At 46.5% G+C, this 143,777-nt stretch overlaps 1 protein-coding gene across 14 annotated transcripts; it reads left to right on the plus strand.

Annotated features, from left to right (window-relative positions):
- Nucleotides 1-18,292: 18,292 nt before the first annotated feature.
- On the plus strand, nt 18,293-104,174 carry Adck1 (aarF domain containing kinase 1). 14 transcript variants are annotated; one of them, XM_060387927.1, is made up of 12 exons: nt 18,597-18,876; nt 21,596-21,695; nt 26,817-26,962; nt 29,681-29,764; nt 44,992-45,195; nt 72,918-73,076; nt 82,982-83,140; nt 88,441-88,557; nt 97,684-97,833; nt 99,171-99,368; nt 101,456-101,649; nt 103,483-104,174. In XM_060387927.1, the coding sequence occupies exons 3-12, from the start codon at nt 26,828-26,830 to the stop codon at nt 103,652-103,654; spliced, it is 1,572 nt and encodes a 523-aa protein (XP_060243910.1). In that variant the 5' UTR covers nt 18,597-18,876; nt 21,596-21,695; nt 26,817-26,827; the 3' UTR covers nt 103,655-104,174. The 14 variants fall into 14 exon arrangements, with proteins under 14 accessions (XP_021508988.1, XP_021509002.1, XP_060243915.1 ...); XM_060387929.1 differs by having other exon boundaries at nt 18,597-18,765; XM_021653319.2 differs by lacking the exon at nt 18,597-18,876 and adding an exon at nt 20,141-20,157.
- The last annotated feature ends 39,603 nt before the right edge of the window (nt 104,175-143,777 follow it).

Here is a 143,777-nt window from a genome sequence, read left to right on the forward strand (position 1 = left end):
AGACCTCATTATTGCAGAGAAAAGCCCAGCCCATGGCCTGGCTTCAGATCCAGATGCACTTATCTATGTAGCCCTGGCTGTCCTGGAACTTGCTCTGTAGATGATGCTGGTCTGGAATTCACAAAGCTCTGCCTGCCTCTGCTTCCCAAGTGCTGGGATCAACGATGTGCACCTTTTTGGTTCTCCAGAGATTCTTCAAAATGCCATGCACACAGGCTGCTAATATCAGGAACCTTTTCATTCATAACTTAATTATACACCAACAGTGTTGCTCCCGATGAAGGGCTGAAAATATTTTAGGGCTTTTGCATATGCATATGTGTATGTGCGTATGCATGTAAGTCTTTGGAGGTGAATGTGTATGCAGAGATCTGAGGTTAACACTGAGTGCCTTCCTAGGTCACTCTTCCACTCACAGAATGAAGCCCCTTGCTGAACCAGTTTGCTGTTTGACCAGTCTGGCTAGCCAGCTTGCAGCGGGGACTGCACTGCTTCCATCTCCAGCACACTGAAACTGCAGACAGGCTTCCACAGCCACCCAGATTTTCATGTGGCTTCCTGTGATCCAAACTGGTCCTCATGCTCACACAGCGAGCACTTTACCCACAGAACCATCTCCACACTCCTATTTTAGTTTTTAAATAATAGAAGCAAGTTTCTCTGTGGTAGGTGAAACCCTTATTCTATGTCTCTCAAACTACTTCCAAATGCCTTTTCCTGACAAAGGTAAATTTAAGAGTCTCCCTGTGCAATCCAGAGAACCATCTATACACGAGAGTGTTTCTTTGGGAGGGATCCAGAAAACTAAAGGGAGGAGGAATATGTCTTCTATCTAAATAAATAGATTTAGCCCATAGAAACACAACTGTTTTGTTTTGTTTTTTCATTGTCAGTTGACTTTGAGCCCCTCTCCCCCACCCCCTTAAAAAATATCTACGGAAACAGTAGGCTTAGACTCAATTGGGAGGAAGGCCAACTGAAAATGAAGGTCACGAGTGTGACCTTAGACCTGGGCAGCAGCCCATTCCTGCCAGGGGGAAAGAGACTGACAGAAGCCAGATGTTGGTAAATGAAAGGATTTTCCTTGTGAAGCCCAAGATTCAATTCTTCTCACAGTCATGAACTCTGCTTGAATGGCCAGCACCACTCACTAGATTGGCTAGAACCAAACAGACAATAAGAAGCATAAGTGAGGGGCCTGGAGAGATGGCTCAGAGGTTAGGAACACTGGCTGCTCTTCCTGAGGTCCTGAGTTCAACTTCCAGCAGCCATATATGGTGGCTCACAACCATCTATAATGAGATCTGGTGCCCTCTTCTGGCCTGCATGTACATGCAAGGCAGAGTATGGTATTCATAATAAATAAATCTTAAAACAAAAAAAAGCATAAGTGAAAATGTATACAAAGTTGTGTGACAAAGCTGGGACTTGAACTCAGGACCTTTAGAAGAATAGCCAGTGCTCTTAACCTCTGAGCTATCTCTCCAGCCCTATGGTACATATCTTTATTTCCAGTATTTAGGAGGCAGAGTCAGGCAGATTTCTGTGAGTTCAAGGTCAGCAAGAGTGACATAGTAAAATCTTGTCTCAACAAAAAAAGTATATAAAAATAAAGTCCTGTTTTAGAAGTGGTGGTTGTGATTCACTGAGGCCTACTTACCGCTGACCGAAAAACTGTATAATCTTGAGTAAGTTAACTCCTTGACTTCAGTTTCCTCCCTTGGAAACCGGAAATGCTAATACTAGCATGTTCTTGGTTGGTCAGTATCTTGTTCTGAACATCCTCTGGAACACAGCCAATTGTATGATACCGTTTGCAATGACAGTACATGAATTTATGATTGTAATGATTATTTTTTGACAACTTCATACTTATGTGATCACATTCACTCCATTGCGATCCCTCATTCCCCTCTCACTCCTGGTGAGTCCATCTTCTTCCTGGTTGGTCATCCTGTTTTCCTGTGTATATACGTGTGTGTGTGTGTGTGTGTGTGTGTGTGTGTATGCGCATGCGCGCGTGCATCATGTGCATGCTCTCCTGAGTACCCACACAGATCTTACGTAGCCATAGCTGCTGTGTGCCCCTGATTACAGTGGCTGTACCATGCATGTCCAGAGGACATCGTTTTATGCACCCCTCTCAGGCTAAGTACCCAACAGTCACTTATTGTCAGTGCTTTGGGCTGGCATGTTTCTCTGCGTTAACCATCACCCACTGTAAAACAACCACCACCACCACCACAAAAAAGCTCTCTCCTCTGACACAGGTTGAGAGAGCACTAGTATGAGGGTGTAAACAGTTTGATTACATCTTTATTTAGCCAAACATTGATTCTGCACCAGGGCCTGTGATCCCCTCCCACCCCCCACCCTCCCAGCCCCCCAGCCATAGGCTTTTGACCGTGTTTACTATACCAGGTATGTGTTTCCTCCCATGGATCAGGCCTCAGATCCAATCAGAAAGCTATTGGGCTCTCATCATCATGGTGGGCTTTTCTTGCCCGGCATGAGGTATTGTAGCACACAGTGTCCATAGCCAGGTAAGGCCATGCACGATTTCTCTCTCCTGGCAGCCTGCACAACGCCTTCCAGTACCATGAGCTCTGAACAACAGGGGAGATGCTTCCAGCTTGATTTCTCCGTATTTTCTATTCAGCAATAGGTTCTTAACACCTAGTTCCATGTGGAGACCTAAATTCAACTTTGGGTGTCATTCCTCAGGTACTGACTGTCCATCTTGGTTTTTGTTGTTGTTGTTTGTAATGTAACTGGTTTGTTTTTAAAATTTCATATAATGGGTTTTGAACCCATCCACCTCCCACTCTCCTCATAACTATTTCCAAATCTACTCCCCGCCCCCAACCCCCTTTTTGGAGACTGAGTCTCAATATGTGGTCCTGGCTGGCCTTAGACTCACAGAGATCTTCTGCCCTTCCATTGCTAGGATTAAAGGTGTACATCACTGTAACCAGCTCTTTTTTTTTTTTTTTTTTTTTTTAAAGTACCGAGTCCGATTTGTGCTGTCCATATAGTTATCGCTATGGGGCCTTCCACTGGAGAGTGTGGTTGGCCTACCAGGAGCCACATCCCTAAAGAATATAGAGTCACCCTCCCCTAGAAATCATTAACTATCAATAGCTCCTCAGCCTAGGGTTGGGTGCTCATGACCTCTTCATCCATCCATGCTAGAACATTGACTGGATTGATCTTACGCAGGTCTTGTGTAGGTAATCACAGCTGCTGCGAATTCATGAGTCAGTGGTCCTGTCACGTCCAAACGACCCTGTTTGTTTTGGTCCTTTTTAGCCTCTGGCTCTTACAATCTTTCCATCCCTACTTCTGAGATAGATTCCTGAGCCTTGATGGCTATGTAGGGATGGGTTGATATAGATGTTCTATTTGTCACTGAGCATTCCACTGTTTATTCTCTTCACTTTGGCCACTCGTGAGTTTCTGCATCAACCATGGTTCACTGCACAAAAAGTTTTTTCTTCTGAGGTAGGGTCTCTTACTGGGACTTGAGGCTTGCCAATCTGTAAAGTGAATTAATTGTTCTGTATGTATTAATAAATACAGGAAATTATCACAACATCAATTATTCATAAGCTAGCTGTTTTCTAACTAAAGGACACAAACTTGTTAGATTTATAATAAGCCTAAAGCACTAGAGCTGGGCAGATATCTACTCTTTAAGCTATCTTGTCTGCTTCCCATCCAAAATCCCAAATACTTCCACATGTTCTGTTTGGGCTGCTTCTGCACTATCAGGCCAGTTCTCAGAGCAAGCTGCTCTTGCCTTGATTACCCCATGGCGACCTTCTGTCTTCTCTCCATCTTCCTCAGTTTTTCCTTGTGATTCTCTTGAGACCCCAAACCTGGGAAGTTTCACTCTGCCTACCTTTCTTCTGTCCAGCCCAGGCTGTCAGCAACTTTATTAGCCAACCTGGGATAACTAGGGAACATTCCGTACATCTCATGGATACAGGAGATGGTTCAACATACATAAAGTGCCCATGGCAGGGTGGTAACCTGATCTCAGGGCTCTGAGATTACCATCTGAAGACACAGTGCATAAGACCCCCCTCCAACACCAATCAAGCTAGGCTGGCTGGCTAGTGAGCCCCAGGGATCCATTTGTCTCTGTCTCCCCAGCACTAGGCAAACCACCACATTCAACTTTTACCATAAGAGTGCTGGGGATTAGATGCAAGTCTTCTTGTTTATATGGCAAGCACTGTACCTGCTGAGCCATCTTGTCATTCCTACCTTTGGTTTCCTTTCTTCGTTTATCTCTGAGTTGCATGTCTCTGATGTTCTGCGAGACTTCTTCATGTGACTGAATACTACTTCTTTATCTGCTGCAAATATCTTCCATTACTCTGCTTGCCTTTTTGCTCTAACAATGGTATCTTTCAGTAAACAAGATAATTTAATTCTGCAGTTAGCATATTTATGAACATTTCCCATTATGGTTAGCGTTCCTTGTGTATTGTTTGAGAAATTCTTCCCTGTGCAAGGTCTTATCTTATAGAAGCTTTATAGTCATTCCAGGTGGAATTGAATATTGTGCCTGATGTGAGATAGGGCCCAGTCCAATTTCACCCTTTCTCCACAGAAGCTCAGTTTAATCAACAGTTTATTTAACAGCCTGTTCTTTCTTGGCCAGTCTGCAGGCCTTCTCTGCCATGTAGCAAGTGTTTAAAATATGTACAGATCTGTTTGGGGTGCTTAATTGTGATTTTAATGGAGAATGTCAAGGATGTCTATTGCAGCAAACATTTTAGTAGGAAAATTAGAGGACTGAAGGGTTGAACTCAGTGTCTAACTCTCTTCCAGAGGACCTGAGTTGACCTGAGTTTGGATCCCAGTGTAGCAGGCCCCCAGACCTTAGCACCACTGACTCCATGATGGAAGTACCATTCAGTCCATAAAACTTTGCATATAGACATTACCACCTGCCAAAATGAAAGACCTAATCCATCAAAATCCATAGTTTTGGGAAATATTCTAAAAGCACTAACCTTGCTTTTGGCTTCTGTAGTTCTGCTTCTGGCTAACTGTTCTTGCTAACTTAAATATGTTGGTCCAGGATGTGGTTTTGTTCTTAAAAGCTCACCCTAAGAAAGGCTTGAGGCTACAATGGTATCACAAACACCAGCTGGCTAATAGAGACTTTCTGTTGGCTTAAACCCATGTCTGAGTAGTGTTTTCTGGTGGATAACCCACCAATACCAGCACATCTGGTGGCTCACAACCAATGGAGCACCCCCCAGCCTAGCGGCATGCACTCACCCAGATACAATAATGAAAAATAAAGAGGATTGATTCAGTAAATTTGGGGAACTAAAAAAATGATTGTAAACATTAAGAATAAGAATAGTATTTTGGGACTTTTGGTAATAAGAGAAAGTGTATTTACTGGAATAAAGCAGATTACAAAATAATATTCACAGCATGATTACAAAATAATATTCACAGCATGATATATGAAGTAGACATTATTTAAAAGGTTAGAAGGGTATACTGTAAAAAGATAGTAATGATTATCTCTGAAGATCAGGGTTATGAATATCATAAAATGTAGTTTCTGAAATTAAAAGTGTGTTATTTTTTCTCTTTCTTTCTTTTTTTCTTTCTTTCTTTCTTTCTTTCTTTTTCTTTTTCTTTCTTTTTTTTTTTTGAGACAGTGTTTCTCTGTGTGGCCCTCGCTGTCCTGGTACTTGCTTTGTAAACCAGGCTGGCCTCACAGAGGTCCATCTGCCTCTGTTCCCCAAGTGCTGGGATTAAAGGTATGTACCACCTCTGCTGAAAAATTAAAAAAAATTAACACAAACCTGTAGAATACTTGATACGTAAAAAATTTCAAACATACTCAGAGGTAGGGAAACTAGAATGTATCATCAACACTAATAAGATTAAAAAAATATTTATGTAACATGATCAATTGTCACTCAGAAAGACAAACAGGATGGACGTTGGAAGAAGGAGAAAACAGGAAAGATGACAGAAGCCTACCACAGAGGGCCTCTGAAAGACTCTACCCAGCAAGGTATCAAAGCAGATGCTGAGACTCATAACCAAACTTTGGGCAGAGTGCAGAGAATCTTATGAAAGAAGAGAGAAATAGTAAGACCTGGAGAGGACAGGAGCTCCACAAGGAGAGCAACAGCACGAAAAAATCTGGGCCCAGGGGTCTTTTCTGAGACTGATACTCCAACCAAGGACCATTCACGGAGATAACCTAGAACCTCTGCTCAGATGTAGCCATGGCAGCTCAGTGTCCAAGTGGGTTTCCTAGTAAGGGGAACAGGGGCTGTCTCTGACATGAACTCAGTGACTGGCTCTTTTATCACCTCCCCCTGAGTGGGAAGCAGCCTTGCCAGGCCATAGAGGATGATGATGCAGCCAGTCCTGATGAGACCTGAAGAGCGAGGGTCAGATGGAAGGGGAGGAGGACCTTCCCTATCAGTGGACTTGGAGAGAGGCATAGGAGGAGATGAGGAAGGGGAGCTGGGATTGGGAGGGAATGAGGAGGGGGCTACAGCTGGCATACAAAGTGAATAAACTGTAATTAATATAAAAAATAAAAATGTAATTAAACAAAATAAAAATATTTTCATGTAAACGTTTGTTTTGCTGACATGCATGCCTGTGTACCACACATATACCTAGTACATGGGGAGGTCTGAAGAGGCCATCAGATCCTGGGACTGGAGTTACAGGTGGTTGTGAGCTGCCATGTCAGTACTGAGAATTGAACCTAGGTCCTCTGTAAGAGCAATAAATGCTCTAACCCTCTGAGCCATCTTTCCAGCATACTCTTTTATTTATTTTCATTTACTATTTTATCAAATAAACTGGATCATTTGACTTGTAGAGTTTCCACAGCCTTTATTTAGTTCCTTTTCATTTTTTAGTGCACTTATATACTTATTTATAGTGTGTGTGTGTGTGTATGTGTGTGTGTGTGTATGTGTATGTATTCACCCATGTGCATGCCATATGTGGAGGCCAGAGTAATTCCTTCTATTCTTCCACCATGTTGATCTCCAGTATTAAACTCCAGTTGTCAAGCTTGGTGGCAAGGAGTGTTATCCTCTGAGCCATCTTGCAGGCCAGTAATGTGACATCTTCCTGTCATTCAACATTTTATACCGAATTCTGTCTGTTTCATATACATCTTTCATTAAATATAGAGACCTGATAACATTCAGAGATTGGCTTTTTTTTTTTTTTGCATCAAGGTGTGACAAGGCTAAAACAATGTGGGGTGCATCTATTTGAAGGATCAGATGTTTTGCTAGCCATCACTTATGGTTGATGTTACATCTGTCAATCATTAGAATTGCAAGTTGGTGATGGTCTAATTCTGTCATCTATTTTCTTTTTTCAGTTGAAATACTTCTTTAAAGGGAATTTTTCAGCAAGATATAGTGGCACATATCTGAAAGTGCAACACTAGAAAGACAGAGGCAGGAGGATCAGAAGTTTAAGGCTAGCCTTGGCTATGTGAGACCCTGTCTCAAAACAAACAAAACAACTAGTCAACCAACCAACCAGCCAATCAGAAGAATCCCACGTAATTTTTCCTTTCATCAACTATTTTATTAACTCTCAAAATAGAGCACAAAGGAAAGCGTTTCTCTTTAATAGCCACAGTCTTAATATTTATATATGTAAAATACATGATCTATGAAATACATACATAGATATTTTTGTGTGAGAGGTACTGGTGATTGAACCCTGGGCCTTATACATGATAGACAAGTGCTCTACCAATGATGGGCATCTCCAACTCGCCTGCCCTCTGCTGTAGTGATGAGTATTAAACTCAACCCTTTGCATATCAAGTATTCACAGCCGTGGTAGTTAAGCTTCTATCACTGTGACCAATCACCAATCACACAAAACTTAAAGGAGGAAAGATTTAATTCCTAGTTTGAGATGGTTCAGTGCACAGTCACCTGGCTCCATCACTCCTGGTAAGGCAGAGCAGCATGGTGAAGAGCATGTAGTAGAGGAAAGTGGTTCGCCTCTCTGTGGACAGGAGACAGAGTAACAGAAAGGAGCCAGAACTTCATTCTACACAAAGGCATGCTTCCAATGAATCACTTCCTACAACAAGGCTTCACTTCCCACAGTTCTACTGCCTCTCGATAATATATTCAAATTCTGACTCTATCAATGTCCTAAACCACAGGTAGGTGAGAGCCCTCATGATCCAGTTGTCTCTGGCAACTCCCTCAAGTGTACATCCAGAGCTGTGCTTGGTAAATCTCTTAGGTGACTCCCATTGCAATCAAGCAGATACCCAACATTAACATCACAACCACTGAGACACACTGAGAACTGGCAACCAGTTTTTGAGTTCTGGTTCAGTTTTGTTTAGTCAGTTTGGTCGAATCAGTGAGTTGAGAGGCAGTGCAGCAGAGATCAGCAGAGGCAGTTGAAGCCAGAGAATGGCACACACAGAGAAAAAGAGGAGGCAGTTTTACCAGGAGAGTTTTACAGAGACAGGTTGGAGAGAGAACAAATTGTTGGGCTTCAGAACAAGCAGCTGAGGCGTGAGTTTTGGTTCCCATCTCTCTCTTTTCATCTCTTTTCCTGTCTCTTTACACAACAGCATTGCCCCCTATCGCCCCCGTTTTTCTGTTTTCCCCTACATGGCAACTTTGCTGACTCTGTTCTTTGGGACCAGTGAACCCTATGAGAGCTGCTCCTGATCAACCTGCATTTAAATACTTTAACTTGTCTTAGATTTAGCTCGTTTCACTGGTAGAAGAATGCTTATCACAAGCTAGACAGGTAAAGACAGAACAAGCCAGAGAATAAGAAGGAGCCAGAAGATTAGAACAGATTGCCAGAGTTAGTTTGAGGCCAAGTAGAACAATTCAGGAGAGGCAGAGAGAGAGAAGCCAGTTTGAATCAAGTCAGCTTGGAGAGGAGTTTGAGCCAGAACAACTGAGTTGAACCAGCCAGCCAGAGTCCAGAAAGAACAAGAAAGGAGACTCACCTTCAGGTTACTTAGATAGTTTTAGTTAGTGGGTTTTGGTTAGTTCATGTCAACTTGAAAACAAGTTAGGGTCATTTGGGAAGAGGGACTCTCATTTGAGAAAAAACGTCTCCATACGACTGGCCTGTAGGCAAGTCTGTAGTGCATATTCTTAATTGGCGATCAACGTGGGAGGGCTCAGCCCAGTTTGAGTACTTCCCTATTTGGGCTCACGGTCCTAGGAGCTGTAAGAAAGCCGCCTGAGCAAGTTATTAGTAAGCAGCACTCCTCCATGGCTTCTATATCAGGTTTTGTGTCCAGGTTTCTGCCTTGAGCGTCTGCCCTGACTTTTTTCAGTGATGAAGTATGAAGTGTGAGTATAAGTGAAATAAATCCTTTCTTCCCCAAGTTGCTTTTGGTCATAGTGTTTCATCACAGGAATAAATCCTAACTAAGACAGGTGCTAATTCTGTGCCTCTGTGCTGACTCCAATAATGTGCTTCCTGGAAGAAGGGGGCTCCATGCACGCAGTGTGCTTGGAGGCCAGAAGAGACGGTCTGATCCCCTCGGACTGAAGTTACAGATGGCTGCTGTGAGCTGCTGTGTGGTGAATATGTAGCTGATATCTATGAAAATGATTCTAACTGTTGATTAAAAAAACCCTCCAAAATGTATTAGCTGATAACCCATGCTTATTGCCAAATGTAAGATGTTTATTTCAGAGTTTGGCAAAAGGGGCATGAGAGACGGTGCCAGAGCCCATTTGCCTCCTACTCCTGCAGAGATGCCACCACCATGTAGAACCTTTTTTCTCAGGATCTCATCGGCCTCGGCTTGACTCACATTTCCAATTGCCTGTTTCTCCTAGTGAGAGCATCTTTGCCGCCTGCTCTGTCCTTTCCTGACAGCAGAAGGCTGGTATGAGATTTAATTTCCCAAGACAACTAAAAAAAGACACCAAAGTCCCGGGTCTGCATCTCTCATGGGCCTAGCTCTCTGGGTGCAGAAGGTCATCGCAGACAAAGCAGCTCCAATCATTCATGATGATTTTCCTCCCTCTAATTACAGAAAGCATTCATCTATTGTTCTCTAATTGCACACCACAGTTGCGTTTGGGCATTGTTTTATTTTCTTTCCCCTCTTTCTTTTCTTCCTTTGGACAAAAGCCTGGCTTCTTTCTTTCTTTCTTTCTTTCTTTCTTTCTTTCTTTCTTTCTTTCTTTCTTTCTTTCTCTCTCTCTCTCTCTCTCTCTCTCTCTCTCTTTCTTTCTTTCTTTCTTTCTTTCTTTCTTTCTTTCTTTCATTTTTCCCTGTTTTTTGAGATGGGATTTCTCCGCATAGCCCTGGCTGTTCTGAAATTCACTCTGTGGACCAGGCTGGCCTCAAACTTACACAGAGCCACCTGCCTCTACCTCACCAGTGCTGGGATTAAAGGTGTGCACCACCACTCCTGGGAAAAGCCTGGTTTCTGATGCTTCCCATGACCTACCTACCGTTTTTTTCCTCTCCCTCTCTCTTTTCTGCCTTGGTCCATTGCCACACCAGAGACTCATCGTTCTTTTGACGAACAGAAGAACATGGTGTGGCATTTTTTGGAGAAGATACTTTATCTCCTCTTAGTGATTCTCTGTTACTGTGATGGTTATTTTTGACTGTCAACTTGATAGGACTTAACTCACCATGGAAACAAACCTCCGGGGAGGGATTTTGTAGATTAGGTTAATTGAGGTGGGAAGCCCTACTCTAAATATGGGTGGCAGCATCTAATAGGCTGAACAGTAGTGGAAGTAGGAAAATGGGTGGCTTACTGTATTTCCTGCCCCCTCCCACCAGATGGTCATCTTTCTCTGCCATACGCTCTAATTGCCATGATGTTTTCCACGTAGGTCCCCTACACTGGGAACTGTCTATGGACAGAAGTCTCCAAAATCATGAACCAAAATAAACATTTCTTTCCCTTTTTATGCCTTTGAACACAGCTGTGTCCCAGTTCCACTCAGGTTTACACTGGACAAGCCCATTTAGAAAACAGAGGCTGCTGAGCCCTGGGCATGTAGCCTCTATAGAGGCCAGCTTTTCTGGAGCACAGGGAAGAGAAGGATGAAAAAGCCCCTGAGATAAACACAGAGAATATTCAGTACAGAGGCTTACTTGGCATGGTCTCCACACTAGTCTCAGTTTTTCAGTGTGAGGGCATCTACAGAAGATCAGAACTTGCTATACATTTGAAAAATCATGGACTATGAAGCTTGGAAGAGCCCTTAGAATTTTACCTATAAAATCTGTTTGCTTTACAAGAGAATCCCCAAGACCCAGTGGTCAATTAGTAGTGTGGGGAAGGTTGGAACTGAATTCTTAAATCTCAACTTGTCACTTAATTTGGGAGATGTGGTTAATGACTGGCTGGTTATAAAGAATTGCCATTCATTATCATTTGCTCAGTTCCTATTAAAATGAGCCCACAGTTATCCTAGGGTGTAACTTTCCTTGGCCTTGGATGTTTGCCTGAAATGTTTTTCTTTTTGAATCCATCACTGGTCCAAGTGGACCTCCCAGTTTCAGAGGGTAGCCTTGGAGTCAGGCTCATGGGGCGTGGGCTCAGTTTTGTGTCTATGGCAGCAGTTCTTAACCTGTGGGTTGCTTACATTATGACTCATAGTAGTAGCTAAATTACAGTTATGAAGTAGCAAAATAATTTTATGGTTGGGGTACTGTAGTAAAGGGTTATAGCACTAGGAAGGTTGGTCTATGGGGTGATCTTGGACAATTACTTAAGTCTTTGGACCACAGTTTGCTCAACTGTAAAATGAGGTATAATAATGATAGTGATTGCATATAACATGAAGATTAAATGCAAAAATACACTTAAAGACTCCATATTAAGCTGGGAGTGGTGGTGCACACCTGTGATCCCAGCCCTCAGGGAGGCAGAGACAGGCAGATGGCTATGAGTTCATGGCCAGCCTGGTCTACAAGGCAAGTCCAAGACAGCCAAGGCTACACAGAGAAACCCTGTCTCAGGAGAAAAACAAAAATCCAAATTAGCATAGTACATGAAATGTATTCAAATGTATACAGTCTTATCCCATTCCAAGAAACTTGTTTGGGATTCTGATTCACCTGGGATGCTGGGGCGATAGCTCAGTTTGGTAAAGTGCTTCTCTTGCAAACATGAGTACCTCAGTTTGATCCCCGGACCCCTCCCAGAAACAAACAAACAAACAAACAAACAAAAAAAAAACAACAAAAAAACCCAACCAGATGTGGCAATGCAGGCTTATAATTCTAACACCAGGGAGGCACCCAGGGAGAGATCTCTAGAATTTGCCAGCCAATTGGCTGGCCTGTTTGTCAAATTGCAGGCCAATGGGATCTTCTCTCAAAAAATAAAATAAAGACATATAAGGAAAGACAATTGAGATTGTTTTTGGCTGCCATATGGACACACACCCATTGTATCTCTCCAACATGTGCATGCGCACACACACACACACACACACACACAGGCACACATGCACATACATATATATACATCCACATTCGTACACATGCACACATACAGAAGAATTCATATGGCTTTTTCTGTAACTGACATGTGTGCACTATTTTCACAAGGGAGTTTTCTTCTTAGGACAGATGAGGGCAGTGACATTCCCAGTGCTATGCCTTTCCTGGGTTCCTCAGCTTGATTATAATGCTACTCCCCCCCCCAGGTCAGAAATTCTGGATTGCTCGCATTGATTTGCTTCCTTTTAGATTATCACACCCACATTCCTTTAGCCTTCTATCAGGCCCAGGACAGTGTGACCAGATTGTATTGCAGGCTAGGTAGGTTTCCATTGACATAGATTAGGTCTCAGCCTCCCTCTGAGGGTCCTGCTTCGGCTCTTCCAGCCCGAGCACACCCGTGAAGACTGGCAAGTGGACGTCACACCACCCTCTGAGAGAGCTGGATGATGACTAGCCTAGGTCTGAGCTTCCAGTAGTTCCTGTTGGGACCTTCTGTTCTGGGCAGACACAGACACAAGCCTCCTGGCTGCGGTCAGTGCTTCACGCTGCTGCTTTTCTCCCTGAACAGCACTGCTCACCTTTGGGTACTGTTGGTCATCACATTGGCTTTGCTTCTTCCCTTAGCTCAGGCTCTGTGTTCAGACTCTCCTCCTCACTTCCTCTATACTGATTTTTGTTTATGTCCTCAAAGAGGAACCCCGTGCTTTGATTCTTCTTGCAGATGGTTCATTTTCGGAATAGAGACACAAAATCTTGCATGAAATTCTAAATACTCAATCACCAGCCTCGGGTCTTGCTGCGGCAGAAACACAGCTGGGCCTTGGGGAGATTCTGAAATGTTTCCCTTCCGGCTCTGGCTGCTTTGCTGCATTTTTCTATTGAGCGTCTCTGGTCAGACCCCCTCCCAGTTTGAAACTCTCTAATGGATTTCTGTCATTTGTTGATGAAAATCCAAACCTAAGCTCTATGTGGTAAATCCACCTCCTTACCCACTGTGTCTTTGCCTCAGTCACACCAGGTTCCTCTCTGTTTCTCAAACACACCCAGCTTCCCTTTATTCATGAGTCTTTACACTTGTGGTTTTTGCTCTTTGGAACATTCTTAGCCCCTTCTCCATGGATGACCCCCTCACTTGTCAGGTTGGGGTTTCCTCACAGGAACCTTACCTGACCATGCTGTTCAAAAAGGGGATCAGTGGCCTCTGCATGGTTTCTCTTTGTCACATTCCTGCTTCTGTCCTTCCCAGGGTTTATTACAGCACATAACTATCCTGTTATTTCTTCGTGTATCACTTTTCTTTTTCCTTCTCAACCTTAGCCAAATGATTCTCTTTGTCTACAAGAGCAGGGACTTTGCCGCTTGTCAGCATTCTGCCCTCAGCATGGAATACCAATTGTATGTCAGGCATCCTGGATCCAAATCCTCGTTGCCCTAGAATTTCTATTCTAACAGCAGACAGACAAAACCATTTGAAAAAATGAATGATATCATTCATGAAGAAAGCATGCTATCATTTTAAGTAAAAAAAAAAAAGTGCTTTAAAAAAGTGCTATAAGGGGATAGAATAAGTCTCAGAGAGAGAGAGAGAGAGAGAGAGAGAGAATGTGTGTGTGTGTGTGTGTGTGTGTGTGTGTGTGTGTGTGGCTGGGCAGTTGTAAACAGGGTTTAGGTTCCTACTGCTGTGATAAAACACCATGATCAAAAGCAGCTTGGGTGAGGAAGGTATCCATTGTCCAAGTCACATGGGGCAGGAGCTCAAGGCAGAAACCTGGAGGCAGGGGCTGATGCCGAGGCCATGGAGGTATGCTGCTTACTGGTTTGCTCCTCATGGCTTTTTCAACCTGCTTTCTTATAAAAACCAAGGACCAGCCCAGAGGGGCCCCACCTACAGTGAGCTGTGCCCTCCCATATCAATCATCAATGAAAAAACATCCACCACAGGCTTGTCCATAGGCCAGTCTGATGGTGGCATTTTCTCAACTAAGGTCTCCTTTTCCAAAACTACTCCAGCTTGTGTCAAGTTGACATAAAGCTAGCCGGCACAGATGGCCTGTCTGTGGACATGACATTAGCCCAGAGAGCAGATATTCCGGGATGGAGCGGACCTCTGAAGACATGGGGAGTAACAAGCATAAGGGCCACAGCCAGCTTGGCAGGTTGAGGAACGGAAAAGAAGCTGCCATAGTTGGAGCGTGGTGAGCCAGGGGAGAGAAGCATTGCTGGATTTTTCTATCCAATGAAATGCGACAACTTTGAGCATCAATCTTCAGTTGGGCAAAGCACTCACTTGATTTTACAGGAACTTTTTAGGTAAGCAGGGGCCAAGACAATGGAATGCTTACCAGGAAGGAAATAAAGATGCCATCAAATTAGAAAATCTGCAATAAGGCACACAGGGCAAACAGAATTCATTGATTGTACACTAATGTTGTCAATCTTGGCTAGAGACTAAAACCTCTTGGGAAGTTCCACTAAGTACTGTGTTGGGATCCTGCCTGTTGAAACTGGAATTAACAGGTCCAGGGATGGCCTGGGAGGATGTTTGGGGATCTGTAGGTGATGCTATTGGGCCTGAGAACTGCTCTCAATGTACCTGCTTTTTCACCATTGCACACTGCCTCCTTGCTAGAACCTTTCTCCTGACCACCCTGGTGAAATCAACTATGGGCCTCTGGGAAATTACTGAGGTCCAGACTTGAAATTAGACTCTAAGATCAGACTCTTGTTGGGGTGGGGTCAGCCAGCCAGCACTTGTTTTAAATGTGCCTCAGTTGCCTGTCTGCTTTGGAGCATCTTATACTGGTCTTTTGATTTTCCTATCTATTTTGACTTTCTGTGTTGTACTTTTAATTCTTTTTTTTTAAAAATATTTTTTTCATGGGATTTCAGAAGGGAGAGGATTTAAGTAGGCGTGTTTAATCTATCATATTTAATCGAACATCTGAAAACTTAAAATATCAATTTAATTAAATTTTAATATGAAATTCACATTCACTATATAAATTGAAAGTGCCTTACACTTTGCACCCCACAGTAATAACTTCTGGCCTGCAGTATTAACAGTCTGATAGTTAAACTTACTGTTTAATTATAGCAACTGGATTATGTAATTTTTTTCACCCTCTTCCTCCCACTTGCTAGGCAAACACATTCATTTGCTCTCGCCTGTTGTTCGAGGTTTGTTCCTGTGCTCCTGGAGATTAAACTGAGGATCATGGCCATGCTAAGTATGTGCTGTATGGCTGGACTCCACCTACAACCCCCCCCAAACTATATATATATATGTAAATATAATATAATATAAATACTGTATATATTTATTATATGTAGTATTAAATATATAGTATTATATAATTAAATATATAAGTATATAGTATTAAATATATAAATATATAAATATATAGTATTTTTATATAAATATATAGTATATAATATATAAAATATATAGTTACATATAAATATATAGTATTATATATAACTTATATATATTTAATATATAAAATATAAAAATATATCTATTTACTATAAATATATATAGTCTTTTCCTATATTCTGCTCAACCTTTAAAATTTTTTAAATTACTTATTATTATTTTGTCTATGTTTGTGTGCCTGTGTGTACATGTACATGTGTTCATTCCACAATATACACGTGGAGATTAGAGGACGAGACACTCTATTCACCAGTATGTAGGTTCTGGGGATACAACACATCAAGTTTGTGTAGCAAGCACACGTTTATTCACTGAGCCATCTCACCAGCCTCATTCTGCTCCATCTTAGTGCTTTTGGGTGACTTTGTTTGGGCTGCTCCCAAACAAACATCATTCCTCTGGGGAGTCCCCTGTTCTACTTTTAATTTTTAACCTACAAGTCAACTTTTAGTTTCGTCTTGAGCAGAATTAATGCTTCCTTCTCTATACCGCTTTCTTCATATTATACCTTTACTGATTCTTGCCCCATCTGAACATTATTGTGTTGGGGGTTGTTCTGGTGCTATGCAGCCAGGTGTTAAATACTGGCCCCCAAGATCTTGTTACGGCCCAGACAAGCACATTCTCATGTACACCATATGATGTGTAAACCTTGCTTCCCAATTTAAAGTTGGTTGGTTAATAAAATAGCTGGAAGCCTGTAACTGGGCAAAAGCAAAAAAAGAGAGCTTAGGTTCTCTGGATTGGGGTCAAATGGGGACCACGAGGTGGGACAGAAAAGAGGAGATGAAGCTGAGGAGAAGGAAGTCCCCAATGGGCAGTTTGAACCATGAGCACATTGGCCATGAGGGCTAGCTTGATGGAACAGAAGCAGCCCAGGCATGAAAAATTAAGGCAAGTAACTTGGAGTGTGTAGCTAGGAAATAGCAAAATAGCTTAGAGGGTTGATGTCTGTCCAGTTATTGTGCCTTAAAGCTTTTATAAATCTAAAAGGTCTCTGTCTCAATTTATTTGGAAACTAGCTGGGGTAAAGAAGCCCTCTAGAGTCTAATATTTCTTCCACTACATTATTGATCTTCTTATTTCAGTGTGTATAAACTTCAGACTTGAATTGGTGAGGACTGTGTTGGTAAACTCCATGTCTCTCTGCTGTAGTCACCTTCTCTCTCTCTCTTTAGGGTTAGATTTACTTTATTTTATAAGCGTTTTGCCGATATGTTTGTATGTATATCACATGTATGCTTGTTGCCCACAAAGATCAGAAGAGGGCATTGGAGTCTCTGAAACTGAAATTTCAGGAGGCTGTGAGTTGCCTTGTGGGTTCTGGGAAGTGAACCTGGGTCCTCTGTAAGAGGAGGAACTCCTCTTGACTGAGAAGCTATCTCTTGAGACAGGGTTGCTTTATGTAATCCTGGTGGTCCTGGAACTTGCTTTGTAGACCAGGATAGCCTGGTGTCAGTGTGCCACCACATCCAACCTTGTGGCTTTCTATGCTGCCTTTCCATGAAGCTAAGTTCTTAAATTTAATACAGTTCACTTAAGCCCTGTCTTGAGCTCATGGGAATGTTTTCCTTTATTTTCTTTTAAAAGGTACCTTAATTTTCTCGTTAGAATCTTGACTTGAAATTAGTTTCTACATGTGGAGCTAGTTAAAGTGTCCAGCAAGGAGCTAGTGTTCAGCTCATGTCCTGAAACCCTCCACCTTCCCACAATGGTCTGGAATGTTTGTCTATCCAGTTGAGGCTTCTGGGCTCTCTAGAACATTCCACTCCTCTACTCCAGCCTATGTCAATATCACGGTCTTAATTTTCATAGCCTAATCGTACATGTGAAGTATGGAAGGCCAAGTCCTTGAAGCATGTTCTTCTTCCATAGTCTTGATTATGCTTTTTCCTGTGTTTCTTTTTAGATCAGCTTGTAAATGGCTAGGTAAAAGCATTGTTTGATTTTTCGATTAGAATTACATTGAACTGAAAGATGAATCTTCCATTCCACCTGTGTCTTCCCACGGCGGGAATCGCTTCTGTTGTTTCTAGAATGGGTGCCTTGTAAATGTTTCCAAAGTACATCTTTTAAGTCCACATTTGGTTATTAGAGATCAATACATCAGGATCACCGATAATTCTAATCATTAAAATAATAAGAATCTAATGCCTACTTACAATCTACAGGTCCACAATTTCATCCTCCACTAAACACGAATTTATAACTTGACTCCTGAAAAAACGTTCTGAGTAGGATTCTGTGTGGGTATTTTAGGCAGAGAAACAGCGAAAGACTCCTTTCAGGCTCAGGGACCTAGAGTGGTGTCAGCAGCTTAAGGAACCGAGAACTACAAGTCCCGGCAGGCCACACGGCACCGGCTTCTGTAGGCACCGGGTGGCGGAGGCACGGTTTCCTGGAGTTTGGGTTCCGGGCTGCGGCGGGGCTGTTTTCCTTCCCTCCGGGTGAGTAGCACTCGCGCACAGAGCCCGGGCAGACCCTGCTGCCAGATCGCGCGGCATGTGGAGCGCTGGGAATCTGGTGCAGATGAGCTTCACACCGCCTGAGCTCAGGCTTTGCAGCCATGGCGAAGCTGGGAGGAAACTCTGGCGTGTGACCTTGTCACCTTAACAGGCGTGACCACGTGGCCCAGGTGACTCGCAGTGCCCCGCCCCCTCCGCTGTGACTCTCCAGCTCCGTGCCTTAGCGGTTGTTAGCGTGGACTGGGCACTTGGGTGGCCTAACCTTGAGTGCACCGGAGTAGGCGGCGGTGGAGAGGGACTCCGAGTGGCTCCGCCAGAAGCCTTCATACCTTGGTGGCTTTGTGGGCTCCCCCGCAGACTCTGGTGCGGTGAGCGTGGAGTGGTGAAGAGGAGGGGCCTCCCCAGAAATCAGGTCACCTAGGCTTGCAACCGGCGCCAGTCTGCTTTTGATTCCATGTACCTTGCAGATTTCTGGTGCGTCCAGCTGATGTGAGGGGAGAAGCCTGTAGAAGACCCTTAATACAGCTGTCGTAGACTTCAGTGGCATTTACTTGCCACCAAGTGGGAAGCAGCTTAATGCTTTGTAGGCGCTCAAGAAATAGCTGCTGAGTTGTTAGGAATTAGATTTTGTCCTGTCATAGTTTTTCTTTAAGCGTCTTCTTGTTACCGCAGTTCTCAGGCTGTATAGTGGGAAGCAGAATTACGTGGAAGGGCCTGTTACCATACAGAATTCTGCCCGCTCCCCTTCAAACTTCTGATTTTAGTATGGTATTTGAACTCTGGAATCAGCACGACCATCAGGAATCCAGGAGATGCGATGGAGCTATCCTGGGGACGATAATTTGAATGCTGCTATTTTATAAGAAAAACCATCCATACATTCTTCATATTTGGTTATGGTTGTGGATTTTCCCCCCTTGTTGGCCAGCTTCACCATTGTAGCTGTGCATCCATGGGAATTGCTTTACACAATGGAACCCACAGTGGAACCCATTACTTTACATACATCTATCCATGTAGTTTCATCTCTTGCGTCATTTTGTTCCTGGGTTAAATCGTAACTTATTTTGCTGTGTTATTTGATTGGCTGATATTCAACAGGCCTTGTGATGTGAGATTTTACTTCTCTTGGAAGAATTTGCATTTTCTTTCTTTCCAAATACGCTCCCCCAGCCCCGGAAGGGATTGATGAATGGGAGGCGTGCTCCGTGTAGCTATCCATCCCCATCTTGTCCCGGAACACAACAGCAAGCACACTGAGTCACCTAGGTCTCATTGTCCATGACAGAGAACCATTGGCTTCCAGGACCCAGCAAATTACTTGTTCATATGCACCTGTTACTCTGTTGGTGGCACAGACACACCTGGATCCAAGCAGTTTGCTCTGTTGGCTCCTTTGGGCTGTTCTAGCTCCAGTGGTATGTGCCCAAGAATCTAGTTGTGCAAATTGCTTGAGCTATTCTTTTAAGAACTTTTTGAAATCTCACTCATTCATCTGCTGCATGCCCTTTCCTCTTGGCCTTAAGTTGTTAACCCTTTCCTGGGATGAGCTGAATGAAAAGAAGGTTTCTTTTCTGTTCCTAGGTGAGGTTTATTGTCCTTATCTGCTGAGGAACCTTGCCATTGGTCTGGGATTCCTACTATTAGTACTGATCCGAGCAACCTCTGGCCATTTACACACTAAGAAGTGTAGTTAAAACTCACTCTCTGCAGGATGGGGAAGACTGTGAGCCTTTTCAGACCTACTGTCCCTGGGTATGGACTCATCTTGTTTACTCTTTCCAAGAGTATATTTGGGTCTTTTCTGGTTTGGAGAACATTCCAGGAAAAGAAATGGTCCCAGTAATCTCTGTTGGAAATGAAAGGTAGCTAGGGTGACTTTTGGGGATAAATAGAATTTTCTCCCTTCTCCTTTCTCCCTTTCCTCAGCAGTGTTCTCTCTTGTTCACTGAGGGGGTTGGAGTGGGATGTAATTTTGGGCATTCTCGGGAAGGGGCAGCTGGTAGATGGTAGGTGGAAAGGCCATTTGCAATAATGCTTCATTTCATACTTAGTTCTATCCTTGAGATGGACTTTTTCTTTTTTCTTTCTTTATTTCTTTTTTTTCTTTTACATTTTTCTAGACAGGCTTTTTCTGTATAGCCCTGGCTGTCCTGGAACTCTCTTTGTTCCAGGCTGGCCTTTAACTCACAGAGATCTGATCCCCTCTGTCTCATGAATGCTGGGATTAAAGGTGTGTACCAGAACTCCCAGCTCAAGATAGACATTTAAAAAAATGATTTATTTATTTTTATTTCATATGTCTGTATGAGGGTGTCAGATCCCCTTAATCTGGAGTTTCAGACAATTGTGAACAGCCATGTGGGTTCTCTTAACTGCTGAGCCAGCTCTCCAGGCCCTGAGATGGACTTTTTTTTTTTTTTCTGACCATCAACTTCCACTTGTCCAGCTTCCTGATGCTCAGTTTCATCATGGACTGGGTGTCTCCTCTGGCCCAGAGACGAAGAGTTCATTCACATTGATTTGATGATTAAACAGCCGTACAGTTCTTCAGGCTCAAATGTGTTTATTTCTAGTGAGGAATATTGTGTAATTTTTGACACGCTATTGATTTCCAGATCACCAGGCACTGCCTTCCATAGGCTTGGCTCTTCTGGGGCTTGGTATCAGGTTAGAAATGATAGTTTTCATCTGCAGCAGCTCTATTTGCATCAAGCCAGTAGTAAGGACCTTAGTGTCTTGAGGTCCAAGTCACTTGAGGCCCCCTATCAGAGAGATGTCATTAAAAAAAGATGGTGGGTCTGGACAGATGGCTTTCATATGTGAGGTCAGACTTGTTGCTTATTCAGGGGTCTTGGATTTGGCTCTCAGAACCTAAATTGGGTGGCTCACAAAGGTGTAACTCCAGCTCTAGAAGATCTGATGTTCCCCTTCTGACCTTCATGGGCACCTGCATATCCATGTGCATATGCATATACACACGTACACAGACACACACATATATACACACATACACATAGACACACAAATACAGACACACACAGATATAAACACACATACACACAGACACATACACACAGACACAGATACATGCACACACAGGCCAAAATCAATCTTAAAAAAAAAAAAAAAAGACTGACTGAACACTGGCAGTGGGAAGGCCTGATTATATCATTCTTGGCCACTTTACTAGCTGAGCCACCTGGGGCTGACCACTCACCTTGGTGTCCTCATTTATACCCCAGAGGAGGATACTTGCCTCATCTTGCTGCTCCGTGTGGAATACTAACAAGGTGAGTGTATTCTGTGCTGGGACTAGAAGTATGTGCCCCCAGACCCCACATGTGTGTAGCAGACTCTGTAAAGGTTAGTGCTTGCTAGTGACATTTTCCAGTGATGAGGTTTTAGGTTCTTGGCAGCCTCAGACCTCCTGCAAGGAATGAGAGCTAACTCAGGTGAAAGTCAAGGCAAGCAGACAGAACAGGTGAGTGACTCATTATCAGAGGCTTTAGTACTGAAAGGTGTGTTTCACGGACAGACATTTCACGCATGACAGGCCTTTTAAAACACCCTGAGGGAAGCAGCTCATTTTCATGTTGAAGACTCTGATACCTTATGGAAAACTCCAACTCCAGTCTAGACACATTTCACTCTTATGGCATCTATTTTATGTATTTTAGTTCTTACCACTTTTATTGCTGAGGACATTTGTTTGAAAATGGGGCTGCCTCCCTGTTCCTTTGATACCCAGAGGTAGTCTCAGGGATGGGGGAGACTGCAGTTAATCAACAGCTGCTGTGGAGGATGCTACAGCAGGAGGGTGGGGTTCAGAGGAGCAAAGGTTACAAGGTGGTATGGGAGTGATGGGGAGAGAATGAATACTGAGTTGGAGGCCCGGGGTATATTCATCTAGAGACCTGTAGGCATACGTTAAAAAAAAAAACCTTTCATTTACATTTTTAAATATCTCCTCTCCCTACTCCACCCCAATCCCTTCCAACACCCCAACACCAGATAGGAGAGAGAAAGGGTTAGTGGGAGAGGGGGTGCAGTTCTCTTAGCTGCTTCCTGTTGGCTAGGGTTGTCGGGTTCCTTGGAGCCAGTCCAATCCTTGTTTTCAGGAGATCTTCAGCTTCCTGTTTCACAACAGCAACCAGGAGCAGCAAGGAGAGAAGCAGCAGTAGCCTTGTTCCTTCTCGGAGCTACCACTCCCTCTGGGCTCTGGCATTTATTCTCTCTCCAGAGTCCTCAGATTTAAACTACCTGCAACTGGTAAAGAGCTCCTCTCAGAGCCCACATGAGGTGAATAGTCTGCTGCTGTGGACCATCTGAATCAGTCCCACATCCCACACCTGGGACCCAAACAAAAACATATTTATATCTACAACAGAGACCTGTGTTGTTACTGGTTCTACCAGGCTCCATGGGGTATAATTGATCCATTCATTGATTAATTTGGTTAGTAAATGTTTTTAGAGCACTTATTATGGTGTGCTAGACTAAAGACTGGCATATTGCATCCTGGGGACTGTGTTTGGCCATGCCCATTGCTTTGTATGTCCTTTTTGGTGGCCTTGCGCTAGAGTACAGAATTGAGTAGTTGCCTCCGATGTAGAGTAGCCCCCAAAGCCTGAAGTAGTTATTGTATGGGCCTTTTAGGAGAGCTTGCTGGCCTCTGTTCTGGGCAGGAGAACGGCAAGACAAAAACTCCTGGAGTGTACTATGTGGCATGTTGGAAAACTAGCAAGTTGGAGTAGATTGAGTAGAAGGCAAAGTGGAAGTCTAGAAGGAAAATCTGTTAAGACCTTGGCTCTTCATGAATGAGTTGACTTTTTTATTAGGATAGCTGAGAGCACAGAGGTGCCTAGCTGGACTTAAGTTTCTACATTAAGAATCAACTCAGGATATTTATATATTTATAAATATATAAATAAAATTAAATTAAAAAAAGAAAGAAAATCAACTCAGGGAAGCTGAGGGTGGTGGTGAGTTTGAGGCCAGTCTTGTCTACCTAGTGAGTTCCAAGCCAGCCAGGGCTACATAGGCTCCATCTCAAATCAGTCAGGCAAGCAAGCAAGCAAGCAACCAACCAACCAACCAACCAACCAATCAAAAAGCCAATTGGGGGAAGAAAATTACTCTTAATAGCTGACTTACTGTGTTTACCTCTAAATTGGTCTTGAGTTCTTAGAGGAATGTGTATGTCTTAGGGTTTCTATTTATGTGAAGGGACACTGTGACCATGGCCACTCTTATAAAGGAAAACATTTATTTGGGGCAGGCTTACAGTTTGTTGTCATCATGGTGGGAAGCATGGCAGCATGCAGGTAGACATGGTGCTAGAGAGGTAGCCGATAGTTCCACATCCAGATTGGCAGGCAGTAGGAACTGGGCTTGGTCTGAGCATTTAAAACCCAAAGCCTGGGCTGGAGAGATGGCTCAGCGGTTAAGAGAACTTGGCTGCTCTTCCATAGGTCCTGAGTTCAATTTCCACTATTGTATGGTGGCCGATAACCATCTGTAATGATATCTGATGCCCTCTTCTGGCATGTAGGTGTACATGCAGCTAGAGCATTCATATACATAAAAACAAACAAACAAACCAAAAAACAAATCCAAAAAACCCAAAGCCCACCCCCAATGACATACTTCCTCCAACAAGGCCACACCTCCTAAATTTCTCTTACGAAGTGCTATTCCCTAATACCACACATTCAAATTTATGAGCCCTGTGGGGCCATCCTTATTTAAACCACCACAGGCTATATCATAATAGTTCTTTTCCTCAGTGTTTTGTTGTCTGATATAAACAAAAGGAGAAGGAATTTATTTTGCCTATAGTTTCACATCAGGGTCATTTGGCCTCCCATACTCTTGGACAGAGCATCATGGCATGGCAGTAGGAACACGTGGCAGAGGCTGCTCTCCTCCTGGTGGACAGGAAGCAGAGAGTGAGACAATGGCCTTACTTTTTCCAACTAGGTCCCATCTCCTTGCTTTTTTTTTTAGAACCTCCCAAAATATTGCCGGCAGCTGGGGTCCAGGTGTATGACACATGAGCCTGTAGGGGGATTATTTCTTATTAAAATCCTAACGGTGGCCATAAATTCTACCTTTGACCTGATAGGCATCCAAGAGAGTTGGTGATGGATGTTAACCATTAAGATCTGCTTTTATCTCTAACAGCCTAGCCTCCATCTGCCTCTTCCCGTATCGGCATTTATCAATAAACAAATTAATAACAAAGTGGAGTGGATGCCTGCACATCCTCTTGGAATGTAGGTAAAGAGGAGTGCTAACTCAAGCTTTCGAGTAACATCACCCACTATCTTATTCACAGACAGAATCTTACCTCAGAGTTGGTGATTTAGTGGCCATAGGGTGGGATCCAGCAACCTGCTTTTTGAAATGTTACGAAGGCTGACTTTTGTTCAGGTGTTCCGCTGACCATACTTTACAAACACTGCCCTTGGAGAGCAAGGCTGCTGTTGTGGCTTGAATGAGAACGTCCTGCCTCCCCCATGTAGGCTTATCACTTTGAATGTTTGGTTCCCAGTTGGCAGATTGTTCAGGAAGGATTAGGAGGTGTGACCTTGTTGAGGAAGTGTGTCAATGAGGGTAAGCTTTGAGGTTACCCTCAAAAGCCCGTGCTAGGCTTGGTCTCTCACTCCCTGACCCCTGTCTGTGGATCAGGATGAAAGCTCTCAGCTAGAGTTCCGGCACCATGCCTGCATACCTGCTGCCATGCTCCCAACTATGGTGATCATGGACTAACCCTCTGAAACTGTAAGCAAGGCCCCAATTAAATGCTTTGTCTGGAAGTTGCATTGGTCAGGGTGCCTCTTCACAGTAACTGAGGCAACAACAAAAGGAAAGATAATAGAACTCAATGGAAAGTATCACCGAGTCCATGAAAAGTCAAGACAGGAGAGAAAGTGGGCTGGAGAGGAGGCTTAGCGGTTAAGAGTGCTTGCTGCTCTTTCAGAGGACTGGACATGGTTCCCAGCACTCATGTCTAGCAGCTCATAACTGTCTGCACCTCTGGCTCCAGAGACTCTGGCATCATTTTTCGTCTTCTGTGGGCATCTGAACACATACAGACACATATATACATAAATAAAATAAAATATTGAAAAAAAAAGATAGGAGTGAAGCAGAACAGGCAGGAAAAATAGGGGTTGGAAGAAGGTGGTAAATTTCGATACAGATATGTAAGCTATATTTAATATAAATCTAGGAAGCCAACTGCATGCTCTTTAAAGAAATGGTGTTGAAGGTAAAGGAATGGAAAAAGATGTGCTTTGTGTATATTTAAAGAAAAACCAGGTTCTATATTATGAAGCATGAGTCAAAATAGACTGCAGAGAAAACGAAGACAAGGCTGTTTATAGCAGTAGTTTCCATGCAGAGAGGAAATGAAGTGACAGAACAGGGCCAGAGCCGAAACCTCTGAGGTGACGCCCTGCATCTTGCTGCTGCCTCTCTGAAGGCTTAGCACTGACAGGAGGCTTGGCGATGCTCCTTTCTGTCTGGGGCCTGCCCCTTGGCACTTGCAGCTGAGTCAAGGGTTTCAGTTGGAAACCAAGTACTCAGGGATTGTTGAGGAGGTAGCCCATTGGATTCATTGTCCCCAAGAATGTCTGTGTAGCCACCTGGTGTCTTGAGGAGGTTTGAGTAAGGAGGGCAGGGTCTTTCTGCCCAGAGGTATGAGTTTGGTACCCAGTAGGATCTCCCCCAGGACAGTATGTGGACAAAGTAGCATCAGTCACCCTCAAGGAGCACAGGCTAAACTGTCTGACTATAGTAAACATTTTGACTAGCAGCTAGATCCGGAGGAACTACTGGTTGCTTCTGCCCAGCTACCATTTGGCAGGGTCCTGCCTACTTCTGACTGTGTGTCAAGGCTCATGGTGCCTGTGGCTGTTGCTGGTGTAAAACTAGTGACAAGTGCCAACAGTGAGCATGCCTTTCACGCTTTTCCTCTCTGAAAGCACCCTTCATCTGGATCTTTTACCCTTTGATTCTCTGCTTCTGAACACTTACGATAGTGGTTATGTATCTTTTTGCTTCTCCGCCATCCCACCCTAGAGCGTAAGCGTCACATGGGCAAGAACTGTAGGTTGTTCACCTTCTCCACTCCAGCTAGAACAGCACCTGGTGCTGTTGAAGGAAGGACATTGGGAGTTGATTTGTACGAGGTGCTACGCTAAGCACTTTAACTAATTATTTCACTTCATCTTAATTTTGAGGTAGGCATTATCTTGTTTTAGAAATGAAGCTGAGGTCCCATGAGATCAAGAAAATGACAAATGGTCATACCATCTGTGAGCGGCAGAGCTGGGATTTTAATTCTGGATTGACCCACTAGGAAACTCCTAATAGCTAACCTTTCTTGACCTTCTTTTCTTGCACAGGGCCTGGAGACATGGCCAGAAAGGCTCTCAAGCTTGCTTCGTGGACCAGCATGGCCCTTGCTGCCTCCGGTGTCTACCTCTACAGTAACAACTACTTGGACCCCAATGACTTTGGCGCTGTCAGGATGGGCAGAGCTGTTGCTACGGTGGGTTTTTCTCCTTTGGGGGTGGCAGAGGCATCACAGCATTACCTGTAGGTGTTCCATAGGTGCGGCAGGTGGGTGTGCTGACGGATATGAAGACACAGGGGTGTCAGCTCTGCAGAGCTGCAGGCACGGACGCACATCCTCACAGACCTTCACCTCTGTTGCCGCTCTGCCCTTGAACACAGAGTGCAGGTCCCTGCTCTGAAGCCTTTACATGCTCCGTGTCTTACTGTAGCGATGACTCAGAGGGGCAGTGTTCCTCGGAAAATGCCAAGGACGGAAGACTTTGTGGAAAGAAGACTTGGGCAGTTCAGCTCTGTGCTGCCTTTCAGCTTCCTGTCTGCTCTGAGGTGAACTCCTTGGGAGGCCTCCCCTACCACAGATTCCCACCCTCATGATGTTCCAGCAAGGGTATGGGGCTAAGTGAACTCAGACTGAACACTCTGAAGTCACGAGTCAAAAGAAATCCTTCTTTCAAGAAAAACTGTCAGCACACTTGATCTCCAGCGAGCTAATCTGGAGAGATCTGAATATGGCATTTATATGTGGATTGTCTGGGGCTGGGAGAACTCTGTCCAACTCCAAGTGGAGGATCTGATTTGAATATTTGACTTTAGATATTTTCTCCAGTGGTTCAACAGCAATATCGTCCTGGTGTTATGTCTTTTTAGACAAAAAAAAATTATATTTTATGTCTATAAATGTTTTGCCTGCATGTATGTATGCATGCATGTGTATATGTATACCATGTGCATACTGGTGCCTTTGGAGGTCAGAAAAGGATATCAGCTTCACTGGAACTGGAGTTGCAGATGGCCATGGGCCATAAGGTACTGGAAACGGAACCAGGTTCCTCCGCATTGGCAGTAAGTGCACTTAACTACTGACCATCTTTCCAGCACCCATCATAGCTTCTTTTCTTCTCTCTCTCTTTTTTCTTTTTCTTTATTATTATTCTTGTTTTATTATTTATTATTTTTAAAATTATAATATTATTATTATTATTATTGGCTTTTTAAGACAGGGTTTTTCTGTGTAGCCCTGGCTGTCCTGGAACTCACTCTGTAGACTAGGCTGGCCTTGAACTCACAGATACTCCTGCCTCTGTGTCCTGAGTGCTGGGATTAAAGGCATGTACCTCCACCGCCTGGTTTATCATGGCTTTTTTAACTCTGTTGACAACTCTTCTCCCAGACGCTGCTTTACAGTCTTTGCAGAATAGATTGCCAGCCATACACATCATGGCTTCTCTCCATTATTGCTGTTGGGGCGCGGGGTTAACAGTTGCTGCTGGTCCCCTGCCCATGTAGGTGTGCATCTTCATTTCCTGAGAACCCAGTGTCATCAAGTGTTCTTGGGGAGACCACTGACATGGTACCTGCCCTTTAGGGTAAGCCGAGCTAAAGAATCGAATAGGCAGATGGGCTTTGGAATAACAGGATCGGAGGATGAAACTGTTTCTGACTGTTTACCGAGTGCCTTTCCAGGCCCGCTGTTTTCTTCCAGCTTTGAAGGAGCCTCTGGGTATGGAGTGCTCACACTCCATGTGCACACACAGGTGCATTCAAGAGCAGTTTAAAGCCAGACACATGTCAGGACTGCTGCCATGATCAGATGTAAGAATGGTGCATTAGGAAAAGAGTGCAGTGTGACGCACGCCTTTCATCCCAAAACCTGGGAGGCAGAGGCAGGCAGATCTCTGAGTTCTCGGCCAGCCTGGTCTACAGAGTGAGTTCCAGGAGAGCCAGGGCTAAACAGAAAAACCCTGTTTTGAAAAATCAAAACCCAAAACAAACAATAAATAAATAAACGAGAGAGAGAGAGAGAGAGAGAGAGAGAGAGAGAGAGAGAGAGAGAAAGAGACCCCCAACTAACTGAGAAAGCATACTTAGGCTCTGGCTACCATCCAGAAGAAAATGGTGGTAGAGTAGAAAAAAAGTCTTGAGTTTTTGATGCAGAAAGGCGGGCAGACCCAATAGAGGTTTTCCATTCTCTGAAGGCCTATGGCCCTGATCATCCTGGTTCAACACTCAGTGAGCAGACCTTGCTGATAGCTGGTGCTCAGCATGTACAGGTGGAATGGAATTAGGCTTTAGGGGTGCACAAATGAACATTTTTGAATATAAAACTCACAACTTAGTTTCTAAGGTCCTTAGTTGCTCAGCACTGGAAAGGAAAGTTTGAGCTCAAGGCTCCTCCATGCTGGAGAGATATGTGGGAAGCCTGTGATTTCTGTTTGACTGTGAATAAGGGTCCCTCACTACGGTGGGGTGGGAGGGAGATTGGCTAGAGGATCTAGAATGGAAATTCATGTGTAATAGCATGCATTTAGTTAGTATTTATTGAATGTCCACCTGTTTAGTGTGAAAGATGCTGGAGGACAGTAATAAGCAGGAAGACCCGGTTCAGACAGTTTACAAACAAGGAAGTGAATGGGAAAGATAAGTTTGGAGGTGTTTGTTTATGATCGATTATGGACAGTTCATAAGGGCCACTTGGTGCATAAGGGCCACTTGAGACTGGGGCCTCCCTGGAGGAGTGTTCCTGAAGGCCAGGAGGGTGCATCCAGGTTAAGATCTGGTGGCTGAGCATCCAAGGGGTGGGGCCAGCTACTCCCATAGAGCCAGCATCTCCTGTATGGGTCTCCTGCTCAGGGCTTTGGCAGAGCTGTGGTACTATTGTTCTCAGTGCTGAACCTTCTCCTCCCTTGCTTCACAGACAGCTGTCATCAGTTATGACTACCTCACCTCCCTGAGGAGTGTCCCGTATGGCTCAGAGGAGTATTTGCAGCGTCGATCCCAGGTAACCGACCCCCTGGAACCCATCAGAGCTGGGCCAGGATGGGGCACGCCTGAAGAGCGGGCGCAGCCGGTTTACTTCCTGAGGACAGAGTGGGCACTGAGGTAGTGGCCACTGGCCTCGCCTTAGTACCTGTGAGCGGGATTGCCATCTTATGTCAAACTGGGTCTCCTATGCTAGGCCATTGTCTATGAATGTCTATTGGGAAGGCTGCGGTGTGTGTCTGATGGCAGGAGGGATGTAGGCTGCCTCCGGAGGGCTAATAACTTCTCAGCCGTGTTGTTGTGTTTTTCTTTTTCTTTTTTCCTCTGAGGGCCACTGGGGCCTCTTGTAGGAGTGCAGCTCTGGACCTCACACACGTCCTCAGTCAGAATGTAGTAGTTGCTGTGGCTGCATGAGAGACACTGGGGAGACGGGAGATCAAACACGAGGTCGAACATGGGGAGGTTGACAGTAGACTAGTGCATTTTAACCGTCCATAAAAGTAACAAAAGTAGAGGGAGGAGCAGAGTGTAATGACACCCTTCCCCCGTACAACGGTCCATCCTGAGGAATGACTGATGTCGTGTGTGTCACTTACTCCCCTCCTTTGCATGCTCCCTCTGAAGGGTCTAAAGGAAACCTCAGGTGCCGTATTGTTTCATGTATACATTCTTCGGTTATGTCTCCAACAGGGAAAGACCTTTGAAAAACCACAACCATGACGCTGTGGTCACATGTAACAAGACAAGCAATCCCACAGTAACTTCTCCCTGAAATGCCTTTTGAAAGTTTTCATTTAGTTGTGAGTATGTAGGAGCTGTGTGTGTGCAAACATTGGGGTGTCTTCATCTACCACTCTCTCTGCTTGTTTTCCTTAAGCCGGGTCTCCCACCGAGCCTGGAGTGAGGATGGTGGAAGGCAGGTTCCATTGGGCCTCCCGTCTCCGCCACGCTCTCAGTGCTGGGCTTGTAGGTGTTTGACACCACATCTGCCTTTTCACCTGGAGTCTGGGAATTTGAACCCAGGTCCTCAGGCTGGCCCTTTTTACCGCCTGAGCCATCTCCCCAGCCCTGAGATGTTTGCTTATAGTTAGTTTGTCTCAGCCTGCAGCCAAACATGGCATGCGTATTACATTTTATTGATATTTCCTGAGCCTTTTAGAATCTATAACATCCTTCTCTCTTATTTTATTTTATTTTTTATTCAGTTATTCACTTGTTGGAGAACTAGATCATTTATCCTGTAGAATTTCCACATTCAGGATTTGGCTGATTGTACCCTCAAAGTGCTATTTAATGGGAAATGCATTCAAGCGGCTCACAATTCAACATACACAATATCTGAAACAGACAAAATGACCCTTGTTCCTCAGGTACCCAATTTTCCTGCCTGGAGACAATCATCATTTCTTGTGTATCTTTCCAGAGCGATCTGCCTGTGATTTAATCACCCTGTCTTTATTCCTGCCATAGATGATAGTCAGTTACACATCTTTCTCTCTGACTGTTGGTTCTCTTACATTAGAGATTGGGGGCTCTTGTTTTTATATATTTAATCTCCAGCATTAATGCCTAGGATGGAGAGGGTTTAGTGTCAGTTTCAATGTCAGGTTATGCCTTTGCCTTTGGAGAGGCCACAGAAAGAATCTAAGGTTTATATTCAGAAATCCTGATTTTGTGCCTTGGCTTTGGGAAGGTCATCTAGCCCTGCGGAGTGGCTGTTTTCCTTGTCCTTAAACCATAGAGATGCTATTGTACTCACCGAGGATTATGTAGACACCACCGGAGTCAGTGAAAGATGAAGCAGATGGGAAGGAAGTCAGAGGTCTCGTTGAAGGAGTGCTTTCACGAGGACAGACCTGGTGTGTCCCGTGAGTTTCCAAGTCTACAGCACTGATACAAGTGTCCCGTATGGCTCGTGGGGGACATAGATGGTTCTGCACAAATAAATGAATGGTGTCAAGTGTTTGTTGTAATATCTCAAGGCCATTGTCTTTGAGGTGTAGTTTCCCCCACCTCCTTTATATATCCATATATTTTATGTTGTGGCCCTTGGAATCCTCCAGAGTGTGTTCTTCAGATATTTCCAGGGCAGGACTAGAGTAAGGTTTGTCTTGGGGACTCTGAGGAGCTGTGGGGCTGTGAAGAGACTTGTTTGCCAAGTGTAATTGATCTGAGAGGCAGTGGTACCCGGCCCCTCCAGAAGCTGACAGCTCTGGAGATCTGGTGAGGAAGGGCAGCACGTGGTGGCTAACAGGGTGTAGGCTGGTTCCTGGGAGTTATGCCTGAGTAGGGATGGCCATTCAGAAAGCATTTTAAGGATCTTAGTTTGCAGAGGGGAACTGCTGATGTGTGGTTTTTCGTGAATACTCTATGAGATGTGGGCACTGTCCTGGCCAAATCATCCTTCTATTCACCCATCACTCTAGTTGACTTGGACTGACCTGTTCTATGCCAGGTGCTGCATGAGGCTCAGGAGATGTGCAGGGAAGGAGGCAATCTTTGCCCTCTAGCCACTGCTCCTGTGTGCTTGAGGGAGGCAAAACAGACATGGAAGACAGCGTTGTCTTCTTTACAGCTCTGCTCTGTGGGCTGGAATTACTGGGTTTGACCCCTGACCAGCCACTGGCTCCCAGCTAGGGGGTGCAGGAGCCCTGCGTGGGGGCTAGAGTAGGATGTGTGGAGGTGCATGCTGGAGATAGCCTCATTTGGAGCATGGAGATTGTAATTGTACTGTTCAGTTCCTTTGCACAGGCACTGCCTGTCCACCTGGTGTGGATCTCTTTTAGTGTCTTTTCACACCCTGAACCCCTCAGCCCTCCCTCTCCTGATTTCCCTTGCTATCATGAGCGTTTGCCTGCAAAATCCTGCGTAGAGAAGGGAAATTGAATCCTTGCTATCTCTGTGGCTGGATTTCTCAGAGCCTGTGATAGGGTCTGCAGAGCCTGAGCTGCATGCAGTGTGCCGGCGTGGGGTCACCTGGGGATTGGTTCTCTGGTGTGAGGGAGGCAGTCTGTGATTGAGTTGGTACCTCCTTTCTGGCCGTCTGTGTCCCCAAATTTTCCTGAGCAGCACAAATACATACAGTTCTCTGCAGGAGCCCTGATCTGATTAACAGGAGTGGGCCTGGGTGCAGTCTTGGAGACTTAGGGGCCACTGTCCTCCTTGTGGGAAAGCATGGTGCGACTGCAGTTTCCCCCATGGAGACTGGACTCCCCTGTGGTGGCCTCTCTGTAGGCCCAAGGACATGCTAGCACCTTCTTACTTGGCATAGGCTCATTTGTGGCCTATGGACTGTGGCCATTAATAGTGTCCTTTTTTGTCTTATCTGCATATTGACCTTGTCTTTTAAACATTTAAGAACTAGTATTGGTGAAATTCCAGTTTTGAAATCTTTTTCTTCTCTTTAACTAAAATAATAGACATAATCACTTTATCATATGTGTGCATATTTTGCTCGCATGTATGTATGTATACCATGTGATTGGTGCCCACTGAGGTTCCAAGAAAAAATAGGATCCTTAGGACTGGAGTTATGGGTTTCTGTGAACCACCATGTAGGTGCTGCGAATTGAACCTGGGTCTTCTTCAAGAGCAACAGGTACCCTTAACCAGTGAGCCATTTCTCTAGTCCCCTCTTTAAAATTTTAAATAATTACATTTACGTGTGTGTGTGTGTGTGTGTGTGTGTGTGTTGCAGGAGTCAGTTCTCTCCTTTCACCATATGGATCCTGGGGATTGAACTTGTGGTCAGCCTTGGCAGTGAACACGTTTACCTGCTGAGCCATCTTGCTGGCCCTCTCTCCTCTTCAGTGCAATGCTAACAGCATTCTGAGCACTACCTACAACTGCCTCTTGCACCCTTTTTTCTCCCACATTGCCACTATCATAGCATCATATTTTGAGAAGCCGGCCTGAGTCATTTGTAGGCGATGCTGGGCCAGACTCTGGCTGGCACCCACCTACCGTGGCCATCTTCTCCCACCTGCTGAGTCTGGCCACTCTCTTTCGACTTCGCTCCTGGCCCAGCTTTTTTTCCTTTTTAATTTCCTGGGACTGCATCAGACTCACAGAAACCTGGTGGAATGGGGTTTACTTCCACTGCTCTGAAGCAACATCGCTTTCCAAAGGCTGTGGCTGTAGTGATGTGACCAGGTCCCTACACTTCCGGTGGGAAGAGTGCAGCTTGTTTATTACTTTATGATTCTTTATTCTGAATACCTGTATTTGCACGTCTATAGTTCCACAGCCTGCACCCATGGGGCTGCTTTCAACTTGTCCCTGTCTTCTGACGCCATGGGTGGTGGGGAGGATGGTGGGGAGGGTGGTGGTCATGTTCCCCAGAGAACCTCAGAGCCTGCACCTAATGCAAGGCCCTCAGCAGGGCAGGAACTGCGGCAACCCAGCTTCTGCCTGCCTTTGCCCTCTTAGATGCATCCCAGCCTAATGAGACAGGTTCTCTGATGCTAAGAGCAGGTGTTCACAGGTACTGAACAGCAATTACAAGGCTGGTATGATGCTAAGGACTAGGCTATCTGCTAACTCCCGGACAATCTAGCAAGGTTCTCATTTGTGAAGAAACTTAAAAAACAGTTTCCTCGGTCAGAATTCAGAGTGCCATGTCTCCCAATGTCGTCCTCATAGATAGGTCATTATACTTTGTTCCTCTTTGGCCCCTCTCCCACTGAGCTCACCCGTGTCCCTCCTCCACCTGACTCCTTCTTCCCCAGCCAGTCCACTTCCAGATGAAGAAACTCTGCCATCGGTTAGTGAAGTGACTTGTCTAGGGGTCCACCGCTAATTACCTCCTTGTGATTGTCATACAAATGACTTAAAATTAGTGGCTTAACATGACAGAAACATATTACCCTATAGTTCTGGAGGCCAGAAGTCCCAGAACCGAAGGACTAACAGGGCTGTGCTGGTCTAGGGTCCCTCGGGAAGAATCTTTGGTCTCCTGTGGAAGCTCCAGGCAGCCCCATCTATGACTGTATCTTCTCAGTTTCTTCCTCCTTCTTCTCTTCTCTTTATTGTAAGGACAATTGGGCTTAGACATATATCCCTCCTCTCCCAGATAATCTAGGCTGATCACATCTGAAAATTCTCAGTAATCTTGACAAAAGTCCTCTTTCCAAACAGGTTACTATTGTAGGTTCCAGGGGCTAGGACGCTAGGATGTGATTGCTTTTTTCTTCCAGGGGCAGGCAGGGGAGGGAAGGTCAGCTGCTGGTAAGGAGCTCAAGTAGCTACATGTGCCCACTACTTCTTGTTTGGGAGCATCGGGACTCCTCAAGCTAACAGTGATACAGGCATGGATTTCCCTGTATTATCAGAGAGTGTGGGCTGTTAAGTCTTGACATTCTGTGCCCTCCCCTGCCATTCATGTCTTCAGCTCTTGGCCATTTCTTTTATAGTCTTTTGGACTGTTTATCTTGGATTTAAGAAGTCTTGCACCCTGATGTGTTCAGGAAGTCAGGCCTCGGGCTGTGAGGACAGCTTCATACCTGGGCAGGTCCGATGGATGTGGCATTCTTGCCTCAGTGGCCACACCTCTAAAATAGGAGTGTGGGAATGGCGTTATCCTACTAATGAAGTGTGGAGGAAAAGCGCTGCGGCTGCGGAGGTGGTCTGGCTGCTCGTTAAGAGTCGCAGTCGAACAGGCTGCTCTTGGTTCCTGCTTCTCAGTGTTGTGGCCCCAAGCAGCTATTTTCTACCAAATTAAAATCCACTCAGCACTCTTCCTGTCCCCAAATAAAAACTCCTCTCCGAGCTCTTGCCTGTTACAGCAAGGCTTTTTAATAGACTCTGCCTCGTAGAACCATGAGACATATGTCCAATTAGCAGAATAATTTTGCTTAAATATACAGATAAACTGTTGACTGACAACAGTGGCACATGTTTGAGGCTAATTTAAGGCAAAGTAGTTTGGGAACTGGAGTATTGCCTCCTCCCCCATCTCAACCCATTGTTAGGCCTCTCCCTCCCTCCAGATTTTTGCTCAGGGGACGGGTCTCCATCCTGACCATCTGTGTGATGGTGAGGGACATCATGCTGTGCTGCATCATTGGGCAGGGTATCCAAGTATGATTTTTCATCCAGACAGTTGGGCAACTGCAGCTCTGTGAACAACCATGGTATGCTGGCCACTGTGTGGGACGCTGGGTATCCAGTGGTCCACTCCCCGACCTCCACCCCCACCCCCACCCCGAGACAGGGTTTCTCTGTGTAGCCCTGACTGCCCTGGAACTCGCTCTGTAGACCAGGCTGGCCTTGAATTCAGAGATATGCCTGCCTCTGCCTCCTGAGTACTGGGATCAAAGGCGTGCGCCATCTCCGCCAGGCTATATTTTTATTCAATGGTCCATTCTTGAGGGGACAAGAGATGAGTAAGAGTTGTGGAATTCACAAGAGCATGGGCTCCAAGAGGACAGGGACTTGGTCTCTCTTTCTTGCTGCTGTGTTGCACACTCAGCATGGTAGGCTCAGTATATATTCTTAGATGAGTTGTCAGGAAGGAGCAAGAGATTTTGAGCTCTTTCTGGGATAAAATGTCGTCACGGGGATAAAGAATAACTGAAAGTGAGGTGGAGGATGGCTCTCTGACCTGGATTATGTCTGAAGAGCTGTCTAAGAGTCAGCAAGGGGGGAGGGGAGGCTCTTTGAGGAGCCAGGGCAGGCTCTGTATTTCCTGGGGCTCTGTTCAAAAGGTGAGCTGGTTTCTTTCCCTATGTCTATATTGCTTTGCTAACACACCAACAATGGGCACTTCAAGAGCCTGCAGCCCCCATGTTGGTACATGGTCAGGGTCTGCACCTGAAAGTGGTGCAAGAACCTTGTCATGTGACCTTTTGACATTGCTACAGTCTTTATAGCCACGGATGGGGACAAATGCCATATGGCTCTTGTGTGAACCTGATTCTCATCATGCTGCAGGGTAATGGCAGAATTTGACCCATCCTGGGTGGAGCTTCAGGGGTTGCAGGGCAGAGGCAGGAAGGCTGGGGTTTGGGATAGCCAGTAAGCTAGAGCTTGAGGAATAGCCTCCAAGAACCCATCCTAAGGGTGAAGAGTGCGTATGGGCTAACCCCCCACAGTGTAGACTCCACTGCACCATCAGATTTCACTTAGAAACATCAATTCTGAAATAAAGCATTTCAAGACAGCCAATATGTTAGTTTCCTGTGGTTGCCATAACAAATTACTATTGAACGGTGGCTTGAAACAATACAGACTTAGGGTGCTGGAGGTCAGAAGCCTAGAGTGTAGACAAAATGAAAGTGTCAGCTGGTGGTGTTCCCAGTGGAGGCTCTGGAGAGAATCCAGTTCCTTTTATTTTTTATTTTTTAATTTCTATTTACTTTCTTTCTATTTGTTTTCCTTCCTTCCTTCCTTCCTTCCTTCCTTCCTTCCTTCCTTCCTTCCTTCCTTCCTTCCTTCCTTCCTTCCTTCTTCTCTCCCTCCCTCCCTCTCTTCGTCCCTCCCCTTCTTCCTTCCTTCTTTCCTTCCTTCCTTTATTTGAGACAGGGTCTCACTATGTAACCTTAGCGGGCCTAGAACTCATCATGTAGACCAAGCTGGCCTTGAATTCTTTGAAATCTTCCTGCTCCTGCTTCTGCTGTGATTCAAGGTGAATGCCAGCATACCTGTGGTGGTTTGAAAAATAAATGACCACCCCAGAGGCCTATAGTGAGTGGCACTATTAGGAGGTGTGGCCTTGTTAGAGTGGATGTGACTTTGTAGGAGGAGGTGTGTCACTAAGGGGTGGGCTTTGAAGTCTCAGATGGTCAGGCAGGCATGGTGTCACTCTTTCTTCCTATTGCCTGTGGATCCCAATGTAGGACTCTCAGTTCCTCTCTAGCACTGTGCCTGCCTGCATGCTGCCGTGCTTCCCATCATGACAATGATGGATTTGAATCTCTGAAACTGAAAACCAGCTCCAATTAAATTCATTCATTCATTCACTCATTCATTCATTTTCCAAGACAGGATTTCTCTGTGTAGTTCTGGCTGTCCTATAACTTGCTCTGTAGACCAGGCTGGCCTTGAACTCAGATATCTACCTGCCTCTGCCTCCCAAGTACTGGGATTAAAGGCATGTGCCACCACTGCCTAGCAAATGTTTTCCTTTATAAGAGTTGCCATGGTGTTTCTTCACAGCAGTAGAAATCCTAACTAAGATGCCTGGTTGTTTTTCTGGCTTTTAGAGATGCTGCAGGTTTCTTGGCTCATGGTCCTCTCTTCCCATCTTCAAGGCCAACAGCATCTGGCTCTGTTCTCATGTTGCCATCTCTCTGGTGCTTCTCTGCCCATGTCAGATTACCAGTGTGCACCTGGGCAGTGCTGCCAATCCCACTGTCTCAAGATCACGACACTGAGCAGACTTCTTTTCTTCTGCAGGGCCGTGAGCTGCTGTTGGATTTGTTGAGAAAACAAATCTCACTACGAAAAATTCCAAATGTCACTACAAAGCACACAGAGTCATAAAATGAGTATTATACCTGCCGCCTCCATCTAAAATATGTTGCTGTAATTCTTTTGTTTACTTACCACTGAAGAACTTTAAACTGTAATTTCAGTCTACATCTCTAAACCAGGACACTTCTCTAAGGAATCACAGTGTCATTAGTACATGTAATTAGATTAAGAAGTGTTAATGTCATCTGTGATCTGTGTTAGTCAGGGTTCTCTACGTTCTCAACTTCCTAATGCTGCGACCCTGTAACTCAGTTCCTCAGGTTGTGGTGACCCCCAGGCATAAAGTTATTTTGTTGCTGCCTCATAACTGTAATTTTGCCACTGTTAGGAATTGTAATATAAATATCCGATACTCAGGATATCTGATATGTGACCCCCAAAGGGGTTGCAAGAACCCACAGGCTGAGAACTGCTGCTCTAGAGGAACAGAACGTAGAGCATGAATGTGTGCAAAGTGAAATAATTGGATTGACTGACCTGGACAGGTTGGGTAGTGCAACAGTAGCTGTTTGTTCATGGGAAAGGCTGAGAGCCCCATAGCTTCTCACTGCAGGGGAATGGATGCAGGAGGCACCAAAAGCCCGGAAGATTCCCAGAGACCCACTAATCTTCAGCCTTCACAGAGGGCCTAAGAAGCCGGGTTCTGATGTTAGTGAAGGACAGCAGCACGGTGGCAGCAGCGTCACCAGCGACAGAGTCTTAACCACAAAGAAGCAAAGGCAGGCAGGCAAAAGCAGCTCTGCCATTTCCTCAGATCTCTTTATATCTGGGCTGCTGTTGGAAGGTTCCGTCCACCCTGGGGACCTTCCCCCTCAGATAATTCTTCCGGGAAAGCATGTCTCTTAGTTGATTTCGGACCCAGTCAAGTTGACAGTCACACCATCTAATCGCTATCTGTGGTCAGTTTTCCCTAGCTTCCCTACGTAATGCCTTTTACGTGCCCCCAAACCTGCTGCCCAGCCTTCTCTTTCCAAGAGTGAGGCCTTCTTGTCTGTATCTTTTGTGGTTTTGTTTCGTTTTCTGCTGTCAGCCAGGAGAACGCAAGGTTATATAGACATGAAAAGAGACTGTCATCCCACATGCAGGCCAGTATCCCGAACAAGCATAGGGAGACAAGAGGGGAAGCAAGCTGTCTGGGTGTGTTATTCTGCTCATGGCCTCAACATTTGTTATTCTTGTCTGTAATCGCCATTCCAGAAATGCCCCCACTCTTCCGGTCGCCAGGCAACTGTGAGAACAAATTAATTATGTATCTTCTCACTGTGTGTGATTAAAGGGCAGATGGAGGGAAGGGTTCTCTGTAGCTTTTCTGGCCACGAAGTTCCCAAATGGATACTTTCCAGATTGAAGAGCACAGGTCCCCAACTCCTGTGGGCATCTGTGGAGGCAGGCTTGCTCTTTGCCAGGAGGAGCTTCGAGTTGCCAGTAATAATATTAGTCTCTTAAATTTGCAACTCGTTTACTGTTTGATGAGTGCTTGCAGTCATGACAGCTCATTTGTTGGGATTCCAGGGATGCTGGGGAAACTTTCTTTGTTCCATACCTTCCTAAATCATTGTAGGCAGTTTTAATTTTACCAGTAAAGAGTAAATTTCCTTCAGCCTAAAACTCCATTCTCTATTATGATACAGGTATTGGGCTGGGAGGTGGCTCAGGCCATACCAGCATGAGGACCTAACTTCAGTAACCCTTGTTCAAAGAAAGCCAGATAGATGAGGCAGCACACACCTTTAGTGCCAGCACTTGGCAGAAAGAGGCAGGCAGATCTCTGTGTGTATGAGGCCAGCCTGGTCTACATGGTATGTTCCATGCCAGCTGGAGTTACATGGTGAAACTTTTTATTAGTTACTTTTCGGTTGCTGTGATAAAACACCATTGCCAAGGCAACTTAAAGAGGGAGCACTCTTTGGTCTGGAAACTGTCTTAACTTCTGTTTCTTCTTTAGAAGTATGGTGATATTATGCGCTCAGACTGTCCAGCTCCCAATCGTCCTGCCTTGGCTTAGGACTCACTTTATAGTCTAGGCAGGTTTTGAACTTGGGATCCTTTTGCCTCCGAGTGCTGGAAATGCAGGCCCGCATCACCAGGTTGGCTTTAATGTTATTCTTTATAACTGTAGCCTCAGTTTCAGTTCTGTGTTGATTATTTGTCCCTCTTCTCCTGGCACATACTGTGTGTGTCATGCTTTCTCCATTCTCTGTATATCTGTTAATTTTCCATTAGTTGTTACATATTGTATTTTATCATTTTAGGTGTTATATATATATATATATATATATATATATATATATATATATTTGTTTGTTTTTATTTTTTATTTTGTTATATATTTTTGTTTTTTTTAATTTTATTTTTTTCTTATCAGTTACATTTTATTAACTCTGTATCCCAGCTGTATCCTGCTCCCTCATTCCCTTCCAATCCCACCCTCCCTCCCTCATCTCCACCGTGCCCCTTTCTAAGTCCACTGATAGGGGGGACCTCCTCCCCATTCATCGATCCTGTTTTATCAGGTATCTTCAGGACTGGCTGCAAAGTCCTCCTCTGTGGCCTAACAGGACTGCTCCTCCCTTGGGGGGTGGGGAGGTCAAAGAGCCAGCCATTGAGTTCCTGTTAGAAATAGTCCTTATTCCCCTTACTATGGGAAATCAATTGGTTACTGAGCTACCACGGGCTACATCTGAGCAGAGGTTCTAGGTTATATCCATATATGGTCCTTGGTTGAATGTCAGTCTCAGAAAAGACCCTGTGCCCAGATATATTTGGTCCTTGTGGAGCTCCTATATATTTTTGTAATGAACATTTTTAAAATTTCATCTGGGGCATTATTGAATTTCTGGGGATAGTTGGATTTTTATTTTTCAGGTCTTGCTTTAATTTTTGTTAGTTGGGAATGAGGTAGTATTTAAGGTATCTCTGTCTAGTGAGGCTGGAACTTCCTAGGTATGAACAATGCCCACACATTATGAGGCTTTTCCAGTCTGGATGGTAAGAACAGTCTATACACGAGCCCTGGTACTCAGCTCTAATCTTTTGGGGTTCTTTCTTTGGACTCAAACACTTTTCGCATGTGTGTGCCAGTCAGTCTTCAGGTGAACACCAGGGGACAGGCTCTGGGTAGATTGCCAGCTTTCCTTTAGTATTATTTGTCTTTGCATCTGGCTTCTCTGCTGTGAACTCTTTCTAGACTTAACTCCACCTCAACTCAAGGGTCCTTTTCACAGAGACTCTGTAGTAAACTGGGGCCACTGTAGGGTTTGTCCTCCTTCTTTCTACCTTCATTGCTGGATGCACAGGGCTTAGGAAACTACTGTTTTATGTTTCGAATGTGGATATGAAGGAAAGAGAAGTTCCTTTTTTAGGACATTAAGTTTTATGGCCTAGGAGACTCCCAAGTTTAGAGTTGCCACTTCCTAAGATGGGCAACACTGGGGTGGGGGCTGATATTTTATGGTCATGGTTGTTGCGAGAAGGACATGCTATGTCTAAGACACTGATTGGACATGAGTGTAATGTCAGATAGGCCATTGGATCCGCAGACAGGGGAGCAGTCTGGGTAGGTGGTGGTGGTTTGTGCATTCTGGGCATGTGGAACTGGGGGAGGCTGCTGAGGAAGCAAAGCTAGAGACTCATGTGCACTAGTGTTTAACTTTCTTTTATCTTTGGATGCTTTGAAGTCCTGGGTCCTTGTAGGCATTAGAACAGCCTTTCCTCTCACTAGCTGATTCTGAGAGAGCTAGTATCTCTCCTGGCAGTGTGACTGTCTTATGCAAACCAAGTGAATCCTTATTCCCCAACCACCTCCATTCAGCTTTTGTACTCAAGGCCTCATCCCTTAGTGCTAAATGTCCAGGACAGGTCCCAGACAACTAGGCATAGCTCCCTTGCCCCAGAGCTTGCAGTAATAACTCAAGTCAGACAGTCCTGCCTCTCCTTGTCTTCCCACAAGGACCCACAACAAAGGCTTTTGCCCATGCTTTCTACCCACCCTGCTAGTTTTCCGTGTAGCCTTATATGGCATGCCATGACTTCCAGGGATTGATGACTAAAAACTCTTAAACTTCCTTCGTGATAATTGTGTCTCTGTTCATGCATCTTGCTATACTTGATTAAAATACTTCTGAGGCTCCCTTAGAACAAGTGTAGAAATACTTTAGCTTTGGCTAAGAGCAGCTCATATGTGACCTCACTTCCCAGCAACCTCATGAGGTAGGTGTTGTTTATGGATGTGAAGAGCAAGTCGAGAGAGGTTCTTGCCCATGGTGCTGCTGCTATTCATTGTCCTTCTTGTTGCCTTTGTGCTCATTGTCATCTTCTGGCGTATCCTAATTGTACAGTGTAATGAGTTTATTATGACATGGCCAAACATGAATACAATAAGCCTAATCAGATTGAAGACTCAGTCAGCTCTGTTTGGAATCCATGGCCTTGTCCTTCACTGTTCCTATTCCTTTCCATCTTTTGTGGGGCACTTGTGTATCTGTTCCTTTGTCTTATGACATCCCCAAATCTTGCTCAGTTCTGATGTGACCGCTGTGGATTCAGTCTGATGTTGCTTCCTTCCTGTAAGTTTGGGGAGGAAGAGCCCCTGCTCTCAGGCATTCAGACAGAAAGAGAAAATGGTCCTGCTTGGGCCTTTGCTCCTTTGGCTCAAATCAGTAATTAATCGGCACTGAGTTTATCTTATTAGTCATTCATTGTCCCACCTCTCAAACCACAAACCAAGCTGTCTAATAACAATGCTTTTAATTAATATGAGGCAGATTAAAACTCATTACAGCAAGGTTATTGGTAATGAGGTAATCATAAGGCAAGTTATTGAGCTGGGAGTGAAAAGGAAGAAGGAGCCTGAGCTGGGGGACCATGACAGCTGTTCTGTGATGTTCAGTGGGGGTGGGAGGCAGGTGTTGGGCTCTCGGTGAGGAGGTGCTACACCCATACACCCAGCTGATCAGTGAAGCCAGGTACTGGTAAGGGCACAGCTGGGGTCCGGTGAGCAAATGGGTACCAGATGGCAAAGGTCAGAGCAGAAATTGGGAGAGCTCTGAGGGGACCCTGAAGTCTATGTGTGAGTGTGTGTATGTGTGCATTTCTATCTTTTTCTTGCCTCCCTTCGTTCCCCCTCTCTTTCTCTCTTCTTTCTTCTGACACACACACACACACACACACACACACACACACACACACACACGGAGGGAGGGAGAGAGAGAGGAAAGGAGAGAGAGAGAGTGTCAGTCAGAGAGCCAGCCAGAGACAAAGACAGCAGAGACAGACAGGGTCACGGGGGAGGGGGAAGGGATACAGAGAGAAAGACACAGGGCTGAGGAGAGAGATACCTGGTTTCTAGAAGTGATATGCAGATTTAAAAAAAAAAATCTTCATTGGAGTGTTTACTGTAGGACAGTTATGTACTTATATCAGGGCACTGGACAAATGCTTTTGCATTTATTATAGCTGCTGCTGTTTGATGGGCCTTAGTACTGTGGCAGCCATTAGCTCCTTAAAATCAAATCACTCATGTAATGATTCATGTTAAGTGATTTAACAGTGCAGTCCCTCAGCCACACTAGCCACATTTCACGTGCACAGTAGCCACTCTGTAGGCAGCAGAGAGAGCATTTCCATGTCACAGGAAGTTCACTGGGCAGTGCGTTGCCAGCTGGCTCTCATCTATCAGCTCATCTTTCGTGTACCCTGTGTGTATGTGTACTCAAGGATGTGTGCTTAAGGGCCAGAGCCAAGAGGGAGAAGAGGTCAGGAGATCCTGGAAGCTTTGTCCATGAAGCATACATGTACGGCTGGAAGATGATGCCAGGAAGAGAGAATTGTTCATTCCTCCATGGATTCCGAGCTGTCAGTAGGCTCAGCACCATTTGGTACCAAGTAGAGTGAATGACAGCCGAAGACTTTGTACAAAGTCAGTAACTTTCCCAAATGTTAGAATGAGCCCAGCCTCTGACCTGAAAGGACAGTGGGCCTGTGGGAGTTGGAGCAGAGCAGGGAACCTAGAGTCTGCGTGTTACACTGTTAGCCGGCATTTGTATTTTTCACCATAACAAAATATTTTAAGTTTTCACTGTTGGTGCTTCTTCTCCCTGAGTATGTTTGTGTGCGTGTGGGCATGTGTATGTGACTGTGTGTTAGAAACTGGATGAAGGTGACGTCCATGTGTGCAAATAAAGCCCTAGATTTAGTGTTTTATAGCCTTTTCTTGGACATTCATTTCTATTTTCTAAATAAGACAACTGATTTTCTTATCTTTAAAGGTATCAACTCTGAACTACTTTGAGAGTTAAAAATATGATGTGTATGAGTAGTTATTATTATTTACTACTAGTGCCGTTATTATCCTGTCAGTGGTAGAGTGACTTGAGGCGTTAGAGGGTCGAGGCGTAGGTGGCAAGAGTAGCAGCTCAGCATACCCTTGAATGCGTCAGTATATTAGTCTCGGTTAATAGCTGTGAATGTGCATTTGTGGGGATTGAGGCTCCAACCAGTTAAGCTTTGACAGATTGGGAGGAGACTGGAAGCATCAGGCTGTGTGCAGAGGCTAGTTCAGTGTGACATTTGTATGGACTGCATTGGGTACCAGGTGAACATTAAAGTAAAAGATGAAAAGGGGCATCCGTGTGTATGTTTGTTTGTTTGTGTGTGTGTGTACCTGCCCTGGGCACTGGGGAGTCAACAAAGGTGTTTGAGCAGACAGGCAGGAGAAGGGAATGCCATCCAGGGAACAGGCTGCACTCACTTCTCTGGCTTGCCTGTCTCCTGCAGGTGCATCTCCGCTCTGCCAGGCGTCTCTGTGAGCTCTGCTGTGCCAACCGGGGCACCTTCATCAAGGTGGGCCAGCACCTGGGGGCTCTGGACTACCTGCTGCCGGAGGAGTACACCAGCACGCTGAAGGTGTTGCACAGTCAGGCCCCACAGAGCAGCATGCAAGAGGTCCGACAGGTCATCCGAGAAGACCTGGGCAAGGAGGTACCTTGTTGTTCTGGAGCAGGGAGGGACCAGAACGAAAAGTGTGCCTTGCAAAGGGCTCGGGCAGAGTTCTCGCTGCCCACGCCTAGGGTTCTGAGGATCTATCACTCACGCAGAATCAAATGTCTCAGCAACGTTCAGTGCTAACCAGGAGCTAGAAGGAGCCTCAGAGACCCAAGAAATACTAGCTGAAATTTGAGATGTCTGTATTCAGCTGTGTTGGCTGGTAACCTAAGAGGTATCCGGCTGCCTCAGTGCAACATGGCCAGCCCCTGGGGCTGACTGCATGCTGGTAACTGTTGTGCGTTACATTGTCACAGTTGGTCCTCACAGCAAGTGTGAGGTGAGAACTATCACTGACTCCATTTTGCAGCTGAGGGATGGAGACTGCACATAGTGCTAGAGTGTCATCAGCCTGCCATCCAGCTTACTGAAATGGCTTCTCTGGGTTGTATCTCATAGACACTTACTCAGCCTGTTTGATCTCCCCAGGGATGGGCCACTTACTCTTGTCTGCCATCCAAGGTGCTCCATTGTCTGTTGTCGGTGACCTCTGACCCTGCTGGGTATGGTGTGGAATGCTTTTAATCCCAGCTCTTGGGAGGCAGAGGCAGATGGATCACTGTGAGACTAAGGCCAGCCTGGTCTACATAGTGAGTTCCAGGACAACCAAGGGCTACATACTGAGACCCCTGTCTCAAAAACTAAAAAAAAAAAAAGAGTTCCTTACAGTAGAGGCACTCAAGTCCCAACTTCTCATATCCATTCTGACCCCTGGAGTGACAGAGAAAAGGAGAGAAAGGTGTTACACTTTCCCCCCTCAGGCTGGCGACCTGCGGGATGTGGTTTGTTTTTTATCTGGTGCTAAACTGGGTAGAGTTGTTTGGAGCCTCGCTGGCTTGTTCTGGAGAAAGTGAGGGATTAGAGTGACCATTGCAGGTGGCCTGAGCAGCAGGTCAGACCCAGCTTCAAGATGTGCTCAAAGGTGCTGCAATTTGAGCCCTCCCCCCACCTCTCCTGGGCCCTCATTCCCCTCACACAGTGCCTTGTCTCCTAGAGTTTCCTGAGCCACATGAGCCGGAAGTCCAGCCTTCAGCAGCGGATGCCTCCCAGCCATCCTTAGGTTAAAAGCCTGGGCTTGGAGGGGTGACTCGGGGCTTGAGAGTGCCTGCAACCTTGCAGGGGGTTCATATCGGGTCACTCACAGACACCTTTAGCTTCAGCTCCTGGGATCTGTTGGGCTCTTCTGACCTCCATGGGCACCTGTGTACATGTGGCTTGCATGTGAGCATGTGCACATGTAAACACACGCACAGACACCCCCCCATCTCATGCAGATAGGCAGAGAGAATAAAATAAAACCCTTAATGAGTCTTTTGATTCCCACCTGCACATCCCACCTGGTCCCCGCCACCTACCTGTTTTAGGACTGCCTCAGTGTGGGAATGGCCTGGGGGCTAGCATTTGGGCTTTGGAGCCACAACGTATGTGCTTAATGGGCAGCAAATAGAGGGTTGCATCTTGTGCTCTGCCCGTCTTCTCTCTGTGTACCCCTAGCCTTCAGTGCCTGTGGCCTATGGCCCCTGCTCTGCCTGGAATGCTTTTTACTATAGACTCTATCTGCCAAGCGATTCTAGGCCAGTTGTCCAACTGTCCGTCCATCAAGCAAACGATAGGCAGAGTGCTAGGTGTCGTTATGCCAAATAAACTGCAGCTGCCCTGGGAAGTCCTTGGCCTTCCTAGACCATCTGTATCAGGTCCATGCAACTCAGCGCTCTTCAAGAGTTGCACGGTAGCTTGATTGGAATCAGGCCATTCTCTAGTAAGTCAGAAAACCTTTAGGGATGAAGACTGTGACAGTCCATTTTCTCCAGACCTGTAGCGCCAGAAGAGTAAGGTATATAGTAGGAACCAATGTTTTTTTAATGGGCAGATGATTATGCAAGGTTATGCATATCCTGGTTATGCAAGGGAAGGCTGAGGATAGGCGAAGAGGTGGGATAGACATCAGTCCCCCAAACCTTTTCCCCCCTCTGATATGTGGAGCTGACAGTAAGCATGCAGCACCCAGCTAAAGAGATATCCTGCATACCAACAATGGCTTGGCCTACAGAGAGGCTCATGGTACGACTCTGTGGGGTCTGGGTCCTGCACAAATGCCTCCAAGACTCCCTTGCTCCGAGGAACATTTGCTCCAGAAGGAGAGAGGAGGAATGATAGGCAGGTTGACTTAGAGAGAAAGCTGGAGGCTGGAGGAGCAGGGCTCGGGCAGAGGAACCCTGGGCAGCAGGAACAGGGTTGGCATGCTGCTAGCCTGCATGCCAGTTGCTTCAGGCTGAGGCTGTTGGCCTCTGGCTTCCAGCAGCGTGAGCTGCATCCCCCCCATCCCCTTTCCAACCTAAAACAAAACAAATCATTGTAATAACAGTGCTGAGCACATCACTGCTGGCACATGGCAGCTCAGCAGGGGTGGATGTGGGGAGGGGTTGGTAGGAAAAGGTTAACCCCTTGGAAGCATCAGGGTAGGGAGTTCAGTGGCTCCTTCTAGATCTGGCCAGGGCAGAGGGAGGTGAAACGTCAGAGGCGTCTGCAGTCATGGTGGGCCCACCCAACTGGCTGCAGGATGTTTGGGGTTGGAAGATGCCTCCTGCAGATTCAGGGGGTCTTCTCCAGCCGCCTCGAGCTAAGTAGGCCAGTGGCTGTATGGCCATTGCCCCAGTTTGTCTCTAGTCCTCCTGAGAGAGTGAGGCTGTTGTCCAGGTCAGTTCTGCCAGGCTGTCTCTCACTTTTGGAGAGTCTAGAAACCCCCTCCGGTTTCTTACCACAGGCTCCATAGGTACCCAGTTAGAGCGCCCCTCTCCACTGCCACCCCAGGTGGGTGGCATTTGTTCTCTGGTGACACACTTTTTCATCTGTGGGTGGACGGGAGGTGAAAGGAGCTGTGTAGGAGGCAGGGTGGGTAGTGTGGGGGTGTGAGGGCGGAGGCAATCACTCACTTTGCCCTCCCTCCTCCTCCAGCCCCTCCCATGACACCGCTTGTAAGGACAGTGTTGATGGGCGGCACTGGTCCCCGCCCCTTCCAGCTGGAGGCCCTTCTGTGGCAGCCAGGCTCAACCCCTAGTTTCCAGGATGTAGTCAGAAGAAACTGAACATCCTGCATCACCATTTCCCTAGCTCTCCAGACCTTGGTTAAGTTCTAAGGTCATCCCAAGTTCAAGGTCTGTGTGAGTGCGTCTACTTCTCAGACTACAGGCAGGCGCTTAGGGTGCTGCTCTGGCCCTGATGGCCTAGTTCATGTGTTTCTTTAGGACCATTCACATCCACAGGGTCCGTGAATGTCTATTGTGTATTCAAGCCTTTACCTGTTCCACATAGTAAGGGTTGGCCTCAGAGGTGTCCCTGCTGTGGGGATGGCGCATAAGATGGAAGCAGCGGCATTCCTGGACTCTTTGCCTCAGGATTACATTTGGTTCCAGATGCGTCCCAGCCCGTGGACTTCAGGTGGTTCTGTCAGCGTAGAGCCTAGGGATTGGCGTAGGAGAGTTCTGGGGCCACTTGGCTAAGTGAAGGGCAGTAGACATTAATAGGAGGAGGCCAAAAAGCGTGTCCCTAAGAGACAGGGACATTTTCTTCTATCTCAGAAGTGACCTTGGTCTGGACTGAGTTGTGTATCCGCTCCATTCCCTGAATACCCATAGGGCCACAGGTCCAAATGCAGTACCTGCCTTGGCCAGCAGATGGCACCTAAGTTCACAAGTCAGGGATGTGTGTTGGCGTCCTGGCCCTTTCCTGGCTAGGGGTGCCTGGAAGGATAACACTCGGCCTGTTTTTATTCTTGGCTATGGTATAAGGAGGTCAGACTAACATCTCTTCATCGTGAATGGGGCGGGTGCAGGTCCGAGTCATGAGGCTGTTGACCATTGCTAGCATTTGAGTACTTGTCAAAAGGTCTGTGTTTCAGAGGCTTGGACTTTGGAGTCATGGCATTCCACCTGTATAGGAAAAGGCCCACTGTGGGGACTTAGGCAGTCTGGAACTGTCACAGTTACTCCTCTTATTGCTGCAGAGAATAGGTGATAATGGGCAACGTAAGGAAGGAGGGGTTTACGTGGCTCTCAGTTTGAGGGTACAGTCGACCACGAAGGCGAAGCATGGTGGCAGGATCACGAGGCTGACACAGTGCCCCTGCAGTCAGGAGGCAGAGGGCAACGAAGGCTGCCGATTAGCTCCATGTCCTTTTTTTTTTTTTTTTTTTTTCCGCAGTATGACACCCGAGTCTGCCACACACTTTTAAGGTGGATCTTCTTACCTCAACTAACCCAACGTAGAGAAATTTTGAAGGAAACTTGGAGGTTAATTTCCGTGATAATTCCAAATGCTACTCTATTGACCACTAAGATCGACCATCGACACTGAAGGGAGTTGTCAGCCCCTTGCTGTCCCTCCTTGCTTCCTGATCATGAGGCAAGCATTCTGACCCCATCCCACCTGCCCTCAGTCTTCGGCCTCCTCATGAGGCTTTGGAACAAACATGAGCCTTACATCTTCTTCATGGGGCGAGGACTCTGGGCACTCCTCATACTTCTAACAACCTGTGACTTGGTGGTTCAACACCTTTTCCTTTCTTTTTCCTTCTTTTTCTTGCTTCTAGCAATAGCTGGAATATGTGAAAAAGGAGCAGTTTCTAGACCCTGGATGTGGCCAATCCTGGGTTGACTGCTGTGGCAGGAGATAGGCTGATCAAGGTGATGCCTGTCACAGGGGAGCCCTGAGGAGCCTGTAGGAGAGAAAGGGGTCCCATTCAAGCAAGTAGGAACTTTCTGAAACCCATGGCATTTCACCCATGTTCTTCAAAGATGGGTGGGATTACAGAGGTTGCAGATGGGAAGAGGGGGCTCCCTGATGGATGACAGTTAATCCCAGCGCTCAGGAGGCAGAGGCAGGCAGAGCTCTGTGAGTTTGAGACCAGCCTGGTCAACATAATGAGTTCCAGCACAGCCAGGGTTAAACAGAGAAGAAACAAAACAAACAAACAAAAATCACTGCATTACTGAGAAAATCAGGCTCGTCTCTTGATGGTCCTTGCCTTCTCCGCTACCTGTATGTTAGTCCCTTCAGCCCTCCCACAGCGGGGACACCCTCTGGGGCCAACCCTTACTATCTGGAACAGGCAATGGCTTGAATACACAGGCCCCCCTCCAATTCATTCACTCCCTTGGGCTCAGATTCTGAAACAAACATTGTAGGCCTTTCAAAACTTGGCCTTGGGGCTGGAGAGGTGGCTCAGAGATTAAGAGCACTGGCTGCTCTTGCAGTAGGCCCTGAGCTCAATTCCCAGCAACCACATGTTGGCTCATAACCATCTATAATAAGACCTGATGCCCTCTTCTAGCCTGCTGGCATATAGGCTGGCAGAACAGTGTATACATAATAAATAAATAAAACTAAAAAAAAAAAAAAAGCCTTAGCTTTGGCTCCTAAACACTGCAGTCCAGTCAACAAAGCTCAGCTGGCTTTTGCCTCTCTAAACACTGGAGTCTAGTCAAAAAAGCTTAGTTGGCTTTTGTCCTCCTCTGTGGACTGGCAGAGGGAGGCGGTCAAAGAGCTAGCCACTGAGTTCATGTCAGAGACAGCCCCTGTTCCTCTTACTAGGGAACCCACTTGGAGACTAAGCTGCCATGGGCTATATCAGAGCAGGGGTTCTAGTTTATCTCCATGAATGGTCCTTGGTTGGAACATAAGTCTCAGAAAAGGCTGCTGGATGCACCCATTTTTATATGAACCCACGGGAGGGATAATTTGTTTGTCATGTTTTGTTCTGGTTCAAATCAAAAGTTCAGAAAAGGTAAGAAACTCCTGTCCCAAAGATGTCAGTTGCTAGCCTGGCTCCGTGGTGCACGCCTGTAATCCCAGCACTCAGGGAGGCAGAGGCAGGTGGATCTCTGTGAATTCAAGGCTAGCTTGGCCTACAAAATGAGTTCCAGGTCAGCCAGGCCTGTTACACAGAGGAACCCTGTCTCGAAAAACGAAGGAACCTTGGTGGTCCTGGCCAGAAAGACAACACTGTGGGGTACAAGGACCAGCCAGAACAAAGGCCTGAAGGAAGGGGGGTTGGGGAAAGTAGGAAAAGGGTTAGCCTAGGCAGGGGAGCAGACAGGAGTGCTGCTGGCTTAGGGGAACCTTGGTGAAAAGTGGGACAAAATGGCTCCTGCAGGCAGCCTTTCCTCCAGGCTAGTACCTTTTTGCCAAGGCTGGGAACATTTTCATTCCCGTGTTACCCTGGGTCCTCCAGAGAAACTGAACTAATCAGATAGGGTTATATGTATCTTTATATGTATACATGCGTATAAGTATGTAGAAAGATACATTGTTTTTTTAAAAATTGGATTATGTGTTTGTAGAGGCTAGCAAGTTCCAAATCTATAGGGTGACCCTGCCAGAATCCTAGTAAGAGCCCATGCTGTAGTTCAGGTTCAAACGTGAAGGCCATTTGCTGGCAGAATTCCCTCTTGCTTCAGGGATATCTAATTGCATTTGGAAAGCAACCTGTTTTACTAATAAATTGGATGGGAAGGTCTATAATCCCAGTGCTGTGGAGGTGGAGACAGGGGGACTGAGGTTTGGAGGCCAGCCTGGTCTACATAGTGAGATGATGTCTTAAAACCCAAGGGCTGGGTTTGGGATTTCCAGCGTAGCTCAGTGGTAGAGTGCTTGCGTAGCTTTCTAAAGGCCCTGGTTTTGACCTCAGCACTGGGCAGAAGCAAAAAGGGGAAAATCCGGCTGGAGTAACATTCACTGTAGTATCTAGGCTCAGCGGCCCAGCCAGCATGGCACACAGACAAACCACCTCAATCCTCCATGTGGCCCTTGAGGGGACCTGTGTGTTTCTACTCTTCAGTCTTGCTTTCACATGACACTCCATGTCTGTATTGAACTGAGGGACAGGAACCAAACTCCCTGTTGGCTAATCAGTTTTGTGGGCTTGGGCTTACGGTTTCCCATTTCCTTTTCTGTGGACTCTGTTGCCGGTGGGCTTGCTGTGGGTGAGCACAGGCAGAGTGTTAGAATGCTGGGTTCATCTGCCTGCTGCTCCCTGTCCTGTTATACATATGTATTTGTTGAACTCCTCCAGTACAGGTTAGTGTCAGCCCTTGGTCAGGGGGAGGATGGGGAGGTGGAGGAGTCCTTGCTCTTAGGGGCCCTTGTCCCCTTGGTCCCACTGCTCTTACTCTGGCAGGGACCTGATGAGGTCAGCTCGCCTGCTTTCACATCTCAGCTTGCCTCACTGGCCTGCAGCCATAGGATCACCTTGTTGGCTTCAGCTGTCCTTTGACCTGCTTCTTCTGGCCTGAATGCTACCGTTGTTTGTCCTGGCACCCAGCTTGTGTCCCCAGATTGTCTCTAAGAAGGCCACCAAGTGAGTGTTCTAGGACTGGAACAGAAGGCTCTGGTAGCCATGCAGCTGGTAGGAGGAAGCGGGTGAGCGGGGAGGGGGAATACCCCTCCTCCTGGCTTGTCCTCATCCTGCCTTCCCAGCAGATCTCAATAAAAAAAAAAAATACATTTATATTAAAAACATAATGAAGGATAAAAAACATTTTCCCCCAATAATGACAAACATCAAAAGGAGATTCTTATCAATTATGAGAGAGAAAGATTTTGGCCATAAAATGGTAATTTAATGAGTAGGAGACGGATGGTGGGAAGCATAATGTCAGCCACAATGGATGGCCTGCCATTAGTCACTGGAGGAGAGGCAAGGCGAGGCCATGGCCACACAGCCTGGCTGGTCCTTTTTTGATGCCACTGACCCTAGTCCTGGCTTCCTTAATCTGCTCCTCTCTCTGCCTGCTAAGTCTCTGCTCCAGCCTGGGAGGCATTCTGTAGCTCTGCCCTTGCTCATCCCATTTCCCTTTCCATGCTCAATTTCTGCTCCGGTCTCCGGGGCACCTTCCCTCTGATTATTATAACTTAATTTTTTTTTTTTTTTATGTTTGAGGCAGTGTCTCACTATGTAGTTCCTACTGTCCTGGAACTCACTCTGCAGACCAGACTGGCCTCGAACTCGTAGAGATCCACCTGCCTCTGCCTCTGAGTGTTGAGTTTAAAGGCGTGCACAACCATGCCCTGGTTTTTGTAACTTCTTCATGACTCATGTATACCTACTGTCACGTGGCTCTGTGTCTGAAGAAAGCCCTACAGTGAGAAGAGCAGGAGCTGCCAGAACCTCTCAGCCTTGCAGCCTCTCCCACCTTGGCTGTTCCAGGGCTCCTCTGTCTTCTTATTCTTAGGCTTACTTATTTTATTTTATGTGTATGAGTCGTTTCTCTACATGCACGTGTGTGCACCATGTACATGCCTGGGCCCACAGTGGTCAGAGGGGAGAGTTAGATCCCCTGAACTGGGTTACAGATGGCTGAGAGCCACCATAGACTGCTGGGAACTGAACCCGGGTCCTCTTCTGCAGGATTAACCAGTGCTCTTCACTGCTGAGCTGTCTCCTGCATCTGTACTGTTTCATTCCATCTGCATTTCCTCTATGTGCTCATTGAACTTGTTCTCATTTTTTGAACCCTGCGTCTAAACACCACCACCTACCTGCTACAGGGTAGCCACTATTCCAGGTGGGGTCCTGAGGGGCAGCTTCCTGTGACGTTTTCTTCTGTGGTTCCCTCAGGTCCCCTAGTCAGGATCAGTGGTCCTTTCTGGCAGTTGTAATTGGTCACTTTCCAGTACTGAATCTCTCATGGTGCCCAACCTGGACTTGGTTATACAGCAGGTGTTAATAAATGTTGTCCAACAGAATTCTAGAATTGGGTTGCTTCTGCTTCCTTGAAGCCCTCACTGACCTCCCCAGGCAGGTTAGATGGACCCTCTTGTGGATAGGAAGCACGTGACTTGGTCTCCAGTCCTGTGCTTTGCCTGGTCGATCATCTGTTTGTCTCTGCGCTGGCTTATGGTCTCATAGGGCAGGTTGGGGTTCACTCAGGGCATATCACAGGGCTTGCATAAAAAAAACAAACAAACAAAAAAAAACCTTAGCAAAGGATTGTTAGGTGAGCAGAGCTTCTGTTTGACTTGGTACTGGCATCCTGCTTGAGTTCCACACACTCTCTGTCATCCTGGGTGTGATCCTGGGTGTGATCCTTGTAGCCTTGGTTTGCTTGTCTGTAAACAGGAGTGATCAGAGAACCTGTGTATTAATAGGGCTGTGATAAGGACAGAAAGACATAAGCCATATTGGCACGCTTTGCCTGGGAAGTAATGTTTTAGGTAAGACCTCAGAAGCACGGACAAGAACGAAACTAGACCAACAGAATGAAAAAGCTTCTACGCAGAAAACAGTCAACAGATTGAAGAGACAACCTGCAGAGCGGGAGGAAATATCTGTAAGCTCTCTCTTCAACAGAGGAATAATATCCATGGCTTATCAGAAACAAAACAAAATGAACAAATACCCCAATAGAAAAATAAATGACTCATTAAGAATTACATGTGATGGACTCTTCCCTCAATCACGGCACTTGGGAGGCAGAGGCAAGAAGAACTCTATGAGTTCCAGGCCAGCCTGCTCCACATAGTGAGTTCTAGGCTAGCTACATAGTGAGACCCTGTCTCGAAAAACAACAAAAGCAAATAACAACAAGAAATAGGCTAGCCGGGAGTGGTGGGCGCACACCTGTGATCCCAGCACTTCGGGAGGCAGACGCAGGTGGATTTCTTTGTGTTCGAGTGAGTTCAGGATAGCCAGGGTTTCTCTGTAGAAACCCTGTCTCAAAAAACCCAAAAATAATAATAATAAAAAAAAATAGGACAGTGTTCTAAAAAAAGACATATGCATGGCTAATAAGTATTTGAGAAAAAGGCTCAACATTGCTAATGAGGGAGATGTACATCTAAGTCACATGAACTGACCCTGGTGGTATTCACCTGTCAGCCCAGCAGGAGGCCAAGACGGGAGGATTCCTGAAAGTTGGAGTCTAGCCTGAGACACATAGTGAGTTCAAGAGTAGTCTGGGATACATAGCAAAAACCCTGTCTTAACCCTCAAGCTCTTCACAGCCCACTGCCTGAAAATGAGATATCTCATACCGATTAAAATGGCTTTTAGCAAAAAGACAAGGATATAGAGAACAGGGAATTTTGCCAACTTTCTTTTTTCCCTTTGAGATAGGAAGGCTGTTGTGTAGCCGTGGTTTGCCTGGAACTTGCTATGTGGGCTAGACTTGCGGGTTCTCCACGGTTCTGGGCTAATTGGTGTGGAGCAGCACTCCCTGCCTCTCCTGCACTTTTTGGTCTGCCGTGGAAAACCACGTGGAGGTTCCTCAGGAAGCCTGCATGAGGCTGCTGCAGGTTTCAGTAGTCGTACTATTGGATCCATCTCTAAAGAAATCAACATGCAAAGAGACATCTGTATGGTCATTCAGTATTCATGACAGCCAAGATATGGTACCCATCTAAGTGCTCAAAAGAAAATGTGACCCATGCACAAGAGAGAGGATTATCCAGCAACAAAAAAGAATGAAATTGCAACAACATATCATTGTGAGATCACTGTGTTAGGGGAAATGAGCCAGGTGCTAAGGGGCAAATACTGGCATGTTTTCTTTCACATATGGTAGCTGAAGAAATCTGCCACCTACAAGCAGCCAATAGAGTAATCGGCAGGGGTTGAGAAGGGTAGTGAGGAGGTAGGGAGATGGAGAGGTTGGGCAGTGGGTCTGGAGTTGCAGTTTGATAGGAGGAAAAGACAGAGTGGTTGGGAGGGGAGGTGGGTGAGAGGGTGACTATAGTTTGCAGCACTGTACCGTATATTTCAGAATAGAAGAGAAGATTCAAATGTTCTCAGCCTAAAGAAACAGTGACTGTTCCAGGTGATGGGTTCCAGGTGATGGCTGACTGTTTTGATTTGATCATTACCTGTTGTATGTGTGTATCAAAGTCTCTGTGCCCTCATAAGTATGCACAATTAGTACATGTCAATTAGAAAAAAAGACACAGCCATCTGGAGCACAGGGCCTGCTGTAGAGGAAATGCCAGGAACTGTCAGCTGTGTTTCTGATGTATCGAGTCCTCATAGCATATGCAGGAAGCTCCTAGTTCCGGGTCTTTCTGGGCTTTGACAAACAGCTCTTTCCTTTCAACCTGCTTGTCCATAAGCAAGTGCATTAGGCAGAAGCAACCCATAATAACCCTGGCTTATGTGTCATGAGGACCATCTTAGTTTGGATTTCTATCATTGTGAAGAGGTACCAGGGCCACAGAAACAGTTATAGAGGAAAACATTTAACTGGGGGCTGGCTTACCCTTCATGGTTTTAGTTCATTGTCACAATGGCAGGAAGCATGGTGGCACAAAGGCAGAGAAGGTGCTGGCAAGGAGCTGAGAGTTCTACGTCTGGCTCCACAGCAGCAGGAAGAGACAATGAGCCACTAGACCTGGCTTGAGCTTCTTAAACTTCAGGGCCCTCCCCCAGTAACACACTTCCTTCCACGAGGCCACACCTCCTAATAGTGACACTCCCTATGTGCCTTTGGGGCCATTTTCTTTCAAAGCACCATAAGGTTCTGCTTCTGGTTCAACCCTGCATATCCTAAGCAAGGAAACTTGCCTGGAGAGGCATATCTGGGCAGTAGAAAGGGGAGTTGAGGCCACGTGTCCCTACTCCTGTGTTCTTCTTCCTGGACTGTAATGGCCTAGGGTGGAAGTTTAGTGTCTCTTGGGGGCTGGTCCTGAACAATCAGGCTGGACTCCAGGTCCCAAGAAGCTTCCATTCCTCCCTTGAGGACTTATGGTTTCCTGTGGACTTTGAAGAAAATATATTTGCATTCACCCATCGCCCAGGACCCCGGAATCCTTGGTGTTTAGGGTAGGCATCTCCCCTGTGCTGGATGATCATGGGTTTCCCCCCCCCTCAGGCTGTAGTTCCTGGTTTGAGAAGAGACATCTCTGTTGTTTTTGTAAGAGCTTCAGCAACCGTCTGCCCAGGCAGGGGCCTTGAAAAGACAGACACACTCTCTCCTGGTTCCAGAGGCGGCTGGGAATTAGAGGTGGAGCTGGGCCTGGGCTGCCTCCTCCCTGCTGCGGGATTTGGGGAGGGCCTGCTCTTCCTTATCTAGCGCCTGCCAGCTGCTGCCAATATTTGGAGTTGGTTTGCAGTTAACATGGCCTGAACCTCAGACTTCTTTGTCGCTTGGCCTTTTTATAAGGATACTTGTTATTAGACTGAAGGCCCACCTTGTTGCAATGTGTATGACCTCATCTAACTTAGCTCATTGCAACTCAAGGGTCTTAACATACATGCTGAAGTTTGGGTGGGGGTGGGGCACAGACCTGGAGAGGGGCAGAGGTGGGCTTTGGTACAGTCTTCCCGAACTCTCAAGTCTCAGTTTCTCTCTGCAAGTCATCCTCACTACAGTTGATTTTTTCCACGACCAGCTGCCCTTGGCCATGCCCCCAGAAGAGAATGAGCCCACCCTGTTTCACTTTGTAACATTATAGATCAGGACTCCTAACCTGGCCTTGTCAGGTGTTCCACGGGTTGAATAGTGTCCACCGGCATAGGCCACCATGGGAAAGAAGTCACGGCAACAAGAGTGTGAGGCAGCTGGTCACGCTGCACCTGTGGTCATGGAGCAGTGTGAGGCAGAAGTTTGTGCTCAGCTTGTTTTCTCCTCTTCTGCTGAGACCTCCTCCGTTGTGAAGGTGCTGCCCATTAGGGTGAATCTTCTCATAACTCAATCAGTTCAATCAGACACACCCAGATTTGTCTCCTAAGTCATTCTAGACCCTGTCAAGGAGACATCCTCATATTCATACTTCCTAGTTGAAGAATCAGAGGCCCTGAGCCATTAGTGGGGGCCATAGCCACAGGTAAAATAACAACTCAGAGAGGGGGAGAGAGGGAGGAGAGAGACACACGGAGACAGAGAAGAGAGAGGACAGTGCGTTTGAGTTCTTGACCAGGCACGTGTGCATGCAAAGCCTGGGATGGCTCTGAAGATGTTTTAGGCAGAGAGCCAACAGTGAAGGACCCCGAGAAGGGGCCTGTGCACTGCCATGTGGCGAGGGTCTGTGGAGCGGGGCAGGATTGCTGGTTCTTCCTCCTGCCAACTCTAGATCTCAGAGTGTGAGTGCCACCAGCTGGGCAGGAGTGGAGGACAGATGGTATGGTCATGCTGACAGCTGTCCCTGGGCCCTCCAGAGCTGTCAGGGGGGCTGCAGCATCCCCATCTCCCAGAACAGAGCCCGTGGCCTCCCTCGCCTCGGTAGCAAGAAGGGGAATGGCCCTGCAGGCTGCTGGGCCCAGGGCAGTGCTGGTGATTGGCTCTGACGTCTTCCTGTCTCCGTGTGAACCAGAAGTGGCCTTGTTTTTGGTGATGGTTCAAGAAGAGAGGGCTGGGAGGTGGGCTTTAGGTTCTGCCAGTCTACCAGTGAACATGGCTGCCAGTGTGGACCAAGTGCTTGCTGCATGGTGGGTATGCATCTCAATTTGGGCTCTCCTGGAAGTGGACTCCAGGACAAGCCTTCAGGAGAATCTGAGGGAACTCAGAGGTTGCCATGTGGAAAGTGGTCATGTGGCTGAGGGAAAGGAGGCAACTGGTGACCCCACGCTCTTAAACCAGCTGCCCCCGTGGGCAGAGGGGGCTTAGTCCTGTGAAGTAACTGGGAGATGGTGCCACACATCCAGGGCAAGGGGAAAGTCTTGGCTCCCAACTCCTACATTCTCCAGTTTCCTGTAGGAGCCCTGTGCTTTTCCACAGAGGTCCTGGCAGGGTAATGCTTTCCTGTGATTCCTAAGAAGAAGGTGGGCAGGCAGGTGAGGGGCTGCTATTGCTGCTGCTGCTACTACTACTGTTTGTGAAGTGCTTCCTCTGTCTGAAATGGACAGTGGGTATTTTCAAGCATGCGGTCGGTCCCATTTAGTCCCAGAGCAGCTCAGCAAGGTGTGTGCACGCAGGATCCTTTACTCCAGTGTTCTTAGTTGTGGAAAGTGCATCCAGACATAGAAACATTGGATGACTGAGTGTCACACATCAGTGAATGTGCCAGGGACTGGGCAGATGAGCTTGGTGGGCATGTGACTCCAGAGACACGCCCACTTTAGTAACACAAGCTGCCCCTAAGAAGAGTTGTGCCTGGTTCAAGGTCATGCTGATGAGATGGTGAGGCTGGACTCAGCCAGCACCCATTCTGCGCATGATGCTTTTCTCCTTGCTCTGATCTCACCTGGATCTGCCATCTTGCCTGCAATGCCAAGCTGCCCTTGGACCTGCTACCTCAAGAGCCAGTCAGCCAAAGGCTAAGCAGTGGCTCCAGGGAGTTCAGGACAGATAGTCAGGCTCTTGTGTGTTCCTCTGGAGAAGTGGCGCCCTGTGCTTGCAAGCTGTGGTGGCTGGGGTGTGCTCTTCCAGGAAGAGCCCCCATCACTGTTTCTCCCCACCGGCTTCTTCCTGATGCTGCCCTTGGGCAGCAGAGGGAGTTATGTTCTCCATGTCTGGCTAATTTATGTTCACCGCTGAAACAATAATGTTTAATCTGGAAAGGGCTAATCAATTTTTTATGCTGATTATGAATCAGCCAGGTGGGCCTGCTGCTTCATTCATGGAGCTTCGGGAACCATTCCATTTCCTAGCCTCTATGCTGGGGAGAGTCTGCTTTAGGGAGAGCCCCTCCCTGGTGCCTGTATATCGGGAAGAGAAAGAGTGTGTGCCTGTATATGTGAATTTTTGTGCATGTACATACATGCATACAGAAACATATATGTGTATGAACATGTGTAGGTATGTATTTGTGCGTATGCATGGTTGAATGTATGCACTATGTGCATATGTTTGTAGGTGTGTGTCTCTGTAAATGTGCAAGTACACACATTTGTGTTTGTATGCACATATATTGCACATGCGCACGTGTCTGTATGTATATAAGCATGTCTGTATGTACACACATGCAGATATCTGTATTTATACATGTGCATTGCATATCTGTTTACATGAATATGTGTGTGTGTGTTTGTGCATTTGTGTGTCCATCTCTATCCAAGAAGGTAGCCTGACTCCAGATGGAGAACCAGACTCGGGTATGCATGTGTGTTTGCATAGGTACATACACTCATGTGTCAGCTTATTTGCCTGTGTGCACACACCTTTAACCAGGTGTGTAGAATCTGTAGAGTTCCAGGCTTTTGTATACATGCTTGTTGACTATGGGCACATGTATGTTGTTGTGCATAGGTTGGTTTCTGTGGATCCTTGAACATAGTTTGGAAATTGTAAGTTGGAAGGAAAGGGTTACAACATCATGGAACTGGAAAGGTCAGTGAAACATTCTCCTTTTGTAATTTAAGAATGAAGACCAAAAAGAGGTAAAGCGACTTCTGGGAGTCAGGAGCATGATGACAGTGTAAGTCTACTTTCACCCCTGTATCCTGTAGTGGCTGCACATGCTTCCACGGTCGTGTGCATGGGTGAGAGTCAAAATCTTGACTTTATGAGCTGCTGGGGTTAGCTAGCCAAAGGGCTTTGCAGCCATCCTGACATCTCTGAGAGCTGACACTTCAGGGAACTAGACGTGGTAGTGACATGCCGCAATATAAGGCCAGCGTGGAGTGAGAGAGAGTTCCCCTGAGTTCTTCCAGTGCACCTGGATGCCCCAGGAGTGTGTCCAGAGGGATGAGCTAGGGCTTTCTGGAGGAAGGAGTGAGCAGGATGTGGTGTAGAGAGGAGAATGAGCAGGAAGGCTGGGGAGCATCAGTACACGGGTGACATGGCTGAGCTGGCTGACAGCTGAGGCAGGACAGGGTGTCACTTTGGAGGGTCACCCCAGGGAGGTATATGATACTGAGAGAAAGCAGGGAGGACAGTATCTCTGAGTGTGCACGGCTCAGGTGTCCAAGGCTGGGCACTGGGGTTTGTTGTCTTCGTGTGGGTGTTCCGTTACTGCTTAGCACTCCCTGACTCCTCACCTGGAACTTCTGTTGTGTGGCCCTGTGTTATCCAGTTGAGCAAGCTTCCATGAGGGAACTCAGTTTTTGGTTATGGGGATCACAACAATAAAATTTCAATGAGACTTGCATAAGTGTCACAAGGAGAAGCACACAGTGTTCTGGAGAGGAGGCTCAGGAGGTGAAGCTGGGCTGTTTGGAAGTTGTTATCCAAGGGTAGTTAAGGGACAGAATGATGTGACGCACAACTGAAACTCCAGAGGCCTCAGGGCAGAAACAACCTGGCTAGGGACAAGAAGGAGGTGGTGACTGCAGGCAGGGACTCAAGAAGTGACTTGGGTGTGTTAAGGGAGGTCTGAGGCTGGCAGCCGTTCATTGGCCCCATGAAGAGCACAGCATGGTCTAACCTGTGGTTGCTGGTCTACGGAACTGTCTGGGAGACCAGTTAAGTCTCTCTTATGATCATCCACGCAAGAGGTGATGTTGGTTGGATCATGGCTGGGAAGCAGGAGAGGTTGGGTGGGCATACTTGGTGACTGAATTAAAAGTGGGAGGGTGTGGGCATTGCATGAGAGGAAGGCACCAGGATCTACCCTCAGGGTTGGGACATGAACAGTGGGAACCTCAGTACTGAGTCCAGTGTTGAAAGGCACTATATAAGAGAGTGTCACTTGGCCACTTAAGGGAGAGTCTCCTATAGCGCTGGAATTTACAGTTGCTTTCTATCTGCAGGACAGAAACCAGTAGTGAGGGTCCGAGTGACCCCGGGTTCATATAGGAATGGATGCTCAAGAGGGGCCTGAGGGGATTGCTCAGTCAGTGCAGTGCTTGCTTGCAAGTACGAGGATGTGAGTGTAACACCCCGAACCCAGGAAAAGAGTGAGGTATAGCGCACTTGTAATCCCAGCGCTAGGGAGGCAGACACAGGCGTATCACTGGAGCTCCCTGGCCAGCCAGTCTAGTTTACTTGGTAAGTGTCAGACCAGTGAGAGACCGTGTCTCAGAAAAGGTGGACGATGGCTGAGCAATGGCACCCACGGTTTTCCTCTGGACTAGGGAGGGCTGTTCACACACATACGCTTAGGTGTCGGGATTCTGGATATTTAAGTTGAAACAACACGGTAGCACGCTGGTGCCATGAAAACTTTGGGGCATTTCTCTATAGTCAGGTGTGTGGAGGGAGAGACTCCTAACAGCAGCTGGAGAGCCTGTCAGCGGTGTAGTCATGTGACAGAAGGCTTGTGGGGCTGTGGAGCTCTCCATTAGGACCTGAGTTTGGTGACTGATGATTACCTGAGAAGCTGCAGAGACAATGGGCCTCCTGCAAAGGAGGTGGGGTGGGGTGGATGCTACCGAAGCCCCATGGGCTTGGCCTTGGCCCAAGGGCTTGGGAAGGGGAAACCCAAGGAAACAGCTGGCCACAGAAGACCCTACGTCCTGGGAGGGGAAGTGAGCTGGTCCTCTATGTCATGGGTGTCAAGAAAGCTCTGGCATCCCCTCCTGGATCCATTTCATCGGATCCATGTTTAGCCCATGTTGCCCTGGTGTTGTCCCAGTCTGGCTGGTCTGGCACAGCTTTGTCCTGGGCAATGTGACAAAAGGCTAAGAACTGCTTTATACTTTGGAGCTCATAATGTGTGCCAGGGGTCAGCAGACACTGAAAATGGCCTGCATAAGATTCCTGCTGCTGCAGTAACAACTCTGCACATTTAGTGGTTTCAGTCAACATCTGCTTATCATATTTCTGCTTTGCGGGGTAGGAATCCTAAAATTAAGATGTTGGCCAAGGCACATTCCTTCTGGAGACCCTAGGGGGACTCTTTCTTGTCCTTTTCTAGCTTTTGGAAGCTGCCTATGTGTCTTGGTTTACCGCCTCTTCCTCTAGTGAAAGAACAGCATCTTCGAATCTCAGCCTCTCACCTCCGTTCCTCTCTTTAAATCTGACCAATAAGTGCTCCTCCATTCTCTCCTCTCTTCCCTTCTTCCCATCTTCCTCCTTTTCTTCTATTTCCTTTTTTCTTCAGTACTGGGGATTGACTCTAGGGCCTCATGCATGTTTGGCAAGCCCTCTGCCACAGGGTTATACTCTCTCCTCTTTTATATTATTTTTTAAATTACATTGTATATATATATATGTGTGTGTGTGTGTGTGTGTGTGTACATGTGGAGGTCAGAGTACAATGTATGGGAGTTGGTGCTCTCCTTTCAGGATGTGGGACCTGGAGATTTAAATTAACTCATCTGGCTTGGTAGCCAGCGCCTGTACCTACTGAGCCATTGTGACATTGGGTCCTGGCTGCTCTCCTCACTTCATGATCTCTCACCTCATCTTACCTTGTTCAGAAAACATTGTACCCAGGGGGCCATTTTTCTAGCCCCGTAGCTGTGGCATGCTCTCCTTCCTGTGGCCTCAGTAATCTGCTGGAATTGAGTTTCCCTTGGCCTCTTAAATTCCTGGGCCCTGCATCTTCTTCACATGGAGAGTGAGTCTAGAAAACTCCTTGCTGCACGCATGTTCTGGATTCATTGCTCTGGGCTCTGAGGCACGGGAGCATAGCTTAAGCATGCTGATACTTCCTGAAGCTCAGGAAGCCTGGCCCAAGAGCAAACTGTAAGTGTACCCACAAGCAAAGGACATCGTTTTGAGTCTAGGGACATCTGAAGATGGGTGGAGAAGGCCTGTGGGTTTTCTGAAGCTGAGCCTGTTAAGTTTCAGACTTCATGAGCAGCACAGAACACCAGGCTTGCTCTCTTGTGATCAGGAGCTCTGGTGAGGAGCCAGGAAACCTCAGTTGGTCTGGATTTTGTATTGGGAGCGACTTGCCATCAGATCGTTGGCTCTTGTCACTGTGTGTCATTGCTCACTTTGTAGTTCTGTCCCTTGGAAGGCTCTTCTTTCTCTCCACTAGCAACTGAGCTGACTTCTCAGTCTTCAGGTCTAATCCTGGTTATGTTCTCAGAGAAGCTCTCTGCCATGTCCAGTTCAATGAGCACTGGCTCTTTGTTCCTCTCCCTTCACAGTGCTCACAAGGACCAGTCATTGCACTGTTCATCTGCCCCCACTTTCCTTTATGTTCTGCTGGTGACTTCAGCAGATGGTGGCTGGATTCATTTTGTACTTACTCCCCCTCGAGTCCTCAGGAGCAGCCACAGTGCCCTGCGCATGTTAGTCATTTAGGAAATTCCTATTCTACGTGTAAAAGAATAATGACTTTTGGTGAATGTGTTGGTAATAGCTCCTCTAGCTAATCTCCAGAGGGAGCGAGGAATTAGGTAAGGGTGCTTTGAGGACACCAAACATTATGCAATATGACAAGATAACGTGTTACCTGTGGTTGATCTGAACATCCTGTTTCTGAGAAGCTAAGTTCTCGTGATCCTCTCTTGGGCATACCTAGGTTCAGAATCAAGGAGGTGGAAGGCCCTTATGTGTGCCAGCTGGCACTGGAAGGCAGAAAGTTCCAGACTTCTGGTTCTCTGTAAGATGGGACTACATCTCGGCTCTGTGGTAGAACGAACGAGAGCACTTAGCTTGCCTAGGTGCACTACAGTTTCAAGAGTGGCTCATTGCCTATGCTCTGTTCACCCAGGGGACACCTGCTCCAGCTGTGCCCTGCTGGGGGCTGGGAGGAGTGTCATGATTTCATAATCTTCTTTATCTAGGATCTCTGGTCTCTCATCTCAGAGACCTCTGTCATAGGCAGGAGCATATACACGCCAACCTCGCAGGATGTAGGAGTTATTAAGATGGGAAAAATTGAAGGATTAGATTTATGACAGGCAATGGTGGATTATGAAGAATAATTTATCAAATGTCAGTGCCTGCAGCCTCCAATTTACAGAAGGTTTGCTTAAGCTGAGGAGATCTGATTGGACTGCCCCTCCCCCACCACTAATGAATGACAGCTCTAATGGGCTGGCTTCCCAGACTGGCCAGCCACCCTGGGTGTTTATCTGCCTTTTATTAATCATTATTAACATAAAAAAATCTGTAGAGTTTCTTGAGGCACAGTTCTTAAGATACTCAGTGCCAAGGAGGCTCCCTTGGCTCCCCTGAAGGAACTGCGGTCACTTTGGGGAGGAGTTTCAGCTACCTTGGTCAGTGCGAAGGTTCCAAGCCCCTTTTCCATGATGAGTACAGGGAGCCTAATTTCAGCTTTAGACAGTCACTAGGAAGTACTGACTGAGCATACTTCCGTGTCAACTACTTGGGGTACAGTGATGGGCAAACCCAGAAACCTCTAGTTCGGGGAGGACGAGAAGACTGAGGGAATACAGCAGGAGGCGAATGTTCAGCCAAGGCCACTGTTCACAAGGAGGGTGCATGAGCTCTGAGGATGCATTCAGCAGGTTTCTCTGAGGAGGTAGCAGTGAAGGATTGCCAGGGAAGATGAGCCTTCCAGGTGAAGGGCATACCACATGCAAAGACCTGTAGGGCGAGGGAGGAGTAATCTGTGTTTAAGAAAGCCTTCTGGTCAGGACAGAGGCAGGAGGTTGAAAAAGAGAAGCAGATAGGCCCAGCCCTGGTGCCTCTACTAGGGAGTTGGACCATAGGTAGCTAGACCATAGGTAGCTAGTGAGGGAATTTACTCAGAATTAACACAAACCAGTTGTGTTTGCGGTGGAGGGTAGATCAGAGGAGATAGGAATCTAATTGGATGTGTTGCTTAGGAGGCCAGTGCAGCCTCTGGACAAATGAAGACCGTGGCTTATGTCATGACAGAGCAGGATGGAGACCAGCATCTCTGACTATCCTGTGCTGTGCATAATACCACTGTGTCCTCAAGGCTGGCACCTCCTCTCTACTCCCTCTGCAGTTGTTGGGGGCCTAGGGTACCATCTATACTCGATATGTGATGACATCATGCATCAGCTCTACAAAATAATTTTTCCAGTAAACATTTTATAGGTGAAAAAGGTAGGCAGAAGGGTATGGGACCTGTGTGAGCTGGTATACCATGGAACCAAGATTTAAAGCTGGATATTCATCAGCATTTGTCTTGGAATCTCCTCAGTGCACTGCCTCTCAGATCTGAGTGTCCTGACCAGCTGTTGAGCGTGTCCCAACGGCGTGCTCACTGCCATCATGGAGGGTTCCTGTCTCTGTGTCCTTGGTGTTTGCCACCATTCTGCAGGGGGAAAGAAGCTTGGAGATGTAGCTCAGTTGACGGAATGCTCTCCTAGTGTGCAGGAAACCATTCCAGGTTTGGTCCTCTGCACAAGAGGTACATCTGCAATCTCAGCACTTGAAAGGGGGATTAAAGGAAGATCAGAAGTTCAAGGTCATCCTCAGCTAGATAGTGAGTTTGGGGCCAGCTCGGACTACCTGAGATCTTGTGTTCAAAATGAAACCAAACCAAACCAGTAAAATTGTAGCCAACCAAGCAAAAACAGAAAAGAAAGAAGAGCAAGCAATAATAGAAAAGGAAGATGCTTGGCCTGAGTGCGGAGTTCCTTGAGTGAGCCAGGGGGATGGCTGCGTAGGTCTGGAGCCATCAGTGACTGCAGGAGTTGCACCGGGACGGCCTCCTCTCAGAAATATTGCCAAGCTGACCTCAGATTCTGCTGCCGGCTCCTTGCTCCCTCCCGGACAGCAATAGCTAGGGGCTCGGCAGAGCTGACAGGGTGATCCCTCAGAACCCCAGGGAGGACATGCCTTGGACTATGGAGATCCACATCCTCAAGCTGTTCTTGCTGTTGGGATTTTCCTTAGGTTTAGGTGGTGGCTGTGAATGGGAAGCTGAAAGTGGGGATGTCTCACCTTGAACGCAGAGGTGCAGAGGGAGACTCCTTGATGCCATGTCCTCTTCTTGGTCACCCAGGGTCTGTGTGGCCATACTTGAGGTTTCCTCGCCTCAGCTCACCAGGTGTGGCTTTCAGGATTAGGTAAGTGCAGGTGTATTGTCCGCTGTAGCTAGCTCTAAATCTGAAGTCTCTTTAGGGTCAGAAAGATGTTTTGTTAGCTCAGTGACGTAACACTAGCATGACTTCTGTCATGCTACATGTCTGCATTAGGTGGAGGAATGGTGTATTGTCTCTGATCCATTGGCAGTGGCTGCCTAGAGCACTGTGTGGTTAGAGATTGTAAGGCATCACCAGGCTATAGCAACAAATGCCGGATGGATTAGTGATGTCTGCCATGGGTATGGTTGGATGTATCACTTGCCTGTTGCAGTGTAAAAAGTTAGTCCCAGCACCTTGAAACAATAAGCATTTTTTCTTAAAGTTTCTGTGGGTCAGTTGTTGAGGAGTGGCTTACTGGATGGTTCTGGATCAAGGTTATCAAGGTTCTCCACAGAGACAGACCAATTGGCTAGATTTCAGTCGAGGTAAACATGCACGGGAGGATTCATTAGAGGGATTGCTCATGTGATCATAGAGGATGAGAACTCCTAGACAAGCTGCTTGTAAGATGGAGACCTGGGTAGCATTCTGTAGCCAGTCTCAGCTGTTGTCAGAAAGCCTCAGAGCTGGACAACCATCGAGTTGTTTTCCATCTGTGGCCAAAGGCCTGGTCACCAAGGGGTGGGACCTGGGGGAGGCTTCTCGAGGGAGTTCCGGGATCCCTGTGATTCTAAAGTACAGGGCCTGAGGAGGACATGGTCTCAACTGCAGAAGGGAGAAGGAAAATCCATTTCTGTCTGAACCCTCAGCCAAATGGATGGCAGCCCCGTGGAGGACAGATCTCATTTTCCTGACCCCCCAGGTCACCCTCCTCTGGAAACACCCGCACAGATAGAGCCAGAGAGAGGAACGCTTTGCCAGGCGCCTCTGAAGGACTTAATCCAGTCAGCTGGCGTTTAGCACTAACAGTCATGCTCAGGGTTTGTCATGAGGCTGAGGTCACTGGAGGATCTGTCTGGGACCAGAAGTCTGTGTCTAGGGGTCTCCCTGTGTGCGGAAAGCCCGGCTCCTTGACATGGGAATGACCTTCGGTAGGACAGCTGTTTCCTCCTGAAAAACTTTCAAGATGGGGAAGGGGATGAAGGAAGGGAGGGAGGGAGAGAGATTGATTGCAGTGCTTCTGTAGCTTAGGAGTGGGTCATGAATTCCAGTTCACACTTAAGGGAAAGGGGACAGACTCCTCAAGGGGAGGAACATTTAAAAACTTGGAACATATTTTAGAACCTCCATAGGGGGAGTGAGAGTGTCCCTGCAGCCACTCATTTGCTAGAGCTGTCAAAAGTGACCTTAGAAGGCAAAGGCATGGCCTTGAAGGTGGGGGTGGGGGAGCTACGAACCAGGATGTGCTCTAGAGGGAGAGGCAGGAATTGCACAAATGGAATCTGCCTCGGTGGAACTGCACCTGGGGTGTAGAGGTCAGCGAGGTTTAGAGGAGCAGAGGTGGGGGATAGGCTCCAGGCAGAAGTGATGAAAGGTGGCAGGAGTGCATTGGTTTGTTTTGTTCATGGCATTTTGCAGAGTCCTGGCTAGCTGGAGCAGTCCTGACTGCCTGAGGCTGAGGCTCATTCTAACTGCTCCATTAGCATAGACTGAGGCTTTGCCCATCAGGTTTGAATGGCTGGCAGCTGGAACCCAGCCAGGTATGGGGTGGGCCAGCTCCACAACAGAGAGCCAGATGTTCTCGGTTGCTGATGCCATGGTAACCTGCCTCCCCCTCTCACCAACAGCCCTGCCGCACCGGTCTGCTCAGGTGCCCATGGCATCTCCCCAGCTCTTAGAGAACTGCCTGGCCTTGGCATCTAGGGCTGCTTGAGACAGGCTGTCCAGGGCCTGGGAGATGTGTTATGCTGATCCTGCTGAGGCTAAAAATTGATCTGATATGACTGAGTGTGGGGTCCATGGGATGGGATATCTGAGGCTGGGCTTTACTAAAAAGTCCATCCCCACCCTGCCCTAACCTGTGACCTTGAGCCAGTGTCCACTGGGGCCTCAGGCTGCCTAGGCCTTCAGACAGTGGAGTGGCTGGCTAAGATACTGAGTTGAAGCAGAACTTTCTAGCTTCTTCAAGGTACCCTGACTCTTGTCTTATTTGGGCCAAATGAGGCTCTTGGCCAGTGCTTAGCCACTCCATGTGGTATTTTGGAAAAGATGCCCAGTGGCCTCGCTTTCTGGGAACCTGCTGGCCTGACTTACTGGAAGTTTCTCTGTATGCCTGAATAGGCACAGTGTGCCTTGGTCTTCAGGTCCTGGGACCCCTTTTCCCCAAGGCAGACAGCTGAGGACTGAGTGGCCAGGGCCCCAGAGAGGATGCTTTTCTTCTTGCCTGGCCAGTGTCTTTCCTCATAGAGACCATCCCCCTTTACATCCATGTTCTGTCTGTCTGTCTGTCTATCTGTCGGTCTGTCTCTCTCTCTGTTTCTCTTTGCACAGTGCCAAAACAACTTTTTCTCCGATAATGTTTTCTTTTCTAGATGACCATATCAATATATTTGAATCTCAGACTGATGGTAATTAAAAAGCATACAGCTAGTCATTTTAAAATTCAGCTGTTTTACTTAATTGATTTTGCTGCCAGTCCCAGGGGGACAGAGCTGGGGGGGGGGAGAGAGAGAGAGAGAGAGAGAGAGAGAGAGAGAGAGAGAGAACAGGAAAGCAAGCCGTAGGAGAGGCAAGTTTCTATGAGGCAGCCGAGGGCCCTGCTTGAATGTAATTGCTGAAAACACTGCAGTTTGTTTCTGCTAATGGTTTTCTGCCGAGAGGGCTAGGGAATGAGGCAGGTCCTTGGCGATTGGGAGGGAGGGGTGGCATTTGTTTCCGCTGTATGGGGGTATAATTCTGCTTTCAGGACAGGGTCTATTTTTCCTTACTATCTATCAGCATAAAGTCTTTCACTGAACACTTTGAATTAAAGTTCCATTTAGAGATACTTTATTCATATTTAATTACAGGCTGCAGTACCGATCTTTAATTACCTTTTTTATAAGCCAGCTAGGAGCATCCACTAGTGATCAATTATTGTGTGTGTGTCTGTGTGTTTTCGTGAGCATGGGAGGGAGTAGGAGTTACTTCTAGTTAGAGAAGGAAAGGTGGCTGCAGGAATGCTGGGGTTTAGGGTGGGACAGGGGTTTGCCTTCTGTGACTCCTTTGCTTCTGTTGGTGAAACTGAGAATTTGGTTAACTCCTTACTGCTAGGGTTGGTTCAGGTGCTGAGTTAGCAGCTGGGGTTAGGTGGTATCTTGGGGGCTTCCTCCATTCCCCCAATGGGAATGGAGGTTGGGGGTCCCTTCCTGTCCCTATGTGGAATGACAAGCCTGGCTTCCTCTCATCCTGGAGATTCAGATCTGCTTGTCTCAGCCCTTTCCTTCCTCCACTTCCCTGTGGGGTGCTCTTGGCAGCTGTTCTTGTCACACAGCCCTAGAGATGCCATGTCACTCTTTGGTTGCAATGACTCTGCAGTGTCCCCGCAATGACACAGGTTTGAAACTGGTTGTCCTTCTCAGATAAGGAGGTGACATTTTCAAGGCTAGAAAAAGGCTTAGGGTTGGGGAAAGAGGCCGTAGGAAGATTGGGCAAGGTCCACAGCTCCTTCTTGAGAAATGGTTTCCTTGGTGGTCCTCCAGGCACTACTGTTCTCTCCAGGGGTCTGTGCAGATCTCAGTATGCAGTAACATACATACTATAACATATGCCGCATACTGTTCCTGGGTCCTTGTTCCAGCAAGAAGCCAGTGAGGGGCTGAAACCCACAGTCACTGTGTCTCTCTGCCATCTCATGCATACCCGAGAACAAGTGGTGTTAGTCAGAGCCCCTTAGGTTGTCTCTGTCACAAAACTTTGCTCAGATTAACTTATGCAGGCAAGCAGACAGAAAAGGAACTATAGGCTAGGTATTCAGGGATGGTTAGGTCAAAGGGCTAAAAGTAACCTGGATTTATTCTTCATTTCTTGGCTCAGCTCCCTTTGTTTCTATTCTGTGATGCTTGGCGTGCCTGGTGTTGTGTTTTTCTTCTTAGGTCCAATGGAAAGCATGTCTTCTCCCACAGTTTAAATGGACACAGAAAATTGAGTCTGATTGGACTAGTTGGGCCACATGTCTATTTCTGAGGCGATTACAGTGGCTGGGGCTGCTGAGGACTCTGACAGTCCAGCCTGAGGTCTTACTTGGAGTAACAGGTGGGCTCTGCCCAGGTATAGCCCAGTCATGGTTTATGTTTTCCCCATTCCAGACAGCGATCTGTCGGAGTGTTTGTGTTGGTAGCAGTGTGGGAGCAGGAAGGCAGAGCAGTTTCAAAGGGATGACTAGGTCGATTCTGTTCTCCAGCGGAGAGATACTGGACTTAGCCACTCAACAGACACTTGTTTGACTCTGATCAGTTCCATTCCTCTACTAGTTGCAGGGGTCATATCAGTGGTCAGAGTAGCAAGCCCCCAGCTCACTCGGTATGTGGGCTTATGAGGAAGGTGGTCCTCATGTTCTCCCATCCCAGCACAAGTCCATGATGAAAGTTCTTGTGCTGGGAGATCCAGAGTAAGTGAGTAGATAACACAAGTAGATAACTCATCCTTAGGAAGCCCAGAACTCATAGAGGAGTGTGTTGTTGGGGGAACAAGGAGATTTGGACACCATGATGGGGAGAAATTATCCATCGGAGAGCTGTCACTCATGACCAACATGGGAAGCCCTTCTCTGATGCCTGGGTCTTGGCTTCTGCAGAATGTTGGAAAATGGAACTTAGTGGAAGGTACAGGAATGGTGGCAGGGAGGTGTTGGTGTGTGATTAACAGGTGTACCGTGGCAAACATGATTGCGATGGTAGCTGTGGGGTCTTTGGTATCTCAGGTTTGAGGAGAGAAAGGGGCAGTGCTGAGGAGCAGGACAGTGAGGTTGGAAGGTGGGTACAAAAGCAGGAAAAGGGTGGGAGAGAAGACTGAATTGGCCTAGAATAGGATCCTGTGAGGACGCAGGGGCATGCGATTAATTACCGAAAAAATATTGGTATGTATTTGTCTGCAAAAATAGCCAGGCTTTCTGGAACTCTATGACACTTACTCAGGGGCTTAAGGAAAATGGAGAGAACTTGAACCACAACCTTTGCCAATTTTGAGAAAAGTTTGTGGAGGGTCTCTTTTCGTCTAGTAGGCTATTTGTGTCTTGACCACGTCATGATAAGCAACTAGTCAGAAAGAACCAGTATGGTGGTTCTGAAAGAGAAGGAAGGGAGGAAGAAAGTAGGAGAAGATACAAGAGTAAGTGCGATTTCTATGTCACGCAGAAAGAAACTGAGGCACAGAAGAGGCAAGGAAAGCCCCAGAGACTCACTTTAGGTATCTGGCAGCCCTGGGATCCTACTACGGTATGGCCAGGTGGGCAGTGGCTCAGAAACCCATTTGGAGGCTGCTGCTCAGGCAAAGGCAATTGACAGCCGTGATCTGGAGCCTCCAGTTTAAAGGTCCCTGAGCTCTCCAGGTTGGTAGGGTTGGAATATCTTCCATCTGGCCTGTCATGCCACTCCGGCCCCAGCTCTGTTAACGTTTATGATCTGTGTGTGAAGGTTCCGCAGACCCAGTAGTGGATCATTAAATGGGCAAATGATACACAGTGTCTCTTTGGCCTTTGATGGGAGTTACAGGGCTTCTGTGCTCCTGTGCAAGCATGCCCTCCACATGGTCTTCTGTCCTGTCCTGTCCTGTCCATATGTCTGGAATGGATCCTGACCATAGAAAAAAGGTCAAGCAGGATCCACACAAGTAACTGATAAGCAGTCCATCTGCTGTGGGACACTGAACACCTCTGGCTCATCTTCTGTCTGGCTTACCCTCTCCCCGAATCAGACCACCTTCCTCTCAGTTACTGTTCTCTTTCTACTCCTGACAGATCCATGATTTGTTCCTGAGCTTCGACGACACCCCTCTGGGGGCAGCCTCCCTGGCACAGGTCCATAAGGCAGTGCTTCATGATGGCCGGACAGTGGCAGTGAAGGTCCAGCACCCGAAGGTTCAAGCTCAAAGCTCGAAGGACATTCTTCTGATGGAGGTGGATGATTCCCTCCCACCCCCTTTCTCTTTCCTGTTTCCTAGTTTTGTTTTTCCTCGGGAGCCAGACAGCCTCCCGGATTCTTACTCAGGCTGGTGGGTGGACTGTGGCCCTCTGAGGAGCAGAGTGGGAGAGGAGAGCTGAGACACGACCGAAGCTGTGTCATAAGAACTTGGAATCACACCCTGGCAGGGTTGGTCAGTTCTTGATTTGTCCTGGAAATGCTCTGGGATATGTCTCAGAACACAGTGAGCAAGCTGATGAGGCCAAAGCTGATTCAGGTCCTGATGGGGACTTGAGTCACAGGGAGACCTCCAGGGAGATGCTATGGAAGTGAGAGGAACCAAAGGTGATCTCCTCGAGGGTACACAGAATTGCATCATGATGTGCTAGATTATAGTATACAGAGAGAACATGTTACAAGCCATGGCACAGAAAAAGAGTGTGCAGGTCACATAGAAATATTTATGCAGATGATTCATTTGCTTATCTGATATTCGTTTTGGATTAACAAGCTTAGATGCTTACAGATGGCCCTAGGGAAATCCCTAGAGGGCCTGTGTACTCCTGGAATCTTCTACATGTGTGTCTAGATCAAGGGAAGGAGAATGTGTGCTCCTACTATCCGGGAGGAAGCTAGTACTCCTACATAGAGGTCAGCAGTCTGTTGCTTCTGCATATTCCTCTCCTTCCTCTTCCTTTTCTTCTTAATCTAGACCCAACTTCCAACTCATTTTAGACCATTATGTATTTAGACCATTATGTATTACGTGGGTGCTGAGGGCATGTGAGTAAGTGAGCTCTGTTTTCACCCTTCTCATTTAGTGCAGGAGACAGGTATGTAAACAAACAGCCTTCAGGTAGTAACCTGGATGCGTGGAGGTGACAAGGGGGCTTTCCTGGAGGGCTAGTGTTCCTATGTGCTTGAAGGATTCATGAGACTGCTGGGCAGTGCAAGCACAGCTTAGCATGTGGGAGGTTCCAAAGGCTTATAGGAGCAGAGGGAGCTTGGAGAACTATCACTCACTTAGATGCTGGGAGCGATTGGGAATGAGACTGGGAAGCTAGGCAGGGCAAGAGCGGGCCCTCATCCCGGGCATGGAACAGTACCCACGGCCAACAATGACATACTTGTGGGACTGACAACATCTGATTTTCTCAGTAGTCAGTGGGGAACCATTTAAGAATTCTAATCAGGAGACTGTCATGATCAGATATGCACCAGAAATCAAAGTGTGTTGGCAGTCAGGAGAATGCATTGGGAAAGCACAAAGTCTGTATAGCCAGGAGACGAATTGAGGGCTGCTGTGTTGGTGTGAGAGAGGTAAAGTAGGAAGCAAGACGGTATCATGGGGGTAGAGGAGAGAGCTGGGTTCAAGTGGGACAGTCATCCAGACTTTGTGACCAGCTCTTCGTGGGGAGGGGCCAAGGAGGAGACAGAAATGTATCTCTGATTTCTGGTGTAATTGATTACTATTGGGTGTCTTTACCTATGTATGTCGGCTAGAGTCTAGTTGGGGAAAAAAGAAATTGTCCTAGGTTAGAAAAGTAATGAGTATGTGAGGTTCCAGAAGCACACTGGATTAGGATTATTGTAGCAGCCATTTTAGAAAATAGAATTTCTTAGAATTATTCAGTATTGTCAAGTGGGAGGTCAAACCATGCTCAGAAGAGGTTATTTTAGTTGAGGGGATCTAAGAGTTGTTAGGAAGAGAAGCTATGAAGGTTTGAGGAGTGAAGGAGAATTGAGACCCAAGGAATCTGGGGCATAGTGTAAAATCCTCTTGCCCAGTGTTCAATCCTGGAAGGCTGGAGAGCATAGGCTTCAGTGCTTCTGAGGTAGGAGCAGGCTTCAGCTGATAGGGAAAGGATGCTGGAGACCCAACAGAGAGAGACAATTGAGATGTCAAGTCCAGGAGGAGATTCAAGAGGTTTGGGCACCAAGAACACAGAAGACACTGGCCTTTGATGAGTCTTTGCTCTGAAGGTAGAAAGTAGTAAGGCTAAGTGTGGATGAGTGTGGGGGCTCCTAGAGAGGGGAGGGTAGGTGGGCAGCAGAGTGTGTACCAGCCTGATAGCCTCTATTTTTTCTCTGCTGTAGGAGGCCAGACCATCTGCCAAGAATGAGAGGGTAGGAGGTGGCATTGGAGGCTCGAGGGGGTGAAGGTTTGGAATAGCTGCTGCGTGTCTTTCAGAGGGAGCTCATGGGCTAGGGACCAGGGCTACTGAGTGGCCTTGGTCATGTGCTGCAGACCTGAGGTTTCAGAGACTGTCTTGGTGGCTGAAGGCATGGTCATAGTTGGGAGAAGACAGGAGCCAGGCAGGAACCATGAGTTTCTGATGGCTCTAAAGTCAGACAGAAGCCTACCTTTGCCTGGCAATGTATCATAGCACCCCTGGGCCAGGAGCACAGCTGTCACTTTGTTCTGTTCAGATCCTCACTGGCTCCCTAAGAAATGGTGGCTATAAAGTCAATGGTGATAAGAACAGTAATAAAGGTTTGGCATCTTCCTGAGTAAAGTGTCAGATGTTTTTGTTAGGAAGTATGCCTGGCAGGTCCTGTGCAGAGCACACAGTGTCCTCTTGGCAGTGGCTGGGAGGGTTAGGGTTGGGAGCACAGGTAGAGTAGAGATCCAGGAGGGCAGCTGTAGAAGGTCAGGCTACCCACACAGCTATCAGCAGGGGCAGGACCAGGCTTGGTCCTTGTAGGGAAAATCCTATCATGGTTTCCTTTCCCCACTGGAAAACCAGGAAGATACAGTTAGAAAACTTAGGTTCTTTGACATTTGAAATGAGGGTTTTTTTTTTGTTTTTTCTCCAAAAGTTCAAATTTAAATGATATTTTTATTTTAGAGATGACAACTCTAGGAAAGGTGCTCCCACCTGTATGGCAGGAGGAGGATGAGTTACTTCTAGGGGATGCTGAGGCCACCTTAGGTACCAGAAGCGTGTGGACAGGTGTAGTGTCTGGCTTTTCTGCATAGACTGCTGGACTTCCATCCACACCAGTTCCGGGCACTGTGTACCTTCAGGCTTGCCTCTCGCCATTGGAAGGTCAATCTGATTAAAGTAATTCCCACTAAATAGAGAGGGCTTAGCCACTGGGTGTCTGCCTTTTAGGAAGGCGAGTTTATAAATCTGGCCGTATATTGTATGAAGATGGAGGACATGGAGGGTCAGGCTTTTGAGAATGAAGAGTTGAAGACTACCGGCTGGCCCGGCTGGGATGCAGTAGTGTCCCTAGAGAAATGATGCTGGTGGGATGTCCATATTCTCTCAGGTGTGGAAGCAGCCGTACCAGTTGTCCCCAGGTTGACTGATCTGACACCTCATTGTGGTATGTAAGGACTGAGGTTCTTCCCATCTTTAGTTGTCCAGTAGCTTCCTCAGTTTCCTGGTTTGTCCTTCTAATGTAATGTCCCTTGTGGGCCCCAAACAGCTGCACAGCTCTGGTGACATCCAGATGCCAAAGAAGGTTTGCTCTCTCCCTTATATTCTTTCCCCAAAACCAGAGTTTTCTGGGAGCCTCGTCATTTGTTGTTGCTTGAAGTAATGATACCATGACTGTTATGGCACTGCTTCTCCTGGCAAGGGAAATAAGATTACCTTGCCTGGCACAGGTCTTGTCAGTTTTGCCTTCTCAGTAAAGGCCTGTCCTCCCTGATATGGGCAGGAGGGCATACTAGTATCAGCTTAGCCAGAAAGGTGGGGGGAGGTGACTCCTGGGTTGGGACCCAGGAACACATGCCACCCTAGGGTTTGGTGTTTTCCACAAACCATGCCCCACCCTTGGGGACCGTTTCTGGGATACAGTGTAGAGAGGAAGGGAAGTCATTCTGAGCACAGCACCTGACAATCCAGATGACACTGGTGACATTGTCCAGAAGAGAGAAATGCAGCCAGAGATGCTTTCGAGCTTTGTCATTATCACCCGACACTGTCCCTTGAGCAGTTGGGGTAACTCCACTTCTAGATGCACAGCTAGTGACGCTTATTGATTTGTGTGGCTGTTCTGAGCCAGGCTAATTGGGGCCCGAGATTGGAACAGTGATTCAGCAGGAAGGGCTGAGGGGATGGGCACCATCTTTCCACCTGCTGGCCAGCACTGCACTTCCTTCTTACCCAGGTGGTGACAGTTCAGCAGCCTGTATTTACTGCCATGGTCACCGCTGAGGCAGAGTGGGACTTGGTGGGCTCTGAGGTGGTGACGAGTCCTTTGTCCCCAGTTCCCACAACACCATCCTTTGTCATTGTCCCCTCCCCTACCCCCACCCACCGCTATCTGTAGCTGATGAAGAACAGCTCTTGTTCTGTCACTCTCTAAGGAACTAAGTCGTGGCCAGTGCCACGCCATGCATATGCCAGGGTCCCCAAGGGATCTGATGTATTGAGCCCGAGCTTTCCGGCCTGCGTGCTAATGTCTGATCTATTGCTTGATGTCACTTGGCCTTTCCCAAGGGTCCTTAAAACGAATGGCTTGTGACAGTCCTGTTCTTACTTTTTTGGGTAGCATGTTCACACCGTCTGTCACCTTGCTTCTTTTCTAAATGCGCTGATTGAATAGTGGGAGGCTAGGTAACTCCTTGATTGGCACAGTATCCAACAGTTGATCCTAGTTAAAAGAAACAGATATGTAAATATGCAGGGTTATAAGCCCTCCCATGGGATGTGTTATGGGATGTGTTCACTCTGTACTTCCATGTTCTAAAAGGCACGAGCTTTAATAACTTACTTGTAAAAAGATAAGCCCAGTGAGTGGCAGGCTGTGTACATACCCTGAACGGACTGTTCGTCCTCATCAGCACCTATTTCGCCAGCTCCAATCAGAGCAGGCCTTCTCTAAGAGCACTGCCTTCCGCGGAACAGGTTTCTTTTATAGCCTTTAGTAACAGTAGCCTCCGCTGCCTTTACACGGCTCTTTCTGTGCCTTCCCTGAGCCTCCTATTGTATTAACTCACACTGCCTTGTGTGAAGCAAGACTCTAGAAAGGATGGAGAAAAACCAGGGTCTAGATTCTGGCTAGGCAGTTATGAACTGTTTCAGGGGTGCTCAGGGCTCCCAGAAGCACGTTCCTTCTTTGCAAAGTGGGCAGGATGGTTAAATGAGTGTCTACAAAGTTTCTCATAGCATACAACTGGCACATTGTAGGTCCTAAGTGATGAGTATTTTCAGGTTTCCCCTCCTTCAGCAATTATAAATAGCTGTCACTGTGGAGAGGCGTGAGGGTACACAACTTTAATTCTAGCACTTGGGAGGCAGAGGCAGGAGGATCTCTGTGAGTTTGAGGCCAGAATAGACTACATAACTAGCTCTAGTATATGCAGCTACATAGAGAGACCCTATCTTTAAAAAACCCAATAAGTAAACAAATAAAATAACTGTCTCTAGTTTTCAAACTTCCATGATCCTATTTTTCCATTCTATTTTTGTATGTCTCACAATTGATTTTTCTCTACTGTGAGGCAGAGTTATTGTATAGGGCAATAATTTCATTACCTGTATTTTTCTTTTCTTTTTGATATAGATTTGTGGCCCAGGCTGTTTGTGAACTCACTCCAATCCTTCTGTCTCAACTTCCCTCATGCTGGCGTCACAGGCATTGTCCACAGTATCTTGCTCTATTTTTCTTACTTTATCTTGAGGGAGGCATTAGTTACCGACTGTACCCTGACTGATAAGGCTGCAGATTTGGAAGCAAATTCTCAGTTATTCTATGGTTCTCAGGAACTCAGGGGTAACCCTTTCCCCACCCAAATCTCCCAAACAAAGCCTAGCCCATTCCCATCACTCAGCTGTGCATGTAATTGTCTCAAGGAGAGGCTGAATACTCTGAAATATTCATGTGTTCATTTTCATATTCACTTCTTCATTCATGTGAGTGTCCAATAAACATCTGCGAGTGTTGAGTAAGTGCTGGCTGCTGGTGAAAACACTGGCTGCTAGGAGAATTTTATGGAGAAAGTGCATTTGGGGGAAAAATTAAAAAGGCAAACGGAAGACAACACCTGTTTCATGTTAGTTAGTTGCATCTGTTGTCAAAAAGAAACCAAAATGACTCTACTTAGGTTAGGCTCTTGGGTGGGTATGCACTGAACATGGACAGTGAAGCAGGACTTCCTTTTTCTCCTAAGCCAGGAAAAGTGAGGCATGTCCGCAGCCAGACCCCTGCGACCCCATGACCCTTCCCTTCCTCCTCTTCACCTAACAAATGTCAGAGGTTGGTGAACCCCTGAGTTAGGGGCAAAACCATGCGCTTCCTGGGTTTCATCACTGACATCCAGATTTGAAGTTGGCCACCTCACGTAGGGGAAGGATGGACTGCTGTAACTTCGAGACTGCCGCTTCTCCTCAGACAAAAGTATGGGTATGGTGTGGGTGTGGGTGGGTGCCAAGGCATTGTGAGGAGGTCAGAAGATGATCTTCGGGTCAGGGTCTCCCTTTCTTCTGCGGATTTTGGGGATTGAGCTCGAGTCATCAGGACATTCAGCGAGTGCCTTTCACCCACTGAGCCATCTCAGTGGCACACAAACCTCTCCGTTTGAAGGACAGAGGCTCCCTTTATTCACTCTGTTTTTCATAGTTTTCCAGGTGTCTGTGGCTCGGTTACCCACAGCCAACCAGTCAGTTTAGCACCGTAAGCTATTTTGAGAGACTGCATCTATGTAACTTCTATTGCAGTATATTACTATAATTGCTTGTTATTTTTTCTTGCTTGCTGTGCCTCATTTATAAATTATAAGAACATGGGATATACTCACTTATATAGACCTATAAGATATGATAAACATAATGAAATCTATACACCTAAAAAAGATAATCAATTGAGCGGACATGGGGTAAGATGATCAATCCTCGTTTAGAAAGACAGATGGGATGTGCATCGAACGTATGACAGGAGTCTACTGAGCGCATCTGAAAGACTCTAACTAGCAGTGTTTTCAAAGCAAAGACTCATGACCAAACCTTTGGCAGAGTACAGGGAATCATAAGAAAGAAGGGGAGTTAGTCTGATGGGGAAAGGATAGGAGCTCCACAAGGACCAAATATATCTGGGCACAGGGTCTTTTCTGAGACTGACATTCAACCAAGGACCATGTATGGATATAACCTAGAACCTCCGCTCAGATGTAGCCTGTGGTAGCTCAGTAACCAATTGGTTTCCCAAAGTGAAGGGAACAAGGACTATTTCTAACAGGAACACAATGACTGGCTCTTTGGTCTCCCCACCCCCGAAGGGAGGAGCAGTCCTGTTAGGCCACAGAGGAGGGCTTTGCAGCCAGTCCTGAAGATACCTGATAAAACAGGATCAGATGAATGGGGAGGAAGTCCCCCCATCAGTGGACTTGGAAAGGGGCACGGTGGAGATGAGGGAGGGAGGGAGGGACTGGGAGGGAATGAGGGATTGGGACAGGGCTGGGATACAGAGTTAATAAAATGTAACTGATAAAAAAAATAAAAAATAAAAAAATATAAAAAAAATAAATTATAAGTCTCTGTGTAAAGGAAAGAACAATAAAATATAGGGCTTGGTGTCATCTGCAGTTTCGGATGCCCATCGGACTCTTGTATTCTTCCCTGGTAAGAGGGCCTGGGTAGTCACCGAGGGACCCAGCACCCACAGAATGACTTGGAACCCAGATCTGTGAGTGCTGTGAAGGTTTGGGGATATGGATTAATGTAATAATTAGTTCTTAGCAATGAATATTATTAAAGCGTCTGCCTTTGTGACGGATGGCATAGAGTACTAATGGTGACCAATAGCATTAGGATCGGCTAATTATGTGAATGATCAGTGATGGAAAAACCTTTAAAATGCCTTTCAGTATGCTTGGATATTAAGGGAAATTAAAAATTTCATAAATAGCATGAACATACAGAAAGCAGTGAGTAATGGCTGCTTGGTCAGCAGCTTCTTCAACACAGACCTGTGTAGGCTCCCTAGGCCACCCTATGTATGCCCAGGTTTGACCCAAGAGGTCAAGTGCTGATTGTACAAGTAAGGGAGCTCCCTGGGCTGCTTTCCTGAGCCTGCAGCCTGTTTTCTTTTCTTTTTTAATGAACGTGGACCTAGAGAGAGGACTTCAGCTGCTTCCAGTAGCCCTGACGCCCCAGGCTGGGCTTAGGCCTCTGACAGCCATCTTTACTTTCATGTACTTGCTCTGTCCCCACTTCAGTGGCAGCTGAGGGTCATCTGAGGATACTTCATGAGAGGCGGCATCCGTAGGCTGTTAAATTCCGGTTCCTGGGTCTGATGCATAGCACCGTGGCCCGTTGTGGTCACTGCTTCTTTTTTGTTTCATGAGACACAAACAGAAACACAACAGATGAAGTGAGTTGGTGTAAGGTCACAGGTCTAGCTCGTGAGTGACTAGACAATAGCCCAGTGTAATTAAAAATGGTTTTGTTAGAAATTGACCATGGTAACCCCATGTGAGGGCTCTTAGAATGGCACCCAGCGTATCACAGAGGAGGTAGGTTTTCAAAACAAAGCAGCAAATGCCTCCTGGGTGCTGGCTTTGCCATAGATTCTGAATTTTCTCTTTTTCATACGTGTCTAGAACAGTGCGCATAACCAGCACTAATGCACACATAGAACCAGCCAGTCAATGGGGGGCTAGTGAGTCCTTCTGAAGGTTGGAAAGGGAAGGTGGGGAGTGAGGGGGCATTGACACTGAGTCCCTACCACGCCCGTGGGGCCATGGTGTGTGTTTGGCTTCTCTCACTGCTCTCTTGTCCTCTACCTCTGATCTCCAACTCACATCATCAAACTTGCACCCAGATAAAACTTCTAACCCCCATCTCATCACTCAAGAATCCACAGTGAGCAGAGTGTCAAAATTCTAAATTTTTCACCTAGGTGGGCAAGCCTTTGTCTTGTCAAGCCTGTATACTTTGTTATTCAAATTTTTAAATTATGAAAGGTTTTATTTTATGCAGATAACATATAGAAACTAAGGTAGGGACGGTATATCTCTTATAAAAGAATGCTTGGGATCAGGAGTGTTTTAGGCTTTTTTTGGATTACAGAATTTTTGCACCCATATAATGAGGCATCTTGGGCATGGTCCCATGTCTGAAGACAGAATTCATTTACATCTCGTATACGTTTTACACTCAGAGCCTGAAGGTAAATTTTATATAATAATTGTAGTATCCCCTCATGAGGTCATGAGGTGCAGAAGTTTCCATTTGTGATGTCCTGTGGGCACTCAGGAAGTTTCAGATCTTGGGGTGTTCCTGACTCCAGAACTTTAAGGCAGGCATGCTTGGCCTGTATTGCAACTGCTTCAGTCCCAGCCTCTCGGCTTAAGCAAGCGAAGGTGACCACTGCAATGGAAGGACCTCCTTTGTAAGCTGGTGCAGAACAACCCCAGCCGGGGATTTCAGTCAGCTGTTGAGAGCTTGCCCATCTACCATGTACAAGGCCCTAGGTTTAGTCCGTAAGCAACCCAGTCAAACCACCACTAGCAAAACAATGACAACAAAGTAAGAACAAATATTGAGTGGCCACAGCACAGGTCATGGAAACTGTCTTGAACAAGGTCTTGGGAGGCTTCCTTGCTGGGCAGATTTGGAAAAAGTCATAGGAACTCCCAGAGCCCTGAATGGTGACATGGCATGTTCCTATGTATCTCCCGTAATTGTGTGGATTCAAGGAACATGAGAGCTCAGTGCAATACTGGGAACTCAGCCAGGCAGCACCTAGCCAACAGTCGTCAAGGTTACTTCAGGCTGCTGTTAGCTTCTTATCATCTTGGACTTGGTACAGTTATAGTGACAGAAGCCAGGAGAACAGCTCTCCTTCCCCCACATGTACTTCAGGGGAGACCCAGGCAGGGGCTAGGAAGTGCACCTTCCTTGGTGGGTCCCATGGGCTGACTGACAGGTTGCTTGGTGGATTTCAGGTGCTCGTCCTGGCTGTGAAGCAGCTCTTCCCAGATTTTGAATTCATGTGGTTGGTGGACGAAGCCAAGAAGAACCTGCCTCTGGAGCTGGACTTCCTAAATGAAGGGAGGAACGCCGAGAAAGTGGCCCACATGCTCAAGCACTTTGACTTCCTAAAGGTAGGAGGGCAGGGCATTAGGGAGTGAGTGCAGGGGTCTGGATATCCCCACTTAGAGGGCCTGAGCTGGGACATCTCTTTGCCAAAGTTTCTTACTCAAGGTGAGTGATTTGTAATTGGAGACCCATATTAAAGCCCTTGAAGGCAATTACCAAAAGAGTGAACCCCTTCGTTGACCTGCCAGTCAAGTGAACGGATGTTCTTTGCATAATCAACACCAAACAGCCCCGTGGGACTGTGTGCTGTGGCCCCTGCCTCCATAGACGGTGGAGTGATGATGATGGCGGTGACCGGGTTAGCTAACACTATCTGCTCCTATTTATTCCTGCTCCAAAGATACGTATTACATTTGCTCATGTCCTGTTACAACAGTGTTTCTAGCCATCACTACAGTGTGCAGAACTGTACAACAGAAACCTCAAGGCTCATGAGAGAAAGACGCGTGGTCAGTGACCCAGAAAAAGAAGCAGAAGGCTGCAGGGCCTCAAGTGCGTGTCCACTTGCATGTCCCATTTTTCTTATTCCTTATACTGTATTTATCGTTTCCTTGATCTCTTGCTGTGGGAAGCCCTGTAGGATGGCCCTAGAAACCTCCCACTTAACGGGAGCAAGAAGACGCATGTGTCGCCTGTCTTACAAAGCGTTTTGCACACAGTGGACACTTTTTGTTTCGTGTTCAGGGAGCATTTTAGTGTGTCAGATACTTTTGCACCAACAGTGTGCTGACACATCCTGATGGTGGTCCCTTGCAGCCCATCCCCATGCACAGCTGCGTCTTGGGGAGGTTTCCAGTTCTAGCCCAGGCTCTCCGACTCTGTGTCTGCTACTCAGAGTTCCTGCCACCTTTTACCTGGCAGAGGTGCCCCTCTGTGCCACAGTGCCGAGCCAGACAAACCCAATAATCTCCTCCACTGTTTCCATGGAAACGGCAGAATCATCCCCTGGCTGGATCCAACTAGCAACTGCCAGACCAAGACATGTAATAATAATAATAAAAACAACACAGATTTTTGAAACAAGGATGCCAGATTGGTAAATAATTAACATACTGATCTGACCTGCTGCTGTCAGAACTCACATACCATTCCTAAGACAACGGAGGAGTGAAGGCTCCTGAGTAATTAATTTCGCCTAAGCACATCATGAGCAGGAAGCAAATTTTGCGCTGTGAACCCAGCTCTGCTTTTAAAACTGTAGATAGATTGCTCTTGCATGCTGGCACCCCATCACAACATCTGTGCGTAATTAAGCCTCAGCAAAGAGTTTGCCTCGTGTGTGAGGCCTCTTCCAGTGCTAAAGTGGGGTTTAATAACCTCGACCCTTCACCGTCAATCTCTGGGCCTCAGCCCATCTCTGAGAGGAGGCCTGAAGGAGGTGAAGGGCAGCCAGACTGAGCAGTATGTATCTGAGCATGCATGGAACAGGGCTGTGCCAGGCAGCTGGGCTTGTGTAACCTAGGGGATAGTTGGGGATAGTCAGGAAGGGAGAAACTGCCTAAGCATAGGTTTGGAACGAGAAGAGATAAGAGCATGCCTCTGGGTAGAGTGGGGATGAGAATAGGCAGGGTCACTCCAGAGTTTCTCTGAAGTCAGGAGCTTCAAGACACTTCTTGGAGAAGTGTCACATAGCTCAGTAGACTCTCAAAGATGAGCAGCATGAGTGATAACATCTGACCTCTTAATGTGTTAGACACGCCTAAAAGTGATGCGCGTGTATTTACTCTTTAAGCCTTAGAGCAGCCTCACAAAGGAGATTTTGTTTTTTGACTTTTTTTGTTTGTTTTTTGTTTTTTGACTTTTGAGACAAGGTTTCTCTGTGTAGCCTTGACTGTCCTAGAGCTCACTCTGTAGGCCAGGCTGGCCTCAAACTTACAAAGATCTGCCTGCCTCTGCCTCCCAAGTGCTGTGTTTAAAGGGATGCATCACCACCCCTGGCAGGAGGTGGTGTTTTAAATCCCATGTCATCAGTGGGGAAACAGCAGTCATTAGCCTAGGGTTACAGAGTGAACCAGCAACGGGCAAAAGCAGGTTGGAGACAGCCTTGGCTTAAAAGCCTGCACATCAAACTGCCTTTGTAGTACTTGTGGGAAACATTTCTGAATCACAGAGACACATAAGTTTGCATCAGTGTGTGAGTGTATTGCATCGACTCAGCTCTGAGCTGGATCAGGACCCTCATGAGTCACTGTGTGGCTGTCACAGGACACCTGGTGTTTGACCAGCAGGTCAGCATCTGGTCCTGTGTGGGGCACCTGTCCTCTCTCCATGCCAGTGGTAAGTGAGGTGAAGCAGCTTCCTCCATAACTGTAAACACCATCTTACTTGGACTCAGAAAGACTATGCCTGTGTCCACAGTCAAAACAGCAAGGAGGAGGCTGAGCATAGCTAGGCTCTGACTGCAGGAAGACTGTACCTGGGGGATAGCTGAGGGTCTAGATGAGCCACAGCACATGCACAAAGTAGAAGTTCAAGGTCAGGCCCCACCATGAGGCTAAGACTACCCAAGGCCTTAGAACTTTTTATAGTCCACATCTTGGGGTTGGATTGGTCTTGATATGGAGATAGGTGGGGCTCTCAAGTGGGCCTCTATGGGGGTGCTGTCCAGGATGATATAGATCATGGGTTAGGGTCCCATAGGCCAGAGGTGGTCCTGCTGGGGCCAGTGAGTACCTAGTGAGAGGCATCCCAGAGCGTGCCTTCTTTATCACCACCTGCCAATGTCATCTCTTGCTTTTCCCTTCCTAGATGGCAGAAGTAGATGGGCAGTGGTGAGACATAGCTGTTTGGGGACTTGCAGAATAAGTCAGGCAGTTTTCTGTTTTGTGATTTTGTGGCCATTTCTATGTGATAACAGCCTACTTTCCAGCCCCCGTTGCTGAGAAAAAGGGCATGTGATGATCAGACTGGACTGGCCACACCATAGGGGATGAAGGTATGGGAGGGAGGCCCCAGCCTACCCTGCCCCTGCCCAGGCAGCCCAGAGAGCCTGCAGCCTTGGGCTTTCACTCTACCCTTGGTGCTCTCCTGGCTGTCCTCCAAATTGTTCAGTAGGTCCTCCCGGGGCTCTGGCCTAATGTTTACAGAGCACCAAGGCCCACTGCCAAGCTCTTAGGTTTCCAAATCAATGTAAGAGCTTAACCAAAGGCACCCAAGTAATGTACCTTTCCTCTGGAGACCAGGAACAACTGTAATGACAGACGTGTGCTTGTTTTTAGTCGACAGGTATATCTAAATCTCACATTCAAAATCCAGAAAGGCTCTTTCTTGATCAGCGGATTTCCAAATGGTGAAAACCTAGCTTAGGCTCAGGACTTCTCAGCACAAGGACTTTGCTTGTGGCTAGCTCCACCCCCTGCAGGGCCCCTTGCCAGAGAAGGAAACAGGTTTGAGGAGGTAAGAGAACCATCTGTGGTACAGCTTTTTCAGAAGAGCGAGAAGTGAATAGCTGGACTTGAGGGCTGCCTAGATGAGTCTTGGCTATGGGTTAGAGGAGGGCTCAGTCTTGAATTAGCTGCCCTTGGGCTTTCTCCTTAAGAGGAAATAGTCATCAAAATTTTGGAGAAATGGCATGCTGAAAGCATCATGGCTTTGGTGGTGCTGATGTTGTCACGTGCTTATGTGGCATCATGCAGCCTGTGGTGCTCCCTGACACCTTGCTGCTCCTGAGGAAATCTGTTCTCTTTTGCTTTTAGGTGTTTCCACAGTCACAGGGATTTTTGTTTTGTTTTGTTTTGAATTTTGAGACAGTTTTTTTTCTTTGTTTTTTTTTTTTGTTTTGTTTTTTTTTGGTTGTTGTTGTAGTCCTGACTATGCTGGAATGTACTTTGTAGGTCAGGCTGGCCTCAAACTCACAGAGCTCTACCTGCCTCTGCTGGGCCTGTACCATCACCTCTGGCTTGTTTGTTTGTTTTAATGATTATTTTTAGGGCCAGAGGGATGGCTCAGCAGTTAAGAACATGCATTGTTCTTCCAGAGGACCCAGCTTTGGTTCCCAGCACCCATATCAGATGTCTTACAATGGCCTGTGGCTCCAACTCCAGGGGGATAAGATGCCTAGGGCACCTGTGCCCTTGAGCACATTACCTCCCCCCGCCACAATGTACATAATTCACAAAATGTTTATTATCTTCATAACTTGGGAAGGAGGGCAGTGGTTGGTTGCTGATGGTAGTTGGTAGTGTAACAACATCAGAGCTGGCACTTCTGACTTTCTTAGTCCCCACTCCCCCATGGTTGCAAGAGTCACATTCACTTTCAGGGTGGGAGAGAAAGAGAAGAATAGTAGCACAGGCATCCTTTTATGAAGAAAAGACAAACCTTTCCTGAATCCTCTAGTAGACTGCTGCTTACATTTGATGGGCCAGAACTGTATCATGTGACCACTTACTATGGGACGGGCAGGGAAAGGGTTTCAGTTTCTCCCGTGTGGGAAAGAGGAAGATGGGTAATAGACATTGGGTTAAGATCCAGCATTATCTGCCGTAGGCGGCTTGGAGGAAACTAGCAGAAAACAGAAATTATCCTCTGGTTCAAACTCAGTTCATTGCTTCAACAGACCTATTTCTCAGATTCGAGAACTGTAGCAGGCTTAGGGCCAAGCAAAGGTCTGATGCAGGGAGAGGCAGAAGGAAACAGCTCCTAACACTGGTGTTAGCTATGTGTGAAACATTGACTATAGTACCTGATGGAAACATCCTAAGGAAGAAAGATCTGTTCTGGCTTACGTCTTCAGAGGGTTTCACTCCATCATGGCAGTGAATTCATTGTGGAGCTTGTGGTTGAGAAGGAAATACTGGAGGCTCTTTCCATCATAGGGACCAGGAAACAGAGAACGTCCACATACAGGCCTGGACTCCTGCACCGGAGGCCTGCCTCTAGTGCGGCCTTCTTCTACCAGCCAGGACCCACCTCCCGAAAGTTCCCAAATCTTTCAAAATAGCGCTACCAGCTGGGGATCAGGCCTTAACACATGATGAGCCTGTGGTGGACATTTGCACTTAAAGGCTTAATAGTAGCCTCCAGGTAGGTAGGAAACATTTCTCTCCCAAGTACCCATTTGTGTGGAGGGTGAGGGGTTTAGGGGAGTGGCAGTGAGGGGATGGGGAAGCTGCTCCCACCTTCATGAAAGATTTGTGACGGAGTCCTGCTATAAGGGCCACCTGGCTGAGGCACTCTGCTTAGTCCTCACCTCAGCTCTCCTCTGTGGCAATGGCTGCATCCCAAAAGTGGTATGTGCCAGTGCCTGGCTCCCAGAACTGTACCAGGGGCCAGCCCTGACCGCTCCCTCCTCCTCTTTCTGCAGGTCCCCCAGATCCACTGGGAGCTGTCCACCAAGAGGGTGCTGCTGATGGAATTTGTGGAGGGAGGGCAGGTCAACGACAGGGACTACATGGAGAAGAACCAGATCGACGTGAACGAGGTGAGGCAGGGGCTAGTGCTGGGGACAGAGGGAGAGAGGGAAGGGTGGTTGGGGCTGCTTTGCTAGGCCTGGGCTCTGAGGGCTTAGGGCCTGGCCCACTTCCCCATGCAGTGCTGGTCCTATAGTGCGGACAGGGACAAGCAAGCCTCCCTGGGCACGAGGTTGCTGCTGGCTGCTTTTCTCACAGCAGCTAAGTCCATGCAGCTGAGCAGCAGTGCCGTCAGGGACTTAGTCTCTCTGTCTCCACGGGGCCTGTTTATCAGCTGCCACCCTACCCTCCTGGGCTACCACTGCAGGACTCAAGGTGTGGAACAAAGGGCACTGTGGCAGTCACCTCGATCAGTTTCACAGAGCAACGGAGAAGATGGAACCTCTGTTCCCCTGCTATCAGGGAAACTGGCTAGTGGACCAGGTTCCGTACCTCACCTTCTGCTTCTTGGTCACCACAGGACCCCTAGGAAAGAGGGAGTTGCCCCTTTTCACCCATACCTATTGTTAATACAGTCCCTTTGCCTCCAGGGTCTGGGTATTGAGAGTGCCCATGCTGGAGTCAGACACGATCAGCTAAATCCTCAGTGGGGATTAGAACCAGGATTAGAACCCAGGTCCTTTCTCCTCCACCTTCTCCATCTCCTTCCTATAGACGCATGTGGGTCTACAGAAGAACTTGTAGCCCCTTGGATGATGGCTGCATCAGTGACTGTGCCAGGGAATTGGCAGCTGGAGGGCTGAATATGCCCCTTTGTTAGCAGAACACTGGGAACTTCCAACTGCTCCTTTGCTTTCAGCTCCTATAGTAGGTGCAGGGATGGTGCCTGGGTGGCTCACAGAGTCTGGCTACAGTGGGAAATGCCTGGGCACTGCTGGGAAGGCACCTCTAGAGTCTCCCCAAAAGGAAGCAGAGCCCTGGCTGCTAACCAGGAAACCCAACATCTTTGCCCTGTGTCGTCACTGGAAGAGATGGACTTCCAGCCTGGGGCCACCTTCATCCATTTATATCTCTGGCTCCAGCAAGCTACGGCTGGAACGGCATCTCTTCAGAAGTGCTCTGATTTTCCAAGGCGAGGGTAAACACAGAAACAGGTGCGCTGAATTCGTGGCTTGCTTGTGACTGAGCCAGCTAGAGGGCAGGGTGGACCCTCTGAGCCTGGGCCCGCTTGTTCCTGCCATCACCTTTCCTATATGTGTGGGAAAAGCCAGTATCCAAACAGAGACCTCAATTTTCTGAGTGAGGTGATGGGCCAGCTGACCTCTAACTATGGATTCTTTGCATTTGAATATTTTATAGACCATTGACTCAGTGGCTTAGTGAGCACCGACTGGCTCAAGTGCCATCTATTTCAGAACCATCAGGGGAGTGGGTGTATCTATGCAGATCCTTGGGAAGTATCCCAGGGTACATGAGACTGGGGTAGAAAGGGTTGCAGAGTCTCCAAGTGAGTCTATAGAATGTCTCACCCAGTATAAAACCCTTAGGCGGTCAGCGCTCACCTGCATTTGTACCTGCAGCACAGGTGAACCTTCCCACCTGTGCTCCCCTTCTGGAAGGCATGAGCCTGCCAAGGCCCCTCTGTTTATGTCCCTGAGTCTTGGCAACATGTATATCCAGGGATCGTATTTGCTAGCAACTTTATGTGCTGGTGACAGCAATTGTCATTGATCTCATTAAAAGCAAAAGTCGTGTGGGAGTCTTCTGCAGGCAGACAGGGCTGCTTCTAGCCACAGAAGGAATATTGATTGTAAGACCTTTATCGAAGGTTAATTGAATTTCAGTGAGTGTGTGTTGAAGACCCTTCCTGGGCTGAGGCCTGGCTTAATTGGCATGAAATTAGCCAAGAGTAAGGTGGCCGAGTTTGTCAGTACAGGGCAGCAGGGACAGATGCAGGAGACCTGGTGGGCAGATATTACCTGGTTATGAGGGCTGACTGGATTTAGGGGCCTTGAGGAGAGACACCAGCAAGGTACTTCATTAGGGAGAGAGCCAGGTGGAAAAGAGGGCTATAGTTACACAGTCTTGGATTCAGCCCTGGTCATTAGGGTCACCAGGCTGAGGAGGAGAACTGTGGCATCTGTTCCTTCACTCTCCAAGGAGTAAACTTCTGTTAGAATGGGAATGGATTTAGGACTTGGCTGAAACTTCTATATCTTCTACCTGATCTTTTCTTTTAGGATCCTCAGAACCTGTTTCTAGAGATGCCAGGTACTGAGCCTCCTTGGAGCTGATGTCATAGTGCAGAGCACCTCTAGCTGGCTCAAGGCTCCTCAGCCTTTGCTCTGTTGCCATCTTTCCCCAGATCATGGCCCTGCTTTCTCATGTTTGCTACTGTGGTTACTCCTTCTGCTCTTATTGTGCTGGGGGTGTTGCCTCTTTCCCGCTGAAGTCATTTTAGAGGGGTTTGCAAGGGAGAGGACCCCGTGGCTTTGTTCTCCATGTAGCCGGAAGTACTTGCTGTGTTTTCTTCTTGCAGTAGTTCCAAAATCCATTCCTGTCATTGCAGGAACAGTGAAGGATCTCAGTCACCTTTCAGCATGTGTTTGAGCACCTACTATGTGTAGGCATTACTTTTGTGTACTAGATAGAAATGTGAACAGAACCAAACATGAGACTTCCAAGAGGCCTGGTGTTGGACAGGCTGTGTACTCAAGGTTGTCTAGATCTGCCATTTATTGTTCTGGTGCCCTTGGTTCAAGTGCTTGAGATAGGAGTCCAAGTCCTTTCTGCTGTGGGACAGATACCAGCATGTGAGTTTTATAAGCAACAGGGCCATGTAAAAACTTGTTCTGTCATTCATAATTCATGAGGGTATTAACTCAAGAAGGCATCTCTTCCTCCAAAGAATCTTTGAGAACCTTTGTTTCCTTCCGGTCCAGTCTTTGGCCTTCACAGTGAGCGCATACATTTGGATGTACTTGGTTGCCAGGCACTGCCGTCACTTCAGAAAAGCCAGGCTGAAGTCTCTCTCTATCTTTCCCCTGATTACCTTTGTTTCTGTCACTACCCCATGTGGACAGAAAAGGACCTCCTCACTTTTGCTCAGTATCATTCTAACCTCCTGGCCCTCCTGGCTGGTATCTGAAGATACTGAAGACCCAATTCCTGAAGTCACTAGAGAAAACACAGGTTTTTTTTTCTCTCTAACCCCCATCACTTTTGGATGCTCTCGGATGTTAGCGGAGTCCCAGGTAGTACCCAGGGACTTATTTTCTCCAAGCACAGTTATCGGTTGAGCCAAAGGCGTTTTTTGAAGTCACTGTTTTTGGAGTCTAGTGCTCGCTCTGTCATCTGTCAGTTTGTTCTGCTGTGGGGTTGCTATTCTTCAGGAATTTTGGTTTCCTGTGTGCAGTAGACCACGGGTGACCTACAGGATCCTTTGACAACTGAAGCACACAGCACACTTGGCCCAGTGCTGAGCCTGGTCTGTAGGCTCAATACACAACGACACTGAAACTCTCTGATTTCCTTGGTGCCACCAGGACGGTGTTTATCAAAGGGCAGGGGAATAGGGAGGGATGAATTCTTTCCCTGGCTTTTTACATTGACCCAAGCAAGGTGGAAGGGTATGGGGTCTGTGTGGGGTAAGTTGCCACCCTAGAGAGGAGACACCAGAAGCCAACAGCAGTTTCCTTGTCTCACACATGTTCTGATGGCGATGACTCCTTGGACTCACTTTACCTCCTCTGGACTGGGTGGTTTGTAGAGCATCTCTGGTAGAGATATGAAAGCTCTCTTGCCTCACAGATGCTTGTGTCTGATGCTCATGTGAAGCCTGGAAAGGTCTGATTAAAGAAGCTGTATTGATTTTCTTTTTATGATAAAATACTTATGGTTGTTAGAGAAGTAACTTGAGGATGAATATATTTTGGCTCATGGTTTCAAAAGGTTCGTCTATCACGGCAGGAAAGCCATGGCTATTGGAGTGGCTCTGTCTATGGACCGGGCCATGACATGGCGGTCTTCATATGGCCAGAGATCAGAAAGCAGCAGTCTCAGCCAGAATCAGGGGCAGGTATCACCTGAACTGACCTACATTCATCAGCCAGGCTCCACTTCCGATAATCTCCATCACCTTCCAAATGATGCCACCAGCTGAGGACCAAGTACTGAAAGCATCACCGTGCGTGTGTGTGTGTGTGTGTGTGTGTGTGTGTGTGTGTCTTTCCAAGTGCCACCATCAGATCCACTGTTCAGTTTCCTGTGACCCACTGGCACCTCTGCTCCTGTCCCCACTGCCCCTGAGTGAGGCTGAGGACTTCATAGCGACAGGGTGGTCAGGGACGTTATCTCACAGCTCATCCAAGATCACTGTGTGCTGCGAACACATGAACTGCAGCAGCAGTGGGCAGCTGGAGTGCTCTGCAGTTTCTAGATTTCGGGTTTTGTTCCTGGAGACGGGAGTGGGTGGTGGTGAGATATCCCGGCAGCAGGCTCTGGGGACAGATGCCACAACAGCAGCCTTGCCTTCCTCTCCCAGACGTTGGCCTTGCTTTGGAGACACCCCCACCCAGGAACATACATAGACTTTTCCTTGGGGGTAGGAATGAATTAATTCACACAATTATAGACCAATTAAACCACTTTCAGCCAATTCAGGCCTTGAGAAAAGTCCCAAAATAACTCCTTGATTTAAATATTATTTACTCAATTAATTCTTTACTCAGCCTTTTTATGGAGTCCTGGTTTATCCCTCTTCCCTACTGTTAGAGAATAAAGGCATTTGTAATTAGCGAAATCACGTATGAGTGGCACGTTCTTTTCACAAGAAACAATTCAGACTTCTCGGTGACTTTTTAGTAAAGAGTACTGTCCTGAGCCTTGCTTAGAGGTGGGCCAAAATTTTCTACCAATATCCTGTTCTTTAGACAGACACCTTTCTGGATGCCAAGGTTCCTCAGAAGTCAGCTCGTGGGAGAGCTTCCCTGGAGTGGAGAGGCAAACGGGCTGGTCATTGAGCACCTCCTCTCAGGAGTCAGGCCACCTGAGGGATTAATGTCTCCGCTGAGCAAGTGCTCAGGTTTCTTCCTGTCTTTATACCCTCCCCACTTCAGCTGTTTCCTGCAGAGAATGGGTAGGTATCTGGAGCAGGGCTTACTCAGTCACGGGCTACTTAAAAAAACATACTTCTAAAAACACAAAACAAAACAACAACAAAAAAACATACTGCTGCCAATCATCGTGTTTATACCGTAACACTGTGGATAGGGCACAAACAGCACTGGGGACGTCCTCTGTAGAGGACATAGTAGCTAAAGTAATATGGAAGCAGCAAGAGAGGGACTCTGGGATATCAGACTGACTTCTGGGATGTGACTGGCCCAACAAAGGCCTGGGACTTCTCCATGACCCTGAATGCCTGTGTAGATAGATAGGGAAGGCCTAACTGCCCTGTGGAAAGACTGATTCCCAGAGAGGCTGTTTTGCAAGATGCCAAGAAAATTAAAATCTAAGAAAGTAGGGCCACAAGAGTAGTGTGCCCTTTCAAAGTCATTCCTAGGTGCAGTTAGACCAACACAGTTCCAACTCCCCCCCCTCCCCAGCCCCCAGGATTTTGATATCTAGGGAAATGGACTTTTCCTCATCTTTGTTATCAAGAATTATGAGCTCAGACTGAAGTCGTGCATCAACTTGAAACTCTTTCGAGTTGAGATGCAAGTAGTCACTTTCCGTTAGAAAAGATAGTCCTAAAGCAGTGGTTCCCAACCTTCTCCATGCTGTGACCCTTTAATACAGTTCTTCATGTTGTGCTAACGGCCCCTTCCCACCCACCCATGTCACCCCCCTTCCCCCCCCGCCATAAGCTTATTTTCATTGCTACTTCAGAGCTGTAATTTTGCTACTGTTAGGAAGCGTAATGTAAATACCTGTTTTCTAATGGTTTTAGATGACCTCTGTAAAAGGGTCATTTGACCCCCAAAGGGGTCATGACCCACAGGTTGAGAACTGCTGTTTTAAGATAGATTTAAAAAAAAAATTCTCATTAAGACCCCTTAAGACAACAAGTACTTCACATTTCATTTTCAGGAATTCTCTCCACTCAAATGCTCTGAGTAAGACTCAGCTTCCTCACAGTTGTTTCCAAAGCAGGTCTACCCTCTTACCTGCTTCCTAACTGTTGAGCTGAAAGTCTTAGGCACTTCATTCTCTGTGTGTTTGTGAGCTGAGTGTATAACTCTGACAGTTACACTTAGTAGTAACAGGTACGCGTTTTCCTCCAGGTATCCTACAAAGTACAGTGCTGAAAAACCAAAGCGGTGACATTTGTGTGTCTAACATTGAGTAATGGCTTTCGCCTGGGTAATGGTACTTGACTTTGTATCATGAGGTTGCCCTATGAGGGGGTTGGACAGAACACCTAACTGCTAATGGAGATGGAGGACCAGGGTGGCTTATCTCTCAGGCCACCCGTGCCCAAAGCGGCAGCACCAAGACGGCTTCAGTGCTGAGCTCTGGGCACCAGCCAGCTCCTGCTCCTTGCTCTGCCTTCTACACCTGTCGGGCCTAGTGACATCTGGCTGAACTGAGCATGCATCCAGAGCAGCTCCCAAGGAGGAAAGTCTGCAACTGGCAGCTGCCTGGCATGGGTTAAAATGGCGTGTGTGTGCGCACGTGCTGTCTGTGGAGGTGCCACTCATGTATGTGGTGGTAGCTGCAGCACCCCCGCCTGCCCACGGAAGATCAGCCCTCACTCCGAGTCCCCACGCCCCTGGGGGTCATCTTTCATTGTAGAAATAAGGGGCCCAGAACGATTAACAATATTTCAGAAAGCTTAAGGGAGATCATACATCTCCCTGTGACAGGTTTGCCCAGACTAAATGAAATGTCACTTCTCCACATTCTGACTGGAATTCCGTCAGCTCAGTCTGGCTGCGCTGCTTATCTGGGGCTGATCAGGAGCCCTGATTGGGCTTTATATGCATCCTTGACAAATAGAAATGAATGATTACTTAATAAATGGAATCGGTTTGTCAGATACGGCCTTCTGAAGCATGGCTCTGAGCTTCAAGGAGCCTAAAAAACAAAATAATAATAATAATAATAATAATAATAATAAAAGACAGGTTCTTGATGGCACAGAGGTGGAGAACTGGCTGGCTTATCCAGGACCTGCTGTGATTGAGGCCCGTCTCCCAGCAAACAGAAAACAGTGGCCCTGGGTCCCCTGCCATCTCAGCATGAGTCTGAGACTTGACCTGGGTCAAAAGTTCCTAATGAGAATGACAGGGTCCCAAACTATGTTTCACCTGAGGCAAATCTCAGGAGTGGAGTGCTGGTGTGGTAGGATGCGCCTTTCACATCTTCATCTCCACAGAGACTTGTGAGGGCTACCACAGCGGCATCTATAAGAAGTCTTAGGTCCCAAGCCCTGTGACATGCTCTCTCACTTCTGCAGCCTCCCTTGAGAGTCATTAGTTACCGAAGCCAGAAGTATAAGCAGCTGGTTCAAGATCTCAAGGGAGAGGTCCAAAAGTAGGTGTGAGCTGTATAGACAGCTGGGGGTCATACCTGCTTTGAACAAACAGGGCTCTGCCGTGAGCAGCTTTACCCTCCTTGCTCTCAGTCTCTTATCTGGAAAGTGAGGGCACGGGGGTCATAACTGTAAGGAAGACAGCTATTGTTCAAGTGCAGGATTCTTCTTTTAGTCAAGTCTTTTGTAGCCCAGGCTAGCCCTGGACTTGCAACCCTCCTATCTCAGGTTCCCAAGTGCTGTAATTATAGATCTATGCCAGCACACTTGACCATTCTTGATCTTTTAACTTGGTGCTGATTATAACTGCTTGGGGATTAGTGGAGACTGATAGGGTTAGCATAAACTCCGGAGGTGGGAAATAGCGTCTTCAAAGACCAGGGAGAGCTCAGGCGCACTTGCTGGTTGCAGACTCTTACTGTACCTGTCTGGTGCTGCTTCAAGCAAGTGCATGCATAATAGAGCCAGTATGTAACACATCAATTACACCTCAATAAAGCCATTTAATAAAATGGAGCCAGTCGCTACTGTCCTAGGAGTTTACAATAGTGAACCAGAGGGTCATTTGTCAAATAATCACAAGAGTGATTTCAAGTGCTGTAAAAGGCAAAGCCTGCTACCTTTTAGGAGTGTGTGGTGAGAGCACTCTTCCAGCCCTGGGTAAGAAGAAAGGGGGCCTGTATCTAGAGATGGGGGGATGGCAAGAGAGCCTGTGGCAGTGGGAACAGTTTCCCCAAAAAGCCCGAGGTAGGAAGGCACAGGGATCATTGAAGGAGAGAAAGCTGATGGCCAGAGAATGAGTGTGTGTAATCTTAATCTTGAGGCCCCCCCATCCCATGACCGCCAGCTTCTTTCTGTTCGCTGTTGTTCATTTCTTAATGACCGTGCGGTTCAACTGAGGCTGGAAGGAATGCCAAGGACAGCCAGTGTCCTGGGGCGTCTACTTTCCGGCTGAGCATCTTTGTCCCCTGGACATCCGTCGACAGATCGTCTGGGGGCTCAGGTCTGCTTCTGTTGAGCAGCTGCTCCCGAGCAGGGATGAGGCTTTTAGCTTTAATAAAAAAGGGAGTAGAGATAAGGAGGCTGCTTTGGCAGGGCACACAGAAGTGACAGAATGATTTAAATGGCCTCTCCAGCGTCGTTTCTTCTTCACAGACATCATAAATCAGATTAGCATTGGGCTCTGGGGGATGGGGAGAGAGGAGCAGGGCCCGGACTCTGGGTCTGTCTAGGATTGGCCTGGTAGCAGGGCAGCTCCAGAGGAGGGTCACTATGTCTGTCACCTGTTTCTGACCCAGCCTGGTTCTTCAAAGGAGTGGGTGGATTGTTCCCACAACCCACTCTCACCTTTGGGAAAGAGTGAAGAGGGGCTGATAAGAAAGCAGGGAGGAGAGAAATGGGGGGAGTGGGCAGGGCAGCCATTTCCTTGGGAACTCAGAGAACCCTGGAGGCTAGGCCTGGCCCAGCACGTCTGAGTTCCAGGTGGTTCTAACGTGTAGTTGGATTGGAGCTGAGTTCTCTGATGTGAGAACTGCATCGTCTCATACTGCTGGGGCCCAACAGCGCCTGTCATCTCTTGAAAGTGACTAGACTGGGTGATGAGAGAATCCCCTGGAGCAAGTGTGGGCCGGGCAGAGCTCCCACCGGATCCTGTCTCTTTCAGATCTCCTGCCACCTGAGCAAGATGTACAGTGAGATGATCTTTGTCAACGGCTTCGTGCACTGCGACCCCCACCCAGGCAACGTGCTGGTGCGGAAGCGTCCCGACACGGGCAAGGCTGAGATTGTCCTCTTAGACCACGGGCTTTACCAGGTGGGAGAAAACTCGCTCCTTCATGGGATTGGAGCCTGCTGATGTCCTCCAGAAGCCCTGAGGCCAGGAGGCAGGTAGCTGAGGTAGCTGGGGAGGGTCACCCTCCCCCAGGAACTGTCATTTTTGTGTGTAACACTATCCCGAGAGTTTCCTAAACCTCAATGTCCCTGCAACAAAGTGTAGATGCTGAGGTCATTGTGAGGGGCAGGTAGGAGTGTGCCAATGTGGCTGTGTCTTTGCAGGGGACCAAAGGCCACCTCAGACTTCTGTGTGTGAGCTGGATCCTCAGGAGACAGGTGACAGCACATTTAGCCTTAGGAAAACAGGGTTAGGACTTCAGGGGCTGAAGGCTCCAGACTTTGTCTTCTGGAAGTTGGGATCGAGGGCTAGTATGAATGAGCCACAACCAGCACCATCCAAGTGGGACATTCACTATCAACCTGGGACCGTGGCCTGACTTGATTCCATGAGGCAGATGGCCCTGAAGACATCCCTCGTTCACCCCTGCTCCTTCCCTCGGGCCTTGATACCACATCCCTAATTTCAGCCTCCTCTGAAAGGCTCGGTAAAACAGGGTGCAGGCCAAATTAGGCCAGACATTGTTACATGGAGCCCCAGTGACCGATGGCTCAGACACAAGAGAGGTTCACTGGCTTACATGCAAGTCCTGGGCATGGTGGGTAGAGCCCACAGGGCTCTGCTCCCTAGGCCTGGCAGGAGGTGATAGCAGAGGAGAGGGCTAGGAATGTGGGCGAGAGCTTTGCAGGAGGTAGGATTTTTCCCTCATTCCATCCGCCAGCATTGAGTAGAGGACTGCCTCCATGTTTGTGGGAAGCTAGGAAGTAGCCTGTACCTAAAAAGGAGATGAGAATACAGACTTGGGAGGGCAGTTAGTGGTCTCTGTCAGTTAGGACCAAGGTTTGCTAGTACAGTCGGAATGTCCCTAATCCAGAAATCTTCAGTCCCAGTCGTGGGAAATTCTATGCCACATGACTTTGTCTCATGCCCCAAATTGTTAAACACGTTGGATAAAACTACCTTTAGGCCATGTGTGTAAAGCATGTATGAAACAAATGAATTTCATGCTTAGATGTGTGATCCAGCCGCAAGATATTATGTATATGCAAATCTGAGAAAGAAAAGACTGAAATCTACAGCATTTCTGGTCCCAGGAATTTCAAATTCGTGATATGCAAGCTCTGTTAGCTTTGAACTTGGGCCCCTAGGAGTGGCTAAGTGTTGGGGGAGCTATAGCCCCCTTCATCCCTTCATGTAGTGGGGGCTCAGGCCTTGGACCCCGAGAGACTCAGTTGCTGTCTGCATTGCCCTGGCTACAGGTGCTCACGGAGGAGTTCCGCCTGGACTACTGCCATCTGTGGCAGTCTCTGATCTGGACTGACATGGAGAGGGTGAAACTGTACAGCCAGCGTCTGGGGGCTGCTGAGCTCTACCCACTGTTTGCCTGTATGTTGACAGCCCGATCCTGGGACTCGGTCAAAAGGGGCATTGGCCAAGCCCCAGTCACTGCCACTGAGGTAGGTGACCCTCTCCCAGATGCAAGGATCAGGGCCAGGGGAACCCTGCCAACCCAGTGTCCAGGTTCATGATTGTCTGTGTCTCTGTATGGAGGACTGAATTGGAGCCACATAGGATGAGAAGTAGCATGAGAATAGAAACTAGGGCACTGGGGTGAGGAGGGCAGGGGAGGGCTAGCCTATTGTGTTCTCTGGGACCTTATCAGGCCGGAGTAGGATAAGGCTAGTGGACTTAAAACCCCAGGCTCCAGAAGTTTAGCGAGATGCCAGGCTTCCTTCAGAACCTCTCAGGGGCCATCATACTTGTGCAGCCCCTGTACTTCTTTTGCTTACTGGGCACAGGGTACCCGAGTCCTCTCTGGTTTCATGATAAGGGAGAGGAGACCCTTCACTTCCTCCCCATCCACAAACGGCAGTGTCAAAGTGAAACCCCCTTTCTGTACTTGCCCCACCTAGTTCATGGACTTTGACTCTCCAGACAGGACACAGACTTTAGGGAGCTCCTGCTCCCCATAGCATTGTCCACTTCTACTTGCCTGTCCAGGCCCATGGAGTTTATTTGTTTATTTCTCAGTGCTGGGCAGACTCAGGCCCTACTGAGGCCTCTGCTCACTGTATGTAGAGATGAGGAAAGAGATGCCTTTGGGAAGCCTGGACACTGCCTCCAGCACCTTCTCTTCCTGGTACCATGACCTCGGGTGTTCCTATCACTCAAGGGCCTCAGGGCCCTTTCCTGCAAGTTGCACTTCTAGCAAAGGCTGGATCCAGAGTCTTAAACGATGACTTAAAGAGTCTGTCTCTCACCAATTATTGTCTCTATTTTCCTTGGAATGGACATATCTCTCTAGCAGGCCTACAGGCAGTGATGAGCACCTGCTATTCCAGGCTCTGCAGCCATAGAGTGATATTAAAAGAGGGGGCAACCTAGGGATGGTAGGAGCTATGCTTTCTGTTTTACTGTCAATGCATGTAAAGTGTCTGCCTGCTCACAGTTCTTGGAGTCTGTTCATTCAATAAACATTTGCTTTAGCTGGCCCCCGAGCATGTTTCAAGGATCCTGCGACCAACAGGCAGATAGGCCTTCTGTGTAATTTACACTTTGGTTGAGAGAGACAGACAGCAAACAACTGAGCAAACAGGCAAGTGGGATAATTGCAGGTTACAGGTACCTAGAGGAAACAAGTAAAGTGATGTGAGGAAGGGCTTGGGAGCCTGGCTCAGAGGGCTGGGGTAGTGGGTGACATTCGAGCTGAGGTGTGAAGGACGAGGAGGACACCAGCCTAAGCAGTGCCTGATGGATGAACTCCTGGAACACTGAGCACACCAAGGCCCAGGGCAAAAGCATTTGGTGTGGTCTAGAGGGTGGAGGGCCAAAGAGAACGAACACCACACAGGGCTTTATGTGCTGTGGGAAGAGGTCTGGACTCAGCTCCCAGGGGGAAGGGAAGCCCTTGGCAGGCCTTGGGAAGAAGATGCTCAGACCTGTTGTCTTAAGGGTTAGGTACAATGAGCCAGTCACTGAGGAAGGGAGCGTCACTGCCTGAAAATGGACAAGATACCTACAGTAGCCTGGGGCAATTAGCAAGTAGCTCTTCAGATAAACAGACCTGGGACTGCTTTAACAAAGGAGGTGGGGGCTGGCTGTTGGGCAGGTGCCCACCGTCAGGACCCAGGCAGTGGTAGAGTACTGGGAATAGCCGATCTCAAGTACTGTGAGGCTGGCGTGGGGCCTGGGAGTTCTGTCTACGGACTTACAGTGCTGGGATTGGTTACTGGCAGTGCTGCTTCCAGGCCTGGCTTGAAACTGGTGTCCACTAAAGAAGCCTTGGAGAGGCCTTGGCCCTTTCCGGTGTACACTAGTTCCCGGGGCTTGCCTGGGAGCCAGGCTGGGACCTTCCATCTGGGTGGTCAGCTCACAGGGCCCAATGCTTTTCTTTTCTTTGGGTGGGGGGGCTCCACACGGTGCCAAGGAAGCTGTGCTAGAAGCCCCCGGTTGGTGTGCTCTTGGTCATAGGCTACCAATAATCCTGGCACCCTGATCTTCACACGCCATACCAACCGTTCTCATGTCCCCTTGCTGCTGTTAGGACTCAGAGATCCGCAATAACGCGGCCAGCTACCTGCCTGAGATCAACAAGCTCCTCAACCATGTGCCGCGCCAGATGCTGCTCATCCTGAAGACCAACGAGCTCCTCCGGAGCATCGAGACCACCCTGGGCACCCGCTCCAGTGCCAGCTCCTTTCTCAACATGTCCCGGTGTTGTGTCAGGGCACTGGCTAAGTGAGTATGCTTTGATCTTGGTCTCCCGGTTTCAGGGCCTGTCCCATGGGCTCTGCTCTCCCCACCGTCCAGTCCTTAGGGCCCTATCTTAGCTTCTCAAGCTCTAGATGTCCCTTCAGGGAACCATAGGGGCAAAATCAGCTGTGGTAACTCAGCAGGTGCCTTGAGGCAATGTCTTTGAGTGGCCCAGAATGCCTGTACTTTGCCAAAGGACAGAATCTGGGCTCCCACCCTCCCAGTCCAGCTTTTCCAATGATTCTTTCCCTCAAAAAAGTTTGAAGTTGTTTTTTTGAGCATCTCAAACCATCCAGATGTCTCCTGGACAGGAAGCTTCAATATGACCCTATTTCCAATTGGTTCTGGGATTTGGCTACCAGGACCAGCCCAGGCAGTGAGACCATTGCTCTTTATCTTGGCTGTGACTTGGGAAGGTTACTAGGCTCTCTCAGGGTCACATATCTTTCTAGGTACCTTAGCATCCTTGAGGCACTGATAATAAAGAAAACCATGCCTTTTTTTTTTTTAAGCAAGATCTAGGCCTCCAGTTGAGTATTGTGAATGCTCTGGCAGAATGTTCTCAGCCCAGAGAAGAGGAAGCCTAGTTTGTGGTCGCGTCCCAGCCTTTCTATCCTGGGGAAGGAATGGCTCATTCTAGAAAAAGAACAGATTTGGCCACATAAATCACGTATATACTTGCAAATATGTGGTTGGACTACGGCAGAAATACTGCGACCAATGAAGGGCAGAATGTGATTTATCTTTTCCCTGAGGCTAAGGAAGCCAAATCTTTAGTAGTGAAAGGTCCAGGTTTGGAGCTTAATGGGGTCTTGGGTGGTAGATTGCCATTTGGGTTAAGAGATTCTTTCGAAGCTAAGCAGGTCGACAGCAGCATGGCGGAGGCTCCAAGGAGAGTTCAGGCCCATGTAGCAGAGGAGAGTCCCTTCCTGCAGGTTTCAGAGGAAGAGGCAGGTTCCATGCCATATATAGTTGACCAGTACTCCACAGGGACTGTCTTGGCTCTCCCTGATGATCAGGCAGCAGGGGTTGTGGGGATGCTATACTTCTGAAAGGATGTGTGACCCTGAGGATGTGAGGGAAGCAAGACACATTCAGTTGAGGTAAACCCATATGATGGAGAATGTGCCCTCTGACGTCTTGGAATCTGGTAACCTGGGTTAATGAACTTCCTTGGGGAAATGAGAATTATGGAGCCTGCAAATCTGCTGAGATCCAGACACCTGGGGAGTCTATTAGGGGTCTATAGATTCCCAGGCAGGCTTCTGAGACAGGTCGTGCCATTTCTTTTAAAGCAGCTGTGAGAATGAGACTTCTGTGGCTTGATTAGCTCCTGGCCCCAAACCTGACAAGAAGCCATTATCATAAATCCCAGTTTTTACTGTGTCCTGTTTTTGGTACAGAGAGTCTGAGGCTGGGTTGATGTGTAAAGCGCCTAGCCTCCCTGAGTCACCTAACCCTCAGGGGACTCGTCTCCTCAGGAATTTGCAAAGGCCTTGACTCTATTTGAGTCAGGGTGAGACACAAGTTGGCACGTATTTCCTGTACTTTTGGAAAAAGAAGCCATGGAATGTTCTCCTGTGTGAGGGGATCAGAGCCTTGATCTCTTGTTATTTACTGCTTTGAAAATCTTCTTTGGTAATCTGAGTCCCTCTGGCCCCTCACTGGGCAGTGGTATGGTCGGGTAACCAAGTGGTCCCCAGGATCAGGAAGCTGGTGAATTGTCCTGCTGTCTTGTATTTTTCCCCATGGTTCTGAGCCGGTGTTTTCTCATCTCCATTTCTTTTCTTTCCCCTTCCTTTCTCACCCCTCCTCTAGGCACAGGAAGAGGGATGCCTGCTCGTTCTTCAGAAGGACCCAGATCTCCTTCAGTGAGGCCTTTAGCCTGTGGCAGATCAGTCTTCACGAACTTCTGCTTCGAGTGAAGGGCTTGAGGCTAGCTTGCTGGGTGTCAGCGCTCCTGGGCTGGCTGACTCAGGCTCCACGCTGAGTGGGACTGTTGTTCCCTGCCCTGTCCTAGTGTTTCCCCACACTTCATTTCCTTTATGCTCTGACTACCCACTGACCCATGTCTGCCTACGGTTAGCCTGTGGTCCCAGGGTGCTCTTCCATGGCACCATCAAGCTCTGCTGTTGGAGCTCCCTGCTTCAGCCTTTTGTGGGGCCCTGAAATGTACTAGAGGGTGAGTTCGTTTCCTCTGGGGAGGGGATAAAACAACCTCCATCCAGTCTCCTGTGTGTGCCATTGGCTTGGTCATCCCCGCTTTCATGGGCATTGTCACAACGGACCAACCATATGTGCCACAGAGGCACCTTTAGCTTGTAGGACATAAGCAGGGTCTCAGAACTTGCTAGACAACAGACTTTGTGTCTTTGCCATATCACTCCCAAAGGTGTCCCATCTCAGCGAAGAAGGGTGCATCTGAAACTGTGCAGCTATTGTCATGGTGAAACCTTCAGTATTGTATGCATTGTGTTTCAATAAACCCTTTCAAGGTTGCAGGGACTGTACCTTCTGACTCAGTGGCTCCATTTGGATTTTCAGTTGTTCTTGGTAGCCGCTTCCTTGGAAAACCCTAGAGAGTGAAGTCTGGATTGGTTATAGAGTTTATTTACTAGGTTGGGTGCAAATCCACATGGCCGACAAATCCACATAAACACTAGGTACGCTGGGACCTTGTCCCCTTGAGCCATGAGGCTGTAAGATTCCTGCTGCCACAGGGTCACATCCTGCTCCTTGGAGGTGTCTTCTGATTTCTACATCCCATACCTTGGTTGGAGGTGTTATGAAGCCCAAAGCTTGGCGCTAAAGGCAGACAGAGGTGGGTTCCCACTTGTTTCCTATGACTGGGGAACCTGCCTCGTTCAGCTGGTTATGTCCCGACTTACCCTCTGATTCTCAGTTTAGTATTGTACTTGGTCCTTCCGGGTCTTTGGAGACATCAACCTTCCTGATGAAACCACAAGTCACTGTGGCGGTGTCCATTCTGACACAGCCATGTCACCTGTTCAAATCCTGTTTCTAATTTATTGCCTGGGCAGCATTCACCTCTTCCAAATCTATCATCTGTTTCTGAGTCTCTATGGTCTCTGGGTCCCTGAGACCCCACATATGGCAGGCCCTGCCTCTATGATTACCCATGCTTGCAGATGGGTAACTGTCTGATCAGAAAATTCCAAATCTGAGCGTTATTTCTGTTGTCTTTGTTAATGATACAACAAGCAGATTTTCTAGTGATCAGAGATTATTTGCATTCTTTTGTTTTCTGAGAGAATTGTTTTTGGTGACCAGTTGGGTGTACCCAGGGACCTGGGAGAATAATCCCCAAGCTCTGTTATTAATCATGAGGATCCATGATGAATATTCTATTTTATGGTATCTTTCACAGCCAGGGAAGTAACTATAAATGTCCTTTCTGTCCCCTCCAGGTCTTTCATCTCCCCCTTCGTTCATAAGATTCCCTGCACTCTGCCAAGAGTTTGGCTATGAGTCTCAGCATCTGCTTTGATACCCTGTTGGGCAGAGTCTTTCAGAGGCTCTCTGTGGTAGGCTCCTGTCCTGTTCCCTGTTTTCTTCCTCTTCCGATGTCCATCCCGTTTGTCTTTCTGAATGAGGATTGATCATCTTACCCAGGGCCCTCCTTCTTGCTTAGCTTCTTTAGGTGTACAGATTTTAGTATGTTTATCCTATATTATATTTATAATATCCACTTATAAGTGAGTATATACCATGTGTGTCTTTCTGCTTCTGGGTTACCTCACTCAGGATGATGCAAGGAGAGCAACAGAACCAAAAAAATCTGGCACAGGGGTCTTTTCTGAGACTGATCCTCCAACCAAGGACCATGAATGGAGATAACCTAGAACCCCTGCACAGATGCAGCCCATGGCAGCTCAGTGTTCAAGTGGGTTCCTTAGTAAGGGGAACAGGGGCCATCTTTGACATGAACTCAGTGGCTGGCTCTTTGATCACCTCTCCCTGAGGGGAGTGGGGGGAACAGCCTTACCAGACCACAGAGGAAGAAAATGCAGCCAGTCCTGATGAGACCTGATAGGCTAGGGTCAGATGGAAGGGGAGGAGGACCTCCCTATCAGTGGACTAGGGAGGGGCATGGGAGGAGAAGTGGGAACAAGGGTGGGATTGAGAGGGGACGAGGGAGAGGGCTATAGCTGAGATACAAAATGAATAAATTGTAATTAAAAAAATAAAATTAAAAAAAATAAAATTTCTGTTCAAGATAATGGTCATTTGCTTTTCACTTTGGATGTAATGGTTGGCTTACTGTGGGATTTAAAACATCAGCTTGTTGCCTATAGGTCCAACACCTAAAACAGTTTCCAGGGATAGGAGGGGTAAAAACAGAGTTGGGAGTACAGGGCAGTTTGATACTAGGCATAGGCTGGTGCTTATGAGTGACTTTCCACAGTTCTGTAGATGAGGACTATGCTTGCCCCTTGAATTGTCTTGTGTGCCAGAGCTGAGTGCCTGTAAGTACTGAGTACACGGATGTTGTGGCCTTTCCTTAGTGCTCTGTAAGCATGCAGCTATTGGGAGACTTTGTGGTTCTCAGGGAGGTTGAACTCGTTTTGAGGAGCTGCATATACACCCAGTGGCTCACAAGAGGGGCTGGCTACAGGGATGGCCAGGTTAATATCAGTGGTGTACTTCTCCACAGCAGGATCAGAGCTGGTCAGCCTCAGCATCGCAATCTGCAGGGGCCTTCTTGCCACCAGCCAGGGATACGCTAGAAAGACAGAGCTGCTCTAAGAGGCCCCCAAGCAGATGCTGGGTAGCAGGGCTGATGGAAAGTTTGCCTCTTAGCATGGGCACCTGTGGGAAAAGTGATGATAATGGCAGGTGTGGCTGGAGGGAGAGATGGTCTCTGAGCCAGGCTGTGACCTGCAAGTTCAGAACCCACAGGATGAATTAAAACCAGAGTACGGTGCATTCCTGGCAGTGGGGACATGGCTCATTGGCTGCATGGGAGGGGCCGCTATATTGAACAGGAGACCTTGAACACCAGGTGCCCCACTGTTCCTGCTTTGTGCACTACAGCCGTGTTTGGCAAACTGCTGCCTCTGCTGTTCCCTCTGCACGTTTCCCTCCTTTCCATTTTCTTTTGTTCCTGTCCCCGCTCCTTCTTCTTTGCCCTACTCCACAGAAGCAAAGCCCGGAGGGTCAGGCTGTCTTTACCTGATGGAAGCAGGGCTCGGCCCCGAAGAGGAGAGTCAGTGGGAGCCGTGCGCTGTGCCTACCAGTGCTGTTTTCCAGGGTCACTGCCTTCTGGTCATGCCCGGCTGCTCCTGGAGGTGTCGTGGCCACCCAGCACCAGCCTGCTTCCCCTCTGTGCCAGGTGGCTGTCACTGATCGGGAGGCACTTCCCTCGGACTCTGTCTGTTGTACATGCAGAGCTGTCTTTTCTTCTCATTCCCCCCACCTCCCGCGGAAGGATCAGGCTGCTGAGACCAGCACGGTGGTGGGCATTCGGCACCCTGCCCTACCTCTGCTTTCCGAGCCCTGCCTTTTCAGCTGCTCCTTTCCCCTCCTCCCTGCCTTATGCATAATTTGTTACAGATTTTCCTGTGTAAACCAGCCACGCGGGGTCCTATTAAATCCTGAATTTTGCCTCTGTGAGCCTGGGTAGGGCCCAAGACACCTAACTCGTAATCTGCCTCCAGGGGATTGTCGTCTTGTTGAGCCGGGGACTGCACTGAGTTGCAAGGATGTTTTTGGGGTGTGGTCCCAGGACAGTTACCTGTCCATCCGCTGGGAACTTGTTAGGGATATAGACTCTCTCAGGTCCCTGTCCAGACTCACTGAACCAAACCCTGGCCTGAGGCAACCAGTTGCTTTAATAATTCTTCCAGGGTTTTCTGATGCATGCTCACCTCTGTAGTTCCGCCTGGATGGCTCCCAGAGCTTCCTGCATGACAGAATTCCCAGAGAGCGTCATGTGCCTGAGATTCTGAGTTGGTCGGTTTGAACACAGACTGAACACTTCCCCAAAGTTGTTGTTATTTATTTATTTATTTATTTATTTATTTATGTATTTATCTATTTATTTATTTATTTTTTACTGTGAAATAATTTAGATTTCCAGCGGATTTGCAAATCCATCACCTTCCCTTTCCCCAGTGTCAACATCTCAGGCGACCCGGCTGCCTTGATTAATTAGACGGATGCTTGCTTTAGTGCAGTGTTAGTGACCAGAGTGACCAGATCAGGCGGTACTGACCTAGCCAGGTTCCTCAACCATGTCCTCTCTGCATTGGGGAGCACATTTCATTATCCCAGCTCCTCGGAGTCTGCTGATCTGTGACAGCCCAGCCTCTCAAACCCGCCTCTAGTCTGAGGCCTTGACTCTTGGGAAGAGCACTGGTTCAGGACTTTGTAGAATGGCTTTGTCTGGTGGTGTTTTCTGGTGACTAGACTTTGTTGAGGGGTTTTAATTAGGGGCTCACCAGGGGAAATACCCTCATTATCCCATCCTACCATGGGAACACAATGCTAATGTAATGTGGTTTTTTTGAAGCTCCCAGCTTCCTTCTACAGAAGGAAGACACAGCTTATGAACTCCTTGTGGCTTTAATGCTCACATTAACCACAAATTAACTCTTTAACCATTCCTAATTATATGGCCAGTGAACTTAGCACTGCCAGAACCCAAAAAATTCATCTGCATCCTCCCCAAGAGGCAGACTCAGTGCTGGGAGTTTTGTCCAGGGGCACTGGCAGTTTTAGAATGGAATCACCTGCAAGCTTCATAGGGAGCAATGAGCCGGTCAGGCAAGCTGTGTCTGACCTGGCAGCCATTTCTCAGTGCTTGCCACTCTAGCAGGGATAAAAGAGCCTCACCTGGGCTGTGGCCAGTTGTATCAAGATCTGCTGGTCATGAATGATGGAGACCAGTGGGTCTGTCCTCAGGGTAATAATAGAGAGGGGTGGCAGCAGCAGAGATTTTTTGTCCCTTCAAGACAGACACCGGGTGGCCATGAAGCCCTTTTAGACTCACCAAACTGGTTAACAGGGTCCAAAACAAGGCTGTTTCTTCTCTCATAGAGCTTCTAGCAGGCGCAGCTCAGTTGTCAGGGCTACTCACCTGGTTAGAGCTCTTTCCCTGCCCTAGGCAAGCATGTGCACACCAGACAGATACAAATGTCCACAGGTGGTGGCTGCACCATCACAAGGCCAGACAGTGTAGAAGAGCACTGAGGGGCAAGGGCAGGAGTTGGCGAAAGTTCAAGCCTGTTTTCCATATATTTACCCTATATTGCCAATATGCTCTCGGGCAAGTAATCAGGCTATCCGAGCCACAATTTTCCAGCTAGAGAAAGAAGAGCTGCAGCTGGGTGTAGGTGTAGGGGGGTGCACGCCTTTAATCCCTGTACTAGGGAGGCAGAGGCAGGTGGGTCTCTAAGTTTGAGTCCAGCCTGGTCTACAGAGTGAGTTTCGGGAGTTGTAGCCAGGCCTACACAGAGAAACCCTGTCTGAAAAACAACAAAAACAACAAAAGGAGTGGTGGTGGCGGCTGGAGAGATGGCTCAGTGGTTAAGAGCACTGGTTGCTCTTCTAGAGGTCCTGAGTTCAATTCCCAGCAACCACATGGTGGCTCACAAGCAGCTATAATGGGATCTGATGCCCTCTTCTCTATGATGTTCTCTTCTGTCATGCACACAGAAATGCAAATAGAGTGCTCACATGCACAAATAAATAAATCTTAAAAAAAAAAACAAAGAAAGAAAGTAGAGATAATAATGCATACCTTTTATAATTACTGAGAGGATCAGGTTATATAAATGATAAAGTGTTCTTGGAGAAGAAAGCCACCCATTAAATGACCAGAAAATACTTACTATTAACTCCAGTGGATTAAAAAGACATGGATCCATTCATTTGCCTGCAAATTTCATGATGTTCTTGTTTTTAATAACTGAGTAGTATTTCATTGTGTAGATGTACCGCAGTTTCTTTATCCATTCTTTGGTTGAGGGACATCTGGGTTATTTTTAGTTTCTGGCTATTATGAATAAAGCATCTATGAACACTGTTGAGCAAGTGTCTTTGTATGTGGAGCATTTTTTGGTTATATGCCCAGGAGTGGTATAGCTGGGTCTTGGGTAGAGCTGTTACCAATTTTCTAAGAAAGCACCAGATTGATTTCCAAAGTGGCTGTATAAGTTTGCACTCCCACCAGCAATGGAAGAGTGTTCCCCTTTCTTCAACCTTGCCAGCATGTGCTGTCACTTGAATTTTTGATCTTCGGTGTTCTGATAGGTGTAAGATGGAATCTCAAAGAGCTTTTCTTTAAGTGTTTCTTTGCCATTTGATATTGCCCCATTTTTTTATTGGTTTATTTGGTTTGTTGGCGTTTAATTTCTTGAGTTCATTATATATTCTGGATATTAGCCCTTTGTCAGATATTGGATTGGTGAAGATCCTTTCCCAATCTGTAGACTACCTTTCGTTCTGTTGATAGTGTCCTTTGCTTTACAGAAGCTTTTCAGTTTCATGAGGTCCCATTTATTAATTGTTGATCTTAGAGCCTGAGCTGTTAGTGTTCTGTTCAGGAAATTGTCTTCTGTGCCAATGAGTTCAAGGCTCTTTCCTACTTTTTCTTCTAATAGATTGTGTTTCTGGTTTATGTTGAGATCTTTGATCCACTTGGATTTTAGTTTTGTGTAGGGTGATAGATATGGATCTATTTGCATTTTTCTATATGTAGACATGCAATTACACCAGCACCATTTATTGAAGATGCTTTTTTCCATTGTATGGTTTTGCCTCCTTTGTCAAAAATCAAATGTATATAGGTGTGTGGGTTTATTTCTAGGTCTTTGATTTGATTCCATTGATCAACCAGTCTGTTTTTATGCCAGTACAATGAAGTTTTTATTGCTATTGCTCTATAGTATAGCTTGAGGTCAAGGATGGAGATTCCCCCTAAAAACCTTTTATTGTACAGGATTGTTTTAGTAAGTCTGGGTTTTTTTGTCTTTCCATATGAAGTGGAGAATTGTTCTTTCAAGTTCTGTAAAGATTTGTGTTGGTATTTGGTGGGAATTGCATTGAATCTGTAGATTGGATTGATCTGGAAAAGATCACCCTGAGTGAGGTAACCCAGACTCAGAAAGACATGCATGACATATATTCACTTACAAGTGGATATTAGCCATATAATACAGGATAACCATACTACAATCCACAGACCTAAAGAAGCTAAGTAAAAAGGAGCACCCTAGAGAGGATGCTTAATTCTCATTCAGAAGGGCAAATAGAATAGACACTGGAAGCAGTTGAAGAGAGGGATCAGGACAGGAGCCTACATAGATATCCTCTGAAAGAAAGACTCCATCTACCAGAGGATCAAAGCAGATGCTGAGACTCACAGCCAAACTTTGGGCAGAGTGCAGGGAGAATTATGGAAGAGTAGGGGGATTGAGGGACCCAGAGGGGACAGGAGCTCCACAAGGGAACCAATGGAGTCAACAAATGTGGGCCCAGGGTGCCCTGCAGAAACTGATGCACCAACCAAGTATAATGCATGGAGAGGACCTAGGCTCCCTGCTCAGATGTAGCCTATAGGCAGCTCAGTCTTCATGTGGGTTCCTTAGTAAGGGGAGCAGGGGCTGTCTCTGATATGGACTCTGTTGCCAGCTTTTTGATCACTTTCCCCTGGTGGGCACAGCCTTGCAGGCCACAGGGGAAGAGGATGCAGCCAGTCCTGATGAATTTTGGTAGGCTGGGGTCAGTTGGTAGGGGAGCAGGGATCTCCCTTTTTGAGGACTAGGGGAAGGGGAGGGAGAAAGAAGAAGGGAGGGTGGGACTGGGATGAGACAAAAAAATTAATTTGAGAAAGAAAGAAATAAAGAAAAAGATGTGGGTATAGTTCGCAGCACCCACATGGTAGTTTACAATCACCAGTAACTCCAGTCTCAGAGGATCTAATGCCCTCTTCTGACCTCTGTGGGCACAAGGCATTCATGTGGTACACATACGTAGATGCAGGCAAAACACACTCATAAAATAAATAAATAAAAAATTTATATATAAAAGAAATTAAAAACGGAGACCTGCTTTTGCAGCTTCCCTTGCAGCTAGGTTGACTAATGACTTGAGTAGTGAAGGGTAATCTTAGGAAAGTGGGAAATTTTTTCTTTAGAAAAATGTTAAGAGCTTGATTTGTTGCTTCTTTCTTTCAGCGTAGGAGACTGGTATGTGGTTTGGAATGTCTGCACCTGTAGCAGCTATTTTATGACCTTGAGACAATTGAGTATAATATGTTATTTTAGCGGCATATTGCTATGGACTGAGTTCTGAACCTCCTTCTGATTCTTAAGTTGAACCCTTACCTTCGGTTTGACCATTTGATATTAGAGATAGTATCTCAATCTCAACAAAATCTTGATGATGAAATTCTAACCTATAGGGCTGGTATCTTAACAAGATGAGGAAGAGATACCAGAGCTTCCTCTACCCACCCAGAGACATGAGACTGTGAGATGGCAGCTACTTGCCATCTCACTGAACCCCAACAGTGTTTCCCCTTGTTGGACTTCAGCATCCAGAAGTGTGAGAGATTAGTTCATTGTTTGAAGCAACATGTCTGTGGCAGTGAAACATGGCAGCCTTGGTGAGAACAGGCACCAAGCATCCACTACCAAATGCTGGGCAGCCTCATGTCAGAACCTGATTCTTGCTAGACCAATACCACCCTGAACTTGTAGATTTAAAGTAAAGCTCATTATACATGTCATTCAGGGTAGAAGGATTTCCCTGGGAAAGGGCCCAGGTTCATCTGGAATCGGACTCAAGTGAGAGACAGATAGTTGATTTTTATTGTGGTTGTGGTTGGGACCATGACTATGTGTGAGAGTAGACACAGGATGCATATCTGTTGTGGAAAATGGGACTAGGGGGCTTTTAGAGCACCAGGAGAACCCCATGTCTGTTCATCAGATGTTCCTAAGCTTGTGGTTTGTGGTTGGCATCAGGACACATACTTTAGAGCTCTAAGATTCTGGCAGTTTATATTAGGTGTGGCTTGTTTAGCTGCTATTACAAGTTCCTGTAAACTTTGGGAGTGGCATATACATCATAGCTTTAGTTTCTTGTGGCTCCAGAGGTCAGAAGTCTGAAACCACACATTAGTCAGGCTACAGAAAATGAAGGGAAGGAATGTGCTGTTTGGCCTTTTCTGGTCATGGAGGCTGTCTGCATCCCCTAACCCAGAGGAAACTGCTGCTGTCAAGAACTTTGATAGGGTCCCAAAGTGCTCTGACCATCATGTAGGGTGCTAACTATTTGTGGACATCTTTGAGGGCCAAGAGCAGTAGTGCTCTCACTTCCACAGTCCTAAGTGCTAAGCTAGCTATGTTCCTGATGGAAGACTTAGCTGTCAGTAAATACTTTTTCAAAAAAACAATAAAAATAATTGTAATAGCTAACACTGAGCACTGATCACGTGTTGTCCCTGCCTGGATCCAGCTTATGTGACAACTCTACATAGTCACTACAGCGCCACCGTCAGCTCTGGACAGATGAACATGCTGCACAGAGGGTGCATGTCACTGTGGGAGGCAGCCAGGAACCAAACAGGTGGTCCGCAATTGGAACGTGGGCTCAGCCCTTGTTGCATGACACATTGCTTTGACTTTCTGTTTTCTTCCACTGAAATGTACATCTTGACCTGAGCTTGCTGCTGGAGATGATACCCTCCCTGCTTTCCAAAGTCTCCTCAGACTTCCCCTCCATCACCTCTATCCCTTCCATTCTCTCCATCCCAGGAATTCAGGGAGGGGCGACTGTAATGTGAGGTGATTAGGAAGGAAACCACATCCATTCAGGAGATTTGGAGATGCTGAGTGAGTTCTGTTACGAAGTAGCTTGATCCATAAATATGGCAGCTGTGACAAGAGCAGACTCTGGTTCTTTGTCTCCCTTTGGCCTGGCTCCGAGACTCTGGTGGTGGCCAGCAGCAGCACCCTGGGTCAGACAGCTCAAGGTTAGGCTGGACTTCTTAGTTCTTCTGTCACCAGGCCTCTGAGCTGCAGCTTCCTGGCTGTGGGAAGCTGCCTTCCCCAGTGCTCTTCTTGACAAGTTTTAGTGACTGTGAACAGAGCTGCCGAAGGCAGCAAGGAAAAGCAATGGTGTAAACCCACTGGCTGCTTGTCTACCAGGAGCCCTGCTGGTAGACCCATCCTTACGAATGTACAGGCTCCTGCCCAAGCCACGGAGGTAGACACACAACTACCCTCAGTACCAGTGATGCCCCTGAGCAAACTCTGCTAGGAGCTGTGGAGAATGACCACTTCCCTTAGGCCTCAGCTCCAGTGGCTAATTCTGGATCCCGCCATTCTTCCAGGAAAGACCCTTCCTTGAGTGTTCTCAAGTGTGTGAACCAACTGCATTCTGACACTTTGTTATTTTACATAAATTACTTTAAGTTGGTTATTTTTGTTTGGAAGGAAGAAGTCCCGATCATTTTCCTAGGGTGCCTGGATCTGTGTTGGAAGCTAAGCCTAGAGGAGTCTAGATGTGAACCCCTGTACAGGGGTGGAAAACGAATTCCCAGGCTGGGCGCTCTGCTGAGAGCTGAGCAAGAGCAGACAGTTAAGTAGCCACACATTCTTGCTGTCATTGCTGCCGCTGAAGGTACGAGTCAGGGCTACTGACTGAGTGCTTCACACAGCATCTGTGACCCTTGTCACGTTAGATGCCAGCTTTGTATGCTGGCTACGTCTCTGTTTCTCATAACCCAGTCTGGGGGGGAAGGGAGTTAGAATTCGCTATTTGGCTTAATTTTCCCTATTGATTTTGCTTGCTGGTGTCTACACAGGTGATCCCCAGAGACCGGCAGTGGCTGGTGCCTTAATCACTGCATTATTTGATACAGACATCCTTGGGAACACTTAGGACAAGGACAGACTCCCACAGGCACTCCTCGCCCTACTGCTGTGTACTAGGCTGGTTAATTCATAGGACCTGGCTGCATCCTGCAGGAGTGAGGAAACTGGGCTCGTGTGCAGGCTGCCTCTCACCATTCTTCATTCCCTACGTCTGGTTGTCTTAAGTAGCACTCACTGGGGAGCTGTCCCCTCTCTCCCTGTCTGCCTGTGTCCTTGTTGATAGATTCATAAAAAGTCCATCTTGGCCTTCCCAGAGAGCAGGCTCATCCCAAATTCACAACATGACTCTGCTTTTCAGGTCGGTTCAAGCCTTTTGCTTCCTGCTTTGGTGACAAGTCTCAAGTCCTTCCTTCTTGTGGGGACTGCTCTAGGTCACTGCCCCTTCTGACCTGCCCGTCTCAGTCTCTCTGACTCTCTGCTCCATTCCAATCATCTGCCCCTCAATTTCTCCCCTGCCCATATTGTTCCCAGACAACAGGCTCATGATGGCTTTCCCTCAGGCCTTTCCACCCCAAGACAGCAGAGGCATAAGTCAGTTCATTTACATGTGGCTGTCTGTCTACACTTGCTGTGGCCTCAGTGCCAGTGTCCTGGTTGGGAGAAGCCAGGTTAGTAGAATCGATGCTGTCCTGGATCTTTGGACAGGAGCTGGCTTTGGCCCTTTCTGGAGGGAGCAGTGATAGGTAGGTCTTAGGATAGTGGGAGATAAAGGTATTTGGACACATCTTGGGGGTCAATAGTTCCTGTTGGCAGCTCTACGAGGAAGGAAGATTTAAGATCATCTCTGTGGGACCAAAATGTCTCAGAATTTCATTATGAACAAAGGGCATGCATTCACTGGCTTGTTGTAATAAATGGGTTTATCAGTAGCTGTTTGCCCAAAGGCCAGGGGTCAGGTCTCAGGCTGTGTCCCCTCTTGACCTTCACATTGTATCCCTGTACCACCCCACCCCCACCACTACCTTTTTCTACCTCTTTTATCCACCAGTTTTCCATTATCTTTTGCCCCCTCATCATGTAGTTCAGAACTGGCACCCCCGTGGCCTCATTTCTTGTATTTCTCCTCCTTACCTCCATCCTTCTCCCCACTGAATTGCTCACTGACCTATAGGTTGCTCTAGGTTATAATTGCCTACAACCTGCTTGTAGGCACAGAGCCCCAAACCTATTTGTTTGAGAATTTTTGCAAAGACCACTTTACCTAAAATTAAATACTCTTGACTGTTTTCAGAGTCATTTGACCTTTCTGTTAATTCCTTGCCTATTTTCTTTTTTTCATTTTAAAGATTTTTATGGTCAATTCATGAAAGATCATTTGACTTAATTTTGTATTTCTAACAAGTATTTATTACATGTTCAGATTTGGTGACTGATTATCTCGTGTTCTCATGGATATATTTTTCCAGGTTACCTACTTTCATTAACTTTAAAGATAACCAATATTGCACCCAAAGATGCTTTCTTCAGAATATTGCTGCCCTAGCAGTAAATACTTAGGACATTAATTATAATCAATTTTTATGCTCAGTGTCATAAAAGCCCCTTAACTAAGGGCACATTAATTTCCGAAAGGGGGGATGATTAGTAGTATCATCCTTGAGTTTTGTGGTTCATACTGTGTCAAGAATTAGAGAACTTGAGAATGATGATTCTTGTGTGCAATACAGCAAGTTTGATAGCCCTCCTTGTAACCAGTGAGTGGGATAGAGTGCGGGCTCAGCTTGTGTGGACTGAACCAATAAGAAGTGACAGCGTTGCGACAGCTCTAAGGAAGGAGATGGCCTCACGTTTTATATATACAAGGGCACGGATGGAATGAAATAGACCACCAGCATGGAGAGAATGTGGGAGCTTTTTGGTCACCGCATTTGTCTGGCGCTCTGAAACAGTTATGACAAATAGCAGCATGGTACTGCCCCTTCCTGTTATGGGCAATGGCGACTCCAGTGACTGTTGACTGCATCCTTTCATACAAAACTAGGCTGTGGCCCCAGAATCCTTCCTGTCGCAGCATGCCAGTTCCCTGCTGTTGATGGAGCAGGGGGAAACTTGTGCTCAGTCAAGGCTTTTCTCACTCGGAGACTTTCTTTGCTGGGACTAAACTCAGGGCTCTCAAAACTGAAAGGACGATGGCCTGATTAACTTCTCTGCTCTGCCAGAACATTCCTGTCTTTCTGTGATGAGGAGTCAGTCTCATTTGAGGAGACTGATTTAAAGGCACTGGTGACATTCCCTAGTTTAGAAAATGATGCCGCTAGTGCTTTGTGGCTGCATCTTCTTCAGGGGGTTTTCTCTTCTGAGGTGTGAGAACCCATCTGCCCTATCTGTTATTATGTCAACTCGACAGAAGCTAGAGGGAGCCTCTGCTGAGAAAATGTCCCTTCCAGATTGGCCTGTGGGGAAGATTTTCTTGATGGACGTTTGCTGTGTCAGGGCCCCGCTCATTGTGGGTGCTTCGGTCCCTGAGCTGGTGGTCCTGGGCTGTATAACAAAACAGGCTGAGCTTTCCTGAGGCTTGAGGAACACGCTAGAAAGCACTCCTCCTCCATGGCCCTCCTTTACCTGCCCTGACTTCTTTCAGTGATGGACTGTGATATGAAACTGTAGATGGACGTAAACCCTTTCCAACCCAAGTTGCTTTGGGTCATGGTGTTTTGTTTTTGTTTTTTGTTTTTTTTTTTCACAGTTAGATACTCTAACTAAGACAACATCCTCAGTCCCTCGCACTGGAGCCCAAAGGAGTTCTGAAAGAGCCCATCTCCTGTGGGGCTGGGGAGGGCCATTTATGTAAGTCAGAGCTGTGGGTGCCGATCAGCTGGGACCAGAGAAAATGTGCTCCCCACCGTTCCTCTCATTTGTTACCTGTCAACTGAGGAGCCCCACTGCATCAGTGGTTCCTGCTGGAGTCAGGGAACCTTTTGGGGGCCTTCTGGAAATGTTTGCACCCATGTTTGTTTACCACAATTATTTGACCGTTTCTACTGGCATCGACAGGCCGGGGGTCACAGATACTGGATGTCTTTCTGTGACAAGTGTGATTCCCAGATGCTACTTAGCATACTCCTGAAGCAAGTGTCATGCTTATACCTGACTCTGTTTGAAACCTACGGGCAAAACATTCTCTGCATGACTTTAATACGTGTCGAGCTTTCCAGGAAATCAATGACCATGAGGGTAGAGGGCTGGATAGTTTCTTTGGGAATCATTGCTCACTGTTTTGGGAGACCAATGGCTACATGGAACCGATATTTGGAATGGCTAGTGCAACCTACCTGTATCAGCATGACTTTGAAAGATTATGTGTGTGGGTGGTCCGTAAGTTTTATAAGTGTCACTTCAGGGCTGTGAGGAGGGGACACTACTAAACAAACATGTTATAAAAATATTGTGATGGGTTTTCTTAGGCTAAAAATCATTAGTCTAAAGATTCCTTTTTGCTCTGAAACCTTCTCAGTCTGTGAGAGTTGAGACATAGCATGAAGAACTGAAAATACACAGCCATAGAAATAGGCCAAAACTGGGTAGTGTTCATGGCTGAGCCGGAACTCTGTGTACAACCCTTGGTACTATAGAAAAGCACTTGATTTTCCACTCTGACTCCAAATGGAAATTAAGACCAGAACCTGCTAGTTGTGTAAATGTAATTTTCTTTTAAATTTTAAATATTTTATTGTGATTTAAAAAATGTGAAGTGTTTGTAGCAGCCTTATTTGTAATAGCCAGAAGCTGGAAACAGCCCAGATGCCCCTCAGTGGAGGAATGGATGCACAAATTGTGGTATATCTACACAATGGAATATTACTCAGCAATAAAAAACAAGGAAATCATGACATTTGCAGGTAAATGGTGGGATCTGGAAAAGATCATCCTGAGTGAGCTATCCCAGAAGCAGAGGGATGCACATGGTATATACACACTCATATAGACATATAATATAGGATAAACCTACTAAAATCTGTACACCTAGAGAAACTAATCAAGAGGGAGGACTCTTGCTAAAATGTTCAATTCCTATCCAGAAAGGCAAAGAGGCTGGACATCAGAAGAAGGAGAAAAGAGGGGACAGGTCAGGAGCCTGACACAGAGGACCTCTGAAAAGCTCTGCCCTGCAGACTATCAATGCAGATGCTGAGACTTATGGGCAACCTTTGGGCAGAGTGCAGGGAATCTTAGGAAAGAAGTGGGAAACAGTAAGATCTGGAGAGGACAGGAACTCTACAAGGAGAGCAACAGAACCAAAAAATCTGAGCACAGGGGTCTTTCCTGAGACTGATATTCCAACCAAGGACTATGCATGGAGATAACCTAAGACCCCTGCACAGATGTAGCCCATGGCAGTTCAGTATCCAAGGGGGTTCCATTGTAATGGGAACAGGGACTGTCTCTGACATGAACTGATTGGCCTGCTCTTTGATTACCTCCCCCTGAGGGGGAAGCAGCATTACCAGGCCACAGAAGAAGACAATGCAGCCACTCCTGATGAGGCCTAATTGACTAGGACCAGAAGGAAGGAAAAGAAGTCCTCCTCTATCAGTGGACTTGGGGAGGGGCATGCATGCAGAGGGTGGAGGAAGGGAGGGATTGGGCTGGGAGGAGGGAGAGAACCACAGGGGAGATACAAAGTGAATAAAGTGTAATTAATAAAGAAAATTATTAAATAAAAAAAGAGTAAAAAAAAAAAGTTAAGTGTTATAGGACTGAATGTTTTTGCCCCTGGCTCCAATTATATATGTTGAAATCTAAGTCTATAGTGTGATGGTGTTTGGATGTGGGGTCTTGGGAGCATAATGATAATTAGGTCATGAGTGTAGAGCCTGTCAATAGGATTAGTGCTTTTATTAACAAATAAAAAAAGAGGTGAATTCTTGTCGCCTTGTAGGGACATAGGAAACAGGTTTCCCTAGCTATGCTGGTGCTTTGATCTTGGACCTCTCAACCTCCAAAGACCATGAGAAACATGAGTCTGTTTCTTCTATTCAGTCTGTTTTTGTTTTCATAGGTTGATCTCATCAGAGCTCCCAACTCAAAATGTGTGTCCTCTGTTGATGGAAGCATTGCACGTGGTGCCTTGCCTTTTATTCGTAGTCTTTCCTCATGCCTTGTTTTCATGATGCAATTTGAATGGAATTAAACTTGAACAGCTCCAAATTATATAATTAATTACATTCAACTTCAATTACAATCACTAATTGATCCAACCCTGCTAGCACAACACTTTCATTATTTGGCACACAATTATTGAGCGCCTACTTTGTGTTAGGAATAGGATAGGAATTGGTCAATTTCTCATGGGAAGGGGAAGTGGAGAGAAGAGAGGATGCTGAGAAACACCATCTAGGGAGAGCTGGCTGTAGTCAAGGATTTGGTGGGGAAAAAGGGGCTGGGCAAATCCTGCTGGACTTTGAGGTCACCTCTGAATGTTTGTACACCGAAAACTTCAAGCGGACTGCACTCTGGGACTGGGCAGGCTGGTCTTGGCACCAGATAACACATGGTGTAATCCAGGTCTCTCTGGTTTTCGCTTTCACTAACTCAAATAATTAGTTAAAATATTAATAGACACAACTTAGGCATGATGGTTGTACCTGTAGTCCTGGCAATGCAGGACACTGAAGCAAGAGGACCATTTGAGACTTGCGTTCAAACCCATCCTCGGTAAAATGATGAGATGCTGTCCCAAGATTTAAAACACAAATTAATATATGCGATGAACGTTTGCCACCCCAGGTGCTCTGGATCTCTTCTTTAATCTTCCTTCTCCTAAACATCTGTTTTCTCTTCCCACCACCACACTCTAACCTGAACACGAGTTTGGGTCTCCGATTCACCCAAGAGTCTTTTTCATCAATGATGTCCAGCTGGTGTTGATGTAACTGGCCTGTGGGGAGCATTTGAAGTTGTTAGCTTCCCTCAGCTGTTGTTCCTGAAGGGAGAGGCCAGAGCGAAGCTGTTGAGTGCTGAATCTTTGTTTGAAATGTGACAACATCACACCAGGAACTGAATGGAGGAATCAACATAGACCCTTGTTTCTCACAGTTCCGGAGGCCAAGAAGCCCCAGATCACAGTGCTGGCCCATTCACCTGCAAGAGCCTCTTTCCTGATCCGTGAATTCTGCTCTCTCATTCTTGCCTGGTAGGAGTCAATCTCTCTTTTTCTCTTTTGCTTCCCCTCTTCCCTAGCCCTCCCCTTCCTTCCCAGGATAGTCCGGAATGCATTACTCCCTACTTCTGAGATTACAGATGTCATTTTGAGGTCTCTTTTACAAGGACATGCCTTTCAGTCATGAGCAGTCTCCACTTTCTAATGCAGCCGTGTTAGGAGTTAGGGCTTTAACTCTATTTGTGGGGGCGGGGCATAAACGTTCCGGACCCTTGCTCACGAGGCTCAGCAAGATTGCTGTGTCATGGCTTCAGTTACTGCCTGCTTGCTCTGGGAGATTACTTCCCTGTCCTGTGTTCTTATTCGAGGGCAAGGGATGTCTTTATTTCTTCTGGTAGTACTTGTACTAAGTAGGTCACGAAAGTTTGCATGAGTTTGGATGTGGTAAGAAAGATGACCTGTTCCAGAAGCAGGTTAGGCATTTGTTGAGTGACTGACTTACTGTTTTGTTCTTTCTGTCCACCCTTGAAGAACTGGCCCCACAAAGGAAGAAGACACAGGTAAAAACAAAGATGAAAGGTGGGGATGAAAAGGCAGCTTTTGTGCTATTACTGGTGTTATCACACATGGAACAAGCTGAGCCATTCCTGTTTCAAAGCACACCCAGCACTTTGTCAGGGCTGGTGATAGCATGGGCTGCTCAGGAGTCAGAAGGCTCTCAGGAACTCACTCAAACCAACAGGGAGGGCTTCATTCTGCAAGTTCTACCCCTTCTGCTGGTGTCTCCTTTCCCGCTCAAAAGCATAAACACCACTGCTTTTTTTTTTCTTTATTAATTACACTTTACTTACTTTGTATCCCCCACCCCCAGGGTTCCCTCCCTCCTCCCATCCCAATCCCTCCCTTCCTCCACCCTCTGCATGCATGCCCCTCCCCAAGTCCACTGATAGAGGAGGACTTCTTTTCCTTCCTTCTGGTCCTAGTCAATTAGGCCTCATCAGGAGTGGCTGCATTGTCTTCTTCTGTGGCCTGGTAATGCTGCTTCCCCCTCAGGGGGAGGTAATCAAAGAGCAGGCCAATCAGTTCATGTCAGAGACAGTCCCTGTTCCCATTACAATGGAACCCCCTTGGATACTGAACTGCCATGGGCTACATCTGTGCAGGGGTCTTAGGTTATCTCCATGCATAGTCCTTGGTTGGAATATCAGTCTCAGGAAAGACCCCTGTGCTCAGATTTTTTGGTTCTGTTGCTCTCCTTGTAGAGTTCCTGTCCTCTCCAGATCTTACTGTTTCCCACTTCTTTCCTAAGATTCCCTGCACTCTGCCCAAAGGTTGCCCATAAGTCTCAGCATCTGCATTGATAGTCTGCAGGGCAGAGCTTTTCAGAGGTCCTCTGTGTCAGGCTCCTGACCTGTCCCCTCTTTTCTCCTTCTTCTGATGTCCAGCCTCTTTGCCTTTCTGGATAGGAATTGAACATTTTAGCAAGAGTCCTCCCTCTTGATTAGTTTCTCTAGGTGTACAGATTTTAGTAGGTTTATCCTATATTATATGTCTATATGAGTGTGTATATACCATGTGCATCCCTCTGCTTCTGGGATAGCTCACTCAGGATGATCTTTTCCAGATCCCACCATTTACCTGCAAATGTCATGATTTCCTTGTTTTTTATTGCTGAGTAATATTCCATTGTGTAGATATACCACAATTTGTGCATCTATTCCTCCACTGAGGGGCATCTGGGCTAAACACCACTGCTTTAAAAACAAACCAAACCAACAACAACTACATGTATTTTTTTTTTTTTTCTCCTCTGTTTCCTTCTTTGGTTCAGAGAGGCCCTTGAATCTCCACACAAGCCTTTTTTTTTTTTTTTTTGCCAGCTCATTTCTTGAATGACAGAAAAATGAGTCCTGCCCTTGGTGTTTCCAGCTGTAAAAGCATCCACAGGCAAAGCCTGGTCCTCTGCCACCTGTGTCTAGTTTTTACCTGTCATGGAGAGTTGTGAAGGTAAACCTCTAACACCGTGTGCTGGGGTGGCAGTTCTCATTACTCTCCCATTCAGTGTTTTCAGGTAGTTTGTGACTTTTGTGCACAGCAGTCCCAGGACCTGGTATGCCAGAGTCAAGCTGAAGCTCAGAGACCCCAAACCCGTCTGAGCTGTGTGACTATTTGTTGTCTGAAGGCTTGGCTTATAGTCAGAAGCCTACCGGGGTCTATTGTCTCTTCCTACTATCTGTCAATAATCTACTTGTCTCTGTTACCTCTCTGTTGTCTATTTATGTATATACAGTTCAAATTGGAATGGGGTGGTGGCAGGAGAGGTAGGTAGAAGATGGGAATGCTACTTTTACTTATGCTGTTTTTCTCTTCTTTGCTAATAATATTGTGTAAATACTCCATTCTTTTAAGAAAGATCCGGGTACCTGGCATTTTGATACCAAATGCTACTCACTGCTGCCTGCTGCTTTCCCTTGACTTCTGCATCTCATGGTCTCGTCTTTTCCCCGAAGTGAATGTGAAGAAAAGCCTGGTTTGTTGGCTGGGTTGGGGAAGGAGGAACTGGAAAGGAAAATGGTGAGAGTGGAGGGATTTCATCACAGAATAGTGAAAAACTATTCACTTGCCGTAAGTGAATAAAGTCTCCCATTTGCTGAGGAACTAACTCTACAGTGAGGTATTTCAGATTGTTTTGGGTGGTGGAAGTTTCCTTTTAAACTCCCATTCTCCACTAGAAGCCCCGCTCTGCTTGGATCTAGCAGAAGCTGTACTGATTTCTGTTTTGTTTTTCCTTTTCTGTTTTTGCCCTCTTTCAGGATTGTTTTGGGCAGGTCTTAGTTCTGTGGCTGGCTGTCCCTTTTTGTGTCATGTCGCTGTGTTCCCCAGACCTGCTTGTGCTCACAGTGATGCTCTGTGGGTTGAAGCAGCATGTGTGTGAAGGCTCTTTGTGAGTTTTTTTGTTTGTTTATTTTACTTTTTAGTTATTTTGAAAATGTGGTATCATCCATCTTCAGGTTATACTGAGGATGTGGAGTACAAGAAGCTGCTGTCATGTTGGAAAATGGTAGGGAGAGCTGCAGGGGTAGAAGGGGCAATAAACAAAAAGAGGCTATTCAATATCCCACCAGACAAAACAGAGCCCCCGGTTAGGGAGCATGTAACTCCCACTGCCGCCTGCGCTCTGCTATACTGCACTGGCAGAAAAATGCTTCATGAACTAGGAATCTGTTGAATTGTACAGAGACTCCCAAAACAAACAGGGTACAATGAATAAACCCATGCAATTATTATCAAAATTAGCAAACTCCATCCAGAATACCTCAGTGGATAAAAAAATGACTCCCTGAATAAAGCACCATGAGGCAGAAGGAATCTGTAAGACCGTTCTCCACACTGAATTAAACAGGCTCGGACCAGCATGGGGGAATGAAACTCCCCACCAGGAGGAAAAATTCAAAAGCTAGGAACAAAACCTGGTAGTACTAGAATCTGTACAGCTCTGATTTGTGGGATCCTGTCAACGTCTCATAGAATGCCAGATAATTCAAACCAGCTAGCATGTGGGGGAAGTCAAAATGTGATACAAACAGGAGCAAATGAATTTTACTGTACAACTGAATAACACAACCACACTGAGGGGTGGTGGACAGAGGTTTAAAAACAGAATGGAGCGTGTAGTTTAAAGCCATAGGTAAAGAACTATACATATATATTGTGCTCTAGTCAATAGCTTAATTTTACACAGGGCATTTGGATTAGCAATGCTGAAGCCATTGTGATTGAACAAGTAAACATTTATGGACAAAGAGAGTCAGGCTTCTCATTGTTACAGAAGAATGTTACAAATGAGGCAAGGGGGATATTAAAATGAACTCTGCAATTGATTAGAGATGTCAATGTAATTAATAGTTAATGCCTAAGTAGATAGGTAGGTTAATCTATGCATATATGCACATAGAGTTCCTAATCATGTTAAGGAGGCCTAGAAGCCTCGGAACCTTAAGTCTACAATCTCAGCTCTTCAAAGGCTGAGGCAGGAGAATAGTGATTTCAGGCTATGATAAATAATTGATTGAACAAATAAGTGAGAGAAGCTTCTGGTAGAATTTTAATTATTATGTACTTTAGGCTTATGTCATTTTAAAATTTATATGTTGAAATTTAACATCTATGTGGTGGTTTTAGGAGGTGATCAAATTTATATGAGGTCATGAGGGTGAAGCCCAATGACAGTATTCCTGCCTTCCTAAGAAGATGGGCTAAAGATGCCTTTTTCTACTCTGCTATGTGAGGATACGGTAAGAAAATGACGATCTTCACACCAGGAAAGACCCCATCACCCCCAAGATCTGTTTGTTTCTTGATCTCAGGCTTTTGAGCTACAAGAACTGTGAGAAGTGAATGGTTTCCTTTACCATTCAGCCCATGATATTCTACCGCAGCAGTCAGAAGCAACTTGGACATGAATGTAGAAGAAATGATGGAAACTAAAAAGTTTAAAAAAAAAATCACACTTTTCCAGTGGATGCCTGATGGGTATCTACATGGATGATCTTACAAACAATGCGAACTGAGTGAGAAAAGAGAAGAATCTCAGTGTACAGAGATGTTGGGGGAGCAGCAGTTCTTGGGAAGAGGAGGGGGGGTTAATTGGCAGGAATAAGAGGGAAGCTTCTGGAGAACACATAATATCCTATCTTTATATAGGTGCAGTGATTTTCATAAATTTATGAAAATCATCTGTTTAAAAAATTACCATTTGGAAAATAGTAGTAATTGTTGAGGACAGAGATCATCAATAGATGCTAATATCAGGGAATGCATGAGGAGAAATAGCTAGATATTCGAATGTTTTCAAGGTATCTTATAAAGTATTATCTAAAAGGTAAAAAAAAAATTACATTAGCACAGAAACTCCTCATGTTATCCTAGCGATCTAGGTTAATATCATCATGTCTCCAGTCATGAGACATGGACACAATGTGCCTTTTGATAGGGATGTCCATAGAAGGACACAACACTGATTGAGATGTTATTACCCAAGATGCACAATGGAAATTTAGTTATGAGGAAACCTTATGGGCTCAAATAGAAATACATTCTGCCAGGTGAATGGCTAATATTCTTTAAAGTATTCAAGTCAGAAAACACTTGACCCTTAAAGAATGAAAACCTATCACAGAATGGAGGTTAAGCATAGTATGGGATCCTGGATTGGATCACTGATTAGTAAAAACAAGGGCAATCATATGTGCAAACTGCAACACAGAAATAGAAATATGGAAAATGAAGGCACCAGAATTTCTGCAAAGCTTCGTGAATGTTCAATAACTGAATCCAAATACATGGAAATGGGTAAAATGCCAATCAAAGAATTCAAAAGTAATTCTAAAACATCAATGGCTTCAAAGATGATTCAAGTAAATATATGTGAGGATTAAAGAAGTTAACCCAAGTCTTGGACAAGAAGTTTAACAATGTGGATGAGAAATTTAACAAAAGAAATAGAGATTCTGAAAAAAATATTGGAAATAAAAAGCTCAATAAATAACACTTAAAAATGGAATGGAAACTATTATCAATAGGCTAGAACAAGTTTGCAAAATACTTGCAGTCAGGCAGGAGTTAAAAAAAATCAAGTATTACTACACTTTTAAGATTTCTTAAGATGTGATTAAAAGACAAAACCAGTGAGTCTGTGATGTACAAGAAGAAATGGATGAAGCCTACTTGGTCGTAGTGGATGATATCTTTGATGTGTTCTTGGATTTGGTTTGTGATATTTTGTTGAGTATTTTTTGCATCAATGTTCATAAAGGAGATTGGCCTGAAATTCTCACATGGTATATACTCACTTATAAGTGGATATTAGACATATAATATGGGATAGTCATACTAAAATCTGTACACCTAAAGAAGCTAAGCAAGAAGGAGGACCCTGGGTAAGATGCTTAATCTTCATTCAGAAAGGCAAATGGGATAGACATTGGAAGAAAGTGAAAATAAGGAACAAGACAGGAGCCTACCACAGAGGGCCTCTGAAAGACTCTACCCATCAGGGTATCAAAGCAGATGCTGAGACTCATAGCCAAACTTTGGGCAGAGTGCAGGGAATCTTATGAAAGAAGAGGGAGATAGAAAGACCTGGAAGGGTCTGGAGCTCCATAAGGAAAGCAACAGAACCAAAAAATCTAGACCTAAGGGTCTTTTCTGAGACTGATAGTCCAACCAAGTACCATTCATGGAGATAACCCTGAACCCCTGCACAGAGGTAGCCCCTGGGAGCTGAGTCTCCAAATGCGCTTCTTGGTAAGGGGAACAGGGGCTGTCTCTGACAAGAACTTGGTGGCTAGCTTTTTGATCACCTCCCCCTGAGTGGGGAGCAGCTTTACCAGGCCACAGAGGAAGACTATAAAAGATAGCCCTGATGAGACCTGATGGGCTAGGGTTAGAAGGAAAGGGAGGAGGACCTTCAATATAAGTGGACTGGGGAAGGGGCATGAGAAGAGATGAAAGAGGGAGAGTGGGATTGGGAGGGGATAACGGTGGGGCTACAGCTGTGCTACAAAGTGAATAAATTAAAAAATGATATTAAAAAAAGAGGAAATGGAGAGAAGACCAAAGGCACAGGAAAATCTACTGGATAAAATCTACAGAAGAAAAACCCCTCAAGTCTAGGGTAAGATGAAGACACCCAAATGCAGGAAACATTTTAAACCTCAAGTAGATGTAACTGTAAAATAAAAAACAAAAACAGGAAACCCTTTCCACCTTATAGGTAAAATGCTAAGAGTACAGACTAAAGACTAAAATCTTGAAAGCTGTAAGGGAAAAGTATGAAGTTACTTAAGAGGAAAAGCTATTAGAATACCTGCAGACCTCAAAATAGCAACCCCAGCAGCCAGACCAACACGGGCTATGTGCCTGAAGCTCTGAAACAAATGCCAACCACTGCGATTCTGTTCAGCAGGTGATCTCTTAAAACTTGAAGGTGAATCCTGATCTATGACAAGCAATGTAAACCAATTCCGGATCACTAAGTCAGTGCTCTGGAAGACACTTAAGAGGTGCTACACACAGAAAAACAGAGCAAGATACACAGAAGCACAAGTGTTTGGGAAAGAGTAATTCTCACTACAGTAAACAAATGACAATTGAGAAAGAAGCAAATGTTAACTCGGTAAATCAGCAACCCTCTAAGATAAAGAGGGAAGAAATTAGTATGTGATGTGCAATGATAACACCAATTGTAAATGGTCACAACTCTCCAATTAAAAGATGTGGATTGACTTAACAGATGGTTTAAAGTCCTGCTTGTTTGCTATCTTGGAAAAAAAAAAAAAAGAAAACTCACCTGTGAGGCAAAAGCATGAACCAAAAATGAACAGATGGAAAATGATATTCCAAGAAAATAGAATCTGAAAGCCAGCAGGAGTAGCTACACATGACAAAGTAGACATCAAGTCAAAATGACAGGAATGAATAGGGCTGCTGCATATTAATAAAAGAAATCTATCAAGAAGATATAATCATGAATATATATACACTGAACATTGGTGACACTCATTTCATAGAACAAAACTGCTGTACATTAAGACACAGTTAGGTCCAGCTACAACGTAGTGAGTTACTTTAATGCTCACTATTGATCCATTCTTTTATAATAGATACCAATGAAACCTATGAAACCAATGAAATCTATGATCAATAGAGAATATTATGAATACTTATATTCTAATTAATTGCAAATTAGAATAAATGGATAGAGCCCAGAATCAACTATATTTACTCATGAATTCTACCAAGTCTTTAAAGAGGAACTAGTACTAATGCTCCTCAGAATGTTCCATAAAATAGAAAAAGGAGAGCTTCCTAATTCATTCTACAGAACCAGCACCTCCTCAATACCAAAGCCAAATAATTATACCACAAAAGACAGAAACCATAGGAACATTCCCTTGATGAGTAGGCAAAAAATTTCTCAGGAGGTGTTTAACAACAGTGAGACTGGACACCCTGGCCTACACAAGGCTAGAAAACAACAACAAAAATAACAGAGTATCCAGAATTAAATCCACAAAGCTGTAACTTTTGATTCTTGACAAAAATATGTATTGGAGAAAAGACAGCCTCTCTAACACATGGTAATGAGAAAAATGAGATCTCCACATGTGGATGATGGGAAATACAATTTGTATTTCTCATTCTGTACAGAAATAAAACCAACGTGATAAAATGAAGACAGGAAAACCAAAACTTTTATTTATTTTTTTAGTGGCTAATTTTTTAGAAATTAAAATATAATCCCCCCCCATCCCTCTACTCTCTTCAAAACCTCCCAGGTTCCCCCTTGACCACGCCCTATCAAAGCCATGGCCTCTTTAAAGAAATTATTGTTTTATAAATATATAAATATAACCTGATGAGTCTGTTTAATGTTAATTGTATGTACAGGTTTTAGGTTTACCAGTTGGATAACCAATTGGTAGGCTCATCCCCGGAGAAGACTAATTCTCTCTCTCTGTCGGCTTTGTTAACTGCTTGTAGTTCTTCATCTAGGGGTGATTCCCCAGGGATGTCCCCCATTCGTGCTGGGATGCCAACTTGTATTCACATTGTTCAGGTCTTGTTTAGTCAGCCATATTGTTGAGATTTTATGAGCGTAGACTCCCTAATCTAGAAGAAACAATCTTGCTTCCAGACACCTGACTTCCTGTTCCTGGCTTCCTAGCTCTTCATCTTCCTGCCCTCTTCTGTAGTGTTCCCCGAGTGCAGGAGTTGTGTTGGAGGCAGGAGTTGTATTGTGCTGTATGCTGTAGGTGTAGTGGGGCTGGCCCCCCACCAGTAGTTCCCTTCATTTGACCAGTTGTGATTTTCTGTGATGGTGTTTGTTACAAAAAGAAGCTTCTTTGAGGAGGGGTACCAGACATGATTTCTTTCCCATTTGGCAGGCCTTAATTCCAATTAGACAGCACTTGGTTACCACCACTATATAAGTGCTACTGTTGTACCTTTAGGTATACCTGGCTCTGCTGTTAAAGTTCATAGGCATCGCAGATTAGTAGGACTATTGATTGTTTTCTTTCCTTGGCGCCTGCCACTGTAGCCTACATGGCTATCCAGAGCCAGCCTGCTGCCTACATGTCCCTTGCATTTATCACTTATACACTGTTTTTTTTCCATATACAACATGAAAGCAGTTAAACTGAAAGCAAAAAAATGGGAATATGTTTGGGTCCCTTGGCTGTGTATCCATTCCTCAGATTTTTTTTTTCAGGACTGGGTTTCTTTATGTGCCTTGGCTGTCCTAAAGCCAGCTCTGTAGACCAGGCTGGCCTTGAACTCATGGAGATCCACTTGCCTCTGCCTTCCTGGGTGCTGGGATTAAAGGCAGGTGCTACCACAGTACAGCTATTCCTCAGGTTTCTTTTTTATTTTTTTAGCCAAATTCATTACACCTTTCCTGAAACCAAGGGCATGCCTCCAAAACACAGTCCAAGAACCAATGAAGCTGCAATGTCTCCAGCTCAATTCCAAGGTTTACCTGAATCTTCCTCAAAGCACCAACATCTCACCAACTAGATCTAGATTCTACCTACCCCACAAATCTTAGCATGTAGCTGCCTAGCTCTAGAGTCTAACTGCCTGTCTCTAGATTCCACTTGTCTCAGTGTTTTATACCCATTGCTCAGAACCTTATTCCCCTTTATCTTTTCCTTCCTTCCTTCCTTCCTTCCTTCCTTCCTTCCTTCCTTCCTTCCTTCCTTCCTTTCTTTCCTTCTTTCTTTCTTCCTTCTTTCTTTTCTCTCTCTCTCTTTCCTTTTGTTTCTTCCTTCCTCTTTATTCCCTTTTCATTATTTTTTTCTTTTTCCTGCATAAGTATTCATTTCTTGGGTGCATTCCCTCATCTGACCAATGAGAGTTCCTCATAGCCAGTGTCCTTGTTCTGGTCCATGTTCAGGTGTCAATTTATCATGTTCTTGCATGGCTCCAGGGACTTGACCTGATTGGGCTAGGGAGAGAATGAAGGAAAGACAAACATAGACAGGCACATAGTGGGGTCTGTTGGCCTGGGGTCTCTGATGGAGAAACCAAAGCACCTGGAATGTGTGTGTGTGTGTGTGTGTGTGCACGTGTGCGGCTGTATTTTGGGGTCCTTGATGTGGCCTTCTCTTACTCAGACTTCCTCCACTCCCCACACTTCTGAGAGGAAAGATTTATTTTGGGTTACAGTTTAGGGGTTCAGGCCATCATGACAGGAAGGCTTGTTGACAGGATTGTGAGGGAGCTGCTCGCATTACATCTGCAGGATGGGAGAGCTGAATGATACTGTAGAAGCTGTTCTTGGTTGTCAACTTGACTGCACCTGGAATTAATGAAACCCCAAGCAGCTGGGTACATTTGTAAGGGATTTTTCTTGATTGATTTATTTGAAGTGAGAATACCTTCCCTAAATTCAGTTCTTTTGAGGTGGGAGGATCCACCTTAATTCTGGGCCACGCCTGGTGGCAGCCTCTATGAAGAACATGGAAGAAGGAAACACTTGCTTTTTGCCTGCTTGCCCTCACTGCCCCTTGCTTCCCTGGCATTAGATCCTACTTCTTTGGAATTCCAGGATTCTGACGTGTACTGAAGACCAACTGAGACATCGAGCCTCATGAACTGAACGGCTACTGGGATTCATGGCTCTTCTGTTGGGAGACAGCCATTCTTGACTATCTGGACCAAAGCCTGTATGTCACTCTAATAAATCCCCGTTCTATCTGTGTAGATTCGTTTGATCAGCTCTGCTCCTGTAGAGAACCTTGACAGTATCCATTTTGCCTTTTTTATTCTGTCTGGGACCATAGCCCTTTCCCTATGCTCTAACCTAAAGGCTTGATAACTACAGGCCACAGTTCTAGCTCTCCTCGTGGACGCTATGTTTTTGAGATGAACAAACGGCAGGAACGTCGGGGAGGCAGGCTCTGTGCAGCCTGCAATTGCCGACCATGCTTCAGGCATCACCTTCTGACAATGGCGGTCTCAGGGTCAGCTGCCATGCTGCTGACCTGGATCCCTTGTGTTCCACCTGGCTCTTTCCTAGGCACCAGGGTGCTGTTTCCTGGTGTGTATTTCTAATGGTCTCTCAGAGAGACACTGCCCCAGGAGCCTCCCTTATCTCTCTAAAAGCTCCTGAGCCTTAGAAGCCAGTGTCAGTAGGATAGGGTTTACCAATCCCTCCTTTCCTTTGCTTGCCATTGTCCCAGTAGACAAAGCTCTGTTCTGCCCTTCTCCTAAACCGTCATCGGCTCTCTCCCAGTGGGCTTTCCTGATTTTCACTGTTCCTGCTCACTGAAGGCCCCCGAATCACAGCTAGCATGCCAGGGCTAGTCAGCAGTGCCAGGCTCGATAATCTTTCGGTCCAGTCGCCCAGGGAATCTCTATGCCATATTGGCCTATTAACCACAAAGAAGCATATTTTTTTTTCCTTTTTTGCTTCCATAAAAAACCCAGGGTTCTCCTCAACACCTCCAAAAACCACAACTTTGTCCTTTACGTCAGGTATCTGTGTTCGAGAAACAGCACAGGGTGCAGTGGAGCTGTCTTGCTTAAGGGTGAGACACAAGTCAGGCCTCACACATCATAGCATTGCCTCATCCTAACTACAGTGAATGGATAAGGGATTGTTGGGTAAGCTGATTTGGGCCAACCTAAGGCTCCACTGCCATTATTAGGGAAAAAAAGTCTCCTCTGGGATATAGTATGTCTTAGCTTGCTGACAACCCTTTTACCCTGAATGACAGCTTCTATGAAGGGTGATGCTAGAGACCGAAGCTTGAGCTGCTTGATCCTGCAGTGTCTCAAACCCACCTGCTGTGGGTATGCTCTTGGGTCGTAAGACAACAGAGCTCCCTCTCTCTCCCTTTTAAAATAAAGTTGTTATCTAAAAAAAAAAAAAAAAAAAAATATATATATATATATATATATATATATATATATATATGCACACATTCTTATCCTGGGTGGTGGTGGCTCCTGAGTTTGAGGCCAGTCTGATCTACAGAGGAACCCTGTCTCAGACACCACCACCACCACCAATTCTTTAAAAGAAGTTTACCTGTATGATTTTGTGTGCACCACATGTATGAGGAGACCAGAGAAGGGTGTTTGATTCCTCAGGGCTGGAGTTCCAGATGGTTGTCCATTGCTTAGCGTGGGCTGTAGAAACGGAGTCTGGATTTTTTACAAGGGCAGTTAGGGCTCTTAACTGCTGAACCGTCTCTACAGACCCTAAAGTGGAATCTCGTACAGGAACTGATGCTGTGGGAACGTCTGCCATGTGTCAGGCCATGGGCTATGAACTTAGAATTTTTTTAGACTTATTTTACGTGTATGAGTGTTTGCCTGCCTGCATGTATGTGTACCACATGCATGCCTAGGGCCTATGGAGATCAGGAGAGGATGGTGGATCCCTGGCACTGCAGTTAGCTACACATGGTTCTGAGCTGCCATGTGAATGCTGGGAATGGAACCTGGGTCCTCCACCAGAGCAACAGGTGCTCTTGCCTGCTGGGCCATCTCTCTGACCCATAGCTATGGACTTTAAAGACATAAGTTTTTAAATCTTCCGTTTATAAACCTTGCATATAGTAATAATTTTCTCGTAGTCATGATTTCTTCAATTTGAGGAAATTCACGAGGAAATTTATCATAATTTCCTCAATTGTGCTTGCTCAGATCAGTGAAATAGGACAGAGAACTCTGAGCTTTTAGTCTGAACTCTGCAATGCGCTCTGTCTTTCTGTTCATTGGCATTAGGGTTTATTTTACATTTTAACGAAACTGCAAACTGTAAGTTAGTAGTGGTAAATACCAAGACCCATCCATGCTCTGTTTATCATCGACACCGTTTCCAGAGCACCTGGCGCTGGACCAGGCTCATCACAGATCCTGAGCAGACCCCTTGCTGAACCGACAACATGCTACGGCCTTCACAGATGTTTCACGGTAGCTCCCTATGAGCCGCGTCATGGAAAGGGATACCTTGGGCCATGTGAGATCACACCCATTGAGCTCTGTCCTGTAAGCACTATTACCTGGTCTCCCTTGGAGCAGACCCTCACGGGGCTCCATTCATCCACTATCCTTTCATTCTTTTATTAATGACACGCTCAGAAATTGAACAGTACACGGTGGGTACCTGGGCACGGTGGGTACCTGGGCATGGTGGGCTTGGGTTTCCAAAGGGATCAATTCCTGCAAGCCCCTCCCCCTCAGTCTTATTTGTGGAACACTGTACTGTTTACAAGGAAATTTCACCTACGTTATCTCAGTTGAACTGAGAAATTCTATTTTTGCTTCCATAATGCAGTCTCTCTCCACTGTCCTCCACCCCATGGGACTCTCTGCTACCTCCCTGGAGCCTCCCCTCAGATGACAGGCTACATCAGTAGCGACAGTTGCCGAGGACCAAGTGGAGTTACTGGCACCAGGCTTTCCCCTCTGGGGCAGCATTTACCTGAAATTAGCAGCAGTCCCCGCACAGCAGAGGTGACCGTGCTGACGTTCAATGTGGTCCTTGTTTGTCTTTTTCAGCCCCGAGATCCTGTCAGCGTGGAGAAACGATAATAGCATGTTATTAAGTTCTTTCTGGTAATGCAATTCAGAAGCAGGCGGCAGTTTGGTCACCAAGGTCTTTGAAAAGCTTAGAATAATTTCGGTGTCATTATCCCCCATTTTAAAGAACCAGGCTCCAACACAAAAAAAAAAAAACAACAAAAAAACCTATATCTGGCCACTCCTAGCATGCGTGTGTGTGTGTGTGTGTGTGTGTCTGAGAAGTGTGCACACACATATGCACATATAAGCACAGCGGTGTGGGCAGCTGTGTGCATAAAGCAACCGTAGTTCCAACTTATTGAGAGACGGCAGCGTCTGCGCTAAATGCTTCCTCTTGGGAAGTGGGGCTTCCACCATCTAGAGGTTCAAGAATCTTTACTCCTAGCTTCCCTTCTGCTCTGTTGCTTAGAATTATAATTATTAAACTAAAAAGAATAAGAATCTTGGCTATAGGTTCATATTTAGGATGAGCAGCTGAAATGCACAGAGACGCCATTTTGGTCGTGCATTTATCTCTCTAAGTCCCTGAGCATCTTGTGGAGCCTCTGATTCTTTGAGAAAAGTGGGAATGATTTCCTCCCCTCAGCCCCGTTACAAAGCACTGATGCATCATTGCCCGTGTCTCTTCTATGTTGCCATCTCCCATGTTTGCCATCTCCAACTGCCATGGGTTGGAGACTGGATTTTTCCAAACTGGAAGGGCCCCCTCCCCAATGTCATGACTCAGCCCTCTCTCCACGGTGAAGGTAGAATGGGCCTGTGAGCAGTGTCCAGGCAAAATTCCTGACTAGCAGAGCTACCATGGGACACCAGGCCCGTTGGTCCTCCTCCAAAGTTCTGGTAGTGTTTCAATGCCCTGGAAGGCCACTTGTCTCACCTTGGACACATACACTTCCTGGGTTTCTTTATGAGCTAGTGGTGGAAACAGGAGCCTGGACTTGGTGTAATAATCTGGAAGCTTCTAACCTGGTTGGGCCAAGTCACTGGGCCATCTTCTTAGACCCTGGGTGATCCTTTGTGAAATAGCACTAACAATGAACTCCCAGTGTTGCTGTGTGGCTTAATCAGCCCTCATAAGGGCATGGTGTATTTCATAGGTTGCTTACCACTGTTTCCTGTGCTTACCTGATACTACATTTACCAGGTCTCTACTGGGCTCTTTGTCCAGTTTAGAAACTGGCTTCCCTACCCCCTTTTCTGAGGCTCTCATGTAGCTGGTTTTGAACTTGATATGTAGCCAGGGATTGCCTTGAACTTCTGATCTTCCCTCCTCTACTTCCCAAATGCTACAATTATAGACATTAACACATCATTTAGGTCACTCTGGGGGTCAAGCCTAGAGCTTCAAGCATACTAGGCAAGCACTCTACTGACTGAGCTACACCGCTAGCTCTCTGCTCCCAATATTTAGTCTTATAGGTGGTAACTAGTACTTATAGGTGGGAATTCCCCTCCCTGTGTGTGTGTGTGTGTGTGTGTGTGTGTGTGTGAGAGAGAGAGAGAGAGAGAGAGAGATATTTCATGTAATAGACATGATGTGACGTATGACTTAAGGGAATTATTCCATCGGCTGCCTTCAGAAGGCTTATAGGAGAAGATTGGAAGCTGGGAGACCAGTTAGAGAATATTTCACCAAACCAAGAGCCATGGTGGATCTTCAGACATCAGGTTTCAGATGGATTTTAAAGGAAGATATGGTAGATTTCTGAGGATAGAAGGAACAGTGAGAAGAGAGGGGACACTGGGGAAAATGAGCTGAAAATGGAGAAGCCTTTGGTGTGTGTGTGTCTATGTGTAGTTGGCATTTGATCTAGACACAGTGAGTCTGAGATGACTTTTAAGCCTCTGAAGAGACAGGCTAGCATTGGGAAGCCAGAAATCTGAGACCCTTGGTATAGGAATAGGTGAAAGCTGAGAAATTGGCCCAAACCATGCAGCAATGGATGTTGATAGGCCTGCAGCAGCTGAAAGATAAAACGCCCAGGAGGTTATGATGAAACAGAGCGAAAGAACAGAGAGGCGGGATCTGAAAGTCACATAGGGGGAAGTGTCTAAGAAGAGGCCTGGGTGATCTTTGTTAAACGCTGCCAAAAAAAGAATTGCAGCTGGCTGGTTGGAATTGGTGATGTGGAGATCTTCGGTGACCTGCAGGATCCAGGATTACCGTCTAAGCCTTGTGGCTGCAGCTGTGCGACACAGCACGCTAGAGGCATCATGCATTGGAAAGGACATCCCCAGGCTTTCTAGACATGTGACAAAACACTCACTGTCACTCATAATGAGCTCAATGCAGATTTAACCAGGACACCTGTTTTATCGATCTGAATGGGAGCTGGACACCCCAAGACCTAGCCAACTGCGCCTGTGAAAATGTGAGTCAGTGTGAAGGCTGTGGAAGAGTTTGAGTCTAGAAAACAGGAGGCATCTGAAATACTTGAAGCAGAAAGATGTGTAATACTGGCGACAACATAACAGTAAATGTGCTGAAAGGTCTGGAGGACCTGAAGTTAATGTTATACCACCCTTTTGGTGTTACATTGTCACAGGCTATCATCGAACGGTCTAGAGAGCTGTTGTTATCACCAAGATATTAGGAAGCTACAGTCAAAGTCATTTCTGCCTTGGAGCCTTGAAGCCAATGACAGGTGGTCCATGCAAAAAGTCATAGTGACCAAGAGCTGGTTGTAAATGATCGCCAGGATGGAGAGGGAGCCACCTCTGCCCTCTTCAGTCTCACATCTCTTGTGAGTGCATCTTATTTGAAGATGCTAACTGTACTCAGATTCCGTTTGGGGAAAAGTCTGGACAATGTAGTTTCCAAGGCCTAGCCATTGGGATTTGTCTTATCTCCCCGTGGGAGAGTGAAGGGGGTGGGGAGCAAGAGATAGTACGAGGCAGCAGGCAACACAACAGTGAAGGCTGTTGGCTTCTTGGCATCCATGCACACCCTTTGCTCACATTAAACTCCTGTTAGGAACAACACCCACAGTGCACCTCCATCTAAAAGAAATCATGGCTGTACACAATAAAACCAGTGAAAAAGTAGCCTTTTATCCAAAGAGGAAACCCCAAGTCCCACTGGTCATTGAGTTCATCTCAGACTGATGCTGTTTCACTTTCTAGTTCATTGTAATCACATTAGAGGTTCCTTTTTGTGTATGTGTACGTGTGTGTAAAGATGCACGTTTGCGTGTGTGCATTGGAGACTAGAGGATGATGTTGGCTGTTGTTCTTTTTTTTTTTTTTTTTGAGACAGGGTCTCTCATTGGCCTGGAACTTGCCAAGCAGTCTTTGCTGGCTAGTCAGAGCTCTCTGCCTCTGCCTCTGCCTCTCTAGAGTTCGATCACACACATGCCACCACACCTGAGCTGGATTTCGAGGGACTGAATATAGGTCTTCACACTTGCAGAGCAAGCTCTTTACTGATGGAGCTTTCACTCCACCCCATATGACTAAGACGAAATCACGGTATTAGATTCCACCGACACCCATTCTATATAATAATTACAGATAAAAGAAACATAACAGAGATACAAAGCAAAAGCAGGAAAATATATTTTTATAATGTGCCTTTGATGGCCATTCCTAATGTCTTCCTGATGAATATTCCTCTTCCCTTACTTTTATCCAGCATTTAACACTTTGGAATTCTCTGTCTGGTGGGGTGAATGTATCTTCCTTCATAAAGGATATGATTTTTTGGAGATCCTGCATATACATAAAAATATTCTAATTTTCAGCACTTTTTCTTTTTTAACATAATATTTTATTGATTATTTGGAAATTTCGCATAATTTCACCTCTTTCACACCCATTTCCCAGTCTTTCCAGGTTCAACCTCTACCCTTGCCATCTATTCCCCCTCAAAAAAGAAGAAAAAAACAAACAGCCCCCAAACCAAAACCCCCCAAATCCCATAAGTACAAATTGTGTTGTCCATCTAACATTTTGTGGAAAATGTTCAAACTCCCAGTGGCCAACCCTGTAAACTGAGTCCTTCCCACCCTCACCCCCACCAGAAACCATCAGTTGTGGAGAGCTACACTTTAGCATCCTTACCAAGAGTTCTCTTCAATGGCTTTCTGTCTAGGCTGTTACTTTCTTGGGGAGGGTGAGGGTGAGGTAGGGTTGTCAAAGAAGTCTTCTATGACTGTCTTTATCAGCTGTGAGTCTGCATTCATCGATATCACTGCAAAAGAAGCTTCCTTGCCCTTTACAGTCAGCGGGAGCATGTTCTGCATGGTTTCTGGCAGCAGCACAGACATCCACATGGCCACCAGCATCAGCATGTGCCATGGTCCTTAGCAAGGTCTCCTGTGGTAGTACAGACTACCGACATCAACATGGCCCTGTGACATAACACAGGTCATGGACATCGATCGGACTCTGGACACCAATAAAGGCCCTGGTAGCAGTCTGGCCCATGCACATCAACATGGCCTCAGACAGCAGCACAGACCCAATATGGCCCTCAGGGGTAGCACATACCATGGACATCAACATGGACTCAGGCTCTGGCACAGATCATAGACATTGGACATCTTCATGGCCTTTTGTGGTAACATGGGCCATGGACATCAACAAGGCCTTCTGCTGTCACATGGCTCTCATCTGCGGCAGGACCCCAGAACCCAACATGGACCACAAACATCAACATCAGCTGACTTTTTTCTAATGGACTATGATGGTTTGAGTAAGAATGACCCCATAGGCTCCTAGATTTGATGCTTGGTCACCAGGGAGTGACACTATTTGAAATGATTGGAAGATGTGGCCTTGTTGGGGTATGTATGGCCTTCTTGGAGGAAGTGTGTCACTGGAGTGGGCTTTGAGGTTTTAGAAACTCAAGCCAGGCCCAGTGGCTGTCTCTTCCCACTGCCTGTGGATCCAGATGTTGAACTCTCAGTTACTTCTCCAGCACCATGTATGTCTGCATGCTGCCATGCTTCTTGCCATGATGACAGTGGACCAAACTTCTGAAACTGTAGGCAAGCTCCAATTAAATGCTCTGTTTTATAAGAGTTGCCTTGGTTGGAGCTGGGCACAGTGGCACACACCTGTAATCCCAACACTTGGGAGGCAGAGGCAGGCAGATCACTGTGATTTTGAGGCTAGCCTGGTCTACAAAGTGAGTCCAGGATATCCAGAGAAATCCTGTCTTGAGAAACAAGCAAGCAAGCAAGCAAACAAACAAACAAAAGAGTTGCCTTGGTCATGGTATCTCTTCAGAATAATAGAGCAGTGACCCAGAGATAGCTACAGATTCTCTCTCCACACACACTGAGACACACACACACTAGTTTATCCAAACATGATAGGAGACGGAAATGTTTCAAATTTAAGAGTGTTCCAGATTTTAGAATATTTTTAGAGACTTTACTGGTGAAACATCTCTAATCTGAAAATCCCAAACTCCAAGTGCTCTAAAGTCCAACTTTTTGAGCATGAAATAGAAACTAAAAAATTTTAGATTTTGGATTTTTGAATTAAGGCTTTTCTATGGCTTAATATAATATAATAATATGTGTATAAAAAGATGGAAGAAGAGAAGCATGGGGAATCGGTGCGTGCACACATATAGACATGCAGAAACACATACACAGAAACCCACTGTGAGGAACTGGCTCAGTTCTGGAGGATGAGCAAACACATGATCTCCATTTGCATCTGGACGCTTAGGAAAGCCTGTGGTATTACTCGGCCCTAGTCTGAAGGCCTGAGAAACAAGAATACTGATGGTCCACATCTCATTTCAAGAGCAGGAGAAGATGTATATGCCTGGCTCAGAGTGAGGTAGGCAAAAAGCCAAAGGAGATTCTTTGTCATCTTCTGTTTTGCTCTGCTGGATGGAGCCTGCTTACAGAGGACATCTGGGTGACTGCATTCACCAGTTCAGACACTAGTCTCACAGGAAACAGCCTCACAGACACACCCAGAAATAGCAATGCACAGCGTCCTCCTTCTTACAATGAGGTTGACATAAAATTACCATCACAAGGTACAAGTAAGCATCCCAAAGCAAATTCTGGGCTCTCTGGTCCTTCAGCAAGCAGCTTCAGTCTTATTTCTCTTTGACAATCAGTATCTGTCCAACTGAACACTGCCAACCACCTTTAATGAGGTTGGAAGAGGACTTCAAACTCTGGGTCTGAGGGTACAGCTTCCACACTGTGATGCACTTCATGGAGGCCTTTCTTCTGACCTATAAATCTGTGCGTTGTGTGCCCTTTTAAGTCACCAAATAATGTGTCATACAGTAATAGAAAGCAAATGCAATTTAGAGGTCAGAACTCTATGGAAACCCAATGTTTAAAATTAGTGTCATTAATAGTAAAACAGCTGGGTATTATGCATCTGCTAATATGACAGACCCAGACAGGAAGCTCACAGCATCATCTACAGTATTTCAGTCACATGTGTTAAATTAGAGTCACACCAAGCTTTTAGATCACGCCATTATATCGTTTACCAACACACAGAACTATCAACCAAAACAGAAGATGTTTGCTGTCTATAATAATTATGCCTCAGAAAGTCTACTTTGAAAAACAAGGCTTTAGGGTCTGGGGAGATGGCTCAGTTGGCAAAGTGCCTATTGTGTAAGCCCGAGGACCTGAGTTCTGTTCTCCTATATCCTGGTAAAGCTTGGTCTCCTGGCACATGCCTGTAACAACAGTGCTGGTGGGGATAGGAGACAGGAGATCCCTGGAGTTCATTGCCAGCCAGCTTAGCCGAACTGATGAGCTTCAGGTTCAGTGAGAGACTGTCTCAGCGTGTGTGTAGACTCATGTAAACACACACACACACACACACACACACACACACACACACACACACACACAGGTCTTAGGTCTACTTCAATTTTCAGAAGTTGCCAGGACTTCTTAAGTGACAGAATGAGAAAACAGACATATTTAGAATAATGGGACGATGCTTCATGAAAGCTGGCCTGATCTCGTCAATGAAGCAATGTCATGAGGAAAAAAATGATGAGGGGGGTTGTCCTAGATCAGATAAGACTTGAGAGACACCATCAACCAATTCACTGAACAATCCTTATTGGATCCTTGTTAAAAAAAAAAAAAACAACCCAAAATAACAGCTCTGAGATATTTTTAGGACAATTGTATAAATTTGAATATGAAGTGAGTTTTAGAAGATGTTAGAGAATAGTGTTAGTTTTTTATTAGGTGTGAGGTTGTTAATGGGAGAAATTTTCTTATTGGCAGTAGATGTTGAAAGGATGAATTGTGATGTTTTTTAATTTACTACAAAATGGCTCTGTTAAAAGGGGAAAAAAAACTGGCAAAGGAGTATAATTGTTGAAACTAGGTGGATGGGTGCTTACTTTGTTGTATTCTCCTGTTTCAAATTAAAGTCAAAACTCCAGCGAAACAAACAAGCAGCAGGAGAAAGATGCCGCTGGGCCTGCAGAGTCAGCTATAGCCCGTGGCCCTGGTGTGGGTGATGAACTGTGGAATATGGAGCCGAATGGCTGTGGCAGAAACACATCTGTTGAAACTTGCCTTAGCCAGTGCCACTGTGGAGGGGAAGGGCCTCTGGCTGCTTCTGTTTTCTTCAGAGCATGCATGCGTGAGGAAGGGCTTGTTCAGAGCCCTGCTGTCCAGAAGCATTTGCCAGGTGGACAACAGAGCTGCCACAGCCAAGCCAAGTGTCTACGTGATGGTAGGTCACAGGTTTTAACAGTAACTGTCTTTGTCTGTCTCAACAGTTAAAATACTGTTAGTTTCCACTCTCACATATCCTGTAGGCTGGAGGACACTAGAATGGCCAGAGGGAGTTTTGGGAATCTAGCTGAGAGGAAGTGAATCTGGGGTTATTCTCAGCTGGTATTTAGTGGCAGTTTTTCTGTCGCTTGCTGCTCATCCTGTGGTGGGAAGGGCTTGCGTGAATACCCCTACTGCACACAGTGCTGACAGCTGGCTTTGGGACACAGAGCTTCAGGGCCAGTGGCTGTAAGATTGAACCCTACCTCCAGCATCAGAAGACTTTTGGTGGCAGGGAAGAAAACCGGGTTAAAATGTATAGCCAGCAGCTAGTTTGTGTAATATCGTCCCATTTATCAGCCATGGAAAAATGTAATCGGAGAACTGGGTAGTTATTGATGTTTGGCCAAAATAGAATACTTATCCTATCAGAAAAATGCCTAACAATTTAGCTTATACTCTTACAAAGATACATGTTCCTAAGTGGATATCATAAAGCACAGAGTTTATCTACATTTTTATATTAGTCTTTAGTCTTACTACAATAACTAGTATGTCTTCTGTGCTCTACACACACCAACTATAATTTCCAGGTAGATCCTAGGGCATGAACTTGTAATCCTGGCTACTCTAGGAGGTAAGGCAAGAGTCTTCTTAGGGTACAGAGAGAGTTCAAGGCCAGCCTGAGCAGCTTATTGAAATACGAAACAAAAAGATGGCTGAACTTTCGTGAGTGGCGATGAACAAGGACAAACTGCCATGAAGGCCTCAGCCACAATCAGGAGTACAAGGTAGTGGGGTGCTTGCTTGCCCACCCCAAAGTGCCACACACCACTGCTGTACCGAATGCGCATCTTCGTAGCCGGCCATGTGGTAGTGAAGTCCTGCTTCTGGTACTTCCGGTCACAGCTGAGGAAGATGAAGTCATCAGGGGAGAGAGTGTACTGCAGCAGGTGTTTGAGAAGTAACCTTTGCACAAACAACATGAACCACGAGTACCGGGACCTGACTACCGCTGGCGCCCTCACACAGTGCTCAGTGCTACCGAGACATGGGTGCCCGGTACCGTGCCCATGCCCCCTCTATCCAGATCTTGAAGGTGGAAGAGATTGTAGTAGGCAGATGCCTGTGCACACTCCATCTGGATCGTGAAGGGAAGGTGGAAGAGATTGCAGTGAGCAGGTGCTGCTGGCCGGCTGTCAAGCAGTTCCGAGACTCGAAGATAAAAGTTCCCAAGTCCCACAGCATGTTGAGTGTTGTGGCACAAGCCGCGCACCACCAGGAGGTCTAGACCCAGTGACCTATTGAATAAAACTCCAGAGTCAAAAAAGAAAATAAAAAAGAAGGTTGAGTGAGAGTGCTTGCCTTGCATGCTTGAAGCCTGAAGTTCAATATTCAATAACACATACACACACACACACACACACACACACACACACGAGAGAGAGAGAGAGAGAGAGAGAGAGAGAGAGGGAGAAGGAGAAGAAAGCCCATATGTTGGGCAGTTTAGTAGTTGAAACATTATCTTTCCTGATCTTTGTATAATTTCAACTATTTAAAATTTGTAAGATAGTATGATTCATCCTCTACCTCATTCCAATTATATATATATTTGAGACTGGGTCTTATGTAGCCTACTGGCCTTGAACTCATGATCCTCTTATTTCAGACTCCCACGTGTTAAGATGACAAGTCTGTGCCACCATGCCTAGTTATAGTTTTGAGCTGACCTAATGAAAGAAGCCTTCGGCAATTGTGTAAGCTTTGACTGGAGAACAAGAA

This window comes from Meriones unguiculatus, chromosome 7 (assembly GCF_030254825.1).
Source record: "Meriones unguiculatus strain TT.TT164.6M chromosome 7, Bangor_MerUng_6.1, whole genome shotgun sequence".
Taxonomy (NCBI): Eukaryota; Metazoa; Chordata; class Mammalia; order Rodentia; family Muridae; genus Meriones; species Meriones unguiculatus.

What these genes read in the sequence shown, in the direction of transcription:
- Adck1 (XM_021653335.2), top strand. Translation starts at nt 27,664, where the DNA reads ATGTTTTGCCTGCATGTATGTATGCATGCATGTGTATATGTATACCAT. An exon ending in GAGAAGACCTGGGCAAGGAG is followed by an intron (nt 45,196 to 72,917) that starts GTACCTTGTTGT and finishes TACTCCTGACAG; the next exon opens with ATCCATGATTTGTTCCTGAG. An exon ending in TGTGTCAGGGCACTGGCTAA is followed by an intron (nt 101,650 to 103,482) that starts GTGAGTATGCTT and finishes CCCCTCCTCTAG; the next exon opens with GCACAGGAAGAGGGATGCCT.